The 137,504-nt window shown below is 41.6% G+C and overlaps 3 protein-coding genes across 3 annotated transcripts; all 3 read right to left on the minus strand.

The window, feature by feature from the left end:
* Positions 1-10,286: 10,286 nt before the first annotated feature.
* SLC35E3 (solute carrier family 35 member E3) lies at positions 10,287-14,396 on the minus strand. The gene is made up of 5 exons (XM_088522915.1): positions 14,007-14,396; positions 13,816-13,926; positions 12,164-12,322; positions 11,162-11,244; positions 10,287-10,744 (listed from the first exon to the last, which is right to left on the minus strand). The coding sequence occupies exons 1-5, from the start codon at positions 14,394-14,396 to the stop codon at positions 10,558-10,560; spliced, it is 930 nt and encodes a 309-aa protein (XP_088379041.1). The 3' UTR covers positions 10,287-10,557.
* A 312-nt stretch (positions 14,397-14,708) lies between these two features.
* On the minus strand, positions 14,709-38,888 carry NUP107 (nucleoporin 107). Its single transcript, XM_088522920.1, has 27 exons — positions 38,105-38,888; positions 36,866-36,955; positions 35,957-36,072; positions 33,857-33,992; positions 33,177-33,280; positions 32,077-32,204; positions 31,654-31,702; positions 29,619-29,690; positions 29,043-29,131; positions 28,044-28,122; positions 26,787-26,900; positions 25,337-25,427; positions 24,124-24,200; positions 23,795-23,854; positions 23,053-23,198; positions 22,904-22,952; positions 21,750-21,819; positions 21,180-21,298; positions 20,040-20,078; positions 19,538-19,688; positions 18,326-18,432; positions 17,385-17,487; positions 16,973-17,133; positions 16,599-16,724; positions 16,072-16,185; positions 15,631-15,798; positions 14,709-14,913 (listed from the first exon to the last, which is right to left on the minus strand). The coding sequence occupies exons 1-27, from the start codon at positions 38,886-38,888 to the stop codon at positions 14,806-14,808; spliced, it is 3,450 nt and encodes a 1,149-aa protein (XP_088379046.1). The 3' UTR covers positions 14,709-14,805.
* Positions 38,889-42,429: 3,541 nt separating this feature from the next.
* On the minus strand, positions 42,430-75,316 carry RAP1B (RAP1B, member of RAS oncogene family). Its single transcript, XM_088522979.1, has 8 exons — positions 75,197-75,316; positions 57,516-57,600; positions 56,034-56,102; positions 53,558-53,614; positions 51,669-51,809; positions 46,996-47,139; positions 45,278-45,393; positions 42,430-43,929 (listed from the first exon to the last, which is right to left on the minus strand). The coding sequence occupies exons 2-7, from the start codon at positions 57,570-57,572 to the stop codon at positions 45,307-45,309; spliced, it is 555 nt and encodes a 184-aa protein (XP_088379105.1). The 5' UTR covers positions 57,573-57,600; positions 75,197-75,316; the 3' UTR covers positions 42,430-43,929; positions 45,278-45,306.
* Positions 75,317-137,504: the final 62,188 nt, after the last annotated feature.

Raw genomic sequence — 137,504 nt, forward strand, 5'->3', positions numbered from 1 at the left:
TTCTCTACCTTTCCTAACACCGGCACGGCATAGTTATGATGCGGCTGTACTGGTCTGCAGGTTGTATTTTCATGTTGAGCGATTCCTTCCCAGGCCTTTTCGTTTTGCCAGTAGTGGGAATTGGAAGGTCTAGACTCCCCTTGTGGAATGAGGCAGCCAGGCCCTTCCAAAGGCCCCACGTGTTTGGAGAAAGGAGCTGGTGAAGAAGGTCGCTGGCTCTTCCCGCTCCGAGGGCTGCGAGATGCAAGGGGCAGTTCCACGGCTGCAGCGGGAAACTGCACGTGTGATCTGGGCTCTCTGAAGCTGAGGTGCCAAACACTGCGCTGGGGTGGCCAGCGCTGTCCTGAGCTCGTTTCCACATCCGCCTCCTTCCTGCTGCGCCTCTCAGCGCCTGCGTGTCCTGCCTCCTTCCCCTGCTCGGCATTGCAGCTCTCCAGGTTTAGTATTTCCACCGTATGTGGAAAACACACGTAGACATACAACACCAGTCTCACAGAAAGAGCTTGCAAGCTCTTCTGCAAATAATGTTATATGGCTTAATTTTTCTCTAATTACATGTGAAAATATTTGTAGAAATGGATCAAAAATAATAAAAAACAGATAACAACAGGGTTTATTCCTTTTTTTTTTTTTTTTTTTTTTTTTTAGTACTTTAATATCCACATATCTCAAGGCCTGGTCTGAAACGCTGCCGAGCTGTTTGGATTCTTCACTGCTTCCCCGAAGGTCACCCCGTTCAGGTTGCCAGGATGTGGCCTGAGGAAGCCTTTGGTGGGCCCAGCTGCACTAGAAATCTTGAACAAGAGTGTTAGGTCTCGCAGGTAACTTGCTTTCGTCCCTACACATGAATACATGCATGTATGTTTAATTGCTTTTTTTGACTCTATTGAAACAGGAAGATGCAGGGGGATTCCCGCTCCCCTAAAAACCACCTCGCGCGGGCCGTGGTGGCTGGCGGTGCTTGTGCCACCTGGTGGTGACAGGGGAATTTTCATCCTAAAAACAAATCTTAAAAATAAACGGAGAGAACTTTTACTACGCACTGCACGGGTGCCTCTGCAGAAGCAGGGCACGAATTAAACCGGCTGCACACTGGTAAAAAGCCATGCAAAACATTTGCCCTATGTTGCGCTTGGTTCCACTGAAGATTTAGTCTCTCTCTTGCCTCCAGTCAACACAAGTGGATGGATTTGAGGGATTATTTCGTTCAGTTGGCATCGCAGGAGCACAATATGTATCACCCCTGCACTTAGAAATATTCTTTCTAGTTGCAGTGCCTTTGATTCTGTGTATTTTCTTGGCAGTTTGTGCTGCTTTCCCTATGTACCTGGACAGATACGCAGGCATCGCGCTTCAGCTTCTCGCCAATCTTAATTATTTTAAAACCGTGTTGCTCAGATAGGAGCCAAGGCAGAGGGAACACAGCGTGGTACAAGACTTTAGGGGTCGTGGATGGACAGTGTTACTCTCCAGGGAAAATTCCCAGATCCACCTCTATGGCTCTGTGTGACGTCTTTGGCTCAGCAAACGGGTGCAGTTTCCTCACGTCAGGAGCAGAAGCCTCACATGAACACAGCAGTAGCGCAGAGCAGCGAGACACCCGAGAGCACAGCCCTGCTGGCCCTTAGCACGGGGGCTCCGAGGAAGATTCATGGGTATGTCTGCTCCCCCGGTTTCTGCTGCAGGAGTGGTAAAATACAGTGTCCCTTTTGGCAGATGCTTGCCTAATCTGGTCTTTAATGCTTTCCATTCAGGAGAGGCCACAATATCTCATCTTTCCTACCAGACAGGATGTAGGTGAAGCTGCAGAGCCCCGACCTGGGCCCATCTCCCCCTTCCTGGCCCCTAACCAGGCAGATCCTGTGCACGTGCGCCGGGAAGCGCAGCAGTGCTGGCGGGACTCGCCAGCTGCACAGCCGCACGGAGCGGTTCCGTTCCGCGGGCAGAGCGCAGACACAGCCGCGTCTCTGCGCGCGTCGCCTCGGGGCGCCTGGCGCTGCACAGCCGCACGGAGCGGTTCTGTTCCGCGGGCAGAGCGCAGACACAGCCGCGTCTCTGTGCGCGTCGCCTCGCGGCGCCTGGCGCTGCACAGCCGCACGGAGCGGTTCCGTTCCGCGGGCAGAGCGCAGACACAGCCGCGTCTCTGCGCGCGTCGCCTCGGGGCGCCTGGCGCTGCACAGCCGCACGGAGCGGTTCTGTTCCGCGGGCAGAGCGCAGACACAGCCGCGTCTCTGTGCGCGTCGCCTCGCGGCGCCTGGCGCTGCACAGCCGCACGGAGCGGTTCTGTTCCGCGGGCAGAGCGCAGACACAGCCGCGTCTCTGCGCGCGTCGCCTCGGGGCGCCTGGCGCTGCACAGCCGCACGGAGCGGTTCCGTTCCGCGGGCAGAGCGCAGACACAGCCGCGTCTCTGCGCGCGTCGCCTCGGGGCGCCTGGCGCTGCACAGCCGCACGGAGCGGTTCCGTTCCGCGGGCAGAGCGCAGACACAGCCGCGTCTCTGCGCGCGTCCTCGGGGTGCCTGGCGCTGCACAGCCGCACGGAGCGGTTCCGTTCCGCGGGCAGAGCGCAGACACAGCCGCGTCTCTGCGCGCGTCGCCTCGGGGCGCCTGGCGCGCCGCAGAGCTGCTGTTCTTACCAGCTGTTCCCGTCCTCTCGGCCCCGTCTGCTGCGCTGGCACAGCCGCCTCTGCGGCCATGGCAGAGGCTGGGTGAAGGGATATGACATGCCTGAAAAGTAATGCAAGTAATGCCTTTATATATATATATATTTATGTATATAAGGAAATGGGGCCCAAGAAGTAGCCCCTTTTGAAGAGGGGCTGCTGTTCAGTGCTCTCTCCCTCCTCACCTAACCGCACTCTGAATGACCTGCGATTACGTTGGGTACCAGTCACCCTGGCTGATAAACCCATGGTAGTTCCTGTGGTAGCAGCTCGCTAGAAAATCCTGTTCTACTGATAGCTAGGCCCATGTTCCCAGAGGTTAGAATTAGAGAGTGCACATTACCATCGAGACTTACTCGAGTTATCCCTATCCAGCTTTGCTTGTGCTGCGGGGAGCTGAGGACTCTTTGCCAGGGGGGTCGGGTTGATTCTGCCGCCGCTTCACGCGGTAATTTGCAGAGCTGTTCTGCTTCAAGGCTCGCTTAGCCTGGACTTCAGGCCGGGCCTGTTCTCTTCTGGGAGATCCTCTTTGGAAACGCCCGTCGTGACACCTGCAGAGGGCTGTGTTCCTCAGCCGCCTTCCCCTCGTGCAGCTGCTCGAGGGAATTTTCTTTGAGATAACAACACATTTTACTGCAGCAACTCTTTTCCTCCTGGTGCAGCCCAATGAGGAAGGAGACCTGCTTTCATCTCGCTGCTGAGTTTTACATTACTTTCAAACCTTTCTCCCACACGATTCCCAAACTGTAAACTTGATACTCCTTTGCCTGTTAGCACCCATGACTCGCTGTTGCTATTAAACCTTTGATCAAGGAAGTAACGTGGCTCCAGTTGGAGGCATCACTCCCCTCAGCTGCGGGCTTTGATTTCTGGCAGCTCCATTTTCTCAATGCCAGAAATACCTCTTTGGAGCCCGCTGTCTCCAGCACCTTCCTCTGAAGCAACACAGTGCCAGCAAGCTGCTTCTGTGGAAAAGTCCATCCAGAAATTTGTTTCATTTCATGCATTTCCAGCCCCCAAATCTTAAATCGTGTCAATCAGTAAGGATGTCACATCCTAGTGTAATTTCCTTAGATGTTTTGTGCATATTGACTTATGTAAATTTTTAAAAGGAAATTCCTGACAGCAGGGGACTGCTTATCTCACACTTACACAGCCACAGAAAACACTGAGAATACTTAACTATAAGATATTTAAATCCTGACTTTTTTTGTCCCTGCTCAGGGACATGCAACAGTGATTAGAAAGCGTGCCAGCCTTAAAAAAATAATAATCCTGAAGATTTCCCGTTTTGATGAAGCTGTGGATTACCCTCCGCTCTCAGATGGGGCAGCAGCCCTCCTCGGGGCAGCAGACGCAGCTCTCTAGCACACGCTGCTGGTTCAGCAAAATGAAGCAGGTTGAAGAATGGAACCAGCACACAAACTCTCCCCTCCTTTTCTTTACCTGCACACCCGAGTCTTACACAAGCTGCACCTGAAGCAAAGCTTAAGGAGCGGGTCTATGGGGAATGATACTCACCGACAAAGCACCAGGACACTGTTGGTTGGGTCAGAGCAGTTTCCTCACAGTTAGGGAAATGAGATCATGTGTTTTCAGAAATAACACAAAGTTGTCTAAAGAACATATGACCTCCGTTGCCGATTTCTCTTTCTAACTGGATTAATCTATAGGAACCAAGTTTTGACTAAGGACAAGAAATGCATTTAACAAGTAAACCAGTTTCCATCCCAGGGGACCTTAGTATCATTTCTGCACTCCCTGAGGAGCAGTTTGTTGCTAAATTATTTCCAATAGACTGTTTAATTCATGATTTTTCAGGGGGCTTTTTATTCTGCAACAGCTGATGTTATGCGATGAGGGACTTTTTCCATTTAGCTAACGGACTGAAACCTGAATGGGATCAGCAAATACACATGTAGATATGTTACAAGTTCTTAATGAAGATTTTTAATATGCAACTCTGATGCATGGCAAGACAAAAAACAAGTTAGATACACAATAAAAAAATCAGTGGAACCGTTGTTCTTTCCCTAGGAGTTAAGGATTAAAACACAGGGACAGAGTAAGGAAGCAGAATAAGGGCTCTCTGTTTCCTTGTTAAACAGTGTATCTAGTGTATTTTGGAAAACAAACAAACAAACCTGTAGCTGTCCTACTCCAAAGCTCCCTGGACTATGCGGCTTTATTTCTGGAGAGGCTGCGCACGTGCCGGTCTCCACTAGCCAAAGCAGACAGGGAAGATCCCCACTGACAATTCTGGCTCTGCTCTTCGCATGCCGAACCCTGGAGTTAAACACGTAAACTTAGACCCTCTATTTCAAACTCTGCCTAGATGTGTACGTGCTGGATATCCCTCTGTTTTCCCCAGTTCGCTGTCTCACTTTTTATTTATTTCTCTAACATGCCCCGCACCTCTGTTCTGGAGCCCCAGGAGTCGGGGTGATTCCAGGGCCTTTGGCCACTGGCAATGTCCCTCTCCACTTTCTTGGGAAGCAGAAGCCAAACGTGCCTAAAACGTAACTGCTTTCCGTGCCAAGGCCACTAGAAATCACATTCTCAGCCTGGGCTTCAACCAGAAACCTCCTCCCTGCACTTCCTGGATGTGACCGAGCCACTATGGCTCTAAAAATAGTCCTGTTCGTTGTGACGCATCGCCGGGGCATCCCGCGTGTGCCGCCCGCCCCGCGGGGGAGCCTGTCAGATGCCCTCGGGTGGCTCCGCATGAGGGACTTGCATCACATCCCAGGGAAGTCGATGACCGGAGGAGAACCCATCTTGGCGAGGCTCATTCCCAAACAACCTTTGATCCATTAAGCTACTCCCTGCTAACTGCAGAGTTGACTTTCAATGCACTGTGGTTAATTTGCCCATGTCCGTCCGTGACTTTCCACTATAAAAACATGATATTGTGCCTATTAGGTGCTCAGCTGGTGCTGCAGGGAAGGCACACCCAACTCCAGAGCCGGAAAATTCTCAATTCAGATTAACCTGACTCTCCTTGTATCTTAAAGTTTTTTTTTTTTTTCCCTGGGTAGGAGGGCTGTTAAAGAGAACCTAGGTAGGGAGGAAAAAAAAAAAAAAAACAGCATTCAGGTCCATATATTCATGTATTCCTGTGATCTGTGGATACAACTTCTGTCTCAGCTCTGTCTCCAGAATCCCTCACTGAAACTCGTTTGTTTCCAACTATTTCAGTGCAGTAAGAACTCATACAGTTTAGCTCCTGCATTCCTTGCAATAGCTGTTTGGAGATAAATCTTTCCCTTGTGCTAAGTCTCCTCCCCTTTTTAAATGATGTTTCTGTGTTTTAGCACAGGATCTCTTATTACCCAGGATTATATCAGCTCCTGCTGGTGAATTTTCACTTCATATTATTAAATCTTCCATATTAATTCTCTCGGTCATCTTCACGACAACTGACCCAGCTTCCAGGTGGGGGGGAAGAAAATGAGCTTGCATGGAGCAAAGACGTGCTGCTCGTGCACAGGGGCCTCATTATAACAGTAATAGGGAAACAAGCAGCAAGAACTGCATCTCTATAGACAAAACAATGAAGTTCTGCAAGAGAAACCGCAACCTCAACCTTTGTTTTTTTTTTTCTTCCCTGTATGCTCAGCATCCCTCCTCTTTGTGTTCTCATTAAACAGGGAAGTTGGGTTGGGAGCTGTTATTGAAAATTTTGAAGAGTGAGAAAACTTGTAGGTCTGCAGTCCCAACTCTGCCGCTTTTCGAATCCAGGAATCCAGGTGAGACACTGACTGTGTAACTGGGAGCAGAAGAGACATCCTGGGAGAAAATCCCGCCATGAAAAGCAAGTAAGGTTGGCTCTCCGAATTCCAGTGAACTGCAGGTCTCGTTGCTAAAAACAAGGATATAAAGGGCCCTCTCATCCACCAGAGCAACCCCTCCTGAGTACACTAGCCATGCTCACAGCCAGTCCCTTCTCTGGAGCCCAACTGTGTAAATACACACAGGCAGTGAAGAAATACGGACACCATTTCTTTCTGGTAGATTTTGCACAAGATATGTGACAAATTAGACCTGGGGTAGCAACTAGCTGTACTCCAAAAGGCTTTAAAAACACTCTTCTGGAGCTCCTATTGCATAAGGTGCTGTCGAATTTCAGATTTTTATCGTAAAAGATTGACAGATACCTTACCAGCTTTGACTGCCACTAACGTTTTCAAATAAATTTAATAAAAACCTACAGACGGCCCAAACAAGGGTTTAATGTTGCTTTAGCCCCAGGCCGCTGCTGGGTGTTCATTTCATGGAATGAGGCAGGCGGGATACATTCCCGCTGAATTGAAACTCTGTCTTGAAGGTAGGCTTCTCGGAAGACAAACTGCCTTTTCATGGATTTAAAAGTAGCAAATTACTATCCTTCAGCCTCAACCCTGAAACTGCTCACATATCAACAGAAAAAACTCCTCTGGCGTGGAGTTCCTGGAGCCTCTACTGAGCAACTTGGCAAATCATACAAAAACAGATACAAAATCTGTCAAACCAGTGCTCAGTTACCAAGTTAAAGCAAACAAAAAGCCCTGAATGACTGAGTATCTGTGTGCAGAACTGAGGTCATACTTCAAAATAAGAGAATGAGAAGCCCTGGTGGAACCAGCTCCAAAGTACCTCCAGGGACAGGGTTAACAAAGGTAACTTCCTGCTACGCACTCATATTTTAATCCCAGTCATTTGTGTTTGCTCTAATTTTTAAATGTCACCCTAGTACCTAATGCTTTTTTTCCAGGGGAAATTTTTGAAGACAAGGCTAGCAAACAGCCAACCAGCTGACAACAGAATAGAGCCTAGGTCCAGCTTGTCACCGCGCTTCAGTCACACGTAGACAAGGAGGGAAAACAAAAGGATTTGCATCAGGATTTGCACCGTTTTGCTCCAGCTGTGATGGCACATGCCAGGTAATGACTACACAGGGTGAAAGATGCCAAGCCTCTAATTTTTATTTCTTAAATTCTGAAAGTTAATGTCGTGGTGGATTTCGGAGGGGGAAAGAAGGCAGTGAAGGCCAGCAGACACGCAGCTGATCGTCGTGCGCGCACCTGCACCCCATACGCACACGTGTATCTGCACGGGAAAGCGAAGCGGAGCCAGCAGCCTCCCTCACGTGCCAGGAATTCAGCGTCAACACAAACCCAGAGTCAACACAAAATTAGAGTCACAGAATGGCTGAGGTTGGCAGGGACCTCTAGAGATCATCCAGTCCAACCCCCTGCTCCAGCAGGGTCACCTAGAGCACGTGGCACAGGGTGGCATCCAGGCGTGTTTGGAAGATCTCCAGAGAAGGAGACTCCACAGCCTCTCTGGACAGCCTGTTCCAGGGCTCTGTCACCCTCACAGTAAAGAAGTTCTTCCTCATATGGAGGTGGAACTTCCTGTGTCTCAATTTGTACCCTTCACATTGCATTTATGTGAGCAAAAACCAGAGCGCCACCACTTTGTGCAGTGTATGCCCAGGCCACCAAAGCACAGACGATTCAGTCAGAAAAGAACCATCCTCCCACACGACAAGCAGAAATGAGTCAAGTAAAACTGAATTTCCGCCCAACATAGAGTAGCCAAAGAAACAATCTGTAAGAGGAGATTCATTTATCTCATGATTGTGAAGCCAGCTGAATCATATCACAAAGAAAAAGTTCAACATATTTTATTTGTTAGACACAATAGGTGTATCTCAAAGGACAGCTATTGAACATATAGAAAGTATCATGTCACTTAAGTGACCTTCAAGACTTGCACATTCCAGACACAGACTATTTATAATATAAAATCTTACATTATTTTCTTAATTTTCTCTTGCAGATCTGCTCCTCTCCTTAAGGAGTCTTGCGCATACGTTCTCAGACCTTTCTGTTCATTCTGCTACTCTATATTAACACCAGTCCCACCTCAAGTCTTGTCATCATACAGGCTTCTGTGGTTTTACTTGCAAGTGTAACGATGTCTCTGTGGGGCGTCTGCATTTCAGAAGAGCTTGTGCACAGCACAAATCAGTGCAAACGCCTTTCTCAGTGCCCCCGCTGAAGGATCTGCATCCAGAGATGATCCTGTTCTGAACATACCTGCAGCAGTCCAGGCTGCGTTTTTTAAACCAATTACAGATTTATAAAAATGTATTAAAAAAAACTCCTTGAACCTGTACAATGTCTAAGACACAGCTGGTAAAGACATAAAACTATTCAGATCTTTCTAGCTTTGAGAAGATATAGAGTGTAAATAGACAGTGTAAACTTAGGTTGCACAGTGAAATAACTTGTTTTAAAAACAAGAATTCTGTAACAGAATAAATAATTTACAAGCTTGAAAAGATCTGCATTGTTTCTTATACATCAAAGACCTACTATTTCCATTGTAAAAAAAAAAAAGAAAAAAAATCTTAGAGGAACTAAATATCTTGCCATTCCTGTTGGTGTTTGGAAAACCCAAACACTTGTTTTTATTCATGTATTTTCCCTCTTTAAATCTGCTAGAGGTAGATGAAGATAAAATAAACCCCAAATGCAAGGATTAAGATACTGCAAATGAACTCCGAGCTCGACCGTCTGGCGAACACGACTCTCACCTGATTTACTGAAAGCGCAGGGAACGAGAGAGCATCTACAACAGAGAGAACTCCTCCCTCCTTGCAGGTGGTCCAAAAACGAGTGCTGGATACCGCCATAAACCCGTTTTCAGGGTATTCTCAAGTTAAGGCAGAAGCGGCTGCCACCTCACATGCTTCCCTCACTTTGGGAAGGTGCTCAGAGGGCTCTTGGATGAATAAGCATTGCCCAGCAGAAGTGCCTTCCCTCCGACGGGATGATGAGATGAGGACCGTGAAATCCGCGGATCTCACAGGGTTATCATAACCCCTGCGGAAGGATGTGGGAGCGAGGAGGGAGAAGATTGTAACACTGAGAGACGGCCCTTCTCAGCCACTACAGAGCATGAGCAGCCTGAAGGTGCCTCCGGGAGCTGCTTTAGCACAGGCACCTGCCCGGGTCGGCTGCAAAATATGGGCAATTATCACAAATTCAGAGATTTTTATTAAGGCTCACAAGTACTTACAAGGTCTCATGAAAATCCTTGGTTTTGGCGTAACGAAAATAGTAAAGCAATAACTTTTTTTTTTTTTTTTAAATACTAAGGACTTCATTAATGTCTTTACATATCAATAGAAAGAGAAACAAAACAAACAAACAAAAAATCCAAAAAACCATGATGAACCATTTAGATCTGATTTCCTACTTTTCCACAGCTTGGTTTCAAGCTTTCCAATGTATCCTTCCAGTCTTACTTCACTAATAATGTTATTTAATACCTTCAGCTGAAATTTATAAATGTACTTAAGCCAAATATACATTAAAAAAATACGAGAATTAGGAATGAGTTTGGTGGCCCTTTTAAAAACACTTAAGCACATGTTTCCTCTTCATCATTCCCCAGACAAGAAGGAGCATCTTTAAACACCAGAGCACCTGCCCAAAAGCAGTTTTTTTTATGAAGAAACCTCCAGGTTGGGACAGAAACCTCCAGGTTTCTTCATAACAGCAGTACTGGCATGAGTACAAGGGCAAGGTTCCCTCTCTCTATTTTAAGAGCAGCCATTATTGATCTCATTTAATATGCAAAAATCCTAACTACTTCTGCAAAATTTCCATAGCAATTTTAAGTGCACCATTATCTTTTTTTAAGTCACCATTTCATGAAAACAGTCAGATGGCAAGATGGCAAAGCCCCAGCCCCTCACATAATTCATAGTGTTGTGTTTAGTTACAGAATAACTGCCCTGGCAGTTAAACTAAAAACAGCTCTAGCTGAATAATGCATCCTAAAATCAATGCATTTAAATGTTTTCTCTCCCTCACAATGCTGTTAACCTCCAGAAAATCCTGCTTTAGGGACGCTGCGCCAATTTGCTCTTACTTCCTTCCTGCTCACTCAGCTTGAAGTGGGTGTAGGCTAAAATACCCATCAATGTGCACAGAATCCCAAGGCCTTGATTTAGGGACAACGGATCCTTAAACAAGACGCACCCTCCCAGGAGGGTGATGCAGAACTTGAAATGTCCAAACATGTTATATCTAGACATCTGTTAAGGACAGCAGCAAATACAGCACTTTGTAAATAGGAACGCGTGGGGACTGCACTGATTATGTTCAAACCTTGCAATGTTATGTCACGTCGTGCACCTTCCAACTGTCTCTGCAGCTCTGGGCATTAAGCTCCGTGCGAAGCCTCCCTCCACCGCGCTCTCCCCAGCACCCCTCGCTTCCCCAGGGCGACCAAATGCTCTTTATAGGCACGAGGGTCACGTTAGAGGCTCAGAACTTCTTACAGGGAAACAAAATACACCAGGGCTGGAACGTGCTTGTCCAGCTTCAATATATAAGATAAGGCAGGCGGGTAACCAAGCAATTTTCCCACAGTAAATCAGTGGGAATGAACGCTAACATAATTCTTTGGGAAACGAGAGAAGCAACTAATATTACAAAGGATACGTGACAGGTGACGTATTTCCAATGATCCAGTAAATGGACAAGTTTACCATAAAGGCTATTATACCAGACAGCAGTACCATTATCTGTGGATTAATGGACACAGTCAGTAAGCCAACATACTTTTTGGCCATCTGTAGATACATTCCAAACTATTTATTGGTTCCTTTATCTCAACAATGGCAAAATGTCATCCAAGAAAAACAAATTGAGAACAAAAATGAAATCAAGTTTCAAATCACTGCAAACGCACGTGATATGAGTAACTCGGGGTATGATGCCCACAGATACATACTGATAGAACTACAACCTTCTCTTACCTTCTACATACATTTAAGAGCAGCTTGAAAAATTTAGCTATGCATGTGCAGAAGTTGCCATCTTTACCTTTCCGGCGAAATCTTATTTATAGCCACGCACACACACACACACAAAAACATTGGAAAAAAAAAGCCTTATTATTGTAAACACTTGTTCTTCTGTTCATAAACTTCAGCACTACTAGAAACGACCTTGCACCCACCACTGACTGGGGGATCAGCAGCAGCTGAGAATATGACACTCTTTTTTGGTGACATCGAGGACAGAAAGAGAAGGAGAGAAATTGCAACCCTCTTGGTTACAATAAATCAGTAATTCTGAAGAATAACCACAGAAGAGCAGCACGCTTGTCTTTTCTGATAAGTTAGACCCAGAATTGGGCATTTGTATAATTTTAACGTACTAGAACAACCTTCTGGGCTTTGTCTAACTTTCCTGCTGTTCAGATGCCCTCTAAACAGAAACAAGAATAAAGACACATATTAATTGCCAGGAACTCATTTAAGAAAAGGTGGGACAGAAACAGCAGGGATTTTTTTTCTCTTTCCCCATACCCCTCATCTCATTATAGTCAAGGCTTGTACAAAGAATCTGTTCTGCAAAGAAACAAGGCAGTATCAGTCATGACATGTAAATTCCTCAGTAGTTGTGATTTAAGAAGCCCCAGAGCAATGAAAGCCTTACCACAGCAGAGAGCGTCCAGGGCCCAAATATGCCCCCTTCCCCGAAGACGGGCTCGAAGAAGGGTATGACGCAGAGCAGCACCGCGGAGGACATGGGCGCCTGGTAGTAGAGCAGCTGCATGGAGTTCACCTGCAGCTCGTGCTGCTTGGCTCCGACCCACTGGATCCAAAGGGAGAGCCGTTAAACGGGAGAGGGGAAAAACAAAGGAAAAGTGAGAGCTGCCTTTTATTCTCGCAGCAAATTCCTGTCTCCCACAAAGCAGAATCTTCCTCTGCTTGAGCAGAGCGAGTGACATTGCAGGGACTACCCTTCTGCCAACCGTCTTCATATGTCGCATCAGGAAATAAATGGAAGCCTTAATAGTATTGTGATTGCACACATCAGTTTAAGAGATATTAAACCGGCACATATTTGAACAGGGCATAATTTATGCTGCTTTTCAAAGGAATTGATTTGCTTTCACGGATGAAACTTTGGAATTTATTCTTAGGAATACTTCCACAGCTTTAAAAAACACTGTATTAAAAAAGGCTACGAAAACCGGTGACTTTTATTTCTCCCTTCTTGTATTTCCTCCACACAGAAGCTAACAGAATAGTAACCATTTCTCATACTTTTCAGCTCTTCCCAAAGCTACTGAATTAGATTTCAGTATTGATCATAGCTTGGATTTCCAATACAACACACTTGAAGAGGCAGCATTAGCTATGTATCGTTATGAAATAAATGCTACAAGCAAAAAGGATGCATCTTAGTAGTGCACTGAAGAATAACCCTGACATTAATTTTTCACAAACTATCAGTACAAAATTATGAGTAACAGGCCACCCAGTGTACACAACTTAAGACTTCCTATGTTTTCTTGTAAGTTACAAGTAAATTTCCCTCAAGTACTAACATTTCTCCAGTACACATACTATTCTATTGCCTGAAGCTATTTTGCAGCCTCTCTCTGCTCTTCTGCCCCAAAACAGGACAAGAAGCATCTTGCAAACTACAGGCCCAACAGCCTTGCCTCTTTTGAAAGCACAATGTATGCACTGTAAAGAAATTTGGTGTTAGTTTTATGACAACCAACTCTAACTTGGGAACTTGGGAGGCTACTGAAGTCAAGGCAGGTGATGAGCTTTACTGCTAGTACGCTGTAGCCCTAGATATCTATATATCTAGTATATATGCAATGATATATCTAGTACAATGCTATGGCGCAATGGGCTAAGGTAACCTTTTGGATGCACCTATTTTTCTTTTAACAATAACCCATCAGAAAGGTTACACCGGGTCTGTATTTGGCACTGGTGCAACCTCCAAGGAAATGCTGGACGGCTGTGTTTGGAACAGGGGCATGGAAATCCCTCATGGACAAGCCATGAAAATAACCCAAGGGCTGGAAAACCCGCTCTACAGGGAGAGGGCCAACCAAGCAGAGGGGTTACGCTGTGCCTAGGCCTGGCACGTGGTGCAACCTCTATGGAAATACCTGACCGCCGCGCCCGGAGAACCGCAGGAGGACGTCGACAGGATAGAAATTGCTCAGGGATAAGCCCTGCAAATGGCCGAGGGGCTGGAAAGCCCGACCGAAGGCAAGGGCAGGGCCTTGCGGGCGGGAGAGGGCCGGTCCCGGGGGCGCGCGGGCAGCAGCCGGTACCCACCACCTGGTAGAGCGAGGTGACGAGGACGCCGAGCGTGGCGAACACCATGCCCACCGGGCTGAACTTCACGTCGTAGTAGGAGTTGAGGAAGACGCCGAGCGTGATGGGGAGCTGCGGGGGACGAGGAGGAGGAGGCGGCGTGAGCCCCGCGCGCCGCCCGACCCGCGGCCCCGCGCCGCGCCGCTCCTCACCAGCGTCAGCTTGATGCGCAGCGGGAAGCTCTTGCCGTAGGCGACGCTCTGGATGAGCACGATGGCCGGCGTGGTCATGGCCTTGGCCAGCTGGTAGGTGCCGATGGTGTTGCTCTGCAGCGAGAGGTTGGTGAAGACCACGAAGCCGCAGAAGCTGAGCGCCAGCGGCAGCACCTGCCGCGCGCGCAGCCGCTTGGGCGTGAAGGCGCCCAGCGCCTGGCACGCGTAGAGGCCGAGCCAGGTGAGCGCGAAGTGCACGAGCGTGAGGCTGAGGTTGGGGAAGCCCAGCCGCACGTAGAGCCACTTGTTGAGGAAGACGATGCAGATGGAGGCGGCCAGGTTGACGAGCAGCCCCGCCGCCAGCCGCCCCTGCGCCGCCGCGCAGCCCATGGCGGAGCCGCCGCCGCCGCCGCCGCCCGCGCCGGGCAGCGCCGCAGCCCCGCCCCGCGCACGCGCACGCAGGGGCGCCGGGCGCGCGCACGCAGGGGCGCCGGGCGCGCGCCCCGCCCCCGGGCGGAGCCGCCGCCACCGCCTCAGGGCGCGCGGCCGAGCGAAGGGCAGGAGGCGGCTGCGGGCAAAGCGCTTTTATTAGAAAACGTCCAGAAAAGGGGCACGTAACAAACGTCCTCGCCCGAGTTGCCGTCAGGGGGCCCCGCCCCTGAAGGGGGAGAGAGTTGGTTTTGTTCCACAAAGGTGAGAACATTTTCAAGGGATTCGTTCTTGATTTTATTTCTTTTTACAGGTGGGAAATGCGGACTTCATGGGCAGGAGGTTCTGGCACTATAGCTGGAATGACGTTCTAGGATTGGATTTCATATCCTAAGGGATCAAGATCCTGGTCCAGGAGCATCAGGGAAGATTCCCTCAGCTTCTGCAGAAGCTTTCGGAGTTCTTCCTTTGAAAACACCTGAGAATAAAAATACATAAAAAAGGGATAGTTACTTGCAGTGCATAGCACCGGTGTAAAAGTAGATGGTGGTTAAGTTAAGGCACTCAGCGTTTGAGGTTTTCTTTCCAAGACAGTGGCACATAACCTTACGGTTCAGAACAGCTTCCAGGACAGGCCTGGGAGCCGGTGAGTACCAAGCGGGTCACTACTGCCAGGGAACTTAGAGACTGTGATGAATGTGCATGGATTGCCCTTTCTCAGCCTTGGTGGATTTTTTTTTCCTCTCAGCTTTCTAACCCTTGGGGTTTTTTAATTAATTTTTTAGTAATTATTACTACTTTCAGTGACTTAATCTTAGGTTCTTTCAGGGAGGTTAGGTAAACAAATTACTTAGAAACACAACCTGCTTATTAAGTTTTCTGACATGTCATGAAAAGATGTAAAGTATAATTCAACTTATTTTAATTCAATAGCCCCCTCCGAAAATCAGTAACTACAAATATTTGGAACTGCTTGTCACAAACGTGCCAGCTTCAAGAGGACAGCAGTTAACTCTGACTCTCTAAGTCAGTGCACCAGAAAATGCTTTACTACGACAGCGGATGGGACAGATGAAGAAATTTAAGTTCAGGAACACACGGTGTCTTCCTCTCCATATCAGCCCTTTTTTCCCGCCCCCGCAGAGCGCGGCCGCAGGGCTCAGTGCGACGCCGCGCGGGGCTCCCCGTGCCTCACCGTGTAAAGCTTGTGTCGTTCGGAGGCGACCGTGTCGGCCAGCCTCAGGCACTCCTGGTACTGGCCCGTGCTGTGCAACACCGTGTGCAGTAAAAAGCACATCATTGGCAGGCACAGCTTGCGCAGCAGAGTCATCTGGTGCGTTCGTTCAGGGTCGTCCTCAGCATCCTTGCCGTAATAAAAGATGTGTTAGCATTAAAGCTTTTCCTTCAGAAAGCAACACCATGCAGCAGGAGGATCAGAGGTAGAAACAGGCTAGGAAGCCTATAGACCTGACCGATACGGCAGCTAAAGGGGGAGAAACCCATAACAGGTCACAGCAAGACAGTGAATTGTATTCGAGTAGACAGCAGCGCACGAAGCTAGAAGATGACCACAAAGCTACAACTGCATAAAATCCAGCTCTTTGTGGTCTATCCCATGATAGAAAAATTAACTTACCTCTCTAACATCAACCATCCATCCTCCATCAACAAACAGCAACACATTGTACATTTTCTCTTTCACATCAGCTGTAAGGGCATCCAAGTGACCCTTCCAAATACCATAGTCCATCTGGTAAGGAAACAAACAAAAAAAATGTACTACAGAACATTAAGCTCCCAAGATCTATTTTAACATAGAATTTTCATCCTGGCATATACTTTTTAAAGAAAATCTTTAGCCAACAAGCAATTATATGCTTGTTTAATTCCCTGTAAAAAGAGTGTCATCAGGTTGCTCAGAAGCAAAGGCATTAGAGCATTAGCCATTTTAGACATTTTAGATGACTTACTCTGCCATGCTGATATAACAAATACTTTTCTAAATTAAATACAGAGTACAAAAACAACTTTTTTGAGGCGGGGGGATGAGGCAGGAGGAAGAGAGGTAGGAGCAATGAGGGAAGAGTATTTAATTCCTTTTTAGAAAGGAAAAATACGACTGTAAATGACTTATAATAAACTACGGTATGAAATTTTACCTACCTCATACTTCTTTTCCTTATGTTCATGGGCCACTTTCTCAGTGAAACTTGCTTGAGGTAGCAAAGAAGGTTTCTGTGGAGCTGAGTTCATGTGTTTGAACCAGTCATTGAAGGTTTCATGGGCTTCCTGGATTGCAATAGAAAAAGTGTTTGGACATTTTGGACTTATTTATATAATGAAAAGAATCTCATTAAATGAGCAAAAGCCCACGTACTTTCAAATACAGAAAGAAGTTCACTGTTTTGTGAAATCTCAACTACAGGACGTTCAATAATTGGAAAAGAAATCAAACTTAGGCTTATGATTTCACTATAGAGGCAAAGTCAGCATTAATTCTAGGTAATAACTTGGATTTCAGCGTGTTTGAAACTCACCAGATATGCCCGAATACATAAATGTTCTCTTATAGCATTGTCATCTTCAGCTGGAAGTGGAGTATCCATTCCCTGTTCTTCCCACTGGTTATAGATTTCTGCTATAGAGTCCTGTGGAATCTTCACAAACACATCTTTTGCAGCCTCGTGTTTCTTGGATGCTACAACAACATGAGTTGATGAGTATCAACAGCTTTGCAATCTCCATACTTTATTTATAAAATAACTAACAAAAGATAACATTAAGCTATTATGAGGGGTTTTTATTTTTTTTTAAAGATAGATATTAACCATACTTTTTAATAGACTGGATGCAAAATTAATTCATACATAGTTCCAAGAGTCAGTGAGAACACAAACAGTATTTAGAAAGTTAAAAGGTCTACAGTATAAAATCTGTGAAGTTTAGTACCCAAAAACTTCCTCATGATGGCGTTGCTTTGCTTAAGTGCTTCTGCCCTCTGTGCAGGATCAAACACAAGCCAGTCAATCACATCTATCTTCAAACGATCCGCCTGTAAAAGCCAACGTGTTTGTTAGATCCAGAAACACTTCAGGCACACAGCTCATGTTCAATACACTCAATGGGGTCATCGAAATACATGATTTTCTATGAAACACTAGAAAGAGACAGCATTAATCACAACTTTAGTATGAAAAGATTAGGGAAAAATCTCTCCAGGCTAGATTAATCTAAAAATCCACTTTCAAACATTCCAGTATTTTCAGACTGTTGGATCAACTGTCAAAAGTTTTTATGGATGCCTGTGCATGTGCCTCAAATTTACTATGAATACATTGCTAAACAAAAAAAAAGAGAAAAAAAAATCCACCATGGTTTAATAGAAAGTTTGCAGTGTGCAATCTCAGCTTGCTATCTGTTGCACTATGTAAACTGTCTATTTGGCCTATAAAGAGTTTAACTTTTCACTAAATGGAGGAAAAAAAAAAAAAACTTTGCAAGCTGTTCCTTGCTTTCTAAACAGTACTTTGGAGAACAAATGGTAACTATTAACAATCCCTCATCCCTCAAGCATGTAATACGGTACACCCGAGATCCAGAAGACTAATCCTCAGAGTAGTCAGAAGCTGCAATCATGTCCCATTCTCAGCTGCAACGTATTTTTTTTAGTCATTAAATGGGCTTTATCTCTACTTACTATTTCCCTACAGACACACTGCAGCGTGTCACACAGTACAGTCCAGAAAGTCAAGGAGATGTAGAAACAGAAGCTAGGAATTCATTCATGGTCACACGTAAAGAAAAACGGAAAAAGGAAAATCATGTGTGGCAAAGGAATCTCTAAAGACAATCCTGCCACGTGGAGTATCTGCCCTGCTAGATGCACTCACCTCTGTTGTGCCAGTATCTAACATAAGATCGTGGTGACTGAATTCCCCAGCATCCTTCTTGCGGATGTTTTCAACTACAGTTTTGGTAATGGTTGCAACATCCAGACCTAGGTTGAGAGGGAGAGAATTATTTCAAGTACTATTTAAAGATCATGAAGTTAGACTTGCCACAAAGTATATTTCAGAGTTCATTTGCAGATGAAATTCCTTACTGATAGCAATTTTTATAGATCTGCTCATGCTCACATTGCTAGTCTCAATCATAGGCTTTTCATATATGTAATTTATTGCAGGCATGTAGAAAAGTGTTATCTAAGAATTTAAAGAGAATATAAGACATAAGAAAACAAGAATAATAAAAAAATAACTAACCAACCACCTTTTCGGTTTGCCAGGACACCAGTATGTATGTACGTATGTGCACGCAGACACACTTTAATATAGATATACACACATGCATTTGCTAAGACTACTAATTCCTTTAATCTTCAAATAAAAAGAAAGAATGTGGGATCTAACAGAGACATACCAGAAGTTTGGTCCTTTCTAAAGATTCTGAAACACGAACCTATACCTCTGAAATCTTAGCTAAGTTTTTACAAGGAAATGGCTAAAAACGATGAGGAAAAACTAGATGGAGAAACCTACAGCAACAATTTCTTTGTGAGTTTTGAGTCGGAGTGGCACAAAAGCCCTATCAAACACGGGACAAAGCTACTTCATTAAAGTCCCTTTGAATTTGATGTAAAGGCCTGGAAGGGAGATGACAAGTAATGCAAACATCCACAGTGCCTGAGAAGGAACACTGCAAACTAACTCCCCCAGAATAGCCCACATTCATAATTTTATCAAATCCACATAAACCAAATCTTTTGCCTTTATTTCCCTGAATAACAAGATAATGTAAAGCTTCAGAGTGTATATTTGAGTAGTTGGCATTTACCTCCTGTTGTGTTTTGATGTAATCCAGGGGCAAAAGTAACATTTAGTTTAATTTAAAAATGGAGAATTGCAATTCCAGGCTATAGTTAGAAAACACAATATACCTACTCAAAATTGATTAGCAAACTAATTTTATTTAATTGAAAGGTGAAGAGAGGCAGTATGGAAACAATTCAGCATCGTCCTCTGGGCTATTCTGTGTTGTAAACTACTGACCACACCACAACCCAGGAAAAAATATGCTCATATTCTAATTGTCAAATATCTCACCTGCTTCTTTTGCTAATTCAAGACAGTGGTGGCGTTGATCACTTTCAGTAACATCTTCTAAAAATAAAGCATACTGGGCAACAGCTAGTTCCGGAGGCAGGTGGCTAACATAAAATGCTATTAAATCTGTGCGCTTCTCTGATACCATTCGCTGCAGAATGAAAAAACAAGCATTAAGAATCCATAGTACACCTGCCCTATGGAATAACATAACTTATGAAGACTAAACAACATGTAATAAATTTCTAATGATTTTGTTCTCATATTAAAAAAAGATTCCACTGGATTCTCAGCTTCTAAATAGGGATTAATAAAACTTGCTCTTATTTAAGCATTGCTAACAGAAACTCTCTGTGTGTAGGCATGTCCTCCAGGCATGCCTCAAGAGGACAGCATCACCAGCACTGTAGCCCTGTCTTCAAGTTTAAAGTATCCTTTTCTTCCCCCTTTTTGCCCCTCTGAAGTATCTCAGAGAACGTAAAATGTGCCTTTGCAAGCTTACCTGAATGTAGGTCTTTAGGACTTCTACAGAAACTTCCTCCTTACAACAAGCAAGCAAACAAACAAACAAATTTAAATGACAAAGTTTGCTAAAACAATTATACTTTGCAGATTATCACTACATAGGTTTTCTCAGCCACATTTCAGTAACTTAATTTAAACTGGCTCAACTGGAAGAACTATTTTTCTTGGAGGTCAATTCAGAAAAAATAACCTGCCTAAAAGCAGTGCTCCAAGAGATTTTATTTTTCAGCAACTAGATACAGTTCTTATTCTAACTGGAAGGCTAGTTTTTACATCATACAGTTGCTTACAGATAGATTTATGGTTTGTTTTTTTTTAAATCAATCTGCATTGTTTTTTTCACTTGAACACTCAAGAGCTAGGAGAACAGATGACTGCTGCAGTGTGCTACAGGTCCTGTTTTACTATTACACAACATTTTTATTTTCCTGTACACAGAAGCAATGGACAGAAACTCTTCATACCATCTGGCTCACCTGTTACTGCCAAAGAATAGTCCAAGCAACTGAGACTTTTGGCTAAGAATCAAGCATTTGTTACTGTGAAGAACTATTATTTTAGTTTGACATGGACATCTTGCATCTGTGCAGACTTGTATTTCTGCCAGGACAAGTGATGAGAGCGATACCACTTTCGCTAAGTTCTAAAAATGATCAAAAAATCTAAATGAAGTCTTTTTAGAGTGCCTGTTCAGCTAGCACCTAAAGGAGCCATTTACCTCAAACAAGCATTTTATGAGGTCACAGCGATAGTTACAGCTCCAAGAACTGTGTCTAAAAGCAGGTTTAATACAAACAGCATCTTATCTTGGCTGCTGTGAAGCCTAACCTTGAATTCCCGAGTCCTTCTCAATGAAGGGTTTGAGAGTGGAACACATCATTCTGGGAAAAAACATTTCAGTCATACAAGCCAAATTGGAGGGAAGGATCAGGCTCTTCTCTAATTTTGTCTGTTGCTTTTAGGATACAAGATCAGCAAATACTTTATTTAGGTGTGCAGCTCCTCATCAGCCTAGCAGTGGCTTAGCATCACTGCATGCAGCATACTTAGGTACGTGCATTTCTAACCTAATGGGTGGGTACAGCTATGGCAGCAACTTAAACACAGCTGAACTCACTTTAGTTTGCAGGCCCAGCGTGCGGAAGAAGAGAATAAGATGTGTCATGAAACGAAGGAGGTGTCCTGGGAGAACGCTTCTGTCCTTCGAAAGCCATCTGCTGAATTCTTCCATCAAACCTGCAGGCAGCAACTGCATGTTTATAATTAGCCATATCATGGGAAAGCTGGAGAAATGCCTAAGATATTTTTCAAAACTATGTGTCTATTCAAAAAATGTGTTTTATCCTTAGAAGTCCAGTAAAACAAAACTGTATTGGTTTTGGAAAGATTTTGCTGTTCGGTTTAAATATCTCCTGTGTGTATTCTGTCATTTCTCAGAAAAAGTTACAATGGTCTCACATACATAGCCACACATTTGTACGGCTTCACAACTGCTTTGAAAGCTACTCGATATGTCAAACTACAAAAAGTCACTGTAATTCCTGAATAAAGAAGTAAGCAGCTTCATTTTTAGGTGGAGTTTGCCTAGTGTGCAATTCTAAAACCCATTCAATTTTAAGCTTCTGGAAAGGTCACTAGAAATTATGTAGACAGCTGACATTTAAAGATCACTTAGGAAAAAGCTCACCATCTACATCTCCCAGTATAATGAATTTCTGAATCACATGGTAGTGCTCTTGATTCTCCTCTATCACTCTCTGCAGAGGGAAAAAAAGTCCCAAGTTTGAATAAAAATCTTTTAGTATAATGTATAAAGAAAGAAAGAAAGATCACAAATAAAGCAAAAGTTTCTTAGGAAAAAAAGAAGTTATTTTATTTCAAAGGGTATTCTGCACAGAGGACAGGAGAAAATGCACCAGCTATCTGTTGAATTACAATAAGAATACTGAGAAACTGAAATAAAGAATCAGAATACAGATTTTGTGGAGTTAATACTAGTATTAAATTAAAAACTAAGTTTGGGGTTTTTTTTTTCCTTTGGAGAATAAATAATTTTGTTACAGAAAATAGATTCTATAAAGTAACAGAAGGAACATGTGTACAAATCCTTGAAGACAAATCCTGTGAAATATTTCTAGGGTAGAAGGGAAATTTTCCTGTAGAGGAATTAATGCATGAAACATGATTCAAATGCACCTTTAAATTTCCTATAGAATGAGGATAGCATTAGAAAGGCACCTGGGTGTATCTACGGCTAACTAAGCTATCTTTCGAATTAACAATACGAAAAATGCTATTTGTCTCTTCTATCAAATAAAATTAAATCAAGCTTCAATTTAAGCATTACAGAAATGTCTGATAAGTTGTGTATATTCCATCTTAAATATAATAAATATCCCAGCTGTTAAAAGTAACGAGGAAACACAGTGTGCTTAACCAAATAGTCTCCTAAATGCTCAGAGAGCTGAAATATGCTCACAAACCTCTTCACAACCTCCTGTATGCAATCAACCTTCAAACATTTTATTTAAGTTTTAAATAGAGGATTTATTTTTTCTGCTTTGTATGTCTGGCAGCACTTCATAGTTATTTTTCTAGCACAATCAGCTAGTTTGGCAGATCTGGGACAGGACAAGATCTGTATCTTTTTCATCATTAAAAAGTGGCAGCATATGGCAAAATCAATTATAATTAAGCAAGGACACACTACAGAAAGCCCCAAATAAATTAATCACTGCGCATATTTGCATGATCATTCCATTAAATACTGGGGTAAGAAGGACAGTCTAATGGATAGTTAAAAATAATGAACACTAAGGAGAAACGCCAATTAACATATACCTTTTTGTCTGTTGCTTGAAGCTCCTCAAAAACTTTTTCTGAAGTCCAACTTCAAAATAAGAGAGAAAGTAAAAAACTAAGTTAGCTTGAATATTGTGAAAATATGGATATTTTCTTAAATTTAGGAAAATGAATGTAGTTAAACTTACTTTGTTTCTAAGTAATCTCTAGGGAGTTCTTCCATCTCCTCTACAGTTACCACGGAGGTACGGATTTCCTGCTCTACAAGAGTGTCCACCATGACTCTAAAATATGCCCAAACAGTATCTTCCCAAGTATCACAAACTGGAAGAAGCTACACATTAAAACCAGCAAAAAGTAATCAGAGATGGAACAATATCAGAATATGAACACAGCAACTTTAATTTAGAATAAGATTTCCAGACATCAAAAGATACTAACACCTCAAACAGCAAGCTTTGTTTTTTTAATACATGATGCAAAAATCTGTTCCCTGCACAATGCCCTAATTCTCTGGTTATTTTAAAGTCAGAGGCAGTCAAAAGAAACAGCCCTATGATCCTTACATGTGTGGCACCACTCTGACCCCAAACCCAGTGTGACACCCCTCACCAGCTCAGAACCCATGCAGATGAGAACTGCTCACAAGCAGGCGGCCAACTACGTGAGCTCTTAAATAATACAGAGAGAGAGGAGGACTTGAACAAAATCTGAAATGGTTTTACTGACAGCAAGAATAACAGAAGTCTAGCAAGTGTATTTAATTAAGGCATGACAGCCCATGAGTGACAATGTCTCCTACAGAAGCATTGCTTGCTCTGCTCTTGTTTACTAGATCTTTTTTAAAGTACATTAAAGAGTAACTGCAGTATTTCTGCCACATACAAAAAAGAAAATGCACAACTACCAAATATCAGTAACAGGACATACCTGTTTGAGGTTTCCACTGAGTGCTGCATAGATTGCTCTCTCATATCTATTGAACTGCTCCTAAAATAAACATTTAAAAATAAAACTTTGAGTTAAAAACACAGTAAGTCACCTTCAGTTGAAACATTTCCAAAGCCTTAAAAATCGGTGCTGATTATGCACATTTTTCACTTCAATACAAAAATATATCTATTTCAAGAGTCCTCTTAAAAACAAATTCTATATGCAGTAAACATGAAGTGGTAGGTTTACTTAAAAGCATGTTACTGACTACAGGAAAAAAAAGCTAAATTTGTACATTAAAACCAAGCAATTCAACATTATTTTACCTCTTCAGCCATACGCCAACAACTTATTTTCCAAATGCACCTGTATGGATTCCCTTCCACAGGTTCCAGCTCCTTTCCTACATGCAAAAGACATTTTAAAAAGCAGCTGCTGTTTAAAGAAAAAGAAATCACTAAGAAGTTAAATCCCATTTCCTGTTATCAACCCAATTTTCAGTCCCTTCAGGACTCTTCCCAAAGCATGTTGATACTTCTGACTGGACTATAAGGTATCTTTCAAGGAAGTTTTGGAAACCATATTTAAAATTACAATATTTTAAAGCTTATCCATTATTCAGCCTTGAAAAAACAAAAACAAAAACAACGGCAACAAAAACTGTATTTTTAACCACAACACATCTACGACATTTATATTCAGAAAACCCAAATTTAGCAAGTACAAGATTTTTAATAGGTGTATGAGTTTCTAGTGAGTTTCAGATCATTTCTTCAGTGATGCTATTTCCCTTGCCTCTGTATGAGCACCGGTGCCACAGAAAGAAAGGAGTGACAGCAGGTTAAGTGCAAAGGAGAGCTAGGACACTGCGAAGCATCCAGATAAAATAAAAAGATATAGCAAAGCACTGTGGCCTCTGGTCCTAACTGTGCATAGCACTTAGACAAGTTTTTAAATTCCTTGCCAAATCCTGCAGAGTCAGAAGCCATGTATGATGTTATAAAGAGGACAGTGGTCAAGAAATCTTGACCTAAAGAAGAAATGTAATTTAACACTTTCCGAAAAGTTTGAGAGCATCTCATTTTATGCATTTAAATCTGCTGAAGTTTAGTCCTCCTGTACTTCTCTCAAGTTTTCTGACAATAGATAAAGAGCCCAACTTCTGTGAGCCTAAGCAACAAAATGGTTGCTAGGTGGTACAAGTCAAACTTGAAAAAAATTGCTTAATGAAACATTATATGGAGCCGGAGGAAATCTGTCTGGAATTCCCAGACATTTATTTCCTAGTCATTATGCATGCTTTTCAAAAAGAAAGCATAAAGCTGCTTTTTAAGTGGTTTCAGTGAATACATACCTTTAACTAAAACTTTTTCATGTTAGTTTTACATATGTTGATCAGATATGGTAAATAATACAAATTAGATAAATAAAAGGTCTTTAAGATGCAACAAATTATTCCTCTTTGTCAGAGCCAGGTATCAAGAACAAGCTGTCTGTCCTATTCTGACTTCTACTTCAAAGTGCACTTGCAACAGATACCTCCATTTATGTTAGGATCATGATACAATTTCCATCCTTCCAAAGTTGCAGCTCTCCAGGCCTGACCACATCGTTTGCACAAACGCTGTGCCTGAAAAATAATGGACTTTCTCAGCAACAGATTGCAGGGTAACAAAAGCACCATCTTCTAACAATTTGAACATGACTGGAAAAGTCAGTAATAAACACACAAAGAATCCCAAAGTAACTATGAGGTTTCAAAGCAAATAAAGTTTTGGTAATTTCTTCACTAAATGTTTTAGTTTTTCAGTCAACAGTTCCATAGGCACAGCAATACGAGGAAAATACTGCGATCTCATCTCTGCTACTTTAAACAGCAGGTCCACATCCTTCTAAAAATATAGCTTAAGACATCACTTTGTTGTCTAGGTCTATAATCTGTCTTCTCATGCAGCCACATATTTTTTCACTTAACTTACATTTCCAAATCCCTCATGTATTTATAAAAATCCCACCTTTTATATAATGGTGCTCAACAGTCTTCTCATTAAGACACACAAAAAAAATTGCTTACAAAGTTCTTTCAAACCTGCACTGCTATGAAAAGAAGTCAGGTAGATACTCTGTAACTAATCTGAGTGCTATAATTCCAGGACTGACAAATTAAAATGAACAATGAGGGAAACTAAAATATGTGACCTTCACTTGTTTAGTCAAACTGCAGTCTCTTCAGGCTGAACAGTTGCAGACTTTTAGATATTTAAAGTACAGACATGCAAGTTGAGCTAGTTTATGTGCCATGGATTACCTACCGTAAGAAAAATGAACTGCAATTCTTCCTTATTTCAGTAGACATTAATGACCTTACTTTGCTCTTTCAGTAGTGAGCAAACCACACTTTACGTCATTATGCCATTATAATTATATAATGTTTGCATAAGGCAATAAAAATAAACATCTTTTTTTTTTTGTCCTAAACATGATTAGCTCCCTTTAAATCACATCACGGGGATGTTAGAGGAGCAGAATGAGTTGCTTTATCGAACGCTATTCCTAAGGAAAGCATACATCAAACATCTCTATCTAGTTTAAATTCAAAACATGCTCCATTTTAATATATCAATTTAAAAAGTCTGCATGATAACCAACTGATTATTAGAGATCCAATTAAAAAGTTATTTGAAACATTGCATGTGTTTGTCTGGCAGAACTTTTAATGTCTAACCACTACAGTAAGAAGTTACATTCTCAAAGCAGTAAAATAAAAGTGCTGTCTTTTTTACTGCTTTATATCTGTTTTACACGTGAAGTTACTTAACTAAAGGCAGAACATTTTTACTGATACAGCTGGCCAGCATTTTCGGTATTGACAAGAAATTGAAAAGTAGAAGACAAATTGAAACAGAAATTTAAGTCCACAGCTTGGTTCTACTAGTAGGGTCTAAATAAACTAAACTAGTTAAATGAGAAGATACTTTCAGTGACTTGCCTCATCTGTCATTCCTGCTCTGATCAGAGTGAAGAGATACTTCAATAGCCTCCCATCATCTTCTCTATCCAAATCATCAAGTGGCAGTTTCTGTCTTATAGGTGCATCTGGATCCTGCAAGGAACCAAAAAAAAAAAAAAAAAGGAAAAAAGAGAAAAAAAAAAAAAGGAAAACAGCATTAAACCACAGATGACATATGTGTCTTTTCCACTGATTTCTTGCCCTGCTTTGTAATTTGGAGTCATTTTTTTTCAGGTTGGAAAACTATCTGTTAACCCTACATTTCACATAGCATTACATTTCCCTGAGTTTCCTCTGTCATTTATTTTATTCCTCTTCTGTCTTTGCTCCTATCAAAGGGAGCAATTCCAATGCTTCCTTTGCCTCTTTTTCCCCAACCTTCCCATCTTACAGTTATTTAGACTTTTAAACATCCTTTCCCCCTCTCTCTCCCCAGCCACCAAACTTTCCTCCTCCACCTTCTCACTCACTGAGAAGCCTATTCACAAGAGCTGTCTGGCTTGGCAGCCCTTTCGTTCCTTTACTTCTCTCCCATAAGTTTTGACTACAGAAGCTCTCAGGAAATCCCAAGAAGATTTGGTTTCACTGACTACTTACTGTACAAAGACAGCATGCCCTCATCTTCAAGAGCTTTCAATCAGTATTATAAGCTTTTCTGCTGATGGATAGAGGTTTTTTCAGACATAAAAAATATTATTGGAGGCATTTACTTCCCTGAATAGACCACAGGTACCCGTGCTATCAAAATCAGTGACCACTAAAGGACAAGAGAAGCCTACTTATCCCAAAAGAAAATCCAGAGATTTCCTGCTTCCTTAAATTTAATCCACTGCTAATCCCTTCATGACTTGTTCAAAATCCCAATTAAAACCAATTAAAAAAGAAAATACTTTCTTTTAGCATCATAATAAAAAGGCAGTTCTAGAATCTGACTCATGAGGCAGATTTAATAATTATAGTTAATTTTATAATTATTCTGAAACTTCCACCATAAACACTCTCACTGACTGACACCTTCTCGTCAGCTAGGTCGTCATGCCCTCACAATTTCTGTACTAATTTTCATATTTTTCCAACTTAGTATTTTGTAATTTTAGACATTAGTATGAAATTTGGTTGAAGGCTGTGGAAATTATTTTATATGCTCTGTGTGTGTGTACATACACACACACACACTTTCTCTGATCCGATTTATACTTGTTTTGAAATCAAATGTGATTTTTAAATAATACTTACCAACTCTGTTACCAGAGGCCGGGAACTTCCAATATAAGTACTTAACTGTTTCTGCTTTAGGATATGTAGAGTGTTCTCCCTAAAAGCAGCAAAATATTTCTGAATAAAGACACTTTTATTTAGAAAGAATCTTTTAATAAGACACAATATTCAGAGACAGTTTTGGCTGAGTGGAATAAGGGTTCAGAAGAGACATGGTTTGGGACAACAGGCTGCAATACTGTTGTGCAAAGGTAAAATTCAAGCAGAAGCAGAATATTGGAGTCAATTCACATAGCTTTATATCTTTCAAAAGTGCCCATTATTTCAATCACTTGTATATTTAAATTATGAATCGACTTCTCATGAACAAAATTCCCTGCTAACATTCACTCTACAGTCAGCCTAGGAGAGCAAATTCCACTTAGGATGAAACCATGACTCCAGCACCCTCTATTCACTGGCCCTTTAAAACAAGGCTTTTATTGCAGGCCTCTGGGATCAAAGCCAGGCTTTAACTTTTTCTGCTTTGAAACCCATTGCTGATAATAAAGGTGAAAATAATGGCTACTAGTGAAGGATCAGTGACACAAAATGACAATACAAGTACTTGAACAGGCAAGAATTTAAAGATGAAGAACTGAGCACTCTAGAAATATGTAAGATGAATGGCTTGCCCAGTATAAATAATAGGCTAAATACCAGGTAACCATCTAGCATCTTTCATTATTTCTTATTAAGAAAACCAAACCTACATCCAAGTTAAGAGATTAATTAAGTTACTTTGGTGTTTTTCCCCACCTCTGTCCTCGCCTCCCAAAAGCTGTAACTGACTTCAGAGAAGAGTCACTTCAGCAAACGGGGAAAAAAAATGAATTTTACATCTAAGAATTTAAAGAAATAAAAATGAATGAACTGCCTGGCTTCTAAAAAGCCATTTTAAAAATGAGTCTGAGAATAGGTATGAAAATTTTACAACTGAAGGAAGCTCATATATAATAAAAGAAAGTCTGAACTCACCAGTAAACAGATTTTGCATAAAACTCAATATTATCTGAGAAGTCTCCAATTTCATCCTTGGCAATGCTCTCTAGCCAATCTACCACCAGCTGGAATAAAATTAAACTGCATTTTTAAAACAAATTTATAGCAAGCATCTGCATCTCCCATCTCTGAATATGCATTTTATTTACATGATAAAGACGTACACAGTCTTGAGACTATGCCATTCTTTTTAAGTATCCAGTATGAATTTTGTTGAGGTGCTCAATCTCTGTTTCTTACTAGATGGTGCAATTACTGACACGCTGTTTATCGGTTTTTTAATCATAACTGTTTGTAACAATAACTTTTGGCCTTCAGGCCTCTCCAAGTTAACCTGAAAAAATATATCTGATCTTTAGAAACTGAAGAACATTATTTCTGTGCACAATCATAATAAATGCTTACATGAATATGAAGAAATAAGTATTAGAAACAGCTTTGTAAGTGCACAGAGCTCACATTTACTGTAACTTACATAACACAGAGGCATTATAAACATTTAAGTGTCTACTTATCTATTTCCACCCCCTTAAAAAATCAAATAAGTCATACCTGGCTTTGTCGAACAAGCGAGTCTTTCTGAAACAAGTTGTCTACAGTTGTCTTTTCACTAGCATTTAAAATCTATTTAAGAAAAAAAACAGATTATTACTTCATGAAAAAGAAAGCTTCCTACAAAAACAAACTGGACACATACTAACTTTTAAGCTCTCTACAAATTCAGAATGCTAACTTCACTCTCACCCTTGCCCCTTTTTTTAAGCCAATGACAATATACATTTGGATGTTTCTTTACAGCATGTAAGACTAAAAATTGTGAAAAGGAGACTGAGAATATAACTCAAACAAATGGTCACAGACAGATTGGACACGGCATATTCATCAATTCTAGCGACTGTACTCACATTACTTCAAATCTCATTTATTCTCATAGACTTGAGAAAAAACAAACCCACATTTTCAAAGATCCTAATGCACCCTTAACATAAAGAAAAGCAAACTACTCCTCCATCCTTCTATCTGCTCTTCCACATCGCTGACTCTCATTAGAGTTGCTACAAACAGAACAGAAGAGGCATTTTAAAAACAAACAAAACCGACCGACTAATCAACTAAAGAAAATCAAAGCACCCCCCAGCAAGTTTGCAGCAGGAATCCTAGCAAAAGCTATTTTATGATTGAGAAGAAAGCAGTCACAATCATAAATTTTACAAAGGTAGAATTGACTTGCTTTATTTTTTTAATCTTCCTAAACATACTCTGGCAGCAAATGCTGGAAGCCTTGTTGGCAGAGACAAGATGACTACTGCTAAACCAAGAATGCAAAGATTCCTCTCAAGATAAATGACAACCCGTGTTGCTAAGTGCTAGACAGCTTTAGATCACACATACTACTTCTAAGAAGAGCAAAGTTATGCCTGTCATAGAATCACAGAATCCTTAAGGTTGGAAGGGACCTCTAAGGTCATCTAGTCCAACCCCCCTGCACACGCAGGGTCACCTAGAGCACGTGGCACAGGACTGCGTCCAAGCGGGTTTTGAAGATCTCCAGGGAAGGAGACTCCACAACCTCTCTGGGCAGCCTGTTCCAGTGCTCCGGCACCCTCACTGTCAAGAAATATTTCCTTAAGTTCCTGTAGAACTTTTGGTGTTTCAGTTTGTGGCCATTACGTCTAGCTCTGTCGGTGGCCACCAGTGAAAAGAGGCCAGCACCATCCTCCTCGCTGCCTCCCTTGAGGTACTTATAGACACTGATTAGATCCCCTCTCAGCCTTCTCTTCTCCAGGCTGAACAGGCCCAGCTCCCTCAGCCTCTCCTCATAGGGCAGATGTTCCAGGCCCCTGATCATCCTTGTAGCCCTGCGCTGGACTCTCTCCAGCAGCTCCACATCCCTCTTGTAGTGTGGAGCCCAGAACTGGACACAATACTCCAGATGTGGCCTCACCAGGGCTGAGTAGAGGGGCAGGATCACCTCCCTCGACCTGCTGGAGATGCTCTTCTTAATGCACCCCAGGATCCCATTGGCTTTCTTGGCCACAAGGGCACACTGCTGCCTCATGGTCAACTTGTCCACCATGACACCCAGGTCCTTCTCTGCAGAGCTGCTCTCCAGAAGGTCGGTCCCCAGCCTGCACTGGTGTCTGGGGTTATTCCTCCCCAGGTGCAGGACCCTGCACTTGCCCTTGTTGAACTTCATAAGGTTTCTCAGTACCCAAAGTCCCATGAAAACACTACCACTCTTGATTGATACACACACACACACACACACATATATATATATATATCATACAGTTATTTCCAGTGAATCTTCTAGGTGTATGGAGCAAGCTTAAGGAGATACAAAAATACTTTTAAAGATCTTTCACACTAATATTTTCCATTTAGCACTGGATAATTAGGTAAACTAGCTTTTCGCAATATATAGTTTTTAATGTTTATCTCAATAAAAGTCAATCTTAAATTTTCTTTTACCTTAAATTTTGAATGCTTGAAAGATTAAAATTGTAGGAACAAACGCAAGCATTTAGCTTTAAAATAGATTGATTCCGAAAAGTTTAGTTTAACCCATACGCCCCCCAAAGCTTACTGTGATTTCACATGCAGTTTCATCTTCTAGTGCAGATTGTAGTCTGTCTCTAGAAATAAAATTGCAAACCTTAATGGTTAAAATAAAGCTAGTAAAATCCAGCGGAATGCATAATATTCATGATTTCAATGTGACATGCATGCAAAGTGCTTAAAGCTATCTTTATAAAGAAAAAATACAAAAATGCAGAAAGTTACAAAAGTAAGAAAAAGCATTGTTTGCAAATCTCATTTTCATAAACAGATAATAAATAGGTCTAATTATAAGCATCTAGTTCCATAATAAACCGGTTATTGATTGCTTTGCTCAAGATTTATCATTTACAAACAAGAACTCCAAGGAAGAGATCAAAAAAAAACAAAAAAGAAGCAAACAAACAAACAAACAAAGGAAAAACCAGCATGTGCTGTGAAAGGGGATTACCTATAAAGTGAGGACAAGAGTCTCCATGTTACCATCTCTTGCTTGAGAAGCCACAGGACACTGGCGGTTTTTGAAAACTTTTGCTGTCCAGGAGTTGCTCGATAAACAATTTTCCCCAGTATATTCACCTGATGTAAATAAATTGACATATGGTTAGTACTGCCCACCATCATTTGTTTCTAAACCATCACAATCTTTTCATGACCCAGAATGCTCCCTCAACACCTAAGTTTAATTTCTCTTTTTGCATATTCCAGATGCCTTAAAACACCCACTCTGTCTTCCACAATCCTGTAGATGGTAACCTTCTCAACACCCATAACCAACAGGAATCCCCTGAAGCCTCCTGTTCTATTTCAGCTTTGAAGTTCCACCAGTTACCATTCACATGATAACTGAACTTTCCTTCTCTTTTCTCCTTCCCACTTGGGAACAGGACTATGGTACACACTTCCTTAAAGACCTCAGCATTCTCCAACTCAAACCCCTTATCAGACAAATCTGTACAGAACACATACAGCTGGCAACCTTCTACCCTGCATTCATTTTCTTAACAGGGACACAGGTGCAATGCCTTTCACCAACAATATCAACAAAATGATCTGCTCTCTTCTCTGTGATCAACACTTATTGATAGCAGCATATTAACCTCTTTCCAAACTGTCAGTTCCTGCCACTAGCAATCAACAGCCCATCAAAATCAAAAACAATTTCTAAAAGCAGGGATGCCTTAAACCTGCTGTGGAAGCCTTTATGGTGAGCTTATTCAGCATGTACTGGAAATCAATAAAACCACAATGATATAAAAACAGTCGTTGTATCTGAGACGTGTAATTTTTATTCAATTCACCTTTAGCAACACAAATATCTATACTTTGCTCATATTTACCACCACTTGGCACCTGCAGCACGATGGCAGCACAACAGGCATTTCTGTGCCAAAGTACCATGTGAGAAAAAAGATGTTCTCCAGTGCTGCTACTCAGTGACTCTGCAACCACACACAAGACTTAAAATATCTATGTTTATCACTGTGACATCTCAAATAAAAACAGCAATACAACTCAGAGAATACAAATTAAAAAAGACAAACAATTTACCTGGTTATTACAAATATTTTCATACTCATCCACAAGTTCAAAAATGGTAGTTGATGTATGCTTCAAGAAGGAATGCAGAAAATCTGAGTACATGCTCATAGTAGCTAGAATACATTTAAGCAGAAAGCAATTTAAGCCATGTTAACAGGACTTGGTAAAACTCGGTTAAAAACAAACAAAACCCCCAAACCCGCTCTACTACAAACATCCTTCTGATGAGAAAATAGCCATCAATAAAATGAAATGCAGAAAAATACGATATGAACTATTTATAACCCATCCAGTCTTAAGCACATACGAGCTAAGAAAGTTAGGCAGAAGCTACACAGTAATCTTTGTGAAAGTCAAATAATTGTATGTTTTTTGTTATAAAGCTGGGAAGTCCTCTGGGAAAGTTTTAAACACAAACTCCTCTATGTTTCTCCATGAACTAATTCAGTGTCTTACTATACCAAAGCATCCACTGACATCTATTGATTGTCCTTCGAGACCAGGCTGCACAGAACATACCGACTGGATAAACCCCAGTAACTGGAAAGGATACTTTTCCAACAGACTGTTCTTGTTCGAAAAGTGTATCAGCAAAATAATACATAAATATTAAAATAATGGCATACATTTTCCACACTCTACAAGTAAAAGAGGTGATTGATTATTACAAAAACTTCGGATCATCCTACCAGCTTCCCCAGGATCGTCCTCACGCAGCAGTACAGCACTCATAGTCACATCTTCTGTCATATTGGACATGTCTAGATTTGTAAACATTCCTGTATGCTGAGGTGACAGTGCCATTGTCCAGTTGCTTTCATCCAACTAAAAACATAACAGCATAAGGAAAATAAACAACAAACTCAGACTGCTATAAGCCTCACTCAAGCAATTATTTTTGGTACAGAGTTTAATAAACTCTGAAAATTAATAATGAACTGCCTTGAGATGAAACATAATTCTCTTTAACAAACATTTTAAAAAAGACAGAAAAAGGTAATTTTCAATTAACTTATTCAAGAATTAACCTATAAATTAATTTAGTAAGACCTTGAATTTTAAAACACTATTTTTTCCACTTTTTACTTCAAAACAGATGCATCTCTCCATCCTATCACATTCTATCATCTTTACTGGTTAATTTAACCTTTACTGGTTAATTTATGTTGCTCAAAGTGAAAGCAGGCCAAATAATGCTAACCATGCATCTGTGAAAAAACAAAATAGTTTTAAGGCAATTCGCCAAGAAGACCGATAGCCTGAAGTGAAGGGTTCTGATTCAGATTTTAAGTATTTTATTAGACAAAGCAATACGGCTTTAAAATAAGAGCACTTGGCAATATGAAATAAGGAGATACAGACATACCTAGACTTTCTTGGGCTATTTCAGGGGAGGTATCCGCTAACATATCTGACATGAAAGCAGCTAACTGGCCCAGACAGGAGAAAGTGCACAGACAGGGCAGCTTCCTGTAGCTGTTTCCAGGGCAGCAATTAACACCATGTGGAAGAACCAAGAATTGTGCCACTAGTAGATTCTTTTGCCTGACCGTTAGGATGGTCCTGCCCAAACTAGTAAGAACAGGGGACTCGGTAACATAGCAGTGGCTTAAATATGCCAAAGAACTGCGGCCACACACCTTGGTGTATGTGACTACACCTTATTCTTCCTTATACGACATAGTTTATATCCGCAGTGTTTCTCTTGCCCGATTTCTTTCTGCCTTTATTGCCCCTAGCCCACCAGGACAGAATGCTGTAGCACTCTGAACCGCTCACAACAGAAGGGCAAAAGTAACGAGAAACTCAGGTCCAGGAAAATCGCACCAGGTCTCTGGGGGTAATACAAAAAGGTCTAGGGAGTGTTCTTAGGAGTTATGAGTCTAATGAGTGTTCACTGGGTAAACATCTATAAGGCATAATTTTAAGTCTTTTTTTCCCGTGACCCTAGTTTAACAGTTTAAACAGTTACCTAGTCCCCAGTTTCTCCCCAATAAGAAGATTCTTCAAGATTCAAACAAGATTCTTCGTATCCAAATCAGAGCCCTAAACACTAAGCTAATACAAACACTGCTCACAAAAAAAACCCTAGTTGCAAAATATCAGGAGGTTCCACACAGGAAGAAAATCCCCACTGTATACACTGTATAACAGCTGTATACATGGTGACCATGGGTCTCTAGGTCCCAAAACCTAACAATTTAAAGAAACTAAGAGGCTGTAAAAAAATATAGGAGCAACCAGAAAGGAGAATGCACTAACATTCAGGAACAAAATCACATCTTAACTCATTTTGAGTCGACTTAAAAAATAAATGAGGATAACACATTTTAAAAATCCCTCCTGATGCTTTCTCTAATCAATGTTTATCCAAAGATACAGTAAGAAGATAATGTCATCAGAACAGCCATGAGAGATGCTTGCTCTTCCAAGTTTTATTTTGTATTCTTTCATATTGGACAATGTCAAAATGAGAAAAATTCTAAAAATTTGATTTGATGATATAAAACACTTCTGTGTTTGAGGAATCTGTAAACAAGCAAAGTTGAGATTTTTTTGCAGTTGCAATCTGATGTGACAGTAGCTTAGCACATATGGTATATTTAGGAAGTCCTTAAAACCCTGTTTACACCTCATTGCATCATCTTGAGGAACAGAGAGAAAACACCACAGCAACACAGCAAGTCGGAACCACCCACAGATTCTTTGGCGCAAAATACACTACAAACTTATAAGAAGTTACAAGTTTTACGTGAGCAAAAGAGAAAGACTTGCTCTGGCCATCTTACCATTGAGAGACTGCCAAAAAGTCCAGGAGTCTGCAGAATTTGAGGCGACTTTCCTCCTGTTCCCAAGATAAGAGACATATCTGGCAGCTTTGTGGAGCTTCGAGGTAGTGGAGCAACTGAAAGAGAAAGACCTTCTTCTGAAAAGGAAACATAATTAAGGCAATTGCGCTCCACATCAAGGCATTCCAAAAGAAATCTTTCAATCAAGATCCAAGTATTTATGAAATCCAGCCCACAGTCACAGAAGAAACAGGCAAACCAATCTCATGGAGAATTAACCTGTTCCTGTCCGTCATTATTTCGCTCTATCCCAAGGTTTGTACCAAATCCACAAGTGCTAATTAGAAAGGAAAAAAACACCACCAACAATTAGAAACAAGAAGGTTCATTATCAGTGATGCAACTTCACCCTCTACAAATGTATTTACGCTAGGGGTATGCAAACACTCTATTAACAGGGTCTGAGGCACACCCAAGGCCTGATTTTCCAACTAGGGTACATATTTATGTAACAGCAGATTGCATCTACTGTCATATCGGCTTTTCCTCAAGTGCAGCAGCATTCCAGGTAGTTCCTTGGTACATTCACACCATGGCTGTGCACAATATTAGATCTCCAGACACACCTGGAAATTGGCCTCCAAACCCCTAAGGCAAATGACAAACCACAAATCTGCTCTACTAAGCACCGGATCTGTTCCAGATACTCCTGCACAGTGACACGGTGGCTGGTGCTCCCAAGGATATTTAGCAAACAACGCTTGGAAAGCTTTCCAAGCAAACTGCTTGGAAAGATTCTTCATCCTAGAACAAAAAGGAATCCTGTCTTTTTTGTTACAAATTATTATTACTTATGGAGTCCACGCATATTCTTCATTTAACCCAATGCTGAAGAAAGGAAAATCTTACATGGCTGGCGAAGCAACGAACCAGGAGTTCGGGAAATGAACTGGCCTCTGGGCGTCATGTTTCCAATAGTGTCATCAAGGGACGTAAGAACTGATTAATAAAGCCAGTTAAGAAACACTCCTAAACACTCTGTCAGCTCTATCCGCAATGACTGCAAATACTTGGAAAGAAACAATCTTTGTTGCAGCAAAAACATTATAAGGACAACACATTATGAGGGTGAAAACTTAGTCCCTCAAGCTTAGCAAGGACAAAGCAGAAAATCCCTTTCAATAAACATTAATTAGGTCATGAAATATTTCACCAGAAACTTAAAACCTATTAAGGACGCCTCAAAGAAAAGTTCAGAAACAAGAGCATGACGAGTCTAGGACACCTTGCTTCTCATCACTGCTTGGTTCAAGAATTATCTCCCTTTGCAAGGAGCTGCTGCATCCTACATAACTGATAACCAGCAAATCTGAGACTGTACATATAAAAAAACTGTAACAAAAGCTCTCTTGCTCTCTATTCTACGATGCTGACGACTTCATCAAAAAGGTTGCTCCATTTTACCTCTTTCTCTCAGCTAACTAATTACAATGCCCTATGCCTGGTTTACTAGGAAGTAGTGCAAAAGTTGCCGCTTCCTAAATTACGTCAGTGTCCAAGAGCATCCTGATTCAGAACAACAATAATTATGGTCAATATCTTGCTAGTTATATTCTGCTTACAAAAAAAAAGAAAAAAAAACACAGAAGAAATGAGATTTAGTTAATTCATTTGCTCTCATAGTCAGAAAAGTAGCTGTCACTGACTGTCAAACTGTACAAGTTTTTTACTGCTGTAAATAAGCTTATAAATACATTCTGTCAAAATGTTTATCTATGCATGTGCACTTCTCTTGATACTACTGTGAATGGTAAGCTAAGATATATTAAACAATACACACACATAAAAAACATACAGGTTAAAGAACGTAAAGTTAAAGCAAAGAAAGCTCAAGGTTGTAGTCAGCTACACCTTATGCAGATCTCTAGGCTGAGCTCAGCCCAAATTCATAGGCCTGGGAAGGCAGGAAACGTCTGCGCTAAGCGCGGGCACAGGCTTAGGAGGGCAGTGATGCACGTGCGCCTGTATTTAGCCCGCAACCCGAATAATCAATACAAGCACTGACAAAAATGAATGTGTCAGCCGGCGTACGCGGACACTGCAAGCACCGCTGGCAAACACTAGGCGCGAGCAGCCAAGCCCCGCTACCGTAGGGCAGAAGGATACTAGAAACTCTTTTCTGGGCGCCTTGTTTCCGGCCAGCTCTGGCCACCTCTGTCTCTCGCGGGGACAACACGTCTCCGAAGTCGTGTCTGTGGGACAGCAGCACAGGGACAACGTAAGCAAAGGGCTCCGACCCAAAGCGGCCCCCGCGCCGGGTCGCGGCACCGCGTCCCCCACCTCTCCATAACGGCCGCGCCGCTCCCGCCTTCCCGCCGCCGCGGCCCGGAAGGGGAAGCGGCCCTTCCGCCCGGGCTGTGCTGGCGCCGCCGGGCCGCGCATGCGCATGCGCCGCCCCGGACGGGGGCGGGGGTGGCGGCCGTTGCGGGAGGAACGCGGGTTTTGTGCAAGGTCCCAGGCGGCGCCTGGGTGGCCTCATTGCCCAGAGACAGGCGGCAGCGGCACCCCTAAAGGGAGCCTTGTCTCGCCGTGCTTGCGCCGTTCTGTCTCCTCCTCCCCGGGAGCCGTTAGCGCGAGCCGTAGCGTCCTGCTGCGGGTAAGCTAGGCCCGGGGGCGGCTGTCCGCACAGGCCGCGGCTCCTCAGCTCGCGCTCACGAACTCTCTGAAGACAACGACTTTTTGCGCTGCTACAATAACTCCAAAGCTTGGCTGGCTTCCGCTGGGAAGGTGTAACAGTGCTGGGTACGCGGGGAAACACTGCGCTGGTGGGGCAGCGGCGACCAGCAGGTGCCCCCAAGCTCCAGCGAGGGCTCAGCTGCGCCTGGAGCTGTAACGACCGGGGATTCCCACCGAATGGACCAGCTCCTTGCATTCCTCACGCAGAGAAATTCCCCCTGGAGTAGTGGTTCGGAAACAGGCGCTGCACAAGGCAGCGGGGCTGCTGGCTGCGCGAGCTCTGGCACTGCGGGGGCTGCCCTAAGCTGCTTGTAAACGGGCCAGTCTTGGTTTGTCCCCGAAGCTGCTGGGGAGCTGCTGAAGTCTAAATCCAAGATTGGAGAAAACATCCCAAAAGTTTATCGTAGTCCTCTCCCAACTCCCCCCGCCATCCTACAAAATAATGAATTACAGTTTTTTTCAAATGGTGGCAGCGAAATTCCTTGAAACATCAAAGCTACACAACTTGCTGTTAGACCCAACTAATAATTCTTAAGGCTAAAGTGCCTGAGTGCTGATTTTTATTTTTTATTCATGTAAAGTGGAATTCTGAAAATCTTTCTCTCTCCATTCCCTTTGCCTGACAGCTGAAAATTCTGAGGATGTTTGTTTTGCCCTTCCTTTTTAAAACTCTCTGAGAACATTTGTTTGAAGCTTAAATATTGCAAGAGGGAACAAAATAAGAATACGAAACATAGATCTGATTATACTTACAGACTGAGAATGTAAGTATAAAGTCAGTCAAGTACCATTCCAAAGTTTTACTTTATATAACACAAGTCAAATTAGATTTTAAGAATTAAGTTCATAAAACTCGAAAACAAAAGCATAGGGGGCTCAAGAATCCGAAATAAGAACTTAATCAAATTAAGATTTGTCTAATGTTGCCTTAGAGAACTATACACACCCCTATTTCGCTACATATTTGAGCCACTTTTGCTTTATTTAATTGTTTATTCTCCTCATACATAGGCTATAGCTACATATTGAAGTATAGCTTGATGCTGCTAAGGTCGCAGCTCTATGCTGAACAAAAAGTTTCTCATCTACGCTGATGCTTAGCTGCATGTTCGTATTGCAATTCCAATGTTAAGTTACAGATAGTTGCACTGCTACTTTTTTTGACCACCTAGGTCTAGAAATAACTTTGTCTTGTTGAAACTGAAGCCTACCTAGAAGTACTGGCAGAACTTCTCCCCTTCCTTACATTATCTGGCAAGGATAAAAACATTGGAAAACTTTGACTCGTTCACAATTCACTTAGCTTTTTAAAATAGAAGAAAATCCTCATCTCTAGTCTTCGCCCATGAGGAAACAACAATTCTAATTACACCAGAGCTGGAGAGAAATGTATAGCTTTAATCAAAACTTTAGCAATATTCTCCTCCCACCTTCCCCTTCTAGCATCACAATATCACAGTACATATTATAAAACAAATTTTAGTATCTAACTCTACAGTACTTTTCTACAAGTTATGTTCTCTTACGCAGAGAATAAGTAGTAGTTTGAGTTTACAGTGCCATTCCTGTGGGCATCTGAAAACATCTTGCTATTCTCAAGTATTGCTTTAAGATAAGCAAGTTGACATTCATTTTACAGAATTATTAGAGAATGAAGAAAGGCATTAATAACAATGTAAGAGATAATAAGTACTTAAAAGAACAAGTCCTAATAGGAAGAGAGTGCAATTCATTTAAATAATACTTCTATATTTCAGGGCATAAAGATAACTTTTTTTTTTTTCTCCTCCACAGAAAGCTCAGACATTTGAGATATTGACAAACATCAATTTCAGATTATGGTGGAAGTAAGAGAGTCACAAACTGTGTGTGCACTGTAAGCATAAACTAACTTTACAAGCAGTAAGCAGCAATACATAAGTATAGCATTGAATTTGGAAAATTACTGCATTTTTTTGATAAAATATGAATTATGCATGTTTTCATCCAAAGCTTTGCAAGCAGAACGGTATCTTTTTGAAGGACCAAAGTAAACTAACCACTCCAAGAGGAGACATGTCTACTAATAAAGAACATTTCTCCCCCTACTTATTTAAATATGAGCAGGTCTGTCTGCATTCTTCGGTTGTTCTTGCTTCAGTATGGGAAGTGTTCTGCTGCTACTGAAGTAGCCCAAGTGTAAACTTCTTAAGATTTGTACATAAAGCACTTATCCTCAAGACAGCTTAGAAAGTGTTTAAAGATTTCTGTGGACAGGATTATTTTCTGGAAGCGGTTACTGTTTACAGAGTTCCAATTGCTGAGAGGAACTAGATGTTCGCTTCCCTCGAGGGAGCAGCTCCTCGTGCTGTAACTACTCAGAAATGAAGAAAATCCTTTCACGAGTTTTTTCTCACTCTTCATGTCCCTCACTTCCTCAACATCAGTGTCAGGCATCTTCCCTTTAACTGCTGAGACACTGTTTCTTTGAAGCCTGCTTAAATTTTCATAGGAGAAAAATCCTGCATTTTAGACAGTAACCTGGCTTATCATTTGTTAATATTGCTAATCTGGCCTAGTTCTAAATATTTAAAAAAAGCCAACAAAACACAGAAAACTTTTTCCCTTTTTAGCAGTTTATTGAGATGATGAACACTAAAGTTTGAGATTTTTACTCTCCTGTAGTTTATCCAAAATTTACCACCCCTCCTGCTGAGAAATTACCCATCTACTCTTCCCGAGCACAGTGAAGCTTCCAGGGCAAAGCTAATGTTCCCTGTAGTTACTACTCTGACTGGACACAGTGACCAAGACAATACCCCTCTTATGTTATCCGTTCATTTCTTCTCCCTCCCACCTCCTGCCATCTGTACAGCTACTGGGAAGAGAAACACACTGAAAAGAACACAAAGAGAATGACAACTGGTACACAAAAGTGTTAAAAAGAGCTGAATAATCAGAGGCTGGAAGTCAAAAGGAGGAAAGTTACTGACTGGTTATGCAAGGAGGAAAGGATCTAGTGCAAGAGCGCAAGGTCAGGCTGGAGCACAGGATGCTCCTCTGGAAGTGACTGGTATGCACAGCAAACCATAACAGGTATTCATAGTCTGGCTTCTAATGATAAACGAAAAGGGTTATCAACCTTAATCCTGACTCCACACAGGGAAGGAGTGCGCTACCTCCATGCAGTCATTGTGATCACTGAAAAAACGGCCACGTCTACCAGCAGAAAGGATCATCTGAACTGAATTCTTTCTGGGCAGAGTAAACTAGCTCTGTGTTTGCTGGTAAGAGCCAGCCTGATCGGACTGATTTTGCAGGAGTGGATTAGAGCATGCTCAGGCAATTCTGTTCCAGAGAAGCAGGGGGTACTAAGTATTTGGGCGTGACATTAATTTTCAACAGCACAACTAAGATCAACTCATCCATAGTTCGAGTATCCCACTTCGCAGTCTAACAGCGTTAACATATCTACGGTCTGCAAAATTCTGCACTTAGTACTGCAAGAGTGCTCTCCTGCAGATCTCCTTAAACTGTGCTTGTTTGGTTTCCATCATTCCAAAGAAAATCAAATGCAGTGTTTTATCGTAAGAGAATATTTTAGCTACACTACGCAAGTTTCAGCAATGACTTCTTCCTGGAAAGAAGGAAAATGGCCACAGGCAACATACCCTCAAGTTCTGGGAATGGCCACTGATAGTCTAACCTTTGAAGACAGGTATTTCCCTCTAAGCCTTTTTTTTTTTTCTTCCTCCTTCTTTTCCTTCCTTACAAGAGAACTTTAACACTTCACATATTCCGAGTCCGAAACTGTAAACGGGGTTTCAACCAGTCAGAAGTTCATCCACCCTAGCACATGGGATGCTAGCAAAAGAAATACCTACGGCATGTATTTGTTGGGAGACAACGTCATATCGGTTGCTTTAAGTCCTAAGATGTAAGCATCTGTACTGTGCAAGTGACATTGAACTCAAAGGTTACTAGCGCTACTGAAACAAAACATTCGAGTAGTATATAACTGTAATGCAAGCCCTTGCATGGCAATCCAAATTTATTGAACTACTGATGCTAAGTCATACAAAATTGCACCACTTTAATTAAGGCTTTTAGTTTACATTTGGCCACCTCAAAGCAGTTGTAACATTAGGTTGGTCAATTTAAATACTGTGGCTCCCTGTTGGATATACACACAATCTTTACACCCAAACGTTAATGCATACAAAGCAACAAGGCATTGTTAAATAAATCAGCAAAAGTTAATTACTGCAACTTAGGCCCTGTGACCAATTACACATGATTAAAATTACTTCCCACATTCACATCCACAGTACTCTTCCACCATTTAACATCTCAACCAAAACGTTACACATGTAAAACAATCACTAACAGGCAAAAGTACTAAACCTGTATATTTGGTATTGCAAATACACTTATGCATGAGCAAGCAAGGGAATTCACAGTGAGAATCTACAGCTGCAGAAGCCCGAAAATGATTTACAAAAAATTGTTAAATCATTAAAAAATCGTTTTAAAATATACACTTCTTGTTGTAGACCCCCACTGTACACACAACTATAAACATTGTTCCCTATGTAAACAAGGAAAAGGAAACATACAATAAAAGGTTGAAAAGTCTGGACATTTCCTTCCCAACAGATATTAAAGGCCATGTCTTTAGTCAGACATTATACTGAAAGGACTCTTAAAGACTAGATCACTGTCTCCACAGGTTTTTCCTAAAATTAAAAAACTATATAGCTGTTGTGTTAATCAAAGCGCTTTTGTACAATACGATGATGATGATCCTGTATTTCTTTAAAAAAGTTACAATAAGCTACAAATACCGATGAAGCAAAGTTATCTGGAGTAGTCTATATAGGAGCTCTTTGGACTTTCTTTTATTATGCTAAAATAGTGGTGCTTTTAGGATTTACATTATTGTACTCTCCAATAGAAAGAGGGGATTGTTGAAGTATACAGTACACAGTTTTCATACATGTACAACATTGGTGGATGAACAATGTCTCTTATCAGTAATACTGGATGTAGGCTCTGGTTTTACCAGTTGCATACACTTAGAATATTTATAAGTAAAAATCTCTCGTGACACTGGAAAGTGATTAGAATGTGCAAACTGATGTAGTAGCTTTCATCCGTTTCTTAAAGGGTACCACCACAGGAAAGTCCATTGAAGATGTTGGTAGGTTTAATAAAGTTGGAATGCTGGCACTGTTGAATTGGGCAACAGTTCTTCAGACCTGTAACAACAAAAGAACCTGTTAGCATCAGTAGCAGCTCCTTTCACTGTTCAATTCTTTATTTAATGCCACTGGTCCTTGAAAACAGACTTGGAAAATAACCACCTTACCATTTCCCGACTAGTATCACTTCTACTCCACATAAACAACAGGTTACCTCAGTAAGTAAAGCTGGACTGTGATACAGGGGAGTGAAGGAGTGGTGGAAATCAATGCTCCTAAATTACCCTCTTAGAAAAGTATGAGTGACGAGCACGCAATCATTCCTGCTATCCTCAGCTGGTACGTCTGGAACTCTCTCAGTTTTAGTCAGTTTGAGCTACTTGTATCCATTCAAAATAGTTCTAAAGCTAAAAGTCACATTAACCAAATTGTAACACAAGCCTGCAAATTATCCCAATATTAATTGCAGTGAAATCTACCAGGATCTTCCAGTATGTCAAGTAAGCAGATGACAGAAAGCATCACAGCACTAAAAGATCTGAATCACCAGCTACAATTCCATTGCTTGTCTGCTGCACATTGTAGCTGTTCAAACACACACTGTATCACCAAAAAACTTGAAGTAATTGATATCAATAGGTAATATTTACATTATGTCAGGTCAGTCAACAGACCTGTGCTTGTCCTCAGCTGGAAGTGTGTGGGGGGAACCATGCCTAAGCACAAGGAAGCCACAGACAAAACTCAAGTCTGCTGACTGGCTTCTGAAAAACCTTGCTCAAGAGCAGACTGGAGTTTCCATGAGCCTTCAGCAGTATTCTTAGAGCATGGGTTTAGCTGGATAAAAACATTAGCCAAATGTCATTATCTAGGAAACTCATCTAGTAATCAATAGCTGCAGGTCAAATAAGTGCCGTAACTATCACTTCACAATTATTTCCCCAAAACAGTAATTGCAATGCAGCCTATAAAATATCCATATAGCCCAAAGAAAGCTAGCTTAAATTCCTATGATGCAATGCAAGCATGTGCAGGAGATCAAAAGATGGAAGTGACATTTTAGCACATAAACTACAATATTTTACAGTGTGCATTCCAAATGATTGAGCTCCTGCAATATATTCTTCCACTTTCTAAAAATAAAACTCCATTTTCAAAAGCCAAAAATGTGGAAATATTAAAGCAAGGACTGTTCACCTGAGCTTTGCAAATACCTTAAGGCTGAATGACATCTCAATCCCAAGGTGAACCCTTTACCTTGCACTCACTTTAAGTTCTGACACTGAATGGCAAAAATCAAGATCATACATATTTCTTTGTCAACGTAAACCACACATTTTCAAAGCAGTTCTGGATTTTTAATAAGTCATATAATAGAGAACCCTGGAAATGTTAAAGTGTTTACCTGGCTCAGAGCTACAGTACAGCTATGTATTAAAGTAGCTGACATGATGACTTTTTACGTGCTTTTCCAGGCACCGGAGTTTTTCTGTTAATTTGCCGCACAAGGTCATAAAAGATCTGTGGATATAAAAAACAATTGCATATTGGAATTAAGAAGCTTCTCTTGTAACTATTATCCTTGAACCTCCACATGTAATACATTCACATTCTCAAAAATACTCTGTAAATATGTAGTTATCACCAAGTCAGAAAGTTAAATTGTATACTTAACACCTGCCTACGTCTTCCTTTCTAATATGATTATTTGTCAAGGACTTTCCAGTTTCTATGAGGCAAATCAAAGGCATTTATGATCTACAACTGTTTAATTTATGGGTCAGGTTTACTTGAAAATGTACAATGTATACTGCAGCCATCAACTGCTATAGGCTATTAGTTTGTAATTTAGCACTTAACGTCAATAAACAGGCTACAGGTTTCTCTCTATGCAAGGCACTCACTAGAACATTTTCTTAAAAGAATGTTGTAAGTTTTAACTGCCAATTTTCATAGTGACTCAGGTACACTGCCTATTTAGTAGTATTTCTAGTATTCAAATGATATCACATCATGCTTTTCCAGATGCTTCAGTACTTTAAAAAAAAAAAAAAAATAAGTCTAGCAATTAATTCAGCAGTCTCTTCAGGACTACAACATGACAAAACCCCTGAAGCTTCCCAGAACAGCAACAGAAGTATGACACATTTTCACACTTGTTCTAACTGGAATTTTAAGAGACTCAGTTCCAGGGAAATGCTGATTTAAGACAAACTTAAATACAACACTAAATATGATCGAACAATATGTGCATGTTATCAACCTTTTTCCAATTACTTTTCCTTCTCTTAAATATTTTAAGCCAATTTTAAGCACTATTCCCCCAAAAAAGCACACATTCCAACATGGATTTCTAGTGTTTAAAATAAGTTCTGGCTTATTAAACCTATGATTTTTCAGAAAAACTGAGTAGCGTCCAGATATTCACAACTAATTCAACACACACTACTTGTTTCTTTTTTCTTCTTTTTGTAAATCAGATGTGCTTAAAGCCAGCACACATTTGATATCATGCAACTCTTGCACAGAGGCCCTTTGACCTTGACTTTCACTGCCAACGCTGTTCTCCAGAAGACACAACAACTGCAGACTGTGGCATAAACTTCAAGCTGTTCCAGAAATGCAAACACTAACACAGTCTGATTTTCTGTACGTTGGCATCTCCATCAGACAAGAACACGTGCATTCTTGTGTCCAAAAAGGCATGTGTTTGATCACTGAGTTTCTGCTAAGCAGCTATTGAAGTGCTGCCTGTCTCTTTGTAGCACACCTGGTGAGGTCACTTCTCTGAGCAGCTGTTAATTCTGACAAAACTCATAGGAATTCTGTCACTAAATCTCTAACAATTTAGTACTGGGTAACCCAAATCCATTTACAAGCACATTTTCAGTGGCTACAGATTATGTCAACTAGGAAACACAACATTGGAACCAAAAATGGAACCAAACAGAAGCATCTGTATGAATGTTTAAGGCAAAGCTTATATACCCCGTAAAATAAACGGCTGAGGAAATATGACATCAGTAGGATAAGTTTTGCCCACTATGCTCCATATGTCTGCTAGTTTTTCTTGACAAACGGTAACGTTTGCTTATGAGAACACTGCCAAGTATTTGGTCTTACCTCATTAACATTTATCTTTGATTTTGCAGAAGACTCTAAGAATGCACAATTGTTCCATTGCCTTGCTAGGTTCTGACCTTGTTCCTTTCCCACAACTCTTTCATCTTCCAAATCACACTTGTTACCAACCAGAATCATAGGCACCTAAAAACAAATAGTTCACAAGTGAGCTAAGGTCAGCAAAAGAATCGTTACAATTTTTGGAAAAGACAGTTTTAGACACCTGAAATCCAAGTTCTCAAACATTTCCCCTCACAACGATGCTGATCATGAGGGAAAAGACACAGTCACTTTGATTTGAAGACAAATGTCTAACACTACTGTAAACTCAAAACTGTTATATCAGAGCTTCGTTATTCTGGAAGTCAGGATCCCCTGCAAAAAGGTTTATGGATGTGTTACAAAACAGCCCGCCTACTGAAGCTGGCAAACATACCAAGGAGGTACCCATGATTAGTTACAAGCTGAGTTACAAGCTTACACATCCTACTTGGGTGTACTCTCTTGTTCATCTCAAATCCTGATTTCAGAAGGATACGTAAAAGTGTAGCACAGGTCCTTTTGTCTACAATGATATTCTGATTATAACTCATACTCCCCTTTCTTCTTCTTGCTTTGCACCCAAGCCATTGTGTGATGCTGTCCATGACCATGACATTTGTCCATGCTATTAAATACAATCTGCTCTAATCTGGGCACATACTGAAAAAAAAAATCATCAGTTTCGATAGTTCAAGCACATGACACTTATAAATGGTACTTTCCAAGTCAGACTTGCAAGGTTTATTGCTTACTGAATCACCATATAGTCAGCCAAGATCTCCTCCAGGCAGGAGAGCGAAACACTGACTACAGATTATATCCCCTTCTTTGGAGTTTTCAGTCAAGAACAATAACTTGCACAAACTTAATTCTATATTTGCATTGCTGAAAGACTTCATATTCTATTACTCAAGAAAACCTTTACCTGAAGGCCTGCCAAAAGAGACCCTTTTGTGTCGCACTGATATTCTATCACAACTCAAGTTATTTACCCTCCAAATTACACAGCTACTGTTCTGTTTGTGGAGAAAACATGGAACATGGCCCAGCACAACCCTACAGTTAACATTTAATAGTTTGCCACTCAGGTAGTTCATACTACCCTGCTTAACAGCACTATTTGGTAGTCTGGCTAGTAGTTTAAAGCTTACATATTATGAAATGTTAAGTGACTGTCACTGGAAGAACAAGGCCAAATTGTCTAACTAAATTACTGTTTTTCATTAACAAAGGAAAAAAATATGAGAAGGAATTACTAACTTCTTCCATTCATGCTCATACCATACAGCTTGTATTGATTCTACCTCTGCCAGAGAGATTCACATGGACAGCAAGAAACTGGCAATGCTGTGAATCCTGCGTTCACTATTCCCTCTGCACCTCCAGAATGGATAATCTATTTTATTTTTCTTTTATGTTTTAAACAGCACTGGTTTCATCTCCCTTCTTCAAGAAATGACTGTCAAACTTGCTCATACTCAAGGCCAAAAATTAAGAAGATTTTACAAGGCAGCTTGTAGGGGGAAAAAAAAAATCCCACTATTTTGCTTGTAGCACAGGATAACTATAAAACAAAATTTCTGTCTGATGAATAAAGATCTCATTTATTAGTAATTTAGCTGCTCGCAAAATTCAGCAACAGAACAGTAAATGGGCTAAGGTATCAGCAAGGGTCTGCAATACACATTTTATATGTTGAATTCACTTACTGCTACCTATTCATATAATAAATAACACTAACCAGAGTATAAATCAAGATTTGCTACAGGATGGTGAGATAAAATGCCTTCACTTTATAAAAACAGCAGTGAAATGACAAATATCCCCATTCAATCAAAGCAGAATTTAAGTCTTTTACACTGGAAAAAAAAGTGGCAAAGCTAGCAAAGAGAGAGATACATAATTCTCTAGACATAAGTAATTCCAGTGCAGCAGAAACCTGTAACTTGTCCTAACAGTGACCTGCAGCTCCTTTTCTTCTCCTGGCTTAGATGTTCTCAAGCAGCCTGGATGGCTTAAGAAATATGAAGATGGGAGTATTTAATGCAGTCCTTTGGCAACCAGCACCCAGATGAGAATCAGGAGAAGTTGCAGAGCTAATGGGCTTCTGGGAGGCTTCACCAAAGCAAACAAACAAAAAGCTACACAAGATACTGCTGGTCTCTTGCCAAGCCCTTATGGCCTCATCAAGCACAGTTTACTCCAGCACTGCCCTATCTGCCCATCAGTGGATTTCTCCAAACTTCTCAATTACTGTACAATGAAACAGGCAAAATTCCTGCGTTATACAAACTTCTGAAGTAAAACCAAGGTTCCATAACACTGCTTTTACTGATTGGGAATCAGCAAAAGCTGATGCCTACATATACTTTTTTTTTCTTCCAGTAAAAAAACATTCACAAAAAAATCCCACTTTTTGAACCAGTGCATGATGTTGACAGAATGAGAAGCTGCTAGAAATTATATTCCTGAAAACTGTAGTGTAAGCATATATACACGCACCACTCCATCCATTATTCATAAACACATAGGAAGTTTCCTCTTTAGTTCAGCCATTTGTCAGATAAGGAATAACCTAAAGCAACCCAGAAGTGTCTAGTAGAGAGGGGGACTTGTTACAATTACTGGAAAACAGAGATCCCTATATTAATGAGGAAGCAACATTAACTCTATGAACTTAAGGTTTTCACTTCCATCTGAAAGTTGGACAAAAATACGGGCATGAGGCAGGAAGCGTGGGCAGTGGGTTGCGAATGTCAAAGGCGTGCGGGATATATATGATATATATGCCACCAATTTAGCAAGTTCCACGTGTTTGTTCTAGATGACCTCATGAGATTTAGCTTCTACATGCACAGCTGTCACTTGTGAATATTAAAGATATCATGCAGTCTACTGAAGAATCTATTACAATATTCTTACACGTCTGAGAAAATCTTGTAAAAAGTAGGTTGTACTAGGTAGTCTGATGATGGGTGCTAAAGCTCCCTTTGCCACTCCTCTCCTAGCAAATCTCCACTTGTTTCAAGAGCATTTTGCTCACAGTCCTTATTAGTAGTAAGATGATGCAAACATGCTAAACTGACCTTTCATGACAAGAAAAAAAAATCAATTATACAAAGGATTTTTTAAATTATTGATTAAAGGGAATATCTAGGCTTTCCCTAAATTCAAGCTTTAAATAAAGGATTATGACATTTTTATCTTTGAGTATTTCCCTGCTGAGAAAGCAAGCCATGTCTAAGCTGTACCAGAGGAAACATTTTAATGGAAATTTTGGTGGGGAGACCTGAAATGACAACCTGAAACTCATTATTTTTCTCCTGTTACTTACTATGGAACGGCTTTCAAGATCAGAAGGAATTTTCTAAAAAGACGATACAGGAAATACAATTCCAAAACACATTACCAAAGAAGAGCACCAGTCAGAAATAATATGCCACATAGACTAAGGTTTAATAATCCCCCATTTATCTTGCTTTACTTCAGCTCTTACGCTAAACATAGCTGTAACTCGGTAGGCTCCAGATGCAAAAGGTGCATGTAATCTAGCAATACTACGTTTTCTAGACACATCTGTGATACTGGGTAATAAGCCACTTTTAGCACTATTACAGAAGTAAGCTTCTGAGCAGATACAAGGCCTGGAAATGCCTGCAGCTAGGAAAAAGCAAAGGGCTTCATGTTGCAAGAATCACAGTGAACTTCCCTAAAAGTGAAAATTTAATAGATCCTGGACCTGATGACAGGAGGTACGTAGGTAGGTACATGCAGTAAGGAAGGGACCATCATAACATCCACACACACAATTTAAATGCCACAGGCAGAGCTGAAAGCTAAAATATTTAACATTCCTTGCTTACATTTCCCCCCTCTCTGCCCCCCACCAAGAAGGAAGTTTTATGGCTAGTGGCTGCAACCTACTGATGTTTTGCACTAGAAATATCTTATATGCTTTTATAAAATGGAAATCTTACTTACAAGTTTATGCAACAGTCAAGTCTGCTTTCAGAATTATAGCTTACCTAATAAGCACTAAATATTTACTTTCTATAACTGTAGTAAGTTTTATGACCTGAAATTTCTCAGCCTCATTTTATAACCTTAGTAACACAAGAAAGAAGTGCATATTAAACCTGTGTAGAAATATTTTTAGTTTGACCGAACTAAATTATAGGTGTACACACAAAATATGAAAACTATGTAAGTTGAGAAGCCACAGGACAACCTTCCAAAAACTTTTTTTTTTGATTTTGTGCTTTTTAAAATCATAAAGGGAAAACATATTAGAGCATTACAACTGTATCTTTAAAACCATATCCATTAAATAGCAATGGAGGGTAAGGCAGATTTGCTTCAGATTTTTTCTGCAGTACTATTGAATAAGGCTATGTACAGACTCAAACAGAGTATTTTAGAAGGGGAAAGGATTAAACACCTAATTCTCTTTATACACGCATAAGAAGTCACAACTTCCCCCAGTTTGCCTATTTATATCAAGGAGTATATTTCAGTACTACGCATGCATTGGTTGGTCTGACTTTTTAATTAAAGTTTGGCACATATCTAATCAACATCTATACCATCTATAACGAGAATGGCAAGTCTTAGGCATTTTCGAAGCTCCTTACATCATCAGTGTCTTTGACTCGAAGAATTTGTTCTCTTAGATCCTGCAAATCATTAAATGTGGACTGTGCTGTGATGGAATATACTAATGCAAAACCTTGTCCATTTTTCATGTATAGGTCTCTCATTGCTGTAAACTGTTCCTGTAATTAAAAAAAAAAAAAGAAATTACAGATGCTGCTTTCAATTTGCACTTCCCCATACACTTCAGGTTATATTTATCACAAGTGTGAAGCTTCCTCCCCCCACTCTTTTTTCTTTCCCCCCCACTAACCAATATTTGCCTATCTGGCCATACATGTTATAGGAAATTGAATAGCTCTTATAACACTATCTGGGGTGCTGAATGATGTCTAGAGACTGTCTAGGGCTACCCAGCCTGGAAAAACTCAGCAGAAAACTAAAGCAATTCCCAGAGAACAAGTAAAAATTACAGAAATCCCATTCCCCCGACATATCAGCTCTTTATTGTCTCCTACTTCTTTAAGACATGCTGGAGAACAATTGCATCTCTTCACAGTCCCCAAATTTAACGTAGGAAGGTGCCTAGGCTATAAATTCTAGTGTACTTGTCAAGAACATTGGACAGAGGATGGAGAACGTCAACAGGTCTGTCACATTTCCCAGGTGCAATGTCTAATATTATATGTGCAGACTCATGAGTGCTCTGCAATGCTATGAGTTCCTTCTGTTTGAAGGCTCTCACTAGTGACACTGTGGGACAGCACTTGCCTTCCCTGCACTGGTAGCTCAGCCACCTTGTGACTGGACACTAGACAAGTCTCTCCTCAAACAAGTCTCTCCTCTTACTTTATTATCACATTTCAGAAGTTCATCAGCTAGAAATTTGCCAAGTCTATGATCTTGAACTAAAATTTCATCCCAATTCCCCTTTCACATGAATTCTTCCTAGTGCAGCAGGCTTGGGGCACGCTATTTTAGCTCAAGGCATCATTATATCTTAGCTTTTGTGATTCTTACACCAAATAACATCAATGTTTTCAGAATGATGTTTGACATTTCAGCAGCAGTTTTACAACTGCGACAATCCCCCCCCCCTTTTTTTTTAAGAAGTTTCAACTGTATGTCAAATGCCTATCCTATGAAATTTTACATGTTTGTATCCTCGTCCTAGGTTTCATATCATCATTCTCTACTACAACTGTATCAAATATTGTATGACAAACAAAAAGCATAATGTATTCTCAAAGAAACAGTCTTTCCATCTTCCTATACTTTTACACAGCATTACTGACATACAGAGTTTAAATTAATGGTTATTGAACCAGAGTACTATTATAGATCAGAGAAAACATGCTATGTTCCATGGGTCTTGAGTCAACACTCTTTCAAATCAATGAGAGAAACAAGCAATTTCAGTAGATGTTGGATCACCCAGGAAAAAAGAAAAAGTAAACATAACTCACTAGTGTGTAAAAAGTCAGCATAAAGCCTGTGCTTTGAGTTCACATAAGCTGACTAAAGCAATACTATTTTTATCCCAATGTCAGAATTCATTTTGCACACACAAGGAAAAAGAGAGGAGAAGAAAGCATGGATTCTCTGCAGGAATGGAAGTCAAAACTGTTCAATTTAGTAACTATTAGGTCTAAATTTGCTGTAGGCAATGTAAACTTAAACGACAGTGCGACCAGCTTTGCAATGCTCAGTCCTGCATTTCCCCTATTACAGTATAAGGGATCACAGGAAACTTGCAATTATTTTGCTGCTGCAATACTTCTGAGCTTTGTTTAAATATGGTATGGTGAAAAACAATATCCAACATGCCCATCTGAGTTGCTCTTTAGAGAAGGAAACACCTGCCATGTCACAAGTGAGACTCCCACAAGTTTTGATGTCTTTAACACTTAGGAAAGTTCATTTTACATACCGTTCCTGCAGTATCTAATATTTCAAGCATACACTGTTGAGCATCTACTTCAACTTGCTGCCAAAAGAGAGAGATCCGGTTAGAACATTTCCTCTTGTAATACTCCCCTCCAAAGACATTAGGAACTGTGTGATTTTATAAGCAAATTTATAATGCATAAGGCAACCTAATGGCATAAGACGTTTATATGCGTATACACTTTGAAATCAGCAGGAAGAAGCTCTCCAAAGAGTTCTAGTGACATTTCCAAAAGAAGCTTCAGCTGTCAAGTACCAAAGTGATGAGGCAATTCTGTCTATGAAAAAAGCAGGTTGCTAAATTTGCAATAATGGTTACCAGCAACTAGCACAACCAATTTCTTTTTGTTTCAATGATCATTTACAGACTGAAAAGTAGACATGAAAGCTGTATAGCTGCACTGCCACATTAATGGCCATTTAAGAGTAATCTAGATCAACAACGGCAGGAGAGGTTCATAGTATACAATACACCGAGCAAGCCAGCATGGCTGGTTTCCCAAAACCAAGCCAATAGTGACTCTAATTGGGAAACTTTTTTAGCTTTAAAAAAAAACTTCCATAAATATAAGGTTTAAATCAGACCAGTCCCTCTATCTAGTTCCCACGTCCTCAATCTAGTTCTGACCTCCAGAAAAATGGTCATGAGGGCAGCAAAGAACATAAAAGTGCTCCGAGGCTGCTTCAAGAGAGAAGACCTTTAGCGGAAGTAACACAACACAACCTGCCCACATTTTTCCCCCTTTTAGGCTATCAGCACATATCACTGCTTCATATTTGCATGTAAAATTCCTAGCTGGCTGATCAACACTCTGGAAGAGCTCTGTTTTCTTCCTCCCCAATATATGCATTATCACTAGCTTAACTATGGGCATGACTTTTGTAACTAGAATTAAGTTTCAGGAGGAAAAGAGATAAATTTTGCATCCTTCACTTTTTTTCCCCTCTGTCTCATATAGAGCCCCTGCCAGGGGGATTCCCTCAACAGCCACTATTTTACTATATATTGCTGACAAATACATGGTGTTCAGCCAGCTAAGCAGTATTTATTCTCTTGAGGGAGAAATATTCGGGGAATAAACCAAGGCTTCAATCTTCAAGGCATTATGCTCAATTAGCTTTAGAATCCAGTTTCAGCCAAACTTTAAATATTTAAAGTCACATCCTTTCAACTTCAAACATTTCAAATTTAGACTTAATCAGTACCAAACTGCAACTATCGAAACAAAATGCTTTAAAACACGCAAGTCAAGAAGCAACTTAAAATACTAGCTAGCAGTGAGGGGAAAAAACATAACTGCACAAAGCGCTGTCCAGACTTAAGCCATATTTCAGCAGACTGATTTGAAAACAAAGTTACAAAGAGATATTCACAGTCATTTCAGGACCAAACCTAAAATGAGTATCTTTAAGATCTTTGCTTAAAAAAAAAATTTCAAAACACACAATTGCTTGAGATGGCTTCACTTTTCAGGGTCCATGGAAACTTTGTGGAATTTTCTTTTGAAAATTCATTCAACAAACATCACAAATTTAACATGATCTGAAGAATGTAAATATATAATAAAATAAATATTTCAGTTTGGTTTAGCTTGCAATTTCCACAGTCATCTATTGCACGTCTTTGCTGGGTCAACCCACCAAACAGCTGGATAGGGTCCAAAACTCCTGCTCCTCTAATATAATGTACTTAAAAGAAGGAAGTTGTCAGACAGAATCTGTTGTTGCTCTTGTCTTTTTAATATGACAGTTCTGGCTCTGGCTGATTCCCCATATGCTTAAAACAGACTAGAGTTTCCCAGCATACAGATTTCCACCAACTCTCAGTAATTCTCCAGCACAAATGCAGGCTAGTGCCAACAGAGGAGGTGCTGCCATTTTTTGCCAACCCCAGAAAGGGTTGGTGCATCTTTCCTCCCTTGAGAAGGCACTGGCATTTTTGTGACTACATAGTGAGCTGCAGAGAATCAATATATTGGAAAAGTAATTCAGGTTAAAAATAATAATAATAATAAAAAAACACAGCTGAAAACTAATCTGTTTCACGACACAAGTATAAAGCCAGCTCAACCTCATGGTCTCAGCTTAAACTAGTTAAGGGAGCAGTATGGAGATTCAAGATGATGCAAGTGAAAAATATATAACCAGTAGATTTTTTTGTTTTGTTTCTGATTTTTTTTTGAAATTCTGAGCATAAAAATACCATTTTCACTTGCTAGCTAGCAACATAGTATTAAAACTCTAGTCTTGAATTATTCCTTTTAGAAAAATTTTTCAATAGACCAACAACACTAACACCAAGCATAACAATAGTGAGCATCTTTTCGTTTCAACTTTGTTAAGTTACCAGATATTATGTGGCATTTACCAGGAATACCCTTTTCTCAACCCATGACTCCAGTGTTTGACAATATCAAATCCTTAATTTTTGTTACAGTACAGAGATCTGTCTCATATACCTTTCTGTAGGAGTCTTCTATCGTAGGATCGTATTTTTCAACAAATATTCCTTGAACAAACTGTACAGTCTGCAACACAAAAATATCAGTATACGATAAAGATCTTACTGAAATTTCATAAACATTATATCCAAATTACTGTTCTATGTATATATTTAATTACCAGGCAAGTTTCTGAAAACAAGTTAAGGGATTGACTTAACTATAAACTAAAAGAAATTAAAGGAAGGTAGAGGTATATGCCCATTTGTCTAAGTATTGTTAAATAAGCAACACTAGACCTTTTGTCCACCTTCATTTGGAGCATAAGAATTAAAACGTGCATTTATTTCAAAAGTCTGTCTGAAGGTTGGTGTCCTTGTTAGTTTTTTGTTGAATAGGATACTGCAGAGCTGCATGGCTTTTACAATTTGCATTTATAACTACTGCATTTTTTGCTACTCATTTATCAGCACAGAAATTGGGGAAAATTTTAGCAGTCTTAACTAGTCTCTATGAGATATTCCTGTATACCTAGCATGTAGGATGCTTTTAGTTAAAGGAAAAGTGTAAGACAAAGTCAGATTGGACAGGTCCAACTCAAGAAATGCTTTGGTAAGATAAAGAATTTAGAGGTGAAGGAAAATAGTTCTTTCAGAATCTAAGATGATTTATCAAGAAAGTTTTCCTTTAGACACTGCTTTGCAAGAGAAGACTTCTTACCTGACTACAGCGGACCTCTACACCTTGGTAAGATGCAAAATTAAACTGAAAGGTCTAAAGTTTATATAATATGATATTCTCAGCCTCTCAAAGTTCTGCAAAATGCTAGCCTGGATCAGAGTAACTACATTTTTCTGTAGGAGTTTAGCTAAAAATGCATGGGCTCTTTGGTTTATGGTAGGCTACCTGCTACAACTACACAACTGCTTACAGGGAAATACATTAAAAATAAAAAATAAAAACAAACATGCTAACCTATCTATAGATATGTAAACGGATAAAAGTTGCCAGCATAAAAGAACTAGTGCTTCTGGCACCATCATCAAGAGATAAGTAAGCACCACCTCAGATTCTCTGGAGGCAGAAGTTAGTAAGGACAGAGTGGCAAACTCATTTGCACTGCCAGTTTCACAACTCAACTTGATTTCTCACAAACTCAAGGTAAGGTTATCACGCAAAGCCAGAGACCTTTGTAACACTTTGGTAAGACACTTCACTGCATAAAACAGGCAAACACCTGAAGAAACATCAACCAAACGAGTCCAAACACACCTGCATGTGTGTTTAACAGGCACCAATGAATGTAGATACATCTAAGAAGTGTTGACAGATAGGTGCAGTAAAGGGAACACCTATATTAGCCAGGAACTCTCATCAGTCACTACTTGCATTCGTTAGCGTTTGTGCACACTTCCATAAAACAGAAAGAGAGCACAGAAGAGAAAAAGCAAGATAGGAGAAGCCTAAGAAAACATTCTCGAATCGGCTTAGAGCACTTACCAAAGCAGACTTTCCAACACCTCCAGAACCAAGAACCACTAGCTTGTATTCACGCATGATGCAAGAGATAAATCACCTCCAATACCTAAAAAGCACAATGAATTATTCAACAGTTTTGTTCAATAGGACTATTTTAGTATTATTACAAACACTGTTAACTTATTTATGCATCAAGTCATGAACAATTAAATACTGATATTAACTGATTAACACAGAGTAAGTACCATTATATGCACTATGCAGGCATAATCTAAGCCGGATGGCATTTTATTATACAATACAGAAACAGAATCCATGGACACTTACTCTAGATATTCACAATAATCCTCAAAGAATAGTATTTACTACTGCACGGTGCTACTTCATCTAGCATGTACAAGCTACTTTCAAAATTTTCTGGTTACCAAAACTAAGAGCCAAAAAGTCCCCTTGTTCTTCACGCATTATCTAGCATAACATTATAGTCAAGACATGAAAAGTTTTTTCTAGTGGAGATTTGTGTATCTTATAGAGCAGTAATTTAGAGACAAATGGAAGACAGATTAGGACTATGTAATAATTAGATCTCAGCATCATAATCTTGCCAAAATATCACAGACAATTTAAAGAAAGCCAGCACAGAATTGTCTGGAAGATCTGCTCCCACCTCCATGCATTTGTTAGCTTCTCAGAATCTTCTAGATGGATTCATAGCCATTAAAGTAGGCAGCGATTTGGCAAAGAAATTCATTTACTCCTGTGAAGAGGCCAATTACTTGTATTATAACATGCCATCAAATGAGATGATGTCATCTCATGCGTTTTTCAGAAAGCCACATTGCCTTTTTGCAAGGAAATCTCTAGGAGCTCCCAGTAACAGTTACACAAAGCAACTGGGTATTTCACACAGGTCTCAACATCTCTTTCACCCAAAAGTTACTTGCATTATACATTTTGGAATAATAAACAGAGGAGGAGGGGGAAAAAAAAAAAAAAGAGAGAGAAAAAAAGATCTCCTAGGAGACACACAGGCATCTAAAGGTCTTGCAGTTTCATGGCTACTATATAGTCTCTTGAATAGATTTATCAGGTAAACGATTACTAATATTAATTACCTACAATATTGATAAACGATTACTAATATTAATTACCCACAGTATTGATAAAGTATTCTAGGAATGATTCTTAAATTCCACAGCTGTTACATTCTCTCCTCAATTTCCCAAACTTCTTTTAGACAGTGCGAGTTGTTTTATACATGTGTCTGGGTCTGACATGCATGAAAAACAACTCCACCATTTCCTCTGAAGACCCAAACCACTAAGGCATGAACATGCTGACAAAAGACAAACAACAAACCAAAAAAAAAAAAAGAAAAAACACACAAAAAATACACACACACACACACCACAGGATGGTATTTCTTTCCATTTTTAAAGACAACAGCATCGCTGTGTATTTTGCTTACTCTGTGAACACACAGAGTTTGTAGATAAAGCTTGAGTCAGTATACACACCAAGAGAGCAGAACCCGGGTAATACAATCCTGCTTACTACGCCCAGTTGGATATAAAGGCTTCCCCCCTTTTAAACAAAATATACGACAGCCATAACCTACAACTAACGTAGCTACAGGAGCACATTGCAAATGATCAGTAAGCAATATTTCTTCTACCACATTACTGTTCTTGCATAAAAGAACTTCTGAATAAACCCCCCATATTATAGCAAACAGCAACTATTGATAAGCAACAACTATCTGTGAGGAAATAACACACACTTGCTTTCTGAGAGACTTAAATGCTGAACAAGGAATCATTCACAGCAGACTTGCATAAGAACATGAAACCAACCCCTTCCCAGCAAGTGCACATTTCTGAAAAAGAACAGCAGGATCTCAGAAGTCAGTCAAAAACAAATCCCTGCCTAAACATGAAAGCTGATTAATGTTTTGCTACAGACTTAAATGCAGTTATACCAACTGTAGTACTGTGACTAACTTGAGGCCCCACAAACTACCACTGAGACCATTCCTCTCTTGTAAGCTAGATCAGCCCCTGATCAGGGGGCTATACTGTACCCTGCATCGGATTGCTCGTCTCTGTTGAAAACTATCCTGGCAAAAGCAAAACAAAGCCCTGAATCACAGGTTTTAACGAGGTGACTAGGCCCAGGATCACGATCTGTGGGCAAGCCTAATTTATGCTGCTCAAGAAACTGCACCTTTTACTTACAGTTCTGTTAGCAACTGAGCTGAGGGAGCTGCTTCTACTGCAGACCGGAGGTAGGTCTTGGTCATTTCCTGCGCTGGCTCTGGCAGTTACTAAGTTACCTGTTCTTTCTTTTCCAGCAGAAAAGTGACTTCTTTCCCCACTCTCCCAGCCAGAAAAAGTTGGGGAGGGTGAGGGAAGAGGACCCAGCACAGGCACTGGTACAAGGTGAGCAGCACGAGCAAGATCAGAACTCCCCTCTCAGCAGTAATGCCCTGCATCGCTTGGGATCATACCATCCGTTAGATGCTTAGCACACAACATCTCCAAGATCATTTACATGAAGGTTAATGTCCCTCCACGTCAAGGTCCATCTATGCCTTCATTGATTAATACTACACTATCCACAGCCCGGGAAATCAAGAAGTCAGGTACTATTTAATTCTCCTCCTGTAAACACATTGCCATCAACTTTTGCTTATTGAAATCCTATGTTGCACCTTGAATAAGCAATGGGGGAAGTAGAAGGTCTCTTGCCAGACTTCTGATACTAAAACCCATCAGAACTCTTTGGCAAGTTCCATACCTAACAAAATCATCTTTCCATCCTTCTCTTTGTTATTCATTTTCTTCCCTACACAGTTTTTTTGCATCATGGACTACTGGGAACCATTGCACACCGCAAGTCTAACGCATTTGGCACCATTTAAAATGTTCTATTAGATCCCCAGAACTGTAAATCATCCAAGCCCTTCTGCAAACTGTAAGATAGGGGATTCTCTTAACCGTACTGAAATGTGCCTTTCAAACTCATGTCAAGTTAAGCCTTTAACTACTCTGTCATTTTTGTAAAACAAACTTTCAATTATGCCTTTATTTTTGGAAAGGTGTCACTAGAATGACCAAATAATCTTGGTGGGCACAGGGGAAATCCCAGCAGAGATTTATGTAATCTGGTTGAACTGCAGTAGTTTCACTGTTAGAAATAAGGGTCTAAGCAACATTTTCCAATCTTCAGTCTCAAATCAGCAATTAAACATGGAGATGTCAATGATGGTATTTTACAAATAAGAGAACTGATGCAGTGGCTACCAAATGTCTCCATTTACCTTCTGGTTTGGGTCACTTGTGACAACTTTTCTTACTAAATTATATAATTCCTTAAAGGAAATTCCAAATCCTGCAATGAAAATCTAGTAACCTGGTTTAAGTACTGATAATTCCATTTTGTCTCGTGTTTAAACAAGAACTCAGGAGAATTTAATGCATGTCCAGGCTTCTTTTGGCATCTAGGTTTCAAAATCCAGCTCTAAATATGCAATTGCTATCCAACACTCTGGAAAACATTTCACTACTTTCTTTTAAGAATAACTGAAGCCTAAGTATATAATTGAAATGTACATATACACCATTTCAGCTTGGTTAGGCAACCTTCAGCAACTTTGAAATACTTAAGCACGGGGTTTTTCTAACATCTTGGGCTCCTGAACGTGTTGCACTGCAGCACACTCAGATGTCTCCTGACCCCTTCTCCCAACTCAGACGAGCAAGGGAAGCGCTAACTTCCTCCTTGCAGCGGTTCTGTTTCATCACTCGCACTATTACCCCTTGTCTCACTCTCTGAGAGCATGCGGTAAAAGGGCCACGTCTACTTTACAGAGCTGTCCTGAAGACACTTCACCTTCTAAATAGCTCAACTCACAGCTGAGTAAGCTTTCCTGAGCAAGGCATGTTTTCCCCGAATGCAGGTCATCTTCTCGACTCAGAAACCAGCAGCCTAGAAAGCTAGAAGCTGGTTTAGGACAGTGTTGGTCTGCCTCACTCTTTGGCATAAGGAATTCCTTGCTGAGCAGCACACCGGCTGGTCCAGGTGTGCCCCAGTGATGCAGCACTCAGCCTGCCTGAGCTCGACTTTCCAGCAATTCCTGACCAGCCTGGCCTGACTGCACCAGCTCAAACCCACATCACACACTGCACAGGCAGACTACTTGTGTCCCAAACCTCAGTTTGTCCCAAACCTTTCTCTGACTCTGCTTTCCAGGCAGAAACAACAACACTGACAGCGGAACCAATACTTGTTTTCAACTCCATCCCATGCCAACATGATTTGATTTCCCTTTTGATTCAGCTACAGCAAATAGGGGAAACAAAGGAGGAAGCCTCCTTAAGAAAGGAGGCTCAAGCCATAAAGCAACCCAATCTTTCAGTTACTTTCTAGAATTTGAAGCAACTGAAGCCAGCGACCTTCAAATATGACGATAAAGCAGAAAGTTTGACTACTGGAAGATATACATACTACAAAACATGAGATATAAGCCAAAACTTCAGGTAGCTGGCATTTTCTGCCAGAAAATATTTCCCTAGTCATTCTCATACAGATAATGGACTAACTGAACTATCTGTTTAGGACTCCTCCCCTTGCATTTCACAACATGTGTTCCCTCTCCTGCAAACAGTAATACAAAAAGGTATTACTGAAAGAACTTTGGAAGAATGTGTAATTATAAAGCCAGAGCTGAGACAGAGCCCAGAGCAGCACCTTCAGAGTAATTCTCAGCCGTTCATACTAACCATGACATTTCAATGACAAACTTTTAATTCAAAAGCTATCAGAAAGCCATTATATTAACCGGGAGAGGTGAACCAATCGCTAGATCACAGCATCTCAGTCCTTCAAAGGAGAAGGCAGCTGGTTATGTGTTTCCTCATCTGGAGTTTAGCATTCTAAAGCTACACTGTATAACAGTGTGACTGCAGTTTCTATAAGGAGATAGGGCGAAGTCCAAGAACAATATTTTTGTTAACTGAGTACAGGATATGCTTAGTCTCAGTTCACCCAAATTCAGGAAAAGGACTAGAAAATGGATATACGCCAAGGGGCACAGCAGAAGGGAAGAGGCTGTGATGGCAGCTGACTGAAAGATAAGCAAAAGAACCCTAAACTAACTGGACACTGGTTGTTGAGAGATATCCACAGAATCACACGACAATTGAAAACTAATGATTTAAAACTTATTCTCATCAATAAAGGGAGTAATTCATTTGAATTCCTACCTTGCCTTCTCCGCTAATGGAAGTTTCATCTTAACAGAGATGTTAAGGGCCCTGCCTTGAAGGCTGGCCCTATAGAATAGGCATACGCACGTAAGGCCTTTTCCCCCCTTAACTGCTACTTGCTTTGAACAGCTTAGACAAGTATTTATATGCACAGATATGCAGCTTAACTGTGAACTCTGAAAATGCCTAATGTGAGATTTAACTAGAAAGAGGAAAGTGACAGAAAATACTCTTCAAGTAATAGCATTTTCACATGAACGGTATTCCAAGGCCATCTCAAATGTACATTCTCTCAAGCATCAAGAGATCACTTTCAAATTGTCTCCATTAACTCTAAGTGGTACTTCAAGAACTGCCTTACATAGTTCCTGAAATACAGCAGCTCAGAAGGCTGCACAGTCTCCCCAGGCAGTTGATCCAGATTATTTTCTCTCTGCTTAACACTTGCTTATTGCTGACCTCTCCTCTACCATTGGAGCTGGTCTCTCGCTCTCATTTATCCTCTTTTGAATCCACTGCAGAAATAATAGATCAGAATCTTTTGCTTTGTTTTCCCAGTTTGAATAGAGAGCACTAAAGGTGGTCAGCAAACTGAAGAATTCATGGTAAACAAGGGACTTCAAGAAACAATTCTTCCTAAAGCAGAATGATTGCTTGCTTCACTCTACATGTAAATGATTCACTTTTTAAAATAAACACTTCATAAAAGTAAAAATGCAAAAGGAACAAGAACTTTAACTGCACTGTTTTAATCAATATAGATCTGCTTTAAATTATGATAAAGTCTTTGAATAAACACCATTTGAAGTTTAAGCAAGACAATACACTAGGAAGGAAGCACCTGAAAAGGCTCATGTCTTACAAGAAGCAGAAACTTGCTTTCAGTTTCTGCCCTAATCAGATAAAGGAGGAAAAAAAAAAAAGTGCTTCTTCAACACTTTCTTCACAAATTCAAACCAAGCTGAAACAAAGTGATGCTAAGAAAGTTGAAAAATAAGAAACACTATGTTTGCATGAATGAAGAAACTACACACATCTTGTAAAGCTGCCCTAAAAAGCAAAATCTAAAGAGATGAATGAGAAATTTGGGGAAGTCCTATGACCATTTGAGGCTTCTGAAGAGAACTGAGCTTGTGATAGAGACAGGAGCGCTGGGAAATTTTTGTTCTGCCCTCTTTATTTGTTTTGGTAGAATTTGGATTGCTAGCTTTCTCAACCCATTCACACTCAAATCCTGGTCTCCGATTCATCTTTGGTATTTGTCTGAAGGAGAAAGTTAATCATCTAATCTCTCCCCATAAAATTACTCCAGACAAAGCTGTAACCAGAGCTCCCCTCCAGGCCAAAAGACAGGAACTAAATACAGTCACTACCTCAAAAACCCTAAGACTCTATTATATGAACTAGTTGTTCAGGTACAGAATTAAACAAATAGTCCCTCTCAGAAGCATTATCATTTCCAGAAGGGATTATGATTATTCAGCACTTCACAGAACACTGCGATTCTTGTTCAGATCCTACTAGTCTGGTTCTCTTGAGAAGTAATAGTGTATTCACACTAATTTTCATAATGCTTTTCTGTCCCTGCACATTTACTGCTCTGGAGAAGTTATTTTGTTAGAATCACCTCAAATTTAGCAATGGTAGCCCTAAATTTATTGCAGTTGTTTATGGCATGTGCATATTTCAAACATCAGAATGAGAAATCAAGTGACCACGTCTACCTGTTTATAACTAGCAGCAGAGAAAATCCCCTCAGGAAAGAGTCTTGCCTCTTAGAGCAGGGGTGTGAGCCCTAGGCTGTAACGAGAAAACAGCAGTCAGGCACTTTATTTGGACAAAAAATCTCTAGTTCAACTGCAGAACTGGCCAGGGTTGGTGGATTAAGTCCTCTCAGACAGGTTCCTTGTGACTTCTAGTACTTGCCTCTGACTTCTCAGCTGCCAAACCTCAATCTCTCTACTTGTTTGCAGCACCAGATTCCATCGAGGGTACTGGTTGACAGCTCGCTCTTCAGGTTGGAGAGAATGAAGGCAATATGCTATTCTCAATACTCCCCAAATACTCAGGTGTAAGGAACAGTCCTAAATCCTTAGTCCTCAGCATCAAGGAAGGTTACATCGGAGTAACTTCAGTGCATAAGGAGCACCTGATGAGAGAACCCAGCTGGGAGGTTGTGTATGATTTGTTACATGTTTTACTTTTCATTTAAGAGACTACAAATAAATGATTAGCTAACCATAGTTTCCTGCAAGACAACAAATTAACTCAGCAAAGACTTATTCCAAACAAATCACTCAATGACAACAGTACCATTTCCACCAAATTCTGACCCCTCTTTATTTACTTGCATTACACTGTTAGAAAAAAACTTGTTTCAATTCTTTGAAAAACAAAGCAAGAGAAAATACCTTAGTGATTATGGCCAAATTTGAATAGCATCTCTACATGTATGAAGTTGTACCCCCACCAGGAGCTTTACTAATTAATTTAGGAGTCATTTCAGCTGTGTAACAATATTCTCAGGTATAAGGAGAAACAAAATTGATGGCGTTACCAACAGATCTTCATGCTCAAGACTGCTGGAAGCTTAGCTGTTTCATTCCTAACGCAGACTCCCTGGAAGAGAATCAACTCTTCGGTAAGCAAAGCTAGAAGCAATTTTAATTTCTAGTTTTTAATCTGATGTTGATAGCTTCCTGTCTTGACAAAGTATTTTGACAGCTGCAGAGCTAGATCTTTTGGACACTGATATAAAAATTTCTTAGACAAAAATACTTGTTCAATTTTCAAATATTTTAACTGATGTCACAGTGTCTTCAAAGGATTAAAAAAAAAAGGCCTGGATGATTAAGTGCATCCATAAAATCTCTCCAACTAGCTGAGAAAACAATGGCAGACATAGGAACAAGTTACTGCAGCACAAACAAGTCAGATAAGTTACTCCTTGAACTGCCCACAGGTTCTCCTACCCCATACAGACTGCTTAACCAAGTTTTCCTCCTTTCACTGAGGGGAACTAGCTTGATTAATCCTGCAGATACGGGTAATTTCTGCAGAGCAGCTATTATGTGCTCATGTCAGACAAGAGCTTATCTCGTGGGATAGTTCCAATGTCCATATTTAGTAAAACTGAGTAAAACCTTTTCTCTAAAAAAGAAACTTGACTCTCAACTACCCTCTAAGTCTGAACACAAAGTTAATGCAAGATGTTCTGAGAAAGAAAACAGGTCTAGCGGAGGCCACTGATAACTCAAAATGAAACCTTCTTCATGCAAGAAATTAGCAAGCATGTGCAACTTGCAGTAGTTTCATACCAAATGCAAATGAGAAGGCACAGTTATCACAATGTAATATCTTGACAGGCATAAGTTCAGTATTCAACTACACAGCAAGTTTTGAGAACTGAGGCAACGATCCTTGGGCTGGAGTTGGGCTTGTTAGAATTATGCAGCACTGCTGTAAATTCTGCTTAGCTCTTATTATCGAAAAGGGTCAATGTTTAACTCTAAAATTCGTCTCAATTAACTAAAACGTGGGTTTCCACCTGACAGTATGCCAACCATGCTTTACCTGATACACCTCCAAAGGTGTCTTTCTGATTACAAGCAGATAAAACCATTTCTTTTCTCTTGAAAATGGTTATAGTAAACTTACAACATTACAGAAGCAGTACAGAATAACAGGACTCCAACTAAGGTGAACTGAAAGTTAGTTCAAAAATAAACTTGTCGGTTGACTTCAGATACTCCTATCTGGAAAGGGACAACAGATTTTTTGCTGCAGAAACAAGACCTACCCTCAGAACCCTCATAGTGTAAGTTTAGTATCTGGCAATTCTGGGTCTACCCCAATGGCTGTTGACCCATGAGGCCTTACACCAGGTTTTCTTCTATTGACACAGGGCAACAGTGAGTCCAATCGCAATTCCAGTCTTACCTGAATCTTTGTTCTTGCTGCCTATTTTTCCCTTTATAGTCAAAACATTGCAAACATTTTTACCAAGGGTCAGAACTTGTATTTTTGCATACTGAGGTATCACTCTTTGCCTGTCTTCAATATTAAAAGTTTTTTTTTTATTTTTTTAATATTATTAACACATCATCAATACACAAATACATGGTTTCTCTTGATCATTTTACAAACTTTTCTTAGTGACCTTTTAAGGCTGGCTGGCATAGGTTCCTTACATACACTTGTTCAACCATCACTTGAAAATTTTGTGCATGATTTCATTAGCAGATCCTTTGACAAAAACAGAGAGTATTGTCATGAGATTAAGTAGTAAATAGCCACACACCAACACCTAGCTGTAACTACATCTTTGGTCATATAGTCTGTCTGTCTCCATGATAACAGAGGCACACTGTAACTGCTTTTTTTCCACACTTAAATTTATCATCCGAATGCCCTGATGAAGAGGGGTTTGTGTAAGATACAAGACACTTACAGGAAGTGGCTAAAAGTTGGGCAGAGCATCCTGTTCCGTTTCTAGAAACCTCCAGCAACAAGGCAGTAATATTTTGGATCTAGGGATGAGGTTCATCAGCGGATGTCTGATTCATGAACATAGCTTGCTTGGAATACAAATGTAGGGGTTAAACCCCACAGTCCATGTACAGATGCACAAACAACTCAGTTTTTCAAGCAACTAAGTTGCTATAAGCTGTAAAGGAGAGTATTTTTACAAAATGCTAAATTTAGCTTAACATGCCAAGTTCTAAACTCCAGTGGTTCTGCATCTGCTTTATGAGCAGCTGATGCATCACAGAAAGCCCCCCAAAACCTCTTTTGGTCTAACGAACCAAGAATCTCCAAGGAAAGGGAAAAAAAAAAAATGACAGTTATGAGCAGGCACCCAAGAGGTAAGCCAGTCATGCTGGCAACTTTGAGCTCACACATACAAAAGCACATATACAAAAAGCTGAATAATTTTAACCAAAAGAATCTGAATCTCATTCATTCAGTCTAACTGTTCCAACAAAGTAAGTTTATTCCTCATGAATTCACACTGCTGTATTTCTGCATTGCTCAGGCGCTCCCAGTATACCTTTACCTTTCAGGTTGCAGAGATGTACAACTTCAATTTCCCATAGGTAACACTGAGTTTTTTTTATTATTATTTCTATTATCAGAGCAGATTTGGCTTTCAACTCAGGAAATGAGCTTCAACTTTCCTATTTAAAACTTACAGCAATGAATTTAAAGAAAAAGAAAAGGATATTCTGCAATAAAATACTAATACAAGGATTAATTACATGAAATTAGAAGTATTTTCAAAATGACATATTTGGTTTTGAAAAAAATATTTGCAAACTGTGTCTTAAGATGTGACCTCTGACTATATGCAGAATGTAGTTCCAGTCAGCGATATTCCACTTTGGACAAAGTATTGGTTACTGTAGTCAAGTAAATTCAAAATAATGTGCACTTTTTGTTGCGTCTTCATTAGTTTCCTGGCTAGACAGGACTCATTTCTAGTGGAAAAGGAAGAAGTAGCATCACAATCTCTTTGTGCATGAAGAACAAAACTGTACCATGTGCTTGATCTTTTCCTTCAAGGCTCCAGTTTTTTTTTTCCTCACTCCAATTTGTACCCACATTCATAGGGCATTTTCCTTCAGAAATTATTTTAGGAATCTGATAAAAAACAACACAAAGATCAAAAGAATGCAATACCAGCACACATAGTGGCCTAAAGCACTTAACTCTAAAAGCCTGCTTTTAGCTATTCAGGTTTTGCAGAACTTCAACTATCACACTGAAAATTTCTATGCAAGATCTCTGGCTGAACCTCAATTTAGCTTAGGGCATTTCCTCAAAATAAGTTTCCTCAAAAAAAGTTTTAGGGAGATCAGAAAAGGAAAGAGCATTACGGGCAAGGAGGAGCAGTGGATTAGCTCAAGTATAAAGAAAGGTGAAGAGGTAACAAACTGGAAGAACAATGAGCAGAAATAGGTATCACTCAGGAATGCCCTTCTCTCTCTTGTATTTAAGTATAAAGAGCAAGTAGAAAACTGACACCAAAGTAAGAGCACTTCAAGATCAAGGACATAGCTTTTTTTTTTTTTATATAAAAAAAAGGGGGGAGGGAGATAAATGGACATCTTTATGACAAGATCACAATTTTTCCTTTATTTACCTCCAAACTTAGCCAATATCAAGGCAGACCTATATAAAGCAAAAGAGCAGCTCCCCCACTGTAGAAATCAAGAAGATTTATACGAGATAATAGACTGAATCTCCAGGATGATGGTTAGCTACTCTTGGCCACACCAGTGCTATTCTTTGATGCCACTGGGCTACCATACATAGTCTCTTATGCTCCACCATGTGCTCTCGTGACAGTTTGGCAGCAATTTCTAGATGCACGGCATACTTGCAAATCACTGAAGTCAGCAGAAGTTGGGTTTTGAACACAGCATTTCATAGTACACTAAGAACACAAGCTCAAGGTATCTCAAGGGATGTACTTACGTTCAGTGAATACTGCTAATATTAAACCATCTTGGACATTCACCTACAGGCATGTACAATGTGTACAAGAACCGTGAAGGAGAATTCACGCTGAGGAAAAATCTCTGTCTAGTGCTGCTCATCATAAAATCCATAAAAACACACAACATTTTTCACACACTTAGGCACACTTTTTCACACACTTTACTACCTATACAAATAAGTAGTAAATAACAAATCAAATCCTGAATCAGAATAAAAGCATCATACTTGCAGAATACCTACTCACGATCAGTTCTACATGCTAAGCAAGTCAGGATACAGACGCAGAATATAACCTACTAACTATATACCTCCAGAAACTTAAGAGCCAAGGCTTTGCAAGTAGTAATAGTTTACACACTTTTTCAACCTTAAAAAGATACTTTGTATAATCATGAGATGCCAAGCAATCTTTGCTTTATGCACTACTGCATCTAAAAACATCAGGTTTTCAAACATTATTTTTTAAGCAGCTTCATAATGAAAGATCAGAGTGAGGCTACTGCCTGCATCTTAAAATGCAACTACTCGACGCTTACCCGGTTAGCATTAAGCAAGAGGTTCTCGCATGGTATTTTTTGTCACTGGGCTGCCCTCAGACATAACTAACCACATAGGCTGGTCAGTCAGGGAAACAGGATAGTCTCAACTGCATCACCTTATAAACAATCAAATTCAGTCCTGTAAACTGTGTTGTGGAGAATAAGACTCTTAAATACCTTCAGCTTAATGGATTGCTTCCATTTCACATTTCAGTTTACCTTTCTCTCCATTTAGAAGGAGGGAAAAAAGAAAGAAAGAAAGAAAACGTAATGTTTTGCAACTTTCTACTAATCTACCAATGAATTATTTTTGGAGAAGCATCAGATCAGATCTTACAGAAGCTTGATAGCTTGATTAGCTGCAAGCAAGGATAGTAAAATTGCACAACTTAATCATCATCATTGTCCCAGGTTCTGAGGCAGCCCAAGTGCTGTTCTCCACACTAGCAGCATCTTGAATAAGAAAAGTTTGATTATCTACTAAATCCATGTGTTCCAAGTGTTGAAGCAGACAGTGTTCTGCACCATAATATTCAAGTCCCCCTTCCATCTCCTGTCCCTCCTCTCTCAAACTCCACACAGGCATCTGACAGGTATCTGTAGCTTATCTTTGAGATAAATGCAGGGTATGTTTTTTGGTTCTTCCTGATACACAAAGCAAGCTTTAAGGAAATTCACTGCAGACTTGAAGAATCGAGGCATAACTGGTTAGGCTGCAAAAACTGGGACTACCAGTGAATACTGAGACATCAAAAGCTAAGCTAACTAATACACAGCATTGGAAAGAAATAGTTCCAGGGAAAATCTAAAATAACTTTCTAATTAATTTAGATAAACTGAGGAGGGGAGTAGCCAACACATTATTTGGACAACTGATAGCACACTAACCAAAAACAAACAAACAACAAAAAAACCCACTCATCTCACGAAGGTACTAAAGTAAACAACACTAAAGGAAATTCTTGTTAAAACTATCTTTTCCTTTCATCCAAATTACCTACTGAAATGAAGACTTAGTAAAAACTGTTACCACTAAAACAGACACCATTAATATTCTCTTCAGAATTCTGAGGAAATCTGAAACAAAGAGCACATTCTCTTCAAAGTTTCTACGAAAAAAGGCAATAATGAAAAAAGTCAATAATTATAATTACAGATATTTTCTTTATGGCCGATGCTCAATTCTGAAGATAAACTGTTCTACTTCAGTTCTCCTTCTATACTGTCCAGAAATTCAAAGATGCAGAAAGCTTCTCTTGGATAAGACTGGAGTTATATTCAAAATTATTCCATTAATTAATAACACTGCCATACATAGCATTTTTGCAGAAAGCCTGGTCAAATAATTAAGATTTACATCACTTTCTTCTGCTATAACACCTGCAGGACTGGTATGAAGTGATCTAAGTAACTAGGAATTCCCTGAGGAGAATCTCAGACTTGGAAGAAACCCGAGCTGCTGTTCCTGTGCCACAGGATGCAACCACTAGCCCATTAGAAGGGCTAGGCTGTCCTGCTTGGTCTGGCACCACAGTCTGGCCTTTCTCCCTCAGCCAAGAACAAGACAGCCCTGGGTACTGTAATTGGCAGTCTCTTTTCTTAGTTGCATAGCAGGGCCTTCAAATAACACAAGCTCCTTAGATTAATAACTAGAAAGCTGAAGAGAACAATGTACAAAATGTTGCTGAATGTTTCTTCCTTCTTTCCAGTTCAACTTAAGAAGTTCCTTTAATTTTGCTACATACACTTCTGTAGGATCTTATAACAACTTTCGTTCTAGTACTCTAATAATAAAAAATACTCTAAAAGCACCGTTCTTGAGAAAAGAACACCCTGAATAACTGGATCAAAATCACTTTATCCTTCCAAAGTCACTTAAGAGGCTGATTTCCAGTGTAGTGCTAAAAAAAAATTTTCCTCTTTTTCCTTGTAGTAAAAAGAAAAAAACACAACATGTGTTAGCAGTTCACAACAGTGTGCATGCACAGGCATTCACAACTAAAAAAAAAAAAAAGCAAAACCCCCACATTTTTACTTCCAGGTGTAAAACATTATTATAGATACTCTATAGAACAGTGATGACAGTTTCAAGCTAGGACCTGTTCTTACTTTTGAAGGTAGCCTCATTCAATACCCCCACGAAGAAACCATTTGTAGCCACTAGACAAGGTCTGGCTTTCTCCAGCTAGTGCTTGCCTACTACCATCACAGCTTCATCAGAACATTGTTTTTACTACACCTATCCCAGTCAGTTTTCCCACACTTGACAAGCCCTAAGGAAAAAGGAATAGATTTGATGCTTTAGGCAACATGCTAAAGCTCTACAGCGGTCAACTGCTGAACAGCTTTGAAAATAGATTCAGCTTGGAAATAAGTCTCTCATTAATGGCATTCGGAGAACAATAAACCTCCCTATTTTCCCCATTTTATTTAAGAATAAAAATAGACCATTCTCAGCCATGTCTGAGCAGGAAAGCAAGTTTGCCTTCAAATAAGAAGGTGCAGATACTTTAGATATTACCTCAGTCTCCCAGAATGAGGAGGGTGTCTAAAATATCCCTTCCTCTGACCTAGATGCAACAGCACAGAGCAGATGCCTGCCCCAACTCAGTAGGGATTCAACACTCTAATATTACACAGGGAACTTCAATCTGCTTTTGTTATGTATTTCAAGGCAAAGGAGAGGCACTGCTTGCAACCACAGGCTAAATATAAATTTGTGTGGCACAGGGTATACTTAGTGATCTGTTTACCGAGAGAGTAATTTTGATTAAAAAAATCACAACAGCTTAAGTGAAATTGCAGTGCTTACCTTGAAGCATTATGGAGCACTCTCAAAAGTTAGGCAGCTGAAATGCATCTAACCGTTACTGGCCACCTCGTGAAGGGCACACCTACTCTCTGATGATATCCAAGACTAACAGAATGCCTGCTTGCTTCCATTTCTAAGATTCTTACCTTAAGGATCACTTTCTCTGCACCTAACCCAGAAGAGCAGGCAGGGCTCTGGGATCACAGCACTGGCATGACAGCAGACAGCACCACAACGCTCAAGTACTTCTGTGACACTCTCACTTCTCACATTCCACATAGGTGGACAACTGTTTATTTTAGTTCCCGGTACTGCTTACTAACTGTTAGATCACAAGCTAAGTAGACTTCAGCACACTTCCTTCCTCGGGAACATGGTATTTTTTTCTCCTTTCATAGGCTCTTACCTAGATTTGCATCTGTTTGCTCCTGTTCTAGAAAGGCTCAATTAAAAAGACAGCCAATTTCACTCTGCAAAACTGGCACAGCACGAAGAAAATTGTTATGGCTCACCTCAGTTTTATTTTTGATGAACTGTCCTACAGCAGAGATTCAGAACAAGATACTGTATTTTTAATTCCCCTTGGAAAATTTATTTGGTACATATACAGAACATGTATGTAGCAACAGAAATGAGACCCTCAGTTACTGCTTTTTTCACATACAAGTTTTGGTTTTATACTCGTAGTCTTTGAGCTCCGTTTTGCTGATTATTCCACCTTGCCTCCAGGCAGATAGGAACTCTTAACTATGATCAGCTTTGCTGCAAAAAGATACGTGACAGTCACGCTATATGGAGCAACTCAAAACTCAATTATTTAACTGCAGATAATCACAAAGACCTACACTGCACTTACAAGTTGAACTTGAAGTAGCTCATACCAATATGCCTGCAAATATGCAGGTAGCAAGGAATAAAATACTGTATGCAATTAGTTAGAAGTTTATTTGCAAAGCCTTTGATGTAAAAAAAAAAAAAAAAAAAAAAAAAAAAAAAAAAGCCAAGGTACCCTTTACTGTTCACTGAGCTCATTTTTAGCTACCAGGTAGACTTTGTCAGACACCAGAGTAAAAGACATAACAAACAAAGAAAAAGAAAACACTTGACTGTACTAAAAATAAAGTTTTTTTCTAAAGGCTTATATTTTAAGAGAGGGGCAAGCAATCCAAAAGCTGATTATCTGATCCATTTCTAAAGTGTTCTGTACAGAAGAAAAAGTCTATTTCCACAGTGAAATAGATTCACTTTTAAATGATTAATTTATAAGACCACATGATTGCTTCTTGGCAGTTTTAATTTTAATTTACAAGGAGGAGAGTACTTGATGTCTTCTCTTTTGTAACAGTAGTTTCAAGGTATATTTTACTATGATGAACACTGAAGTCTTTGTCATACACCACGTAGGTATTTTACACGAGGGTAAGATGTAGCTGTTACATGCTGGAAATAACAGGGACAGTAACTGAAATGTCTGAATGCATGAACACATGTGTGGCCTTTCTAATCCTCAAGTTGGGCATCTCTGAGGTACTGCCAAGCACTGTCTTGGAGTGATGCTACCTCACTAGCCTACCTCAGCAGCACAGAAAAGGGCTAGTTATCCTGCACACTGCACCCCTTTCTGATGGGAATGGAAGTAAAAACATAATCGTAATTTTTGCACAAGCCTCTCAGCTTGTTATGCTCTCCTTGCGATCTGAGGCTGCCACTAGATACTCAAAACCTCCTTTTATTATTCCCGAAACTTTGCTCGGCCGCTGCAGCAATACCCTGAGGAGGAGAGCACGAGGCGGCTGGGGGTGACAGCGAGGGGTCTGCTGCAGGAAGTGTCAGCCAGGCCCTTCCATTCGCTCTGCACCGGAGTTGAGACGAACATAACTGTCCCTTCCGGTCTCTGCGCCTATTAATCCCTGTCAGCCCGCTTCCTTCCCCCCCCCCCACCCTTTTTTTTTTTTCTTTTTTTTCCCCTCTCTCCCTCCTTTTTTAGCCACAGGCAAGGGGCCGCGCTGCCCCCTCGCCCGCCCCGCGCCGCCGCCCGCGGGGCTCCGCGCGGCCCCGCACACCGGGCGGAAGCGGCTCCGCGGCGGCCGGACTAGGTGGGGCCGCGGCTCCCACTTCCCGCTGACAACGGCGGGCGGCGGCACCGCCGGGGCCGACACGGAGGCCGGGCCGGGCGGCGCCCCCCTCCCCCGCGGCGCCCGGCCGGGCCCCGCGGCGCGGCCCCGAGCCGCCCGGTTACAACTTTCCGCTTCCGCTCCAACTTCTGCGGCGGCGGGAGGCGCCGGCCAGGGCCGAGCAGGACTAGGGAGGCCGCCGCTGCCGCCCGAGGCGAAAGGACGAGCGGTGCCCCGCTTCCCCCCCGCCTCCGCGCAGTGCCCTACGCCCGGGCGGCGCCCGGCCCTCGCTGTCCCCGCGCCGCAGGCCGGGCCGCCGCTCCCCGCTCCGCCTCCGCCATGTTCCGGGCTCGTCCCCCACCTGCACCGCGCGCGCCGCTAACGGCCGCTAACGGCCCCCGCCCAATGGACGCTGCCGCTGTCGCCGCCGCAGGGCCCAGCCCGCGCCCCCTCAGCCGCCGCCACCTACCGCCCCGCTGCCGCCGGCCGAGCCCGCTGCCGCCCGCGCTGCGCTCCGCTCCGCTCCGCTCCGCTCGCTGCCGGGAGCGGGGCCGGGGCCGGGGCGAGGCTTGGGGCCGTCGCCGTGACGCCGCACGCCCAGCCTCGCTCTGGCGCGGCGGGGGCGGGGGCAGCGCGCGGCCCGTGCGCAGGCGCAGAGCCCCGCCCCTCCCCCGCGCGCCGCCGGGCCCCATCTTGGGCCCCCTCCCTGCGGCCCGGGCGCCGGCGCGGCCGTTAACGGTCGCTCGGAGGCCGTTGGGGGCACGCGCAGCAGGCGGCGCGGGAAGCGTCTTGTACCGCCCTGGGGATGGGGCTCCTTGGAGATCCGCTGCCCGAGGCTGTTTCGCCAACTCTAAACATTACTTTTCTTTCTTTTTGCATAATTCTGCCTCTGGATGTGAGCAGCCTCTCATTAAGCCTGCTGATACAAAGCAGGATATCCATTACCTGTAAATAATTATATTTCACAGCCCCTCTCTCATTTTAGGCATTCTTGCCTTTTCTTCTTCTCCCCCCCCCCCCCCCCTTCCTGGGCATTGCTTATACTTTCCACATAAAAAATGGGGGTTCGGCTGCGCAGTGTTTAAAAATAAGCGCCGGCTCCTGTTCTGGGAAACACCAAGCGAGTGAATGGTTAACGTGACAGGTTCAGATAAAACTCTTGCTGGGAGGAAGTTCCCCGGCGTGGTGTGTAAAGCGGGCAGGAAGTTGCAGCGAGGCCGCTGGAACAGCGCGTGGGTGTGGAGGAAGCGCTGGCTCGTGTTCTGCGACCCAGAGATAGAAAGGAGGAGAGAAAGGGAAAAAAATAGATTTTAAATATGCGTATGTTCCCAAATTGTGTTATCGGAGAGCTCCTGGCTGCAAGAGTCCATAGAGCTCCAGCTCTAGCTCATGTTCAGAGCAAAGGTGGTCAGAGAAACAAGCTGTCCTTGGTGAGGGGTGCTTGGTCTAAAGTCATGGCATCAAGGAAGTGCCAGGCTTTAGAAGTGCCCCCCTGGAGTGTTCCCATATCCAGAATGCCATTAAATCTCTTCCAAAGTCCAGGCCGATTTGTTGGTGTTTCTCAGCTTAAGCCCTTGCACGTAGCTGCGTTGACGGTGGGTCCCTGTAAGTGAGAGGTAACGCAAGAGAGCTCCGTGTGGGAGAAATGACATACACAGAAACCAGTCCTTTTTCAGCACCCTATGGGGGGCCGTACTAATCCGGGACATGTCAGCATGGATAAAATAGCCTATCTTAACCAAAAATTTTAAGAGCATCTCTTATGCCACTGTTAGCTTTAGAGTATGTTTACTAAGAAAATTGGAAAATGTTTCTGTTTCTTTAATCTTTTCTGCCAGTGGTTATTACTAGCTCCCAGAAAAATTCATTATACAGATTAAAAGAACAAACAGAAAGATGTATTGTCTGCCCTCATGGATTGCTTTAGTGAAGTAGGTTAATCGCAAGTAACAAGCAGTGCTCTGAGAACCAATATGTGTATCATTACCATAGTATTTTACCGTGTACCTTTATAATTGCACAGTGTTTCATAGACAGTGGGGCAAATAATTGCTCTTTGCTATAGGACAGGGAAACAGGAAGGGTCCCTGGGGAGTTGGAATGAATCTCCAGTGAGCAGGTGCTAGTGTCGGAGTTTCACACAGGGGAATCTGAGACTCGGTGTTTTAGAAGTAGGTATACACATGTATGCATACACAGTTTGATTAATACAGACATTCTTGAAAATTGACCACTCTGGCTAGAATAAATAGGCAATAAGGACCCATTCTGCAGCAAGAGATGGAGTGTTCTCTTTTCCCAGCTCCTTCCATTGCATACTTTGAATGTAAATTGGGCCCTTAAGTTTGGATTTTCCTGTGAATCACCCAGTTAATCCTCAACACAATTCTTAAACCCGCTTTACTCATATCAGTGTGACTGGCAAGTAGAAATTGGCTGTGCTTTTAAAGCATGTGCACCTGGAGCTCCATGCTACTCGTTCTGCTCAGCTTGCTGAATGTTGCATATGTGCCTGAGCTGCTAGTGGTTCCTCAAGCAGAGAGTGCACAGGTATGCCCATGACATAGCAAGTCCCCAAAGAACCAGGAATTCAGGAAAAAGGGGAGACAGGACAGCAGTGCCAAACGAAAGCCAGAAGAGACCTCCTTCTGCCAGGAGACCTTGCTGACAGCTAGACCTTTCCGCCCCACTGTAGCGCTTATCCCCTGGGCTCCAACTTCTCCCAGCTCAGCAGTTGCGGCTCTGTATTTTGGAAAGCTCTTAATTCGCAAACTAGTGCTTAGCCAGAGCTCATGGGCCACTCCACCCACTTGTCATCAACACAGTGAACTGACTGATAATATCTTGGCTGTTGTGAGGAACAGCTGCAAGGGGACACCAAAAGTCCTCTCTGATGGAAGAAAATCAGAGACCACAGGAATGAAAAGACTAGTGGATCTGAGTCTGAAAATAAAGTATTAATCCTGGTAAAGAAATCTGTGGAATTATTGTAGGGGTGAAGTGGGCTTGGTAGATTATTTTGTGGAAGTGAGAGAACAGTTTTTAAATAATGCCTCAATGTAAGATTGACAGGGTGGCCTTTGGTTATATCCATGCAAATTTTCCTACTTTGCCAGCTTTGTTTTCCCCAGGGCTGCATGGGTGTTAGAGGGAAGAATGTGGCTCTGTGTGCATATCTCAGTTTCATCACTGCTGAAATGCAGCCATCTCAGGGACAGAATGCAGAGCTTTCTTGTGCCAGCAACTCTGAAGTTTAATGGGCACGCAGTGCCAGGGAATGCAATGCTGGCCGCATGCCAGTTAGCTGTGAACTTTTCTAGAAATTTGTCCTAAAGGGAAAAGAAATGTCATTTGGATAATCTAGGAGAAAAGAAAGGAAGTTCTCTTTGCTGGTGAGGGGACTGAAGAGGTTGGGTTCTTTGCTCTGTTGACTCTATTCCTGCAGTTTCGAGAAGTGTTTGCCAGATGCAAATGCGCTTCGGACTGTGAGAGCAATAACACCTCCAACTCTCAAGAAAATGGTTGTGATCTTTGAAACGTAGATGCGTATCTTTATCATTCAATATAATTTTCATTTGGTGTTTTCTCTGTACACAAAAGATTTAGTCACAGTGTGGCAGAACCTTTCTGCCTGCCTGTGTAACTCCCCCAGGTGTTTCAAGGCTGTGTCTTCCTCTGTAAACTCTATGCAGTTTCTCTCTACCTTCTCTGCTCATACAACTTCAACCTGTGTCTTTTACTCAGATAATTATCATTTCTACCACTTCATCATCTCGTAGTAACTTCTCTTCATCGCAGCTTCTTGATGTATTGCCACTAACTTGCTTAAACTGGGATTTAATCTTGGCAGAAACTTAAACTCCATTTTTCTTTTCCTGAATCTTTTTCACTTTCTACATGTCTGTCATTCTCAACAAAACTCTCAGTCCCTTCTCTGCACCACTTCTCCAAACTATACTGAATTGGTGCTTTTTCCTATCTGCTAGGGATGACCTATGACTCTCCTCTGGCTCATCCACCAGTGTCTCTTGCTGGGCTAACACTCCTCCCCTGTGTCTGCCCAAATTGTACTGTTCATTTGTATAATACAGCCTTACCTTTCTCTTATGTCTTTTAGAGGCATCTGCCTTCAGGACCAAAATCTGCCTTTGCTTTTCTGTGCAGGAGAATAACATGCCATGGAAACTAGTGCAATCTTAATAGTAAACATACCTATATAATAAATTTACTTGCTCAGGACTAATTTTTTAATGTATTTTCCCCTGTTTTTGAGGGACTACTTTTTATGTCACTGCAGTTATTTTGGATAAAGCAAGGAATAGCTGTTTCACAATATGGCTGCAGTGAAAGCACAGTACTCTGAGTAGCAGAGAGAAAGGAGAAGAAGCCTTGAGCTCTGGAATTTAAACTGTTAAAAATAAGGATTAATTAGGTAAGAGGAAAGTCTACTTTATTTTATCCTTTGTCAAAAAGATCTTTCAAATTGCATTGGATAACCAGCTGATCAGATAAGGAACAAGACTGTCACAGCAACAGCAGCGTTAAAAGAGGAAATGAAGAATAATGTATCTGATTGGAACTAGAGGGGGGATCATAATTACCTGAAGCAGAACAGAGCCAGGGTATGGGCTAACATCCTTTTGGAATAAATCAATAAATAAATGAAGTCCTACATGTTTTAATAGTTTCAAGGCTTCAGAAGTTTTGTTTCCCTCTTTTCCCAGCAGACCGCTTTCAACAGCACATGATGCAGAAAGGTTACTACCTTCTGAATCACTAGCTCCGCTTCCTGTGATACTTGGATAGTTCTTCAAAGTCTTCCATAAAAGGACTGGGTGCAATGTCAGTTAGGTGCTGAGGGCTGGTAAAGTCACAATTTAGATAGCATGACATATGATGGTAAAGAGTTCTGAGGGACCGCTCTGTTTCCCCCTTTACAGTTCTGCGTTCTTGCTCAGAAAGCTCTTCACGCTGTGCTCAGCTCCTTTAGAACAGTGCAATGAGCAGAAAACCTGAAGAGCCCAGGAGAAGGCTGCGCTTGGACCAGCCTGTTAGTGCTACCCAACTAAATCTGGGTGTTGCTTGAGTGAAAAATAAGAACTGCGAATGGGCAAGGTTGAGCCTGCGAGGGCAGTCTCATGTGGAGAGAGGGTCCTTTTGACCCTATTTTACAAGGCTACAAAATACAGAGTTTTACTGTGGGAAAACAGTACTTATAATTACAACAGAATGACAGTACAAACATTTTAACTATCATACCTTGCTTGTGTTCTTTGATTTTTTCCTTATTATTCTGCTTTAGAATGCTCATTTATACCTCGATTCTACCAAAGACTGAAGAAAAGGTACTGTTGATTTTAATGAGGTTTATACCAGGGCTTAGTCCAGCCCTTGAGAGATATGCAACATTTAGCAATACTTGCATTTAAAAATATATTCACTTCTGGTTTGCATCAATATTAAGACAGGGGCAACTATATTTAATGATGACAGGTCTAAAAATACTCAATATTTGGTTGCCCCACTTCCCCCAATGGCAGAATTGTATCCCAATTAACATAGTGGTTTACATTGAAATATATTTTCTTTGATTCCTTATGTATCTTTGCTTCCTTTATTTCTGTCTGCCTCAGAATTGAGCCTTAATTAACATAAGGGGCCAAAAGCATTTGCAGGAACCTCTTGAAATCATTAGAGTTACATTAGTAATTCATTAGTTTTGGTGACTTGGTTTGGTCGGCAGAACAAAATGTACAGCACAGAAAGAAGAATTTGTTTCATAACTTAATTAGGACATCTTCTCCTTAGCTTTCCCTGCAGACGTGCCCTGGTGCTGCCGTATCTTTCCTGGGGCTGTGGAAGCTGCTGCTGAAACTGCAGTCCAGGAGAGAGCTCTGAGTGGGGATTGTTAGAGCACCTGCACCAAGGAGCACACATGTTCCTTTCGTTGCTGGCCACTTTTGGTTCAATGTGTATGTTCAAACCATCTCCCAATGATATTGCTACATTTGCCACAGGCTCGCAGTCTAATCTGGAGAAGTTTTGATGTATTTTCCTGCTGTATGGGCAGGAAAAATGGGCTTTATTAAAAGCAATGGAATCAGAGCTGCACAGAGATGTTTTCATGCCCCCTGCCACCACGCATTCCCTCTTCCCTTAGTCCTCACAGCCTAGTTTATTTTGGCTGCCGTTGCGTTCCCTTCTCCTGTTGCTACCGTCCTCTGAGGGTGGGTTAGCAGCTAGCAGATCCAAAATGTACTTGCTCCTTTGACACGTCACTTGTAGAAAGACTCCGAGGCCAAATCCTTTCTGTTCCTTAGCCCGTATGAGGTTCTGAATAGATTCTTCATATAGTGGATTTATTTGCTTATCATTTTCTTACTGGTGCACTGTGCAGTTCTCATGGACTTTGCTTTTTGGATTTGTTAATATCCTCTTCCATGAGATGTCTGTTTTATTTTATTCCTTGAAGTTATATCAATAAAAAAATACCTTAGTCAACCTCTCCATCAGGTTCAGAATTGCTCGAAGGTTCCAAGCCTCGGCATTACACAGAATTTTCTATTACAACTTTGAGCAGCATAAAATGTATTCTAATTTGTGCTCCAGACGCTGTTTTAAAATTCAGAGGTGGCTGGGGTGAAGAGGAGCCCTGTGATTCGCTTCCCAAGATAGGGATGGGATGGAAACTGTTGCGCTGGTGTTGGGTTTCCTCGTGCCGAGGCGATGCTCCTGTTGCCCTGCTGCCGCGTGTCGCATGCTGCGGTGCTCCTGGGCTGGCTGCGCAGCTGGCTTCTGTGCACGCTGTGGCATAGAGGAATTCAAATGGAAAAAAAAAAAAAAAGACTCAGGGTCATGATTTTAATGACATAGCACAAAATAAGGCTTTTTCTTTTTTTTTTTTTTGGAAATGGTATTGCTGTTGGAGTTGTTAGTTTTGCTTCCCACTTTGCTTACACTTGTTATATTTTCCGTATTCTTCCTTCTCCTTAAAAAAAAAAATGAACGAATTAAGGGAGCTGCAGACTCCAGCGAGAACACAGCGAATTGCAGCAATCAATTTCATTCAGTCTTTTGAACACGTGTAATTCAGTCTTTATTTTATTATATATCATCCCATTTTTTTATAAGACAGCACATCACCTCCTCCCCCTTTCCTGCTTTCTTTTATCTTGCCTCCCTTTTTATTCCACCACATCAGTTTAAAGATTTCAGATTAGTTCTGGGGTGGGGTTGCGTGATTTAATCAACTCAAGATAGTTTTTACACTTCCTTTCCAAGACTACAATACGGAAACTTCTGCTGGGAGAGCAGCATTTACCCTTACTTTATTTCTTGATGCTCCTTTCAAAGGAGGGGGCTTGTGCTTTTCCTCAAAAAAAACCCACTCTTAGATTAGCACCATGTTATTTCACAATTTTGATGCGTAAAGGTAGATTCAGAGGAAGAGCTGTGCCTTGGAGCTAACGGTTGTTTTATAGGCCGGTTCTTGTGAATAGCTTTTAATGTTTAACTGATTTTTGTTGTTGTTGTTTGAGCACTCTGTAATGGGGGAAAGGCCCTCAGGATGGACTCCTTCCATTTACAGAGCCAGTTCGGAGGCAGTTCAAGCATCCCCAGGCTGACTCGTGTCCTGCTCTCACCACATTTGCCTTATTCCAGGCATAAAAACATGTTTTAAGTTCTCCAGAGCACTCTGTCCATGCTTTCAGCTCTCCACGAGTGCTGCAGGCGTAGGGTTTGCTGTACAGAAAATGAACAGAGTTGCCCACGTTACTCGATGCACCGAGAGCAACGGCTGCCGTCGATTCACCACTTCTCAGCATTTTCCTTACTGGGGATTTCTGCTTATTTGTCTAGATTTGACGAGATGTCTCCCCAGATAGCGATGTGGGGAGGACAGTCACTCATGACTCCTTGTCACGTACCTGCGTTCCTAGCAGCTCATTGCAGGTTTTTCTGCATATTCCTCCCACAAGAGAGGCTTGGGCCGTAATTAGGAATCCTAAGCACCTCCATAGCACAAGTGAGAAACCACAACCCCGTTTTATTTCAGAGCTTGTCAGCAGAACTTAAGCTGTCATATCCCTAATGTTAAAATCAACTAAAAACATATTATAGGCCCTGTGTCCTGTGTATGCTATGGTATCATTAGCACATGAATTATGCTTAATATATTTATATTGAAATGCTTTTCATTCATTTAAGAATACTGTCAACTAATTGTAATTCTGCCCTCCTGTATATAGACATGTAATAGATAAACAAATATATGAAATTCTTCAAAGTGTGTTTTTAAATACACACCCAAAGTGAAGTTCTGCTAAGTGATCATCTGCTTACCCAAATACATCACAAAGCTATACACAGAGGCAACTAAATGAATAAACATTTTTGAGACATCAATCTCCTGTGTTTCCAGGTTTCTAACACATTTTTAGTGATAACAGTAATAATAATGGAAAAATCGCCTAAACCCATCCATGCAAACATACAGTTAGGGCCGCTCTGGGAATCCTGTTTTTGAATTTCCACACCTTTTTTTTTCTTTGCAATGAAATATTTGACCTTCATGATATATTAACATAGTTTTTTTTTTCATTTAATATACTGATGAAATTGGGGCACGGAGCACAGCTGACTGCCTGGGAGCCCTGAGGCTCCTGATTATCTCAGGATAACTGTGCCTTCCTGGAGTTGCTCAACTGCTGCATTAACAATCTTCCCTGTGAAGAAAGCGGCATTAGATAAACATCGTTCAGGAGGATATCTCTAATTGTTGGAGCCTACAGGAGTGATTCGCCTCAAGCATCAGCACGAGATAGGTGCGGCTTTCAGATCCTCAAGAAATATCTGCGGCTACTATAAACTCAGTGCTGTGTCATCCTCTCCTTTTAATTGACACGGAGTGTGTCACCTCCCACCATGTCACTATTCTAACGTATTTGCAGATCTTGATTAAGTCACGGTGGTTAAATGTCAGTATATTCAGGGAGGGTTTGTAGGCTGGAGGGCTACCTGCCTCTTTTGTGTTCGAGACCTTCACGCAGAGCCAGTAAAGGGCATTTGCTTGTACACAGGCAGTGGGTGGATGGAGAAGGAGCAGGAGCGGGAGCAGCTGAACCAGGAGGTGCCTTTGCCCCCAGCCCAATGAAGCAGCCTTGGGAAAGGAGCCATCACCCTCCTGCTCTCTTACTGCCTCGAGCACCACCAGATATAGGGAGCCAGGAGCTCCTGGATGCCCCCAGGCCCTCTCGGAAGCTCAAAACTGGCCAAAACTCAACAGGAGCAGAAGACTTTGCAGTTTTCCTTCTTCTGCACGGGCTGGTGACAAGACGTGGTAAAGGAGTCTTTCAACTCACATCACTTTAGCCTGTCTTTTGTGTGTGTGTGTGTGTGTGCACATTTTCCATTTTGTCCTCCAGCATAAGTCGTCCCAGATCCTCATATAAATGTCCTGCAGTTTCCCCTTCCTGTGAGAGCACGGAGGCATCTGTGGGTCACGGCTCCTGGAACGGCTGGCACAGAAAATACATCCCCTCTGGGAGCCTGGCACAGTCGAAGGTTTAGGGTGCTTGGAAATGCTGCCTGCAAGGAGGCTCCCACAGAAGTTGAGGCCTCTAGTCTGGTAAACAACAGCTATTTCTGCTACGTAAAACTAAGGGGAAAATTGGTTTCCCAGGACCTCACCGCATTTCTGTATTAATTGCATCCAAATGAAATAGAAGGTACTGACACTATCCTGGTGTGTATCCTGGTAATCCTGGTAATATCAGATGTTCCTGTTTCGCTTAATGAAAGACAAGTTCTGTTAGGTTTCTTCTTGAATAGCAAGTGGCCTGCTGGAAAGTCTTGAATATCAGGATCTATTTGAGTACAGTAAAAATCAGTCATTCTCTGAGGGAAGAAAATACATAATATTGGACTGTTAAATATACTTTTTTTCCCTTTTTGTGTACTTTTATATTAAAATATCTGTCTTCAAAAATACTCTTATCACTAACAATCTGGATATTGACAGGCTATCCATAGCACTGACTTTCTATCATAATCTATTGCTAACGTATACATTATACACCAATTTTATTTAGATCTTCTCTCCTGCTTTGTCTCCAAGGGATTTAGTTTGAAACAACAGCTCATTTTCATTTTTTTTAAAAAAATCAGATTTTTCAAATTTTGTTCATATGAACCACAAAATATTATATGCTATGTCAAAGTATCTGTTTCTATATGTGTAAAAACACATACACATCCATGTTTACTGGTGATGTGGTTTTTTATATGATATAAATATATCATATATGATATAAATAACCTGGTTTCTGGTTATTTATATAATGTGCATTATTTTAATAATAGATATTATAAGCATACATTTACATATACCCATCCGATGTAAAACTTGCACTTATTAAACAGGATTCTGTAGTAATAATTACTGTAATTATGTCTAGATGCAATATATATGATGCAAAAGCCCATAATGGGATATTCCAACATGATAGCTAAAACTAATAATGCCCAAAGAAAGAAAATTAACCACAAAAACTACAGCAGATTATGTGTGCTGTAAAAAGTAGCTGCTGTGGTATTGTCACCATGCTTCAAATTTATACTTCTTTGTAATCCAGAGAAAACTGATGTACAGAAACCCCCTAATTATTCTGATCTATTCCTTGCTGGTGCAGACACACGCGAGGTGCACGCAGCAACGTGCAGTCGGTGCCACTTGCCGCAGAAAGCATTGCCACAGAAAGATGTTGATGCTTTTGCTGAGCCACTGTGGTCTGTGAGCACTGACAACTTCTCGACTCTCCTCTCTGCAGAGCCAGCTCACAAATCTACGGCGGGAAGAGATAAATAGCTTTATTGAGTAGCTGTTCACCCCAGCCTGCTTGCGGGCGGCTGAGCAGCGCCTTCAGAAGCACTAAGCTGTGCACAGATTTTATCCCGAGGGTTTATCGCTGAAGGGAAGTAGGGACATGACTTCCCTCTTCCCACTGGAGGCTCCCCAGGTGGGGACCGGGTCTGCTGCCACATGAGGCTTTTCCAGCAGCAAACAAGCAACCGGCCGTAGTTACAGCACACACAGAAATAGGCATAAAAATGACCTCGGCTGTTCTCAAACAGAGATCCATGGAGTCCTGCTAGTGTTTCGGTTGCAAGCTTATGGCATAGGAATTTGTTTAAATGATACAAAGCAATCCATTATAATTATACTAATTAAAATGAGAAAAATGTCTGTCCAAGTATTTTTGCATCATAAATATTGGCTGTGAGTTTTTAAAGCCTGAAAATCATTTGTTCTGTCTTCAAGAAATGTTTATATCAGTACAAAATTTGTCAGGGTAATAGTACCTACATTGTATGCAACACGTACTCCTACCTATAAACAAACTGAGGGTCTGATCTCATATTCATGATCAAGCTAAAGCTTCACAGGGTTGGAAGTGTGCAAGGAATGCAGAATCAGATTTTAAAAGATTCAAAGCCTCGGTCAACAGCTGCCTCCAATAACCCTTAACAACTTCTATTCCTAAGGCTTCTTTCCAGCTCTGGGGCAGAGGAAAAGATACTAATCAAAGGTGCCTTGCCAGTTCATGTCAGCCAGAGATCCAGCCTAGTGGCTGTGGTCCACAACAGAAAGAAGCACCTTGATGGAGACCTTCATGATACATATGTGGATTATTCAGAGTTAATTCCTGGGTGCAATGGGAGGAGATGATGAGATGATGCCCTTCACTTGCACTGCGACTGGTGGGCAGGGTGTAAAATGATACAGCTTTGTACTGGCAGATAAAGGATTAGCTTAAGAACCAAAGATGCTCAGCAGCTCTTGGGAAAAAGCTCTTTATGAAAAGTGCATATGCATTAGTTCGTAACTCTCTTTAACAGCGTAGGAATTTCAGGTTTGTACTGGTGTGCCAAAAGAGGTAAAAGAAATTGGCTTTTGGATTTTGAGTAAGGAAAACATTTATTGCTTTCTCCTGTCCTATCACAGTCATCTAATGTGTGTTTTGAGTTTCTCTGGTACATCTGTCTTGTGCCATGCATTTTTTTCTGGCAATTTGTTTAATACATCAATGTGCTGAAAGGACCAGAAGGCCACTTTGGCAATGCAGCCTTTGGGACAACACTGCAAATTTGGGGCCTAAATGGAAGATTACTGCATCATCTGACACAACATTCCTGAAAGGAGTTAAGAGCATGAGAAGATGCCCTATGATGATCTATGTGATCCCATGTTTAACACCGGCAATGGGAGGCGTTATTTAAGGAGAGCAAACTATCCTGAACGCTTTCTGTGGTACGTTCTTCTTATACTGCCCTGACATCCAGGACTGTGGTATTAGGGAGACTGGAGGGTACATCCCTACCTGGTGCTTTTGGAAATAATTTATGTCTGTGGATGTGCCAGCAGTGTAATACGTTTTTTTTGCCACTTCCCTTCTGCTTCTTGTATTCTTACTTCCTTTCACATCACGCCTCTGCCTTGCAAAGTGAACGGCTTAATGTCACCCACCCCATTGCAGCACATGTATTTCACAAAGGTTTTTCAAACTAGTTCTCAGAGAAAATTCTGTTGCCCCCTCTGTTTCAACTGTGTGTGTCATGCGTGGTTTCTCACATGGTTTTCTCTGAAAGGCGGGCGAAAGCTTTTGTGAACAAACAGTTGTGGCTTCTAACATGGGGGGATGTCAAGAGAGATGCGTCCCCCAGCCTGCTTCTGTTGCAGCTATCAGTGGAAGCATCACATAAGGTATACGTATACGTCTGTCGGGAGAGGCATAGCCAAAATTCAGAAGTGCTGTATTGATCTGGCACTGTAGTCTCTTCTGGGCTTTTAAACATTAATAAGTCCTGGTGGCCAAGTCAGCATTTCCCTGGCCTGCTCAGGCTTGGGCCATGGGCAGTGCCAGACGCAGAGCGGAGTTTGAGTGCCGTAAGATCAGCTTGGCTGGATCTTCACCCCTGGCTCTGGCTATGGACCTTTCCAAGGAGGAGCAGGGCAATGCCGTGTGCTTGTCTGGAGACTTTGCGCCAATGTCCATCTGTGCCTAGGAAGCACCCAGGGATTTCCCAGCCCAGATGCTCGGAGCCAGCATGGAGATGTGAGTGCCTAAAGCAGGTTGGAGCCAGCAGCTGTGGCTGTGCAGTGTCTGCCTGGCCTTGTGGGTGCTCCTGCTCTGCTGTTGAGATGCAGTCAGTAGTTTTAAAGCTGCTTTTTGGAAGTTTTGAGGAATGGGCAACCCACAACTTTCACTCGTCAGCCCTCCTCAGGTTTTCTACCAATTCAATCCTTCCCATATCTACAAGCTGGAATCTTTCATAACGAATATCCCTATAAATCAGTACCTCCATTTATTAAATGAGTTGTCCCAAATGTCTCTTTCTCTACCATGCACATTTAAAGAGTTCTGCCAATCAATTAAAAATCACCTCCAAAATACTTTTCATTCCCCAAGGGCCATACACTACTTCCAAATTCTGTCCTCATGTTATTCTACTATCTGTTTAGTACTGCTACTGAGCAGAGTTCATCCATAGCAGCAATTTTCCTGGACTGCTAAGTGTAAATCGTAGGTCCTTCCAAGTATGACACCCATTAATCTTGAATTTAGTCCCCCAGGGACCTAGGCAGATTTATCTTTAAGAAGTAGATGGAGTATAAGGTGATGTCAGCACAGCAGTAGGAAGTTGGAAAAATAAATACATCCTCACTGTAAAACAAATGAAGTATTCAGAATTCCTCACTTGTGTGGGACAATGTACCTTTATGATTCTGTAAGAGCTCCATTTTATGTCAGATTTTTTTTTCCAGTTTAGTACAGTTATATCAACCTTCCTTGTGTACCTTTTAAAACTGCAGTCTGAAAGCCGCTGTACCCTCCAGACAGTTTTAGGAAAAGCCACAGTCCCTTAGTAAGGACTAAATATTATTGAAAGGTAAGGTTCCACTTTTTTTCCCTAGTTTGGCTGTGAGGGAGACCTGCAGATTGTCTTAACTTTTCCTTAGTTGTTCCAGTGCAAAAGGAAATTGCACCTGAATCCCTGTTCCATTCCCAGTGAGGGGCAGACTTGGTGCTTCATGCAGTAAAAAGAAGTGCAGTTGTCTCTGCTCACCGTACAAGACCTTCCTTTAGTTTTTTTACTCAAGCATCATGGCAAGGTCAGACAAAACCTGGCCCTGGAGCATTTCATCTGACTCATCTTCCATACAGCTTCTTTCATGCAAACAGTACGGTAAAGCACTTTGCAGAACAAAGGAGTTTTTTGAGAAGCCCGCAAAAGATGTTGGGTTCATTAGATCCACATAAGACCAAATTCGGTCCTTCAGGACACACCTTTCGTTGGGAGTTAGATCATGCATCTGGGTAATGGAAATTACCCTCTACTACAGTCATATCAAAGAGATTCCATCTGACAGTTTTTTCATTTCTTCCCACAATTAAAAATGCCAGCAAAAGCCCTGCAACAATGGCTGTTTTTTTTCTTCTCCTTTGAGTTATTCCACGTCTCAGCCATGCTGCTTGCATTTTTTAAATTCTATATAGCCATAAGAGCCCTGTTTCTGATGGCAGCATGCAAAGGGCTAGCTCTCCTCTTTCGCCTTTGTTTTCCTGCAGAAACCAGCAATTCAAACTATTTCTTGGGGCCTGTAGAGTAATAAGGGAAATGTTGCTCCTTTCTGGGCCAGCAAACAGCTGCTGATTGAAGCTCACGGGCCAAGGCCGGGCACTTTGGGCTAGAGGCCCTTCCTTTCCAAGAGGCACCTCCTTGCACAGCTGGTGAGAACCGTGAAGGAGGCTGGGGAGGGCAGGCAGCATTAGCAGGCCCAAAAAGAGATAAGACAATTTTGCAGACAAAAAGTCAATAAATGTGTTAACAGGAGTTGGCAGCAACATACACTTTAGCATCCCTACTATAACATCTCTTGTTGGCTTGTTGACCATGAAAGGAACAGGCTGCGGACTGTGCTGAGATGTACAGACTCTCCCTGGAAAGCATCTCCCCTTGCCAGTGCAGAAGACAGGCCACTGGGTTAGATAGATCATTGGTCTCATCTAGGAGGACATTTCTGCTGCTCTTCGTTGGGACCTGAGATTTAAAACAATTACTGCTTCTTGGTGAATTTGTTGAAGAGTTTTAATTGCAAGTGCAATTGTGAATCACATTAAAAAAGCAGAAATTCTGTCAAATTTTATTGCCACAGGATACTTTTACATCTCCTAAGTGTTCTTTCTTAGTGTCCATATGTGGCTTGTCATATAAAACTGTTGCTGCCTCAGTCTGTATTACCAAGGAGGCACATCTAGAAGCTAAGGCCTAAAGGGAGAGGAGGGAGGGAGAGTGACAGAGTGGGGAATAGATGATATACCACATGTGGGCTCATTTTTGTAAATGCAAAAGGTCTGTCCTAATTTTGAAAAAATCCTTAGCTTTTATTCCAAGTGGAAGGGTGATACAGTCTGACACAGAGAACTGTATCAGATTCATATTCTGTTATCAATCTGATCTATCTTACATAATCGCTTTGAAAATTGTAGCTGACCTAATTTTTTTTTCCAGCAGTGACTCTTATGGCAAGAACAAACAGTAAGGGTTACCCTGTGCATTGCTGCCATACCTCTTTCTCTGTAATGCGCTTGGTCTAGTTTTAGGCCACTTTCATCTGTGAGGAAGCAAAGTTGAACATCAGTTCAAAACGGCCAATGCAGTTCTGTAAACTAACATTTGGCAGCATAGTAAGTGGGTAAATACTGCCAACATATATTGATCGTTTTTTTTTTTTTTTTTTTTTTTTTTGCTTCACCCAAGAAACCCCAGGTTGTTTGCCAGATATTTGTATCTGTAAATGACAGCCCACGTTGCCTGGCGCTGTGCGAGCTCTGCGGGCCGCTGCCCCAAAGGACAGGGCCCTGCTACCATTTGGGGTGGCTGCTGCAGAGTGCTCTGAATTCAACAAGTGTTGCTGCCGCCGCCGCTTTTATCCCCCTACAAAGGAAATCCTGTGGTGCCAGCAAGAGAAATCCCACTCTGCTCCAAGTGGCAGCGTTCACTGGTGGTCTTGAGGGCGAGACAGAAAGAAAAATACTCTTCCCCAAAAGTATTTTTCCCATTGGCTAGAAGCAGGCCTATTTCATCAAAAGGTCCATGGTGCTGGGCGCTGTTCCATCACCTAAACATAGACGCAGAGAAAAAGGAAATCTTTTATGGACTTATATTGTTCTTACAACTATTATATTATATTATATTATATTATATTATATTATATTATATTATATTATTACTGCTTCTGCTAAGATGAGGCCCAAGAAGCCCAATAGCAAGCTGCTAGAGACACGTAGCAGAGAGACGTATCCAGCTTTAATAAAGACCTACCCCGCATCAAGAAGAGGTGGAACTCTGTTCTGGCTGCTTTTGACATGACATCTGTGGTTATAGTAGGGACCCGTATGAATAAAACAAATCAATAACACGAGATGAATGCCTCCCTTAACAGCAACTGCTGCATGAAGCCATGTGCTTAAGAATCCAATTCCTTTCGAGGACTGGAAGGTATGCGATGAGTTTTAAAGGTTTACACTGTTTGTACTTCTTCTGCCCTGGCCATTAGTCAGCTCAAACTTTCATTTCATGTACTGTATGAGGAAAAAAACATGCCTTTTGTATTGCATGTATGACTGGGGAGACTTTAGACCTTTCCTCCTCTCTCCTAACTCTTCCTCAGTGCTTCTGTGTTGTGGCAATAGAGTAAATGAACTTAATAGTTCCTGGCTTGTCTAACATAGCCTACATTAGCTATGGGTGCTCAGAATAGCTCGTGTGGGAGAGCAGCCAGATAAGAGCAGAAAAACAACCATTCGCACCTCCCGGGTGTTATGTTCCCCACCCAAATAATGGACTTGATCTAGGTGTGACTTGACTTTACTCCATTATGAGATTCCGATTGGCTCTATCATCCCTCAGATGTACCAGAAGAAAATATCTTTACTTTCAAAGTATATTTGGTAGTAAAATCCTTATTTTATTTTATTTTATTTTATTTTATTTTATTTTATTTTATTTTATTTTATTTTATTTATAACAAAGGGGAACTGAGGCATAGAGGGCAGAGCTTCCGGGCTTTAGGAAGGTTTTCTTCCTCCTTTCCCATTCAGAGGGTCATGGAGGTCCTCATGTGAGGTCAGGAGGGATGGGGCAAACTGCTCATTAACCATTTTGAACATGCTTTGCAATTTTGCAGTTGGATGGCTAATAGGTAAGGAATTACTGCTCTTGGAGCTCACTTACACAGTCTTTGTCTGTGGTCTGTCTACAAAGTAGGGAAATTAAAGCAAAAATGAGATTTATTAGCAGGCCACTTGCATTATAAATGTGGTAAATGCTGATACCTTATTACAAATGAGGTATTTGCTAAATAAAAATGCTTTTAAAACAATATAATCCTTCACTGTCCCTCCAGGACAAACAACTGGAGAGCAGTGATTGCAGAAATCATTTAGGTCATGCAAATCAAGCTCCAGCAGCAGTGCTTCATGCAGTGAGAAGGAAAAGCTAGACTGTCCTATTAAGGAGCCTTGTAATGATAAAACATGATTAAAATGACTTAGGAGAAATTACCGAGTGGGGGTCAAGAAGGGCTAAGACAGGGAGGCTGATCATGGAAATGTGCTTTTAAATGAACTAATTCCAAGGGAGTAGGTTTATCAAAGTTGCACATAAATGACTGAACAATAATCACACCAAAATTATGTGAAAATTAGGGCCCTTAAAGGAGCTGAGGGTAGTTCACTTGCTTCATATATACAAAGCTGATTTATATCAAGTGACAGAGGCCTAAGATTTTCATGTAATGATTTCGCAAAAAAAAAAAGGACAATCAGCTTTCTTCTTGACTTAAATTTAAATGTCACTCAGAGTAATATCAAGTTACACAATATTGTACAGTGTAAGCAGAATGCAACGAAAGGCACTGCAGCTAATGCTGCTGCAGTAAGCTTTATTGCACGGAGAAGCGAGCTCTGTATTTGCAGATCCTGGAGATGAATTTCCTCTACAGCAATGCTGGCCTGCCAGTTCAATTGAATGACGACTGTGTAATTGCTTTCTTTAATGGAACTACACATTCTGGGGCATATTTTTATACATGGCAATACCTGGAGGGAAAACAGCAAATGCACTGTTTGGCTACAGCAGGCAGAGTTTAGGCCCTTCCCAACTTGAAGAGCACTGACTCTTCTGCATTACTGCATGGGAGAGCTGAGAAGTACCTCTTTATAAGCTTATGGTTATAAACCAGATTGAACAGCAAGCTGTCTCTTGGCAAAAAGCAACAAGCATGTCTGTTCCTCCCCCTCCTTCTCAGCCACTCCTTGTTTTAATTTTCACAATTCTTTCTATTTCCATCTTTCCAAGATGTTGGTATGGAGGGGCCAAATGCAATTCTGGCGCCTGCAGCACCCTAAAGTCAGCAACCTCAGCCTGAAATGATTTGCCCGCCTGACTTTTGAAGCTGGCTGCAGACTTGTCAGTTCCACATTTGTGGGTTTTTCTTTTTCTTTCTTTTTTTTTTCTTTCTTTCTTTTTTTTTTTTTTTTGATAAATGCTGATTTCTGACAAGCTATGAAAACAGGGAGCTTGGTGGCTCCAGGGTTACATCACCTGTCTCCTGGCCTTTCTGCCAGAGGGAAAATGGAATGATAATGGTGCAGAAAGACTCTGGAGTACAACGTGACCAGTAGCAGGACGGGGAAGGGACAACAAAGGCCGTCTTTGGCCTGGCTTTCGAGTTGCAGTGGGGAGAACTCGCAGCCCAATTAGATCTCCACCTCGCAGGATGCTGAAGAACAGAGTAGCTAATTACGTACGAGGTGTTACTGTGACAACCCAAGAGGCAGGAGCACACTGAAATCAAACTACAGAAACCTAAGCTAAAGCCAGAGAAGAAAGGAGAAAATAAATAAATAAAAAAGAAACAAAATAATAATAATTAAAAAATAAGAAAAGCTGAAAAGAAGTATGACACAATCAGGAGTAAATGAAAAGGTCAAAATACAACTTGAAAGGATGGAGAGAGAAAAGAGCACATAGTGAGCGGAGACCAAGATAGACTCAAGACTAGCAATGGTTGATAGCCTGAAAAATGCTTAAACAAGTTGTTAGGCAGTGGTGCTTTAATGTCACAAACACATAGAAGTTATGGGTTAAGTTTTTAATCTGGCTTTAACCACTTAACATTTAGATGCACAGTCTGAGGATGTCCTCTAGGCTCTGTCTGCAGGCAGCAGGGAGGGACAGGTCCTGCTGGAGGGATGACTCGGTCGTCCTGCAGTTGGTGTGTAACATTTTGGCTCCTCAGAGATTTCTTATGCTGCCAGCAATGGCTTTAAGTAAATTCCAGCTCTTTTTGTGCCCTTGCCTTCTTGTTCTTCCGTACTAGCCTATGAATGGTTCTTGTGAAATATCTAATGTCAGCTACTTGCCACAGTCTGTGGTGTGCTGAGGTGGCCAAGTGCAAGGCGCCAAGGTTACTGTTGAGACAGAGCAGTGCAGGACAGTGCAAGGAAGCTGCTGGTGAGATGCGTTGGCTGTGGTGGGCCACGGCTTTGCTGGGTGCTGCACATCGAGTGGTTGCTCAACATTTCTGAGACATTTCACCGTGTGAAATGGCATGCCACATGGCAGGAATTCACTTCTGTAAATTTTTCATGTACTGCTATACACGTTTTCCTGCTGGCCTAATTGCTTTAGCAGGGTAAACAGCTCCAGTGCCAGTTACCTTTTGTATTTTGACAAATACCTTTTGTATTTGTTCTTATATAAAAAAATTTGCAATGACAAGTTACAGAAAGGAAGTTGTGATAAAGCAGCTGTCAGTGGACAAAGCAAATTAATAGCAACCAGTCTAATGAAGACAATGTTAATTTGGAATAGCTGAAATGCACAGCTGATTTAACTACCTGGCCAGCTGAGTTAAGAAGCAATCTACACTGGGCGCAGACCTCCAACAGAAGCTGTGATGCTAATGAGTCAAACAATTCTCGTATTATAAAGTCATTAACAGTCAATACAATGAGCTCACAACCACATAATAGGAACAAAGTTCAAGGATTGGGGATTACAGTTTAACTTCATCACTGAAAATGTGGGGAAATTAAAAGGAGCTCTTGATAAGTCACTGCACAACCCAAGGCACAAGAACAATCCCTATGTGTCATGGCAACAACACTCACGGGCTTTTCAGAAACAAACGGCTATTCCTAAGGTGAAAGAACGGGACCTTAATGTTTGCTGCGGGCTCTCCATGGTCACCTCCCCCCAAGTAGGGTTCACACAGACAGCTTCTAATTAGCTAGAAAAAAAAATGCAGGCATGGAAGATAGAGGTGACACTGTTTTAAGAAAAAATCAGAGGGATTTTACTTAAATTAGGCTATACAGATTTGCAGTGAGAAGAAAACATAGTGAGCTAGCACTGTGCATATCAATCAGGGGCCCATAGCGTTTCTAGACTTGATCTGGGCTTGCATAGGGTGATCTCAGGGGTTATCGAGAGCGGGATGGATAATCAGCGATGACTAATTGACAGTGGAAGTTGACAGTGAAATTAGCTGGTGATTGTTTTGAGCAAACGCTGCGTCAGAAGAAGAGTGTTACACGATGCTTTTCATTTGGCCTGGCTCAGCTCCTCACGCCTTGGCTCTGATAATGTTTGTTCAGCGCCTTTTCTTTCCTTTCCATTTGTTGTAAGGAAAGAAGTAGCTTTTAGTTGGCTTCAGCAGCTCAGCCCGGGGACTCGGCACATCTCATCTTCCCAGCTGCTCTTGGGCTGCCCGGTGGTTCTGCCTCCTACGTTTAGGGCTTTCTGCCCTAAGAGCTGCAAACTGCGTCCGTAACACCCTACTGCCTTCCTTAACAGTTCAAGGAAGAGTCACTTAGTCCAATTAATTTGCTCCCGGGGGTTGAATAAAGGGCAGCTCCACAGAGGTCTTAGTAGAGCACAAAAAGAGATAAAAGAGCTGGAGAGAGGCGATTGTATCAAAGTAAAATATTCTATATGAAAAAAAAAATGTTTTTTGTTTATTTAGACAAGTTTTAGACCCTAGCCGTGGAGTCACAGAGACTGTATGGTCACCTGGAATAGGAAGAGGTAGCTTACTGCTCTAAATTCAGACAGTTTGCCACCTTGGGAAGCCATTGCTTCACTGGCTGGTGATGCTGTCAGAGTTTCAAGGTTATATTTGCAAGCACAGGGAGAGGAACAGGTACCGGGATCACTTAGGTCCAAGGAAAAAGTGAGTTCATGCAAATTCTGGCACATGAAATCAAAAAATATCGAGTTACATTTATGTGTTGAAAAAAAAAAAAGATATCTTATAACAGCCACTAAAAAGAAAGCAAATCTGTGACTCATAAAATACAGATGTACAAATTTAGAACACAGCAATAGTGTTACTTAGGATAACAGTGCTTAATTCTGTTAAACAATGATTTTGTTTGTAGTTCTTAAAATTCCTTGTGGAAATGAGGGAAATATCCTTTTGTTCTCCCTAATGCAGATATCAAGTGGACTGAGTCACCAAGAAGCCTCATGACTAACCCATGGAGAAACACTGGATCATTGTCATTCTGGGTCTAGCCTGGGCCTTCCCATGTGCCAAAGATGATTTTAATGTGTAGGTTTTGTTGGAAGCCAGCACATATCAGAGTCTCTTGTGAGAAACCTTTGGGTTTTTGGCACATTGCCAAGGCTATGGTTTCAGGCCGAACATATTTATGATACCTCACAAATGGGCTAACCTTGCAGTGTTTGCTTACAAACTGCGTAACTAGGCAACTAAGAAAAAAAGAAAAAAAGAAAAAAAGAAAAAAAAAACGCCCTCCATGCTGGTTAACAAATTTGTCTTAGGAAGCCCTTGTCCTGCTGTGCGACTTAAATCAAGAGATGCTGTTGTAGTAGATTAATATGCTAACTTAAATTATATGGTCTCAGTTTGCAATGTACCTAGGAGTTTTATGTAATTTATGCAACTGTATTATCCTCATTTTATTCTGAACCACTAGTCAGCAGAATATCTTCCACATCAGAGAGGCAACATGTTAATTTTTGTAGGATTTTACCTCTTATTGATAGATAATTCTGTTAGAAAAATAGAAGAAAACTCTTTTCTAAGTAAACACATTTTATTTTACTGCATCTGACTTCTCTATTGTTAATGAATAAAAAGTTAAGGAGGAAGCACAGCTCTGGGCTGTCATTTCTCTTTATCCAGCCCAGTTTGTGGACCCTGCACTTGGGACTTCGGCTCCTGAAATATCCATGTAGACATACAGATCCCTGGAGTGATCGTGGCACCTGACAAGAAGATTTTGCCAAAGACGAACCTTCCTGTGCCTTCCTCAGCCATGCTAACTGCCAGTAACTTCTTGTTATTCTGTGTTCCAGGGAACTTTGAGCAGATTACATGAAGCAGATGTTTTAATGAACATGGTGCGTGAGCGTTCTCAGAAGAGTCAAGAAATCCCAAACCAGATTTCTTACAGATATTTGTAAACATGCTACAGTAAGGAATGAAAGACTAAGGTATCCAAATTAACACTCAGTTTCCCAATATCATAAAAAAAAAAAAACTTATCCAAAGAGGCAACTGTCAGTTCCTGTTGGAACGGTGACTTTGAAGAATGCACAGAACAGTGAGTTGGATTTCATGCCGAAATGAGCTGAAGGTGATAAAGGCTATAAATGCCATGATTATCTGACATAGTAGGTGTATTATCAGTTTTGATGATACCTATAAAGCCTCTCATTAAGAGAAAAAAAAAGCCAAATGTAGAGTAAAAACACCCTTTGCAAGTATTGTCAGGAAATGCAGCAGCTTTTACATAGGCTCATCTGTTTCTGCAGAGGATTCAAATGCCTCCTCAGGGAACAGTGATTCCCAGGCAGAAGTGCCAGTTTGAAATGTTCTCCATGCCTGAAGTCAGCAAGTAAAATAGGCTTTTCATTCAGGATGTATCTGAAGTCACCTGTGAACAGCTGAGAAATCTATAAGTCTCTCCAGAAAGAGATTAATGATTGCCCACTTTCCAGTTATCTATTTGTAGCAGCCTGGCTGTGTGGAAAGACTCTTGCGCACCACATCCTGAAAGGTTTTCTATTTGCAAAACATTTTACCATTTTTCCACTTTAGGAGGCTCTATATTTAGCCCTGGTACACAGCTCAGCCTCCCTGGGGGCCTCCGGTTCAAAAGTCCAGCTCTGTTTTGAATGCAAGTTTGCAGCAAACAGCACTGTGCAAAACAGCCGTGGCTGAGCAGCAACCTAAATGTTTATTCATTCGCTCCATGAGCAGAGGAGCCCATGGGAGCCTCGAGGGTCCTACAAGAGAAGACCTTTCCTCTCGTCCTCTCAGTGTGTCCTTCACAGCAAAACAAGTGGATTCGGGTCCCCTCCAGGCTGCTGTGGCCCCATGGCCGTTTGCAGATCCCATTCATGCTTCCATGTTGAGGAGCAGTGGGTCAGCTGAAATGCAGCTGTGTTGACTAGTTCTCCACCCTTCCTCTGCAAAATCCTGCTACCTCTCGCACTGACACCACTGCATCTCCTCATCCCACTGCTCTTAACCCCTCTAAGTCTTCAGAGGGAAGCAGAAAGCAGATTTTGGCCTCCCTGAACTGCTTAACTTCAGCAAATAGCAGTACTTTCATACAGGGGAAGATATTATGGAAGATATTGGCTCATATTAGACTCAAAGCATGAGTCTTCGGGCTTTTGATTTATTATGGATGATATTTCTCGACCCACATCTTCAGAGAAGGCACTTGGGATTATGAAGGATTTTGGATTCCTTCCCAACCACTTTCTCTTCCTCATTAGTCCTGTGCTAGGTTTATCAAACTGAGTGTCTCCCATCACACTAGTTCTCTCAAGTTCCTCTTCCAGCATTCCTGTAGGGAGTGCTTTCTTTCACAGAATCATAGAATCATAGAATGCTTAAGGTTGGAAGGGACTTCTAGAGGTCATCTGGTCCAACTCTCCTGCGTACTCAGGGTCACCTAGAGCATGTGGCACAGGACTGCGTCCAAGTGGGTTTTGAGGATCTCCAGAGAAGGAGACTTTCCGTCTCCCAAGTCTTCTCCTTCCCTGGTCTCATCTTCTCCCGTTCCATTTTAGGCCCACAGTAATCTTGTCCACAAACACAAAATCTGGTGACATTGCCTTCTGGCTAAATTACACTCCTGCCTCTATGCCAGAGTTGTCACTTTCTGCCCAAATCTCAGCACCGCTCTGTGGCAATTTTCATTTAAAACTTAGGCCAGGTCAGATGAAACTGGGTGATCGGTAGCATGTAGAAGCTACTGTCTGCCAGGCTGGCCAAAGTCATCACGTTGTTTTGGCATTTCCCCTCTCTTGTCTGTATTAATATTACTGAGTCTCCTAAGGACTTTGATAACACTTTATTTTTTCCTTCTTCTCAGCAGTCCTAGTACACACAGTAAAACAATTTCCATTAAATAAGAAATTTATGAGCTCTAGATTCAGACAAGAAAGTATCTATATTGTGTGGAAAATGAGGCCTTTGTTTGAACACAACAACTAGGCACCAAGAAAACACAGAAGTACGCTAGGCCAAATTTTTCAGTTTCCATTCATAAGATAGTGGTAACAGAATAGAATTTGTCTTGCTGAGCTTAAAGCATATGCTGTATTGTTTCAGATATGCTTCATTACCTTATGGCACAAAGGATCTGTTTTATCTCAGTACACAATAGACCTATGTTGTGAGTTTGTTCACATGTCTTTGGGAATTGCACTTGGAAGTCTCTCCTGCACACTTTTGGGAAAAAAAAAAAAAGAGTAGTAGAAAACAGAAGATGTTGGTTTTAAAACTAAGTGGGAGTCGGTTTGACCGGCCGCACTGAAGCATAAATTCATTTCAATACTTATCAGAAAATAATTTATCTGCACTGTCCTATTATGCAGCTATAATTTGACTGCTTCTTGAGAACTCTCTTAATGGGTTGAACTGTGCATGACGAAAAGCTTGTAGCTGAAACCATGCAGAAAGACATATGTTACTGTTGTGCTTTTTTTTTTCTCAGTTTAAAGGTGCTGCTACACTTATTTAATGTTCTAGAGGAGGATTGCATCTTCTCTCTTCATCTCAAGGTCAACGATTATCCCTAGTTTGTCAATTCTTGCTGAAATATGTTCATCAATATCAAAAAGAAGAATCTTTAGTCAGGTATGTGGAAGAATAGCTACAATATGAATCCCTTTACCACAAAATGGTAGATGATAAAAATTAACATGGGTTCCAAAGTGACTAGACAATTTAATGAAAGATAAATCTATTGGGGACTATTAAATACAAAGTCACCAAATCTAGCTCAAGAATTCTGTGAACCACAAATGATTGTGTACTGAAAAAATATTCTGGGAGTAATGTTTTGTACTTGCTTTATTTCTTTACCATTTCCTAGGTATTTTCTACTGTGCATGGCTAGAGACAGAACATTGGGCTGCACTGACATTTCTCTGAATTGATGACATTCTTTTTATCTTTTTAACTATGTCTATGGAATATTTTATATTCCTTTATTGGAAAAGCTGGAGGAAGTCTGGAATCAAATGACAACTCATAGAAGAACTCAAATAGAGGGCACCAAGGGGAGTTAGGAGAGGAAGTTCCAAATATTGTCAGTTATTTAAGTATTGCCCACTCTCCTCTAACATATTTAGGATCTGAAGAAAGGCTAAGCTACTTCTTGGATACCTTATTCGAGAACTTGATCCTTGGGAGCAGAATTTCCTCTTAACCCAAGCCACCATCCTCCCCAGATTCTGCATTTTTTTTCCCATATTTCTTGCTAAGGCTGATGTCCTGTGCACCCTGCTCACAGCTGTGCCTCTCCCTTCTCATTCATCGAGGAGGGACAGAGTTTCCTCTGCAGAAAAAACAGATGAACCTTTGGTTGGCTATCAGACACTGAACATCTACTCTTCTTCTCTCCTTCCATGGAGATGACAGTAGGAAAAAAATTGCAAGCCCCCAGGGAACTAACCTGGCGAATCTTTAAAGAGTGAAGAACTTGTTGCAAGTTGTGATCCACTTCCAGCCCAAAGAGGCAGCCTTACAGCCAAAAGAAAACAACGTGGTCTGTCTTCCTCCTTGTCTTCATATCATTAGCAGTGCTAAACATATGATTGAAAAATGTCACGTGTAATTCTAATCAGCCATGCCTTAGATAGCCCATTTCAGTATAAAGTTCTTGTCTCCAGCTTTCTAACTTCCAAACAGTTTTACTTTTCTGGACTGTCTTTTGTTTTGTTTTGTGGTATACCTATATTCCTTCACCATGAAAGCTGAAGGTGTTGGTACGTGTTAACTCAGTCCTGTTATTTCCATGCTCCATTGGCTGAACTGTCTGCAGTTCCCAGCTCAGAGCATTTGTTCACAAGTTTGCAATTCCGGACACGGCAGCTGAGGAGGGTAAGGAAGTAAAGTCTGGTCTTGCTTTCACAAAGTAGTCTGGGCTAAGACCTGAGACTTGGGAAATAGGTCAGGCAATTGGCAATTTTAGACTTATCATTGGCACACAATGAGATTTTGAGTAGATCTCTTATCTTCCTTGTATCCAAGCTGATCTGTCTGTAAAGCAGTCCATTCTCCATACTTTGTGGATTCAGGTTTAATTGTATTATGGATATAGAGTCAATTTTTACCTGTCCAAGCATAGTAGTTCAGATAGTGCTGTATAAACAGCTATACTGTATCTAGGGTAAGTTTGAGAGGAAATTCAGACACTTTTGTGTGCCAAAGTCTGAACTATCCTGCCAGGCACAGGCTGGCTCTGCACTGAGACAACTTGGGGCTCCAAGTGTCCCGTGCTTCACGATGGCTCCGTATGAAGCCAGCCGCAGTTCAACAAGGCTGGCACCGAGCTGAAGGCCTTAAATCCAGCTGGACCCAGGCTTAGCCCTGAATGTGCCTGCCCTGAGCTCCTCAGTCAACTCCGAACATCCACACGTGGGTGGTCCCGAGGGACCAACATGGTCCAGAAGGGCCTATTGATGCGATCCCGACTGACTTCACAGCAAACCATTCACATGCCTTGGCACCAAGTTGCTCAGTACCATATTGCCCACATTCTTCCATTAGCTAGGTTATTTCAGGCCTTTTTTCCTTCCCCTCCTCTCTCATAGCTCAAGATAATGGCAATTTGGCCACATCATGAAAGCAATGATTTTGCCATAACTGTATCTCTTATCAGACCCTGTAACTTTTATGGCTGTTTAATGCGGTCCTTCAGTTTTTGCCCACTCTGTTTTGGTTAGGCAGCCTGCATTTCAACATCATAGCAACTGAACACTGTGAAATTACTGGTTAACTGGTCCCCTGTAATAAACTGCACTTAAGAGTCTTGTCTGTGGGATATGCAGAGGGATGGGCCAGAGCACTGGAAATAGGACCTTGTCGCATGCAAAGAACCACAATAACAGTGCAGTGTAACTGCCCGGACAGTTCAACACGGTAGCAGGCAGATGGAAGAAAAAAACAGAAGTCACAAATCCTGGTAAAACTGCAGCCAAAATGGCTTCTTTCCCCCCCAAAAAAAACATTACTAAGGCTAGATATGAAAACATTTTCAGATAAAATATATGAATTGTAAATGATTACATTAAAAATAAAGCTAGGGAAGTGAGTAAAGTGGACTTAGAAATGTTGTCTTCCTTGGTCTATTCTCAGTCAGATTTGAAAAGTTTCCAGCACTGTGTTCTTCCTTTTAGATGGTGCAGTACCTTGGCAGCATTTCCTGAAGGCTTTTCATGACCTCCTACCGTAATTGCTTTGAAACCTACAGTGATCTCTGTAGAGTCATTTTTTTTTTAAAGAATATTACAAAAATGAATGTAGCTACTTCAATCAAGACTTAAAAATGGAAGGATCAATTTTTCTGATCTTTTTTCCTATCAGAAATCTATTTTTTAGTTCTGCCATGCTTTTCCTCATCAATTTGCATTAAAAAAACCTCGCTTAAAAATATAGTAAGTGCACCAACTTGCACAACTATATAAATATTTAAAAAGCTACCAAATCTTGCACATGCAAATAGGAAGCTTAACAATCTTTGCTAATCTCTAACGTAAGATATATCCATTATTTATGAAGGCAGCAGACAAAGGGGGAACGGCGCTTGAATGGAATCTAAACACGACACAAGAGCAGCCGTGGGCAGCTCTGCTGCACAGGTTTCCTTTTATTAGAGTTCCCGACCCATCTCTCAGGAGATTAACCATGAACCGTTAAAGTCTCCAGCAGGAGTTTGTACGTATTAAATGGGAACTAGATTAAGTTTTGAAAAGGAAAGAATGAAGATATGATGCCCCCTTTCAAAGCATCGATTTGTGCCAACGCCGAAGGAATTACAACAGATCAGCACATTCTTCCTCTCATCTCAGAAGATTTTCTGTGTTTGCTTATTTATGTATTTATTAGGTGGAATGTAAATACCTTCTTATAGTGTGATGCTGGGGTGGAAGCTTTTACATGGCAGTTAGGAAAACGGCGGGTCCGGATCCAACAGCAGAGGTAACTTCTCGTCCCTCTGTCTGCATATTCACTTCTACCACTGTATGTGTTCTAGTCTTAATGCCTATTAAGGCTTTCAAATGACACAATGAGGCCAAATTGCCATTTCCTGAAAGCTGAGCTTAATAGATCCTTAAATACTATTTGTTTCTATTATGGCTGATGAAGCTTTTCCATATTAATAGGCCATACTGATTTGCAGAGGCAGGGTCTGAGAAGGGTGGCCTCTTTATCTGCTCTGTCCACTTCAAGAAAAATGGGAACTAATGACAGAGTTTCATGAGGAAAGACATGAGGATGATCAGAGCTCAAGCAAACACAATCATGAGAGTGCAGGCACTGAGGAAAGGCAGAAGAAACTGCGGTCCTTTAGCCTGGGGAGAAGAAGAGCGAGGAGTGACATGCTGACAGCCTTCAAGCATGGCTTTTTCAGACACATCAGGGCCTGCCAGAGGACAGGAAACAGTCTGAGCTCTCTGTCCGTGTTGGATAGGGCCCCAAAAATGTGTTACGGAGGATAAGGCAAGTGCAACATTCAGTTTGGATACTGCTGTAGGATGTTGGATGTTGCTGTAGGATGATTGGGCAGGTCTTTAAGATCTGAAGATCTTTAAGAATAAGCTGAAGAAATGCCTGTGAGAAGTGGCATAGGTAAAATCAATCTTGCTGTGGATAATAGGATGAACTAGAAAACTTCCTAAGAACCCTTCCTGTCTGCATTTTTTGTGTGTCTATTTCAATATATAAACATTTATAGCATATTTTTATGGAAATAAAGTTATTGAACATATTTGCAACTACTCTTAGTTTCATGGCTCTTTTTTTCCCCTCATTTTTATTTCTTAACATGTGGCATAAAACAGCTACAAAAACCTGAAACAGTTGAATAAGGGCCCAGACAGCAAGAGGTACCTGGCCACAGCAGTGAAAGTAGTAGGGAACCTTTTAAAATGCTGTGAAAAGTAAGAGACTGGTGTCAGCCAAAGCAAGACCTGGCTTATGAACCTGAATGATCTGTTATTTTCTTTCATGCTGTGCTATGTTCTGTAAACATAATTAAAAAACAAACAACAACAAAAAACAAGCAGAAAAGCAGAAATGTAATAGAAAATGCTTTCATCTCCCTAAGGTTTAGATATGTTCAAACTTCTTAATAACTGAGGAATAGTTTTCCTCGGGGACGAGTATTTGCCATTTTCCCTTTGTCTCATTTTCTAAAAAAATCCGATGTTTTAAACTTAAAAGGAGTCACACAGAAATGATGATTTTATGAACATGACAAGGATAATTTTTCTTGAGAAGTATGTTCTTTTTTTGTTGTTGTTTTCAAATTTAGGCATGCAAAGTTTTGCATCCTTTGGTTTAGCCACATACAGAAAATGCTGCCTTTTTAGATTACATCTATGTGAAATATCAAACAGAGTGATCCTGTATGTGAGAGTGTTGCAATGAGTTTAACTTCAGGAAAGCAAAATCTTAAAGGTAAAATACAAAGTGCAGAGAAATTTTGTTTGTGTGTCCGCTGCACTAAAGGGGGGAATGGTTGGGTGCAGAAAGGGATATATTCAGGAAGGGGACTTCAGAAGCATAAATTCTGTAAAAGTTTACTTCTTCTCTTGTGCTCTCTATATGCTAGCAAATGGCCTTGGGCTTTTTGGTTTGAAATTTAGAATGCATTTTTAAAAAGTGAGTAAATTAGCTTCATTGCTAAGCTCAATTATGTTTTCAAATACACTGGACTTTATTTATTGCTGTTGTTGTTGCTGTTTGTAATTTGCATGTCTCTAGACTACAAGGCTGAAAATGCAGTGAAGGCTTAGAAGCGTAAAACAACTGAAGATGACATTGTTCGGTACGCTCTTTTTTTTTCTTTTCACCTTAGGTTGCTAACGCTACATCAACTCAGTGTCTTACTTAATATTGTGTGAAAAATTCAAATTAAGGAAATCAGACAGTTGTAAATTACTGCCACATGTAGTAGTAAATTAGAGAGCGGGCATCAACAGAAATAAAAGCCTGCAACGATTTGGAGTTCTGAAGATGCACTGGGAAGCTGAAGAAAGACATCAAAGCCAGCAGATAAAAAAAATTAACAACTTACCAAGGAAAATTGGCTTTTAAGAAAAGACACTGGATCCTGCAAAGTGATGCATGGCCCGTAGAGGATAAAAATAATGAAGAAGAACAGCAGGGACTGCAATAAAAGTGGTTGGAAACGAACCCACCGTGTAAAGAAGCTAGTACAGCCTTCGCCAGCAATACCGATGGCAATTAAAAAAAATAAATACTCAGGAATTGTCTGAGGATGAGCCGATATGCTGTTTAATGTTGTTTTACTCTTGCTTACATGTCAGGAACAACTTTCTTTCAGGCTAGTCAGATCATAAGATTCGTGAATGAGCTTTTAGAGCTAAATTACAAAGAATCCCCTTGGTAGTTTTTGATGCCTAGTTGTGTGATGCCTAGTATGACATCCTATAGGGTCAGGAGAAAAAAAAAAGACCATAAGGCATTAGTAAAATTGTGTCAGAGATTACCTTATAGCTCTTACTTGTGCTTTTAGACTCCTTAGCATTAGGGAATGTATCAGGTGTGTTTTGGAAAGACTCGGTAAAACCAAACCTGCTTCCCAAGATGTGAAGCACACGGCAACATGTGGATCTGGAGTCCTGTTCAGTTCCCAGAGCTGTTATTTCTGCTGTGATAGCCATGAATTAGAAACCCAGTAGCCCCCAGTGCATGTGTCATCGGCAGCAGCTCTGATATTCCTTGCACACATTTGTGCACCTGATTCTGATCCTGTTTAGCCTAGTTTTATTCCGGTGAACTTCAGCAGTTACTCCTGGTTCGCTGCCATATGCGGGAGATCAAACCTGATGTGAGTCAGCCTGCCAGTCTCTTCTAAGTGCAACTATAATAAGAACTTCCACAAAGGAAGATTATTTTGTTAACACACAGAGAAGAAAGAGGAGTCGGAAAAGTGCTTCATTGTAGACACTTGTTCCCTTTCTTTCTTTTTTTTTTTTTTTGGTTTTTGAACTGGATACGTCTACACAAATCACAAGCGTTTGCTTGAGACAACTTTGACATACCTGTGAGCTGCATGCCTTTGCTAAATGTAATGTACTTGCTGTGCCTAACAGTAGCAGTAAATGTGACAGTGCAAGCCAGGAAGCTGACTACAAGCCGTCCAGGGCCTGAGCACATATAACAGTTGTTTGCCCATTCCACCAAAGTTTACCACACTTGCTAAGGAAACATGACTCACAGTAACACAAATGGAGAATATGCTCTGGGATGAGGGCTGCAGTTTGTACCTGGGGTCACTGGAAACCAGTGGTTTCCGATACGCTCCCCTAATCAGGAGCATGGAAGATTTCTTGCTCAAATAAAGCTTTCTCAGTGCACTGTTGCCCTCATATTACACCTCTGGGAAGACTTACTCTGTTGCTCTAAATCTGGTAGCAAAGACACAGTGTTTGTAGTATTTTATTCTTGGAAAAAAAATATTAATTCTGTTGGGAAGGCAGTTAGAGCACAACTTCCACAGTAGCTGCAACTATGGAGCTATACCCAGCAGATGCCTTAGGCACATGACTTTATCCATATGGGACAAGGTTGCTCGTGGCCGCTCATGTTGCATGCATTTTCTAGCAGCACGTCCTGTAATAGGAGTATACTCTACAAGGTCAGGTTATTTGCCTTTCACATTGCTTTTAACACTAGAAAGAGCCTTTGAATGTGAGAGGATGCTCTGGTATTCAGATATGAGTTTGTTCTAAAAGTAATGCATTATCCTGCAGAATATTAATCAAGTTATATGCATGTGTATTTTCTCTTCTGGGATGCTTATTGCAGCTATTGCCTGAAGGAGTCACTAAGACAGTGAGCTGGGTTCTCTTTGCTCAGATCACTCATTGAACTTATGTCTTTTGTGAGGCCAGTAAGAACCTAGTAAATTCATAATAGGCAAATAAGGGAGATTTAGGGATATATATTCCAACCGTCTGCATAAATCTTAAGCTTATACTTTTCACTTTTGCTCTGCTACTTCTCATTTTGAGCTAAGGGGCTATGAGTAAAATCTTGATCTCACCGAATGATGAATTAGAATTAATTTAGAAAAGATGTGGGCAGTTTCATTTGAATCTTCATATGAATTAATATGGTCAGCCATAGGAAAAAATGCCAACACACCATGATGTTTACTTAAAACTTGGACAAGAATGCCATGCAGTCCTACATAGCCCAAGGCTTCCTAAGTGATCTGCTATGGATCAGACGAAGGGTAGAGTTTTATAGTGTTGCCTTATTTCTGCTGTGCTTCTGTGGCTTTTTAATATACTTTGTGGACAAGCAAAAATGTCAGAAGTATTTTCTCCTCATTAGCAGTTGAAGTCTATTCTGTTTTTGTTTAAGTTGTTCTTCTGTGTGTTTCACCGCATGATCTCCAAGTAAGACTTGTGGAGTGATAGTGTAGAAACTTAATGTATTGTTAAGTTCTCCCGAAGGACTTCCGTGTTCTTCCCTAGGGAAAATATAGGATTGAGAACTTGCCTGGACTCCCCCTGCCCAGTTGCACTAGCTCTTCTGTATGTGGCTCACCTGTCTGATAGCTGCTGTCAGGGTAACACTGGTAATAACTATTTTTCTGCTGTTCTGGTCCTCTCACGTGGATGTCATGGATGGGAAGGACTGTGGAAAGAATCCAAATTGTAAAGAGTTAGCAAGGGAAATGGGATGACCCTGGAGGCTGGAGCCATCTCCAACCTTTATAGTTCCTTCGATCACCTCACAGCCTGATCAGGTACAACTGTATCTGGAAAGTGGTAAGCAATAGTTCACCAAAGACTGTACAGAGGTATGGAGTAATTGCTGCCATGACTTTTCCAAATGAACATTTCTAAGTGAGGAATAATGAAATTTGAAGAGGTTTTGACATCTAAGCAAAATTTAGAAACTCGGTCTTGAAATTTTGCCCCTTCTTCCTATCCTTGAATCTAGAGGGTCATGGGGTGACTGAGCTATAACTGGTTGTGTTCAGCACAGATTTTTTGCAAGAAAGGTCTCTGCAGACTTCCTTGGGCTGTCTCCAAAGCCAGCTACCTAAGTAGGCCCAGTGATGTGACAGGCTACAAGACTGCTGGAGACTAGGTGTGGACTTACAGGCCATCAGGGGGAATGGGATTGTGTCTTCTCTTATGAGAGAGTCTCCCTATAACAGGGTTGGAGACCAAGTGATGGAAGTACCAGCTGGAAGGGCTGTGGGTGGTGACAGTAGATAGTGTTTCTCCTCATTAGGATCACATTAGGCTGGTAGCAGACAAGTGGAGCGTGGGATAAATGCTGCCTGGGCTTTGCTTGTTGAGCTGAAGGGCTGAAGTTTCTGAGGAGACTCCATGCAGTGCTGGTAGACCAGGAGCTGACTGCCACAACCTATCAGAGCATTGCTCTATGTCCTGTGCGTTCATCACCAGCTGTTCCTGAGCTGAATAAAGATCACATTTGTGTCAGCTAACATGGTATTTATATTTCAAGAGACAGGGCTTAACTTTTTCATTAACATGAGTAAGGAATTAAAATTGTACCTGTACTTTAAGGGGTAAAAAAAAAAGCATTACAAAATTAACTCAAGGTATGGAAATCAGATTAAGTTACAAAACTTGATTCTATTTATGTGAATCACCGTTTGCTGCTATCAAGATATTATCTTGTCTGTCCCTTGTTAACTGAAGGGGACATTTTTCCTCCTTCCAAGTCTATATAGCTTTATGTTTATTACGTCTTGTCACCTTGTGGCACATCCAGCTAGATTTGCTAGAATTAGATGTTGATATTAATAATGACTTGTCTGAGCTAAATGAAAGCGCTAATGAAGTCGAGGCCCCTCTGGGGGTAGTGTCTGGGTTTCCATTCCCGTATAGGCAAATCTGAATCTTTATGAAGAAAACTAACACTATTGCTACAAAAACACTCCTCTTGAGTAATAATGCAGCATCTTGTCTCCCCCAGCCAATAGTAACAAGTGCTACAGAGGAGCAAGCAGTTTGTGGAAATGCGGGAGGAAGAGAAGTACAATTGCTGCAAACCACCCAAAGGCTGCGAAGCTCGACGCAGCGTGTGGCGGAGCCGAAGGCCACTGCTTTAAATAATTGATAGCTCTATAACGTATGTGATGCAGGAGACGAAGGGGTCAGCGCCCAGCATATAACGAGCCCTTGCCCTGAAGGGTTTATACGGTCTGGCTCTGCAGGCAGAGGGAGCCTCTGTGGAGGGAGCGGGGCACAAATTCGGGCCCGAAGCTGGAAACGCGTGAGCTGCTCTGGCAGTGGGTCAGGCGCAGTTTGGAGGGGGCTCACAGGCAGTTGGGAGCTGAGCCATTTTAAGCAGGCTGACTAAGAAACTTCAGTGAATCAGCTGGCAGCGCTGGCGGCGCGCGCGGAGCTCACGCGAAGCCAAGTCGGATGTGTCGAGCCTGAGGTCTGCCCAACTGGTGCAGATGGAGAATCCAGCAGCTGAGGCTTCTTTGACTGAGATACAGGAGGTGAAGACAGTGAGTGGGAGGTTCTGAAGATGACAACAGTCCCCTGGACTGTTAGGATGTTTGGTGTGCTATGCTGTGGGAGCAGTCAGCTTTGTGGATATTTCCTAGCACGTTCCCCTGGGATGCTGTTTGCTTACCTCTTCACAACCTCTCAGTTGAAAGAGAGAGATGGTCTCAGAAAAACATTGTAAAGGAGTTTTCTGCTTCTGGAGCAGTATAGGTGCAGTCCCCATTATCGCCATTACCCCACGCCGGGGTTGCTCTTGGGCACCCATGATGGGTGTCACTTTTCTGGAGAGCATCTTCCTGCATCTGAGGGCAAGAATTTGGTCCACATCTGAGTCTGAATCAAATGCTGAATCTGAACCAGAGGGACATTTTTCATCATGATTCCCTCTCCTCCATCTGATCTCTCTTGTGCTGGCTCTCACAGTATGGGACGCCTAGTGCCTGCATCAAAACCTCAGGGGGCAGCGAGTTTTGTGCCAGCAAGACAGTTGGTTGCCATTACATTATTTACTCCTTACCCGGAAACATAAAAACAATAATGAAATGAATGTTAGAGAACTAGAAAGCAAAGAATATTTTTCTTTTTTTTTTTTTTTTAGAACTGACAGGTTCTGCTCTCATCTATTTGCATCTTAAACATCTGTCTGTGTGTAAAGAATATTTTATATGTTTACATGCACAGAATCAAATCCTAGATGCAATATTCAATCATTGGCATAAACATTTTCTAATGCAACCAACTCATGCTGTGTTAAGTAATTTATTAGTATTTTAAGAAGATGTGCTTTTGCTAAAAGAAAATCTTGTCCATTTCCCCATTTAGAAGATTTTTTTGAGGATAACTCTTAACACTAATTCTTAAACAGAATTCCCCATTTCTCTCCATAGCTTTCCATTTCCGAAAAGTGGCATGATACTGCCATATGTTAGTTTCTTAAAAGTGTTGTATTTAACCAAGCAACAAGAAGTCAGTTTTGTGATACAGAACAAATGTAAAGACATATGGTGAGTAGACCTTTCTGGGGAAAACCAAACTTTATGGCTTACAGAATAAAAATGTCTCAGTATTTTCACTGCCTACTGTAGACTTTGCTTCCAAGAGAGCCTGAAAAAACAAGGCATATGGGCCAGAATTCATCTCACCTAACTGAAGACATCTACAGTTTTAACATCTACATTTGAGCTAACCATCTTGGACTAGCTTTACAGATATATGCAGGAAAGGGCAGTTTAAGGGGACTTGATACATCAGACCTGAGCAAGATGTCTCATTTGGAATAAGATTAATCACTTTATTTTTTTTTCAATGTCTATTGCTCCCTATTGGCTATGCAGAAAGCTTGGATTACTAATTAAGATGAAAACATCCACAGTGTAAACACTTGGTCAGAAAAATGTCGCGCATGGTAAGATTTCTGGACCTAGAAGATGCAGATATGTCCAACAATACACATGTGGGGAATTGATTCCAGAGACCTTCGAGCTTTTAATTCTGATGGAAAAGAAAGCCATCATCTAAAATCTCTGTGACAATAGCTTCTGAAAAGCTCATTCTGATTGAAATACTTCATTTAGTTTTTGGTTTAACACATTTTTTTTTCAGCTTTTTATTTTAAAGCCAAGCATAGTTCTGATGAAACAGTTTTACTCTGTTTGCTAGAACCTGGTGCTCCAATGGAGCATAGTCCCCTGCAGGTTCCTCTAACATGCTCTATCTTGCTAAGTCAGGCCCTTCCATTTCAGAAACATTCATATTACTTCTTGAGCTTTGCAAGATAGTGCAGACAGGATGAACCCCCTAACAAGATGAAATATGCCTAGCATAAGCTAAGTGGGGGGAAAAGCTTGGAAAATGTATTGCAAAGTATGTTATATCTTTGCCAATATAACATTTTATGACATAAACACAGTTGCTAAATCAGAAATCCTCTCAATTCTGTTAAAATGTCACAACCGCTTCTATACTTGAGCTTCGTTCTTTCTAGCGCACACACACACACACACACACACACATATTGTTCTGCTGCTGTTCTTTCCATGATGACAGCGCTCTAGAGTTCTTGGTAAAGAGCAATGAAGGACTATTCGGTAGCCCAAAATAATTCATGAGGAAGCAAGGAGGAGGCTGATAATACTTTCCCCTGTGGGAACCCATGGCAGGCACAACCCTGGCTTAAGCTTTTGCCTCACATAGCTGCCTAGCTCTGCAAGCTCCCCTTGGCCTCTCTTCTTTAAGGTTTGCCAACACAGATTTTACTCTTGCAGACAGTGGGAAAAGGGCAGGTACTCTCAGTCTCCGCTCATCTAACCTTCTTTGTGCTCTGTGTTTTTAAAACTCTCTTTCATCGGCTCAAGGAAGAAGAAGCCACAATATTGATTTGGAAAACTGCATTACATTAATGGCAGCTGGTCTCTTTTTGGTTTAATTATCAAAAGCAGTCATGAATGCTGGTCTGTTTTCATGTCTGTTGAAAACTAAAACTGACCTGAAAGCAGGATCAAGATCCTGATTAGGCTTAGAAAGTTAATGGAATAGTCATTTAAAACCATATTTCCTGTTCAGAGAGTAAGAAAATTTATGAACCAGATGCAAATACAAAATGTTACACTTTAGAAAAGGGTGTGTTTCAACAAATATTAACAGTTCAGTAGAAAAACTCAGAGAGACAAAAGCATTTCCTACTGCGAAAGCAGTCCATGGGCTAAAGGCACCAAGATGAAGCTCACACCTGCTAGTTTTATCTGCACAGAAATTTGTCACTAACTCAGTAGGATTTTGGTATGGGGTCTGTGAGATGAGGTGCTTAGACTGTGTGTGTGTTCCTGAACTGTGCTTTTTTTTTGTAGCTTGCACTATATAAATGGATTATGCAGCTTTCTTCTCTGCTTTCATCTGATCACTGTGAGCATCAAGAAACAATTCATTTTCACAGCATTAGCTGTAGCTTGTCTAATGATTTTTGCATTTACTTGGAGACAGAAGCATGGCACTTAGGACTGATTTAATACCAGTAAAGAAATTTTAACATTCCCTTTTCATTTCAAGGTGAAACTGCAGGGTTTCAAAGTCAGGAAACAATCCACAGTCTATCTAGAAGCTGCATATGCTAACATATAATCTAAATAAATAGAAGGAAATGACAAGGCGCCATCCCCCTAACATATGGGCACAATGATTATTTAGAAGGTTATTTTTAAGTAAGAAAAATCTTTATCTGTCTTGAAAGTTTCATATTTTTAAAGGATTTTTTTTCTGAAGCTGCTTGATAGTCTATGCTTCTGAAGGGTCCACGTGACATGTGTACTCATGGCTATTTAAGTTACCTGATGACTATTTCTGACATACATGATCCTTCAACGTAACAAAATTCAGCAATAAAAATACAGCAAAACAAGTAAAAATACACAATGTACTCTTTAGCTCCAAATATGAATCATTCAGATGTAACTGTTTTTACATAGTATAAATTACGAGTAAAATACATATATATATATAAATATTTATTCAGAAAACCATGGCTCTGTTAGCAGATAATTCAAGGAACTCGCAAATGCAAGGGAAATTTTGATCTCAATTTGCAGTGAAATTATTGCTGAAATCAGTTGGGGAAATAAAAGTCCCTTTCTGTCTATTAAAAAACACAATGGTTAATGCTGCAGCTCCAGCATTGCCAAAGGACAGAGGACTTAAAATATAGTTGCTTTTCCTTTAAGTTGTTGCCTACCAGGAAGGTCCACATAAAGCCTGGGTGAGGCCTCTGGGATAGTACTTTTGGAAGAGAAGTTTGTTCGACAAATGACAACCCTCTCCTCATGCAACAACGAAGTGCTAAATATGGGAAAAAAAAAAAAAAGAAAAAAAAAAGCAGGGACAGAGCTTGAAGAAGCTCTGAGAGGAGTCTAGTATGGAGCTGTGTTCTTTGACCGATGGACAGTAAAAATGGTGACCTGTTTGGTAATCCTTTATGTGTGAAAAGAGGTATTTTAAAGGTCTTCGGAAGTAGAGAGAGGCCTGGGAGCCTCTTTAAGCGTTTCTTTTTAAAATCAGCAAAGATGACTTCCACTTCTGGGTAACTATTTAGTTCAAAAAGTCGCAAGACTTATCATTACCTAGTGTTCTGGTGAAGATAGCCCCAGACCCCCAGACCCACTAAAGATAGTTGAAACTTCTCAGCAGTTGAGCATTACTATATATGAGTGGGACATGGCAACATGTCCATGTGTTACACGAATTACATAACCTCATATACAGCTGTTTTAAAGATAGAGCCAGAAGAAAATCCCATAGTTCTGACTCGCAGCCCCGGGTTGATACTAGCTGGGCTGCTTTTGCTCTCTTCCTTTGAAGCTGCTTGCCAGGCTTGTTCTGTGTTTTTTCCCAAAATGTGTAGGTAAGATGCTGTGCTGAACTTCAGGAGATACCACATAAATGTCAAAGGCTTGGGGGGTGCTCCTGATTTTACATGATCAGTGCCATATACCTGATAGCCCCCAGGACTTTTCAGGGATATTGCAGCTTAAACCCAATTCACTTACAGACCACAGTACAAGCAGAGCCACTGTTGTCCCTAGGACTCTTCAGCCCCCTTTCTAGCATTCCCCTAGGGCAGAATTAGCACAGGTCTTAAAGGTTTTACTGTCCTTTATTTTATTTTATTTTATTTTATTTTATTTTATTTTATTTTATTTTATTTTATTTTATTTTATTTTATTTTATTTTTTTCCAGCTGTGTTTGTGCCAAAGGACTCTTTGCTGCTGTCAATTTTCTGGTCTGCTTTTGTGGTACTCTTCATACTGAATTCAGCAAAAAGGGACTAAAACAAGGTGAGGATCTCACTGGCACTACTTCTGAGCCCTTTAGTGTATCTGTGGGTTATATGTGAAACATAATCAATAGGTCAAAAAAATAGTAGTCATTAGGCCATTTTCTAATGCAACTCCTTGAAATTTTCTCTAGTTAAAGGCTCGTTAGCTAAGTATGAACATCTAGACACAGAACTATGGGAATGGACTTCTTTATGAGCCATTAGATGCACATTTTCCAGACAGTTCGTAAAACACCCTACCCTATACCCTATAACTGTGCAGGGCTACTAGCTGCCAACCTTTCTCCCTCATGACCTACCACATTGCCCCTGACTTCTGAGGGTTAGGTCACCATGATTATAGAACAGGAAATTAAGAGAAGGGAGGTATGGAAGTTTTAATCTACACAATAAAATTTTAATGGAAGGCAAACACAGAGCTGATGTAGGTGACTTATCACAGATACTCATGTATCAGCATGTGGTTGACCCAAATGGCACAATTTCAGATCCTGACTGATATAAAGTAAAATGCATGTTTCTGACACATCACTATATTTTACAAAAGCTAAAAATACTTGTGCACAGCACAGATGGTAGAGATCAGTCAGCCCAAAAGAGCCAAGAAGGGACAAGTTTTAGCTTTTCTTTTTTTTTTTTTTTCATGTTCCAATTGTATTTTAAAGTGACTATAATAAACAGAAGAATGAAGATGAAAAAAGGGTCAGCAATCTTTCAGTAGAAGGTGGAATGCTGCCCTCAGTACAGTGCTAGATTTGCTTTTAGATGCATCTGTGAGATTCAACAAAACTTTTCATGACTCCATGAGCATCCTGTCTGGAGTGTCACCCGCACACGGTGTCTCCTCGGAGCTATCACAAACCTTGGTCAGGTAAAAGTTTCTCCTGTTTCCAGGAAAGCAGTGGAACTCCTTAGTGAATATGGTGTTCCTGGTGCAAAAAAAAAAAAAAAAAAAAAAAAAAAAAAGGTTCTGCCTTCCTTTTAATTCTAGTTTTCTCCTAATTCTGATGGTCTGGACATCTGACAAAGACATTGATACCCAAGCTAGCAGAGTCAAATCCAGGAATCTGCCAGGTCTGACTTGAGGGTTATTTCTGGAGCTAGAAAATAGCCAAATAGTGATACTCCTTGTACAAGTTTTACTTTGTAAAGGGCAAGAGAAATAAATACAAAAAAGCTTAGTTGATAAGTAGAGGAATAAGTCTTGACTCTCAAATTGTAGATAATTCTTTATTAACATCAGTAGATACCTCTTTTATCTTCTTATTGACTTGTAGCCAAAGGAAAACCAGTTCAAAAATGACTGTGTGCAGGTTCTAGTGTTCTTAGCGAATCTTTTTTCTCCACAGTTACCCACCCATCTGTTTCCATTTCAGCTTTAGGTTATATCTAATTTGTGGCAGGTCAAAAAGAAGGGGGCTTTCTTCTTATTTGCAGGCAATATTTGTAGTGCTCTGTTGGAGTGTTTGATGGCCACTGTCCCTAGCCAAAAACACTAGCTGGAGATTCAACTGGCCCTAAAGCAAGAGTGCTCCAGAACCAACCCACAGTCTTCTGGACACTGTCATCTTTCTTGTGCCAGTCCTTGTCATTTCATAGACATTTCTTCCTAGTTCCCTTTCTTTATATGCATTTTCCCTAAGCAAACTCAGTGTCATCTACCAACAGGTGCACATGGAGATCTATCTTGTCAGTTCAGTCACAACATGTCTGATTCAGTGTTTGCAATCCATCCCAAAGCCCTTCTGCACTTGGTTGAATATTATGCACAACACAGCTGGTCTGACTCTCCCTTAAGTTCCTAACCCCACCTATCATCATCTTCAACTAGGATTTCTCTGCACCTCTTGTATTTAGATCTAAATCCTGCAGATTGTCTCATGCAGCAGCTGCAGGCTATGGCCCTCCCTGGTCCTTCTCAGAGCCAAAATACTTGTCCACCCTCTTGTCCTCTCATGTCTCTGTTGCTGCAATCATTTTCTTATTTGCCTTGATGTGCACAGTCCCATCCAACTCAACAACTCAACTCTATCCAGAGCACTGCTGCAAGTTACTAGCTATTACTTTGACTACTGTTTTTGCATCCTTCCACGGCTCTCATTTGTCTGTCACATCTGGCATACTTGTCTTCACCTTCAGAGCTTTATGATAGCTACAAAACCTGTGACACTGTGGGAGGAAGACAACAGTGCAGCAAAACTTCGGGTGAATGGAAGGTAGGAGCATGACGTGATCATTGGGGAAGAGGCTAACACCTCATTAAGTAGTGCAAAAGCAGAGCAGGTTTTGGTTGAGGGACAGTATTTCTGTCAACACCACACTGTTTACCACATACTGCACACATATATAGCATAACTATCCTTAGATCAAAGACATACAGAGGAGCATCTTTGGGAAAAAAAAGGTTCAACTGGAGCAGTTTCCTTCTGAACAATATCCGTGGCAGGGAATAGCTTCAGACATTTTTAATGAGAGAACCCGAGCAATCTACCTACCAACAAGGCATAACAGATCTGTGAAACTAAATTAAAGTATACCAGCTATGGTTATCAACCTGCCTGATCTGGCCACTAAGAATCACGTTAGAGGCACTGCACACACTGCCTCATCCACAGGAGCACCTGCAGCCAAGCCATGCTGAGTAGAGAACTGGTGGATTGGCTTTCCAAAGTAAAAACTAAGATGTTCCAGATTAGCAGGCCACCTGCAGAGCTAATATTATCTTCCTTTTTTTTTTTTTTTTTGGGTGCAAAAATTCCTTGCCGAAACTTGACCCTTCAAATGCTACTTTTTATTAGTAACTGAGAGGCTTGGTATAATGCAAACAGAAATAAGATAGTATCTGAGATTACTTGGGTGTCATTAGTATTTTTTTCTGGATTGGATTCAATGCTGTGGGCATATCAGCTGCTTTCCATTCAGGATAAACCTGAAGAGAACAACTAGCTCACTTAAAAGAAAACACAGAGATGCAACTAGAGAGGCTCCTGCCCATCCCCAATTCATAACGAAGCTCAAGTGGGAATATCCAACCTCCAACCCAACAAATGTAGAGGTAGGAGAGCTAACCTTAGTTGTGCCTTTATGGATGCGTAAAGACTACAGCAAGGAAAGTCACAGAAAAAGCATCATGGAAAGACGTGGAAGCAGAGCGCTCCCGTACCCACGAATGTCTGGTTTTGTCAGGCCACACACAAAACCCTCCTTGCCCCTGATTTTGTCCAGTGCCTGGAGTCACAGCAGCCATGCAGGGCGCTGGAGGCGGATTTCATCGAGGTGCCACACACTCACGTGACAGGAATGTGAGAGGTGCCCTTTTTGATGAGACCCCTGGGGCCTTGCCTCAAAAAGCCCTTGTTTTGTGCAGCCTCTCTCTCCAGAGGGATTTTTCCCCTCTTGCAATCTGATCCTTAGCGAGTGGCTTTGGCATTGAACCTCCAGCACCGAACAGCGTCGCTAAGCGCCAGAACAACGAGGCTTTGTTGTCAGCCTCTCTGCCACCAACAAACAGAAAAATCCACTCTCAGGCCTTAAATGGCTAATCTCACAGCTTTTGACCATTTTTAAAAATTGATTGAAATATTAACTCCAGAAGAACTTGTTTCTGCAATATTTGTTCAGGTCAAACGGCCATGAGTCTCCATGGGAATTTCACCCACTGCCTTAGGCCAGGTTTTCAAGGGTATTTAGGTGCTGAAAGACAGGAATAGACTACTGCTAAGATCTTCAGAAATGTTGTCGGCTTCATAAAATCACTCTTAGCACATGTCAAATTTATTTGGCCCTTAATTATTTGAAAATATGGCACTGTGCAGGCAATAAAGACACGGAAATAACGAGAGTTCAGAGTAAAAAATGGTGACATTGTTTTTTACAGTATCAAGATTGGCATGCTGTTAAACTGTTATTGCAACAGAGTCAGAATCTCTCTCAAGGTTCATGGTACGAAAAAGGAGAAACAAAAAACTGCCACTAAAAAATGGATACTCAAAAAAAAATGCAGGAAGCCTACTTTTTAAAGACACCATCACATAAATTCAGATGATTTACTCGTAGGTTCCTTTTTCTTTTTAAACCTTTTCTCTAGAGAATTAATAAATGAATATACAATTGCAAACTGAGTATATAGCTCTTTCTGCATATTGGTGGAATGAGATATCTGAAATAACATAGCTGGCATTCTTAAAAATGGTAAGAACAGTCACTTGTTCGGAGAGTTAAATTCATCCTGCAACACTGAGGAAAGCAAACTGCACAAAGTGGAGTGTCAGGAGATGGTAACATGTCCTAATCATGAGTATGAGCCTCTAGTTTTTTTATTCTTTTTTCTTTCTTTCTTTCTTTTTTTTTTCCAGGGGTGAGAAATAGAATGGTTCTTGAATATGTAGATCAGTATAATTTAATTAGCTTTTATGACCAGGACTCCTCAGAGATAACCATAAAAGTCAATTAGACTGTATTAAAATGCAGCCATTTCCCTGAAGCTTCTGTGAAACAGCCTTTACTTCTCCAGGAAAATGGCAAAAATCTAGATATCTAATCTAAGAAAAAGAATAGCCATGTAGAAAGAAGGCTGTTGTCTTTTTTAGCGTAACAGATTTCTCACTGTACTTTCACAGTGTCTGAGCTGCAGGCAGGTCATACATTGAGTTCATGCATTTATATGCCATAGTGGTCAGGCAGTGTTACAATATAATCTTGCAGGCCATTTAAAATTGGATTTGAAGAGGTGGTTAGCAGAGTGTAGTGCTGCAGGGCAAAACCTGATTGTGTGCAGGAATCGGGAAAGGGCTGCGCCCCAGCTGTACTCCCTCTAATTCCAGATGTTACTATGCACAGCTGGCTGAGCACACAGGAAAACGTGCCAGTACCTAACCACGCGGCCAGGAGATTACATCTTTATCAAGGCTTTTTGTCCTCCCTCTTGCCTTTTTGTGTTGTAATCAAATTGTCTGCATCTGTGCTCTGCTTTACGAGCAGCTCTGAGATGGTCTCGGCTCCGTCTGCTGACCCGGCCGTGTTTGCCTGCTTGGGCTGCTGTCTCCATTGAGCTCCCCGCACGGCTGTCCTGGGGCCGGACTCGATGTCCCCGCGTCCATCCTTGACAGGAGGCTGCTGTTACCCTGAAGAGCTGCTTCTCCAGCACATCCGGAGCTTCAGGCTGCGACTAGCTGGGTAAGGCAAAGCAAAGTAGTGCTTGGTTGTACGCTTTGAACTGGAAGCTTTTGGGGTCAGGAATCACCAGTACTCTTCGTGATATCTCTCATGAATAAATATTATAGATGTGTCTGCATTACAGAATTTTCAACATTCAGTTTTTGGTTTTGCTCTTTTTCCAGTGTATAACATGCTCCGACCATTACTAAGAGCAGAATGCTAATTTTAATTGCCCACAGCGGGTTTGCACTCCCTTAAATATTAGTATGTCATGCCTGTTAATGGCAGGAATGGCTTATATCATTCCTCTGGATATGGACCTTGCCGGAGCAGAGGCGGAGAGGGGTTGGCAGCCCGGCCACTTGCCCGCTTGGCACAAACGGTGCAAGCCTTGAGCCGAGGAGTGGCACAGCAGCTGGGCAATTTCCCACTCGCCACCGCATGCATCCGGCCCTGGATGCCAGCAGAGCCTTATTTATTTCAATTAGCTCATTAGGCCTTTCAAGCCTCCGTGCTTATCTCAAAAATAAATATTGGCTGTACGGTGCGTCACACTGCTTGGCACTATGTTCTCCATGCAAAGAAAGTCCTTCTTGCAAAACAAGCCACAAAGAGTTTGTTGTGGATTTGTTGTGGGAATCCTCATTCTGGCTTTACCTGATTTTTGCAGGATTAAAGTCTCGGGACTGATGCTGCATTAGTGCGATGTTTCTGTGGAAAATACTGCATTTTGTAATACAGTACTCATATTCTAAAGGGGAGAGAGAAGTGAGAAGCAAACAGAACTCAGATATCAAATTTAGAGCACATAAAAGCATGTATTGTTTTGAAATCTCAAGTTCTTCTTTTCTTTTTTTTACAGCAAAATGAGAAATATTTGAGTGTTAGCAGCCGGGGCACTGAGGTGATGCCCTCTGCATTGACGTAATTAATCTGTCAGCAATTCCATCAGCAAACCTACTTTTCAGACATGTTAAACGAAATCTGAAAATCAATTCCAGACCTAATCACAGGCAAAGCGGTGCGTTGCACCTCTCTGTATGCCGGTAATGCGCATATATCATTTGGGATAATAGATCCCAAGGTCTCAGGCCATGAGCAATTTTTCTGCTTATAATATTTATGACAGAATATCGCTGTTGTGCTACAGAGAGCAGAAAAATAGACAGAATAGGTGATTCAGATGCAAAATAGTTTGATCCTCTGGTGAAATTTCCTTGGCCTTTGGCCTCATAATGCAATCTGAGGCATGTAAAAAATTGTGCTGGAATTTGCCACTTGTCATATCTCATTGCTTAATTATTAAACATGCTTGGCATGGCACAGTTGCTCTATAATAAGGTCTGTCATTACTCGAGCAAACAAAATTCCCGGTGCTATTGTGCTCCCGGATTGCCAACACTTGATAAGGGCCATGGCTCCGGCTGCGGGCTGGCGCGGGGCCGCGGGCTCTGCAATGTGAAACGCGCTGCTCTCGGGTCAGGCCTGCACGGCAGCGCCCGCAGAGCAGCCGGGCACTGTGTTTCAGGCATCGATTTTTTTTTTCTTTCTCAGCAGACGCATGGGAAGAGCAGGGACGCGGGGATGGGGCTGGCTCAGCGAGGGCAGGCGGCTGTCCCCAACCACCTCTGTTGGTGGCCGGTGTTGGCCAAGAGCAAGACAGAGAGCTGGAGGGGGAATTACTGCCCAGGCCCTACGCCCCCTACAAGGGGATGTAGCTTTTCCAAGGCAGTGAAATATCTTATACAAGCATATATAGCTTGTCTCCAGCGCACACGAGGAGGGAGAGCTTCAGGCAGCGCAAGGTGAGTTTGATGGGTCACGAGGAAGCACTGGCTTGGCGTGTCCCTGCCAAACTAGGGATGAACTACAAGCAAATAAGTAAGTCAATAAATACGTCCTCTGTCATCTAGCAGCTGGAAGGCACTGCGGACAAAAATAAAGATCCTGTAGGAAAAAGCTGATGCAAAAGCTTGGATGAGGAGGCCCTTTAATGTTTAATTTTAGCAGAGAATCTCTTGTCCAAATAGTGGAGCTCTGTGCAAGGCCTGAATGCATTCGCCGTGTACAGGAGATGTGTTTGCAGTGAGGGGAGAATGTGATTTGTAGAGCCTGGAGCAGGAGCACAGTCATTGCTGTAGCTCACAGCCTGATATATCCTCCTGCCTCCGTGCGTGGAGACGTTATCTCTTGGCTTCATGTGTGACCTCTTAAGATCTCCTCTTTTTACCACTTAGGGCTTTTCCTGACCCTCTCTCGGGAGGGGAGCAGGAGCTTTCCCCTTTGTGAATTAAATTAATGAGAAAAGCATCCAGGGAAATTGGCTATTCTTTGGCTGATTACCTTTAGTTATCCTACTGGCCATGTTGGGGTTCGGTGGTGCTGCGAGAATGCACAATAATCTAATTAATATGCTTATTGTAGTATAATAGCATCTAAAGGCATATTCCAGCTTGGCGCAGCGTGTGCTTCTAATTTTTTTGCTCTGCAGTAACATTAAAACAGTCAGACTTCCAGCCCTGCAAACTGTGGATAATGAATTTCTTTCATCCCAAACAATTTATTCCCCTGTGTATTAAAACACTTAGCCAGATCAGTTGCATTTGTAGCAATGCATGCTCTGACGTGCAGAGCCGTGGAAAAACTGAGCAATCAGAGAAGAGCAATGCTTATTTTTCCTGGTAAATGCTTTTCCTTAAAATGATAGAAATGAAGTCACATATTTTTCTGTCAGAAGTGAGCAGTGTTTACACAACGAACACAAGTAACGAAAACAAGTTTATCCCCTCCTGCCCTTGCGCTCGCTGGATACTCTCCAGCAGGGACTGAAGTTGGGGAGAGCTCTGCCGCTGGCTTTGCTGGAGCACGACTGGATCTGCTGTCTGCCCTCGAACGTGCGCAGCCCGGGCAATGCCAGGCAGAGGGAAAGGCCTGTGGAGGATGCCAAGCTCATCAAACCCCTGCTCAGAAGACTCGGCCTCCAGGCCTCAAAGCAAAGTCAAATCTGAAAGAAACGGAGAAAAAAGAGATTTTTAAAAAAGAAAATCTTTGCACACTTTGTAACATTCCAGTTTCTGAGGCATATTTGGTTATGTTTTTAGGCTCTATTCCAGGAATAGATGGAAGAACTAAAAACTTGGTGAACTAATGGTTAGGATTTCCACATAATCACTTGACTTTAAAACCTAATGTTTGAGGAGAAATTTCCCGCCCTGCAACACTCATTAAAATATGAACATTCTGTAGAAATACAACTTTAAGCCAACCACATGAATTAAACCCCCACAATATAACTCACTACTTCTTAAATTTAGTACGACAGCACGGAAATTATGCAGCATGCAGGCCATCCTCTATTCGTGCTTGCTTTGGGGCTCCTTCCCATGTTTTTTTATGAACTCGAGTGGGGCTGCGCTCTTCCTTTGTGCATTTTACAGTGCCCTTGAAGAATTTCCAGAGCAACTCCAAGTAATACAGTTAATCTTTCCACTAAAATGGAACCTGCGGAAAACCATTCCGTGCTTGAGAGTACCAAAGCGAGCAAGCGAAGTCCCCTCGCGGGTAGGGGAATGAATTCACCCGGAGCGAGGGAGGGATGAGGCCGTGGGATGACAACTTGAAACGGGCCCAGGCTGTAACCATTGAATCAGTGGGAGTTTTGCCTGCACGAATAAGAGCGAATGTGAACCTTTCATTTGTACATCTGCGAGGGAAGAGCTTTGGCTTTGGCTGCCGGCCTCTTCGGTCTTTCTTGCTCTCTGGAGTGATTTCTCCAGATTTCAAAGCACAACGAACTGGGGCCATTCATGCAGTTGTAAAAACAATGTGGATTAATGAGAGTTACTCCCCACTAGGTGACCCCTACAAAACCTACTCCGCAGTCACTGAAAGGCAAGATTTTTATTCTGTTTTGGTTAGGCAGAGAATTAAATTGTTAGACTTTTTCCCATCATCACCATCCGCGCTGGGGAAAATGCCATGGCCAATTTTTATTGCAGCTCCGTGAGGCCGTACTCGGCATTGGGCCTTTCCTGCTCGGCATCCACCTCTGGGGCTTTTGCAATTCATTACAGGCAATCTGCTCCGAAAGGGAGGAGTGAGTTGGGGACACCTTCACCATTCAGATCTATAGGCCCCTACCGTCTGGTCTCCACACTTCTGCTGTAATAAAATCACCAGGGAGCAAAGCACATGGGAAAGTGTTCCCAAAGAGATATCTTTGAATCTTAATCTTGGCCTTATCCTGTGTTTAGCACCAGTTCTCCCAAGGCCGTGTGCGTATCTGTGCAGCTGTATATTTTCAGCATATGTCACTGGTAAATAAATTATTCAGTACTGTTAGATTACTTATAAGTGACACCAATCAATTAACACCACAGCCAGAGCCTTCAGGGCTTTTGTCAGAGCCTGGGATGGTAAAGATCTTGACTCCACATTTCCCAGGAAGAAGGATTATCATAATGACAGCTTATTTTTATTGAATTTTTAATTGATGAGTAGCATCCCTGGCTGGGTTGTGCTAACACTAGGTGTAGGGAAGATGCACCTCACGAAGGAGAACACATTTAGCAGCAGAGATGCCCTTCCCTGAAGAAAAATCTCCTTTGAGCATGGCTCCAAGCAGCCGTGTGAGGTTCCTGCTGCATGTTCGGGATGCTGCCTTGCACAGAGATGCAAGGGCCTTGGAGGACATGCTGCCATGCCACCTCATGCTGCATTGCGGGCCTGAAATGAGGTGAAGAGTGTCAGGAGCAAATTCTGTGGCTGCAAAGCCACAAAATTAAATACGCCTTTCTCTTTCTTGATTTAAAAAAACAAAAACAACAAAATATATTCCTCCCCCCTCATCTAGAAACAAAACAAAACCCAGGAAGATTTTGTCAGTGTGTGCACAGGGTATGCATGGGGTGAACCCCACAGAGGACTGTATTTCAGTATTGGCACAGAAAAACACGTTGGTTCAGTATTTCCCATTAAGCTTCAAAGAGCTGTAAGGCTCCGTGGTGATGGGTAAACAGCATTATCATGCCTTACACGTGTGTTTTAAGGGCAGAGAGTGGTCTGGTGCTTAGGTCTTCAACAATGTTTCAACAGATTATTCTATGTTCAATAATAACTGAACATGTTATTCTAACTGCTTGAATGTTTTAAATTTAAATCTTCTTTGTAGCCCTGTGAAGTCAGATCAGACTCTTTGGAATCCAGCTGAATTCATTTCATAATGTCTCCAGGAATAGTTTAAAAACATATGCATTGTATGTTGACATGGTCTGATTCTTTAAGGGTAATGACAGAGTCTGAATTGAAAGGTACAGCAAAGATGATGATGAATTTTAATGTGACTGGTGGCTACTGTTCAGCAGATATGAAATTGGAAATCAATGCTAGCTTTTAAATACAAATGGATGTTACCTTTACATCTGAAACAGTTCCCCACTCCCGTGTGTCACCGTGCCAGGGGAATGCCGCTGGCTCAAGCGGAATGATCTCAGTTTTGCTGCCCTTGGCCAGTGCCGCTTCCCGCACTCTGCTCGTGGCCGGGACGTGTCTCATGTCCCCTGTTGATGCTCCTCTGAGCAATCAGGAGAGTCTCTGGGGGGCAGAGAAAGCATCGGGGGACTCTGTGTCGTATTTTCCCTAGGGCACTGCTTTGCCATGATCCATCTGTGTTCCCACCTAATGCAGGGACAAGGTGCTTTGGTCTCTCCAGGAGCGGTGCTCTGTGTTCTGCCTGCCCCTTCCAACACATGCCTGTGGTGATGGGAAAGACCGTCACACGGCTGCTTCATAATAAATGCTTCATAATAAAATTCATTAGAAAGGGAGACAGAGAATTAAGTGCCCCCTCTCCTAATAGGAAAGCAGGGAAGAAATGAGTATCCCAATCTCATTTGGATATTTGCTGGCTCTGTTGACACTGGAACATAGTGATAAGTCCGTAATTAAATCAGAAAACAATAAATGCAAGTAGTAAGCTACTTGTTTTCATTAATCCTGCTGCAGAAATAATGGTTTCAGTGTCTAACAAAATGAGCATCATATTTTTAACTTTTATCCTCTAGATTTCACAAGCTCTGCCTAGATTATAAGCAGTGATTTATATCATGTCCTTTCTAAAAAATGCTCTTCCTCTCTCCTCTTTTCCACTGCAGGACCAGAAGGCAAAGCTGATCCTAGGAGGTGGGCAAGATGCAGTAGGGATGGACAATAGGTGTGCATTGGAAAAATGGGAATTCTCCCCTGCGAGCATGTTGGCGGCATTAGCTTAAGGAGCAATTCTTGGCCAAGTAAACAAGCTAAACCGATCTGATGCTCTATGAAGGGGCCCAGTGTCCTGCCCATGCCACACAGGGAAGTCAGAGGGGTGCAAAGAGGGAGCCTCCAGCCCAAGCTTGGCACCAAATTTTCTCTGTGTTAAAACCTGCCTGACTCCTCCGCAGGATTTCTTGTGATGTCTTTTGATTCTAGCTTGCAGTGGCTCATAAATGATGGCCCTTGCTGCTCTGTGTTGTCCTCGAGCCTGTGTTGACTCCTGGGTGCACATTTCTCCTTAGCTAATATGTACGAATTGAACCTCTACAGTTGAAACATTAACAGATTTCCAGCCACTGCGACTAATATATTTGACCCTATCTGAGGAAAATTCCAGTTTGAAGTTTATTGGAACTGGTGATAAAGAGGCATGGGGCAAAGTGTCACTAAAAGTATGCCCATAAGGTATCCATTTTCTGAATGTTTTCATGTTTTGAACTTCTTTTATTTTTTTATTTTTAATTGATGTTTGACATTTCGACCAAGCTTGAAACCTCCAGGAGTTAATCGCGGTAAAATCAATGGTACGCCAGGAGTAGCAAAGTGTGCCTGAATTATTCTGGAATGGATATAATTGCTGTATAATTCCCTCAGCATCTCCTGTCCCCCCAGCCATAGTTAGCATCTCGCTGTTTGCCAGCAGTGGAGATGTAAAGAGCCACTGGGATGGGGCTTAATTAGCCAGGGCCATCACAGTCTGCTGCTCGGGCTTTGAATGACACGCAGACAGCGTGGAGGGTGACGAGAGGGTGGCGGGACAAGACGATGGCTCGATGACATCCTGGCGGTGCTTCCCACTGGAGCGGTCAGCGGAGAAAACAAGGATGGAAATGTGATGCCAGAGTGGAGCTGGGGTTTTGTTCTCCCGGGAGGTCTCGGCAGAAAATAACAGAGCTCCCTCATTAGAACGGCGTTTTGGTTGTCCCTGCAGTTTGGAAAAATCCCTGCTGCAGGCCAGGAGGAAATGCCCTGCAAACCCTGCGCCGCGGCCTGCCAGACGCACCGCTCTGCGCTGCGGCACCGCGCGAGGGCCCGGCGAGGTGCCTGGCTGGGGCCTGCTGTGACCGCGAGTCCGTCCCCCCGCGGGACTCTGCGGCGCCCCCGTCTCTGCTCCGCGTTCCCTGCTGCTGCCTTTCCTCCTCCTGGGGAGGCACGCTGCGGAGAACGCGGGATCACTGAGCTCCGCTGCCTGCGGATGCTTGAGACCCACCTCTCCCGGGGACTAACAGGGCACCAGGGTTATTTTACCACGTGGGCTTTTTCTGCATCTTCCTTTATTCATGGAGTAACCGTGTATGAACTAGGGGCACTCGGCTGGGGAGGCAGGCTGAAAATGGGTTTCATCCAGGTCTGCTACGGCCTTGGTCACCGAGTCACAGAGGCAGCGGCCTGTAGCCCCTCAGCGCTCAGCTCCATCAATGAATCACAATCAGGTTTTTGGAAGAAAGGTAATTTGATAAATTTGAATTAATTTTTTAATTTTTAATTTTTTAATGTTTTACAAACCCAGGGGGATATAACGGGGATACACAGCCGTCACGACTTTTACTAAAAATAACACAAGATATATTTAGCTAATGAGTTCAGCCTGTATATTTTTTTGCAGCTTTCCCTTGCTGCAGTCTCATACTGGCTCCTATTGTACATCAATGCTTCTTCCAACACATGTAAATAATACACAAAATATAATTTAAATTCCCATAGAAGCAGCTTACTTCTAGTTACAAAAAAAAATAAATGCAGCAGCAATCACATATAACCATACAGGCAGTGTATCAAAATTTGGGCCAAATCCTGCTTCTTTTACTCACAAAAATAGTCCTTGCTGACTTTCTAACCTCCATAGGGACTAGATTTTCTGAGGGAACTTAATGTTGCTGTGTATTTTGTATTAGATTCCAATGCCAAAGGCACTTTCAAAACCTCCCCTATGTCTAGTTAAAGCGCAGTGGATAAGCTCCCTACATTAATAGAGAAGATAACAATGGTTATTGAAAATTGTTTATTGAAATTAATGCAAAGACTCTCTCCCCATAATCACCCTGGTCATACATCATCTGATTCCAGGAGTACTAACACTAGACCTCTAAAGTAGCCGATATTTGTCAATAAGGTCAACACTTTAAGGCAAGTCCCCTGTATTCCATCAGTGTTTATTGCAAGAGCAGTTTGTCTGCAGTTCTTAAAACAAGATAAAAGCTTGGGACACAAATTCAGATAGGCCATATGCCTCCTAGAGGTGAGCTGCCCTGCTCTTTGGACCCATGTTTGCTTATTACAGGTGGCCATACCCGCCGTGCTCAAGGAAGCGGCGCACACACCTCGTATGTGGCCACGTGCAGCGTTTGCTGCCTGTGGGCACCAGCGTCATTCCACAGCGGCCGCCGAGCGGCCACAAGCTAACAGCTGGACTCCACTCTACAGGAGTTATTATCACTGTTTTAAACCTAAGATTATTCTGTGGTCATATTTTTGCTTGCACTTGCAAGTCATGTTTGCACTTGCAACCTGCACTTGTACAAATATATGAAGAAAATAAATTCCGGATGGGACCTCTTGAATACCCGTGGGCAAGGCCACAGAGATGCCAATAGTGAAGGAACCCTTTGCTTCTGCCTTTGGGTCTCTGCGCCTGGGCCTCCTTCTCCTTTCTTCTCACAGGATCATCATTGTATTCTGCTCTTCTGTGCTTCCTAATCTGGGAATTGGTTCAGAACAACCAGGCAGGGGCAGGGTGAGAGATGAAGTAGAGATGTTTGCTGTCCAATCTTTTGCAACAGGATGGCTTCTCCCAAAGAAATTTTACCCGGACAAAGCACTTAAAAATACAATTTACTTGTGGAATGGGACTTGCAGTTTGAAACTGTGAACAGAAGAACTGTCCAGCTTTCTCTCCGTCACTTTGTCTTCATCAGTCTCTTCACTGCTTGATCTTGTCCAAAATAGGATGGCTGTTGACTTCACTGGGATTAACTGTTAGAAACATGCAAGGGGAATGCAAAGGGAATGACACAAGAAAGTGTTTTACAATCAGTTTGCAGAACCTGGAGTCTGCAGAGAAAGGAGTAAAAATATCAGGCGCAAATTCAGGGAGAAGAAAGATGCAGATGTTGCACTTGCCAGGTTTAGAAACAGGAGTCCAAAAATCAATACTCATTATACGTAACTCTGAAATATGCTGCCTAAGGTGACTTGGATTCTACAGCGATGTGTGTCCTAGAAATCAATACAACATCTGCTCAAGAGGTCTAGTTTAGTCAAACTGATATAATTCCTGACTTTTCAGAACAAGGGCAATTCCTGCAGAAAGTACACACAGATATAGTGTCCAATCAAATGTCATTATTGGGAATTACATTTCAAGTGCAGTTTTCTTGATAACCCACCTATTGTAGCCAATTCTGCCATGCAGCAGACCTGTCTTGTGAGATTTTCTATAAGAAATATATATATATACACTCAATGCAGCGACATTTGCTCACACATATACGCTATATTGCTTTGTTCAAACGTAAGTGTTGGTTCATTTTCTTTTCAAAACCTGAACTTGCTGTTTATATATATATACGTAATATACCAATTCCATATAGCATCTTTCCCAGTATCTCTTGTCTTCTAGTTTGACTTTCTAAATCTTTCAAATTGAAATAGGGTGGGAAGCAGGGAGGCAGAGATTACAGATTACGTGGTATGAGGCCGTGGAAAATTCCTCAGGCATTCCCAAAACATTTTCATGTTCAAAGGAATTCCTTTTATCTTAAAGCTGATATTGTACTGGAACATTTGCCAACTTATCCTGTTTTTACTCATGTTCATCCAGTCACTGTCTTTCCTAGGAAACCCAGATGTAAAACTCAGGGCTAGATTTGCTGGAACTCCTGAGATTATTGAGGTTGAACCTACAGGACAGTGGTATATAAGGCCTTTCTCACCTTACATTTTGGGTGAGGTACACTAATCCAGATATTCTCATCTTCCTACTTCAAAGAAAAGAAAATATGCTGGAAAAGTATATACTTAAGACATAATCTTCAGAGATAAGTCAAACGTCAAAATTCACCATTGATCCCATCTGAAAGCACATTCAAATCAATCGCTTCTATACAATACTACTTCCTTTTAAAAAACTATTTACATCTGAATTCAATTAAAAAGAAATCTGATCGGAGCAATTGATTCAAAGGCAGAACTCCCCTACCATCAGCTGGAAATGGTGTGTACATGCTTGGGTCCTCCTTTCAGTTAAACATTTGCTTTCTCTAATTCAGATGAAAGGTCTTGGAGCTCACAGTCCCTAGCCAGCAAATACTAGTGGTGGTACTTCAGTCAATGCATGGTAGAAAAAAGGTAATTTCCCTTAAAAATATGTTTCCAAAAGTACCATCTGCACAAAGCATGGTGCTCTCTAATATATTTGCATTAGCATCAGCACAATGGTTTAGTTGAAAAGGGGCATATAACAAGGGAGTATATGTGACTTTAAAAAGCCATTCTGCTCCCAGGAACTGATGCAAATGCATTCGTTTTTTTAAAAAGGTTATTCTTAATGAGACTGTGGGGAAGTAGTTTCCGAGAGGGACGTATTTGGCTGCAGATCTATAATCCCTAGCAAATTAGAGGAATTGCATCACCAAAGCGAAACAACGGGAGTAAAGAGCCGGGGCCCTCAATTGCTCTCGTGCATCCCGGGGTAGCTCCGCTGGGCTTGTTTTCCTGGCACGGCCCAGCTGGCAAGAGCCCTATCGGAAAAGCCACTCGTGGCCCCAAGGCTGCCCCGTCCCCTTGCGAGGAGCGAGGTCGTGCCGGGCCGGCCGGCAGCCGGATGGCACCGCGCCGGGACGGGCCACCTCCCGCTGCCCTTCCGCCCTTTCCGCTCGGCTCCGCCGCGGGATGTGCGGCCGCCGGGAGCTGCCGCCCAGGGAGGGCGGCCGCCCAGGGGACCGGCCCTGTTCCCACCTCCCCTGGTGCCACCAGGCTGATGCAAAGCAGGGAAGCAAATTGGCACTGCTGAGTCACACAGAATCATCCCCTTTCCCGGAACAGAAGGATTAAGAAACCACTGTTTTTTTTTTGTTTTGTTTTGTTTCATTTTGAAGTCTATTGAAAAGTAGTAAAACACCCGTATTATTTTGGTAAGGTTTGTAGAAAAATATTTTTTGTTCTGTTTTCACTTTCTAAAACACATTTTTAATTTAAACGGGTTGGAACCCATTTCAGTTCCTGCTCCTGGATTGCACCAGAGTTCACTGTGGGTTTCTGATGCAACCCAAGTCCCAATACTGAGGACCAAATACACACACTTCGACTCAAACTCTACTCTTGGTGAGCTCCCTGAACAGAACAGCACATTGGGACAACGCAACTGCAGGATTACGCGCAGACGGATGAGATCCAGAGCTCCCCGTCACACATGAAGCTTCCTCCAGCTTGGATCGGGAGGTTTGACTCTCAGCCGTGTTTAATCTGAAGATCTGAATGCATTTCTGCTACTCAAGAACCCTCCCTATGCTCTTTGTAGCACTTTTCAACGTAAGGCTTGTATATAAGCCCTATAGTAATGAGTAGGAGTAGCAGCTTAAGTGGCAGGGATGTGATACCCTGTGTCACATCCTTTCGGTAGTTCTTTTGCCTTCCCACACTCTCTGCGTTGTCCTCAAAGCATTAAATGCTTAAGAAAGCACTGCCCTACAAAACAGCACCCAAGGCTGGACAGACGCTGAAGTGAGCTGTGCCTTTACGTGCGCGTTCGGAGCCGCGATGGATGAGAAAGCTACGTGGGCCGGGAAGGAACGGGGAGTAATCACAAAACAGGCTTACATAAGTGCAATGATGCCTACAAGTGGTCTTCAGAGATTACAGATATTTGGGCTGGGAGAGGAGCTTTAATTGGAATTGACCTTGTAAAGCGTGCTGGCTCATAGGCATGGGTGGGCTGGCTGATCTATTTAAAAATGCCTGATTCACATTAACTCCCCAGTTTTCAGCGAGAGTTTTTAGATGCTCGTCATTATCACAGGGAAGCAATGATGGGCTGTGCACGTTGCTCCGGCTCCTGAGCAGTTAAGGGCAACAGCAAATACAGATGTTTTGCAGAGCGCCTCACACAGCACTGTCATGAAATGTTTTGACATAAGAAAAGACTTTCCTTAAGGAAGATAAAATACTAATAATACCACTGCGCTACTAGGGCGACAGCTTTCCAGTTGCTCATCTGTATTTTTAGAAGGAACAGAAATGAGAGTGAAAAAAATAAAAGACCTAATAAGCAGAGAGATTCTCCCAGGAAGATGTGATCAAAATCAGTGCCTATGACTGTAACACAGCGGCAAAGGTAGCGCAGGGCCCTCAAGAACAAGTAGACTGTTTTGCTCGGGAAAGTGGTGCAGAGAAGCAATGCTGCATCTTTTGGCAGGCTGGGTGGAGGCAAGCAAAGGGCTGGAACGGGAAAGGGGCAATGTTTTTAGGAGGAAGCCGAGGAGGAAGCTCTGCAAGAGCTCATGCCAACAGCGCATGAAATGGGTGAAATGGCACAAATTCCTGCTTCCCCCTGGAAAGGAAGAGCAGGAGCGCTGCAAGTCCCGAGTTTGAGGAGTTTGGGTTAGACATTCCTCAGGCGAGCTAGCGCGGTGATTTTGTGGATCTGGCACTTTGTGGATCTGCAGTAATTCAGCATCTGCCCTCGTAGGCCGTGCTTCAAAGTCTGCTCCCCAGGCTGCTCCCCTGCCCTCGACGCACGTCTGCTGCGAGGGACGCGGCTCCTGGTGCCTCGTGTGGGCTGGGTGCTGCACAAAGGGATGCGTGGGGAGAGCAAGTCCTTGGGTGCTGCAGGACCAGCTGCCATCAGCAGCTCTGGAAAGGCTGTTTCTTGCGGACGAGTTGGACTTCGAGTGGAAACTCATCCACTAGAGACCCAGCATGGATAAGCCCAGGGTACAGGCAACGCGAAGCGAGCAAAGTGGCTCTGTCCGTGCAGAAAAGCTGGCTCGGAGCAAAGGCCCTCAAGCGGCTTCTCCTCCTCCCCTGCAAACCTCAAGGCCTCTGTAGCTATTATCGTGTGTTTTCCAATGTTGTCCACAATAAATCTTTACTTAAATTGCCTATAATTGACAAGTGCGAGTAAATTACAGACCTTGCAAGGCAAGGGACATTCAGTGTGACGATGCACATACATATTTTAGAAATGTTTGAGAACCGTCGACTGAAACTTATGCGGAGGAAAAATCTATTTTTGGCTAAATGAAGATTTTCTGAGGAAGCGTTTGCTTTCCTCTATGGTACGCCAAAAAGAGCATTTCCCCCCTTTTTAACGTATGGCCAAAATTGAGAACATTTTCAGATTTCTGACAAAAAAAAAATCAAGCTTCCTCTAGGGAAAATCTTCCTTACCCCTGCGTGCAATTTCTGAGTAGCTCGTTCGTCACTGCAGCATCTGAATGTAGCTTCGCGCTTCCAGGAAATCGAACCAAATTCACATTTGACACGAATGTCTCAGGAACTTACATAAGAGTAAGAGTTCAAAACATGTTGTCTATACAAAGAATGGCAATTGTTAAAAGTATTTTTAAAGAACTCCTCTCTGATCTTTTGCTCCCTGCAACTTCAGACTCCCTTAAATCCTTTAATATGACTCGTTTTTTTTTCCTCCAGCCAATCTTCTATTGCTAACCTCGATGCAGGCTTTCAAAGTGGATGCCGTCCAGAAATCCTATTACAATAAATTTACTGTATTAAAAAAAAACAAAGAGGAAATAAGATATGGTCATATTATTAAGTCTGACTGTTCTCCACTGCCAGCCTTTCATCTAGGCCTTTGTTTATTGTCATCTTATCCTGCGCTTAATCTCATTTACAGTGTAGGTGCTCTAGCACAAGGACCTTCCATTTTCTCTTTCTTCCAAGTGCCTTGTGCATATATGATACTGCCTTTGAAGCACAGTTACTGTAAAGCAAGGATCTACCATTTTCTCTTTAAAGTGCTTTCCACATAAAAGTTGTGGAAATAGATTTTTATTATAAAATCTTAACCAGCAGCTGAAAGCTCAGGCAGAACATATTCGTGTAACTCTCAGTCTGCTGTACTGTAAACAGCTAAGCCAGCTTTCCTGTATTTTAAAAGACTGATTACCATAATTACCTAAAATGCCTTATAAAGCAACGGACCAGATATCAGCAAATCCGAGTGACAAATCAGCTGAATCAGATATGCATATCCCTAAAGAAACCCTGAGGATGACTTGCTCTAAATAGGAAGTGTCTTGGGACCTCCAGCACCTCCTTGGCACCTCGCTGGGAGGGCTCTTCCCCCACACGCTGCAATGCAGCATCAGCCCTGGCTTGGAGGCAGCGGGCCCGGAGGAGGCTAAAATCTCCAACCTTGCGGCCTCAAAGCAAGGTTGTGCTGAACGAGGGCATGGCCGGAGGGGACAGCACACAGCAACGGCAGCCTCGGTTTTATGGTGCATCACTTTAACTCCAAGCTGCGGAAATACGGGAAAAAAAAAAAAAAAAAAAAAAAAAAAAAAAAAAAAAAACCCTTATTAATATCAATGGATTTTGGTTTTGTTTGGAGAGAGGACGTAGCACAACAGTTCCGTTCCAAAGACTTTTCTCCTTCCCCTACTACTGAGAGGAATGTTTTCCAAATCGAAATAAAGTGGGCTTTCTAGATGTGTCCTGTGTGGGTGACTTTTGTGGTAGTGGGGACATTCTTTTCACTTAGCGGGTGTCAGCGGTTCGGCAGAGCAGTCAATGCTTCAGCAGTGACTCGCAAAGGGTTTTCGGCTGCATCAGGTTCGTGCCACCTAGTGGTGACAGTGCCGTTATGCTGGGTCCTAATGATAATACACATGGAGGACTATAAACCCCTTCATTGAAAACAAACAAACAAACAAACTTCCAAATGGTAAAGCACAGCCCTTGGTTATTAACCCATACATACCTGTATGTTCAGGAAAAGGTTTTCCTTTCACCTCCAAGCTGCACATTAGCCCTCAGAGAACGAGAAAGCCAAAGGCCAGTGTTAACATCTGAAAATTCACCTGCTCGCTGCACCTCTGCCTGGCTCTTAAAGCCAGAAGCAATGAATTAAAAACAAATCAAAACCGAACAAAAATGCAAAATTAGAGACAGGCTTTACTCACGCCACACTCACTCATTGCCACTTTTCCAGCTTTCATCACTTGCCCAAGTCACAGCACAGTTTTCAGCAGTCCATGCAATATTTTGAAACCCTGAAAGGTCTATCACAGAAAACCAATGTTTCTAAATAGCTTTGTTTCACTGATGTTGTGTTTCAATATGATTCATGATTATTGTCTAAACTGAACTCTAAATAGATCTGCTTAACCACGAGTTGTCAGCAAACCTTCGGAAAAAAATGCAAATTATAATTCTTCCATTCATCTTTGTTCTATGACACTTTCAGCCTAGCTTAAGGAAAGCATTTTTTTAAGACTGGGCATCACTTTTGTTGTACGATTTAACTGAGGGATGGAGGAAATAAATAAATAATTTTAAAAAAGCATCTATCCATACTGCAGCATTACAGTTAAACTGGGAATTAATCTGGACCAATATATTTATTGATCAAACCCAGCAGAAGAAATTGTTGACTTCAACCTTTCTGCACTGAACACGTCACTGAGCAGACTGCAGTATTAATGAAGAGATTGCAGTGGAAAATTGCTGGTATTGTATATTCATGTAGAGCTTAATGGATTCAGGCCAACATTGAAAGAAAGTCAGCACTCCAGTCTTCAGAGAAACTGTGGTACCAAAAAATCTGCATTGCTCACACCCTGAGCCTGCGGATCTGATCTGCCCCAGTGAGGAGACTGCAAGCAATCTGAAACTCTGGCTGGCCTTTAAAGTCACTCCTTGGGGCGACAAAAAAACATGGTGCTTCTGACCCTCTCTTCTAGAAACTGTTGGGAGAAGAACTCCAAATTAACACTGGGATCCCCTATGAATTCTTCTGACTGAAGTTGCTGATAAAAAGTCTCATTAGTATCTAACCTTCATTCTAGCAGCTCAATAGTTACTCCTGCTCTCTTTGGTCCCCTTTTCCGTCATCTGTCCTTATTCCAGGAAGTCTTTCTGCCGTTGGGATTAGCCGAAGTGCCCAAGAATCAAATATGAGTTCTGCATCTAATAGATATGATACCACACAAATAGAGGTTTTGAGATACTTTATCATCATTTGAAAAATAATCTAATTCCATACCTGTCAGTGAAAGTAAAAAAAAAGGATTAGAAAAATCACCATTTATTGATAACTAAATATTGTATAGACAGAAAGATGGAGAATTTTTTGCCTTCTTCATGCTATCTTGCTGAAGTTATCCATGCTGATGAACTTTTAGGAGGTATTCAGGAGGAAAATAATGCTGTGAGTGAAAAAAGAAAAAAAAAAGATTTTTTCTAAATCTGACAGAGCAGCAACTTTACAGAGACTGTCAGTGTGACCTATGCTTAAGGGAGAGACCCAAATAGGAGAGAAAACCCAACTAACCATTTTCTCAAGCTAGACTGATGATGTTGACTGATGATGATGACTGTGATAGCGGAATGAAGCTGGATTTCTTCCTGAGAACCAGTTGTGCCTGTGCAATTATCATGCCAAATGATTCTCAAACTTTTCTTCCACCAAACCTAATTTCTAGTAAGATCAGACCAGGCTGAAAATTAAAACCACCTGAAGAGCACTACTAACCTCAGGGGATATCACTTTGCCCTGTTTGTTAGGAAAGCCTCAGGTGTTAGGAGAGGCCTCAGGTGCTGCTAGAAGCCCCGTTTCCATCACAGCCCCTCTCAGGGCAGCTGCTTTCAGGGAAATCTCCACACTGGAACTGGGCAAGTCAGCCGGCAGTGGGACCTTCTTTTTTCCTAGATCAGAAATTGCAATTCTCCCATCCTGTGTTGCCCGTCTCTCGCGGGGACGGGATGCCAGGAGGACAGGGTGCAATGCCACACCAACACCAGCTGCTCCCCAAGGCCATGAGAGTAAATGGGCCACGGAGCCATAGGTGGCAGCTCCTTCCTTCTTGTCCACTGGGAGCGTGGTCTGTGGTCATTTCTTCCCAGACGTTTGAGACAGGCTTGTCATATGCATCTGGCGAGCGAGATCTTGTCAGAGCAGGATGCTATTACTGTCACGAGGCCAGCTGCACGGCGGCGACACGACTTCCCCCTCACGCACGGCCCCTCGTACCACATGGGATCATGGCAGGGGGGAGAGGCCGCTGCTCTGCAGGGAGATTTCCTTTAACTGAGAAGGCCCCCATCAACTGCACGACTCCTACACTCACCAAAAACAACTTAGCAGGTCCA

Source organism: Tinamus guttatus, unplaced genomic scaffold (assembly GCF_059628265.1).
Source record: "Tinamus guttatus ecotype Peru unplaced genomic scaffold, ASM5962826v1 Tinamus_guttatus_pri_ptg000171l, whole genome shotgun sequence".
Classification (NCBI taxonomy): Eukaryota; Metazoa; Chordata; class Aves; order Tinamiformes; family Tinamidae; genus Tinamus; species Tinamus guttatus.

Excerpts from the sequence above, each read along its gene's own strand:
- RAP1B (XM_088522979.1), bottom strand. The coding sequence starts at position 57,572 with ATGCGTGAATACAAGCTAGTGGTTCTTGGTTCTGGAGGTGTTGGAAAG. Across the intron at positions 47,140-51,668 it reads GAGTCAAAGACACTGATGAT|GTGCCTATGATTCTGGTTGG; the intron begins GTAAGGAGCTTC and ends ATTTGTTTTTAG. Across the intron at positions 45,394-46,995 it reads CAAAGATAAATGTTAATGAG|ATCTTTTATGACCTTGTGCG; the intron begins GTAAGACCAAAT and ends TTATATCCACAG.
- SLC35E3 (XM_088522915.1), bottom strand. The coding sequence starts at position 14,396 with ATGGGCTGCGCGGCGGCGCAGGGGCGGCTGGCGGCGGGGCTGCTCGTC. Across the intron at positions 13,927-14,006 it reads TGCGCATCAAGCTGACGCTG|CTCCCCATCACGCTCGGCGT; the intron begins GTGAGGAGCGGC and ends CGTCCCCCGCAG. Across the intron at positions 10,745-11,161 it reads GGAAATACGTCACCTGTCAC|ATATAACATGTTTGGACATT; the intron begins GTATCCTTTGTA and ends ACAGATGTCTAG.
- NUP107 (XM_088522920.1), bottom strand. The coding sequence starts at position 38,888 with ATGCAAGGAGCTGGTCCATTCGGTGGGAATCCCCGGTCGTTACAGCTC. Across the intron at positions 33,281-33,856 it reads GGACGATCCTGGGGAAGCTG|CTACTATGAGCATGTACTCA; the intron begins GTAGGATGATCC and ends AATGTATTCTAG. Across the intron at positions 17,488-18,325 it reads TAGATACTGGCACAACAGAG|GCGGATCGTTTGAAGATAGA; the intron begins GTGAGTGCATCT and ends TGGCTTTTACAG.